The 142,060-nt window shown below is 50.7% G+C and overlaps 2 protein-coding genes across 8 annotated transcripts; one reads left to right on the forward strand and one right to left on the reverse strand.

The window, feature by feature from the left end:
* Window positions 1–23,537: 23,537 nt before the first annotated feature.
* ATP2C2 (ATPase secretory pathway Ca2+ transporting 2) lies at window positions 23,538–93,738 on the forward strand. 5 transcript variants are annotated; one of them, XM_058528383.1, is made up of 27 exons: window positions 23,538–23,740; window positions 43,789–43,899; window positions 45,834–45,950; window positions 52,264–52,353; window positions 53,461–53,496; window positions 53,597–53,658; window positions 56,822–56,930; window positions 64,592–64,741; window positions 64,834–64,902; window positions 65,241–65,316; window positions 68,290–68,356; window positions 74,708–74,832; window positions 74,975–75,108; window positions 75,939–76,040; window positions 77,104–77,193; window positions 79,470–79,571; window positions 81,401–81,557; window positions 84,048–84,218; window positions 84,990–85,087; window positions 85,175–85,225; window positions 86,217–86,383; window positions 87,733–87,801; window positions 87,893–88,009; window positions 89,444–89,591; window positions 91,093–91,191; window positions 91,365–91,506; window positions 93,267–93,736. In XM_058528383.1, the coding sequence occupies exons 1-27, from the start codon at window positions 23,642–23,644 to the stop codon at window positions 93,383–93,385; spliced, it is 2,877 nt and encodes a 958-aa protein (XP_058384366.1). In that variant the 5' UTR covers window positions 23,538–23,641; the 3' UTR covers window positions 93,386–93,736. The 5 variants fall into 5 exon arrangements, 4 of the variants coding, with proteins under 4 accessions (XP_058384366.1, XP_058384368.1, XP_058384367.1 ...); XM_058528384.1 differs by having other exon boundaries at window positions 23,539–23,740; window positions 74,975–75,072; window positions 93,267–93,732; XM_058528385.1 differs by lacking the exon at window positions 52,264–52,353 and having other exon boundaries at window positions 93,267–93,737.
* Window positions 93,739–105,217: 11,479 nt separating this feature from the next.
* Window positions 105,218–124,099, reverse strand: MEAK7 (MTOR associated protein, eak-7 homolog). Of its 3 annotated transcripts, none has more exons than XM_058528389.1 (9): window positions 124,063–124,099; window positions 120,161–120,196; window positions 117,038–117,215; window positions 115,059–115,289; window positions 114,560–114,704; window positions 112,546–112,974; window positions 107,864–107,982; window positions 106,074–106,253; window positions 105,218–105,614 (listed from the first exon to the last, which is right to left on the reverse strand). In XM_058528389.1, exons 3-9 carry the CDS (start codon window positions 117,188–117,190, stop codon window positions 105,498–105,500), a joined length of 1,374 nt encoding a protein of 457 aa, XP_058384372.1. In that variant the 5' UTR covers window positions 117,191–117,215; window positions 120,161–120,196; window positions 124,063–124,099; the 3' UTR covers window positions 105,218–105,497. The 3 variants fall into 3 exon arrangements, with proteins under 3 accessions (XP_058384372.1, XP_058384370.1, XP_058384371.1); XM_058528387.1 differs by lacking the exon at window positions 124,063–124,099 and adding an exon at window positions 121,896–122,801; XM_058528388.1 differs by lacking the exons at window positions 117,038–117,215; window positions 120,161–120,196; window positions 124,063–124,099 and adding an exon at window positions 115,991–117,030.
* Between the last annotated feature and the right edge of the window lie 17,961 nt (window positions 124,100–142,060).

Below are 142,060 nucleotides of genomic sequence, written 5' to 3' on the forward strand. Positions count from 1 at the left end.
TGTGGAGACAACCCCTGAGTACCCATATTTTACAAACAAGCAGCTCTCCTCTCCCCTACCCCCACCCATGCGCCCACTCTTTCTCCCCATAAATCCATATTCTCTTGGAAAATACTCCAAGCCCAGTTTTAAGTGGAGATTGATGACTGATGGGCCTTTTTTTTGGGTCATTTCTGAGTCTCAGTGCATTCATATTGCTCAAGAATTATTTTCTTATTTCATTTCTGTGTGTGGAACATGAGAGAAAAACAGTCAAGCAATTCATGTAAAAATTGTATAAAGTGTGCATCTGTCACACTGCCTGGGGAGGTTTGACCTTCACACTGACGAGAAAGACAGATGAGTTTACCCAAGAATGGCAAGTCCGACAGGAGACAGATACGACTGCCATTTCAGAGTGAGGTTTATGTCTATCCGTTCCAGGCACGAGCCATGTTGTGGAATTTATGCACGTGATTTCTGTGGGGCAAGCCGGCACGGGTCACTCATCAAGTCCCCAGCACCCCCCTTGTCCTGGAGGGTCCATCTCACTTGCGTGGAAGGGACCTGGGGCCTGAGGTTGGCTGAAGCTCCCAGGGGAGAGGGGTCCTCACAAGCGGCCAGGCTCATCAGGGCTGAGGACCACACGTCTAAGGGATTGTTCACTCCATGGCTGGCCACACGTGGTGGAGGCAAACAGTTACAACCTGCAGAGACTTGAGTGTGCCTGGCACTTCCCACGCATCTCCCAGATGAGGAGACTGAGTGAGTGTCAGAGATCTGAAAGGACTCACCCAAAGTCACACGACCGATAAGATAAGAGCCGGGGCCAGGATTCCACCCAGGTCTGCCCCACCCACGGCTCAGGCTCCAGACACCCAGCTGTTCTGCTGGTTCTGGCCTGGTGAAGTGGATTCCCTCCAGCCACTGAGGCCCAGAAGGGGACACTGCTGGTGTGCAGACTTGCAAAGGGCTCTGGGAACAGGGCTGAGCTCATCCCTACTTCTGGAGGGCTGCCCACTAGATGGGGTGGAGAGAGGAGAGACTGGTCAACCTGGGTTCCAATCCTGAGCGAGGCACTCACCCTCACTGAGCCTCAGTTTCTTCCTCTGTGAAATGAGTGTGATAAGAGTGGCTGCCTTCAGAGTTGGCGGGGGGATTCTGTGAGATGATAGCAAGTGCTCGGTGGGCATGGTTATGCCCCTAGTTGAGAACCTCTGGTTGAAGCTAAAATAACGAGACTCTAATTTGCATCACTTCATCCATTCAGTCAGTTCCGTGGGAGCATTTTCCCCTTAGGTTCAGGGTAATTAATTAACTTTCCCACTCACTCATCACTTCTTCTCATACATTCATTCTATCAAGACCACCTTTTCTTGGAGAGCCCAAGAGGCACGTTGTTTCGTCTTTCCACATCCCTGAAGTTGGGATGTGTCACTGCTTCGGCCACCAGCAGGAGGCATCATTGCCAGCACGTGAGCACGTCGAAACGTGCCAGTTGGGTGTAAGCGGCTTGGCGGAAACTTCCAGGAAACACAGAGGAACCGTCTTCTGGGAAATTCCGCGTCATCAGCACTCCCGGGGATTCAGAGGGCGTGTTGACAGAAAAACTCGGATATTGGCGACTCTGAGCAGAAAAGTGATTCGGAAGAGTTGGATCCAAATGTGGTGATGTTCTCGGAAATACCTTATCCGATTTATTTCATTTATATTGTCTGTTTGATGTACAAGAATGGCACTTAATTAAAATCTATGTCTGAATAAGTCTGAAAGAGGTTTGTAATAAGTTTGAAGGACAATGAGGTGAAGGGTGTGAAAACGGACAGGCTGAGGAAGGCTGTTCCCAGGGCTGAGGCGGAGGAAGGCAGAGGACACAGTGGAGGCCCCCGCCTGGCGCTGGAGGGGCCCAAGGGGCTCTCGGTCCCCTGTGCTGGTGGCAAGGACAGCATCCCAGCTCCAACCCGCTGCGGAAAGTCGGGCCTCAGGGAAGGGCAGGGTGGAGGATCAGCCGGGGCTGCGGCTTTGGTGCTGGGCCGACAGGTTCAAGTCCCAGCTCTGACACTTGCTAGTGCATGACTTCGCACAAGTTCTTCACTGTGCCTCAGTTTCCCCATACGTAGAAGAGAGTGGTGACGCTCCAGGGCTATGAGGAGTGAAAGAGTTAAAATATCCGCGGTCCTCAGAACAATGCTGGCTCATGGTAGCCTTCTCTAAGTGCTTGCTGCTATTGTTGCTGTTACTATGATCTCTAAAGAAGAACGGACCGACCACGCTTGGGAAGAGAGGGCCTCACCTGGGCTTCAGGAACAGCAGGAACCAGGGATGGAGTCTCCCAGTTCCGTCTGTCTTCTCTGGGCAGAGTGACCGTCTCCTGGTGACATGAAATGTGGCAGCTCCAGACTCCATCCTGCACGCCCACCCCCAGAACGGGACGGGAAGGGAAACAGCTCGCTGCCCCTCTGGCCTCCTGGGAAAGGCGCCTGGATCTGTGCCCATCAACTGAGGCCAAGGGAAGGGGACGAAAGAACTGGCAGCTCCCCGTTAGCAATGGCAATGGGGGTGACAGTGGGGATGGTGCACCAGCAGGGGGTCCCGGGAGAATGACACATGGGGGTGGGCAGACAGCCTTCTAGATGTCCACCAGAGACCTCATTTCACAAGGGAGGACAGTAGGACCCCACACTTGGCAGAGATAGGTGGGTGGTTAACCCTTCGGGGACTCCCTCCGTTCCCTGCACGCGCGTTGTAGTGTTACGTTACTCCTCGTGGCAACCTTCCACAGCAGCCAGCACCTTCTAGCACTTACTATGTGCCAGGGCCTCTGTCAGCCCTTTACAGAAACTAACAGCTCCTCTGAGCTATCCCAGCCCAGGAGGAAGACACTATTAACACCCATTTTACAGATGAGGGAAACTGAGGCCCAGAGAAATAAAGTCACTTAGCAAGGGTCACACAGCTAGTAGATGGCAGAGTGAGGACACAGACCTGAGTAATCTGATTCCAGAGTCCTTGGGAGGAGGGACTTTGTCTTTTTTTTTTTTAATCAGCAAGATAAAGGCTTTAATTTGTGTAAGTACATGAACATACGTAGGTATTGTGTTTTTGATAAAATATCTCACTTGATTATGACATTCTTCTCGCTGCAGCCATTCAGAGTAGAGAGATATTACATAGTTATTGTTCGTCTCCTAGGAAGTACAAATGACAGGAAGCCTTTCCAGAGAAGATTGTAGGAAGGAAAGAATACGTTGGTTCTTTTTTTTTTTTTTGCCACTAATTGTCCAAGTCAGATTATACCTCATACTAACGTCATTGACCTGTTTTTCTTTTTCTTTTTAAAAAAGAATTTTTAAAAACTTTTGATTTGAAATAAGGTAAATTCACAGGACATGCAAAGACACGTACAGGGAGGTCCGCCTTCCCCATGGTAGCACCAGGTAACTGCAGCCCAATACGGCAACCGGGAAGCTGCCCTTGGCACCATTCACAGAGGCACAGTTTTCTCCAGTTCCACAGAGGCAGCCCAGAGGGGTGAGATACTTGGCCCACGGCCACCCAGCCTGGAACGGGCTGTGCGGGCCGCTGGGACGTCAGAGCCCTGCCTCCCACTCTCCATTCTTCCAGGAACGGGAGGCCAGCTTCCCCACCCACAATCCACAGTCTGGAGTTTTCTCTCTTGCCACAGCAGGTCTCCCATATTGAAGAGACCACAGAGGCCGTGGCCAGCTCTCTGGCTGCCTGGGGTCCACTCCACAGCCTTGGGGGGCAGAAGTGGCCCAGCTTTGGAGAGGGCTGTGTCCCTCCTGACAGCAAACAGGGCCTCGGAGCACGGCCGGCAGGAGGGGCACCGGGAAGCTGAGAAACAGGGGCAAGTCTGTGGGCAGTCCAAGGTCCCTGAGAAGAGACTGGACCCCTGGGCACTTGGCGGAGGGCAGGGGCCTCACCCACTGAAACTACTTTTCCAGAAGAACAAACTTAAGTAAACAATCCCTCTGTTCCTGGAGCAGAATGACATGGCCACAGTCTTTCCCGGGGCTTTTTCCATCTGAGCTGCTGGGATTAAGTAACCCCCCCGCCCTTGCCCCCGGCCCCAAGTCTTTTTCTACAAAAACATTCGTACAGACATCAGCAAGATCATCTAAAGGGAAGGCAGGTGGGGCCCTTCCAGGCGAGGACAGTGCAGGACAAACCTTATCTTACACCGTGGGCAAGTCTCCTCCTGCTTCCAACTGGGAGGAGGGGAATGGGCCCAAGGGTGAGAAGGTGAGAGGTGACCAGCCCAAAGCAGACTTCTTCCTGCGGGTGCCTGCGGGCACTGCCTGAATTCCACCACTAGAGAGTCATCTGTTGTTGGGCTAAAGGCCTGCTAGAATGTGGATTCCTCTGGGAGAGGCTACTGTCGCCCAAGCAGTTAGAGACAGACACCTGCTGTCTGGAGGGTGACACACGGGTGTGAGTGCTCACAGAACTGTGGAAAGTGCTTGGATAAGGCGTGCGTGGGCTCGGGGCATCTGGTCAGGGTGAGAAGTCACGGAGATTTCCCAGAGGAGGGGACATCTGAGCTGAGTTCCTGAGTATTCATTTCCTGTGGCTGCCATACAAATTACCGTAAACGACAGAAATTTATTCTCTCAGTTCTGGAGGCCAGAGGTCCAAAATCAAGGTGCCAGCAGGGTTGGTTCCTTCCCGAGGCTCTGAGAGAGAATCTGTTCCAGGTCTCTCTCCAGCTCCTGGTGGCTGCCGGCAATCCGTGATGTCCTCGTCTTGTAGATGCATCACTCCGATCTCTGCTGCCATCTTCCCATGGCCTTTCCCTCTGTGTTTCTGTGTCCCAAATTTCCCTCTCCTTTCTTTTATAAGGACACACCAGATTTAGGTCCCACCCTAAATCCAAGATGATCTCATCTCAAGATCCTTAAATACATCTGCAAAGACTGCATTTCCAAATAAGATCACATTCCCAGGTTCCGAGGTGGGGGCAGGAGGTAGCTAGGACATGGACATACCCTTTGGGGAGACACAATTCAACCCACTACATGGAGCAAGTTAGCTAAGTTAGGTTGGGGAAGAAGAGGAAAGGCATCTCAGGCAGAGGGAACAGTAAGTGCAAAGGCATGGGCCAGAGAAGTTCAAGGAACTACAAGCAGCTGAGCGTGGCTGGAGAAAGGGGGTGTGCTGGGAGTGGGAGGATGCAGGGTAGAAAGTTAACCAGGTGCCAGCCAGTTCACATCTTGAGTTCAAACTTGACCCTGAAAATGAAAGAGAACCACTGAAGGGTTTACCTGGGTTATTATCTCATCTGATTCTCCCCACATCCCTGAGAGGGCAGGATTATGATCCCCATTTACAGATGAGGCAAGGAGAGATGAAGTCATTTGGCCAAGAGCAGACCATTAGGAAAGCGGCAGAGGCAGGATTTGAACTCAGGCCACGTCTAACTCCACAAGTGGGAAGATGAATGCAGCAGGGTTTTGTGTGTCTGTGGAAGGCAGGGGATGGGATACGCAGGAAGGAGGAAGGGAACAGAAGTGGGATGTTGCTGGTACCAGGTGCCAGGCTCACACCAGCCCCGCCCTCCGTCTGAAAACAGCTCTCTAACGCTGGGCCTGGGGGTCGCCATGTTGGTACTCTGAGAGCCACCTCCTTGGCCACAGCTGATTGGTCCAGACCCAGGTCCCCTGACTCAAGCTGGGCCATTCGGATTCCCGCCCCCAGGAATGGAGTCTTCGTGATGTCAGAAGGTAACAGGGCAGGTGGCTAGGAGCCTGGCTCCTCACTGAGTGGCCGCTCAAATCCCGGTTCTGCCTCTTCTCTCAACTGTGTGGCCTCAGGCAACTTCATGAACGTCTCAACGCTTCCATTTCCTTCTCTGGAAGTCGGAATGATGAAAACACCACTTTCCTCCGTGGCTACTGTGGGATTACGTGAAATCCTGGTGGTGATGCTTTTTGCCCAAGGCCTGGCACACGGGCAACGCTGGGCAAAGACTGGCCGGCCCTGCTGGTTGTGTGAACAGAGGGGATGGGACTTGGAGCTGTGCGGAGGCCACCTGCTGCCTTGTAGAGGAGGAGGCAAAGGAGGAGGAGGGAGAAAGAGCCAGAAAGGGCGGGAAGCCACTGGGGTCCTCGACAGCTTTCCAGCACTTGCTTCCAACTGATCTGAGCCTTGGCTGCCCTCCCTGTACTGAGGTTCCGTGGTCCCCTGGCGCCGGCCGCCCCTGACTGTGGCTGAGGCTGTCATAAATGAGTTTCTGCTATTTGCATCAAAACCAATCCAGAACAAAACAATATAGAACACCAACCAAAAACTGCCTTGATTGGAACAACTTGGCAAGCTGAAGGCCCCGTGGAATTCACTGGAACCACCTTTGAACTGGATGCCAGGGAATTCCTGTTCCAGACCTGGTTACTGCATAAAGAAACACCCGGCAGGTCCAAATCACAGTGTGGGGCAGCCACCAAGGCTCCTAAGTGGCCATCCTGCCCATGACCGCCCAGAGGCCTCACATCCCAGGGAGCAGACACACGGCCTGCCCACACCACATTCCACACCCACGCCTCCCACTCGCAGATGTGCAGGCTTCTGGCAAGTTCCACACTCAACCTAGGAACTTGTTGAGCAAGTGTCTTGAGATGGGCGAGACCCCTGCCCATTACACGCCGCCTTGGTCGGGCCCGGGCTGGAGAGTGTATGAGAGCAGAGGCAGTTGGGGTAACTATAATTTCACGGGTTACGTGCCAAGCTATGTGCTACGTGTCGAACATCCACTCTCTCCTCAACAACCTGGTTGGAATACCGCCATCGCCTGCATTGATAGCAGCAAGATGCAAGCGCAGATACTGTCAGCTTCTTGCTCAAGGTCCCGTGGTTATTAGGGGCGGAAGCCAGCGTTTTTCCCACATGAAATCAGCAAGGTTATTGTTAACACTTTCTGATATAAACAAGGTGTGGAAAGTGGTATAACAGCGTCTTTGGACTCATCAGCCAGCTACCATTGCTTCATCTAAACCCTCAACTTTCTGCAGGGGAGAGAGGCTGGCGCGCTTTCAAGTAAATCCCCGACATCGTATACATCACCTGCAAATGCTTCAGAATGCACCTCTAACAGATGAGGACTTATTATTATTATCTTTAACATAACCATGAGGTCACCATCACAGGACCATTTTGATGGGAAAGTTCGCTTTGGAACCATCACACCATGGGCCCTGGGAGGGAGCAGACAGTCCCAGCCGTGTCCCGTTCTTCCATGGCGGGCAACTTCACTGAAGCAGTGCTTTCCAAAGTGGGGTCCCCAGACCAGCAGCATCAGCATCACCAGGGAACTCATTAGAAATGCAGATTCTCAGGCCCACCCAGACCTACTGAGTCAGAAAGTCTGGGGTGGGGCCTGGCAATCTGTGTTTGAACGTGGCCTCCTGGTGATGCTGAGGCCGCTCACAGTCGAGGGCTGCTGCTCTAGAGAAAGACGGATTGCACAAGGAGGCGATTGCATTCTCGCCTTCAGTCAGTTTATTATGGTGCAGGTCCTGGCTCCTTCCCCGAGGGATGCTGAGGGGCTGGTCGTAAGTGGTACTGTCTTCCAGTTAGAAGTGCTGACTCTGGAGCCCTACAGTCAGTGGGTGAGAACTGGCTCCTCCTCTCACTTCCTAGGTGGCCCTGAGCCAAAGTCCCCTCATCCGTAAAATGTGTAGATGACAGCTCCTGCCTCCTAGGCCAGCTGTGAGGAGGAAGCTAGTGAAGGTTTATAAAGCACTTCAGATGGGTCCTGGTGCACAGCAAGCGTGATGGCAGGACTGGCTGTCTTACCAAAATGGGTGCCATCATAGGACAACACATCTCCAGGAGCCTGAGTCTCAGGGGCAGGGCTGGGCTGGGCCTCCCGGGAGAGAGTAGGAAGATCTGGGGGCTGTCATTCCAGCCTCTGGGAGTGAAGGATTAAAGAGGGAGGTCAGAGATGCTGTCGGGGGCTGCTGGGAAGACCAGGGAGTCCCCCTGAGGCGAGGAGGCTGCAAGGCACTGATGGCAAGAGATGGCGAGGGAGGAGCTCACGGTTGCCCGGGGTAATGGGCTCCCCAGAGTCCCAGAGAGAGGACCAGAGCAGGGGCCCTCCGAGCTGCGATGCCTCTGGGAGCCTCAAGAAGGTTCTCGTCCCCTGGGGTGCAGCGGGGAAACAGGAAGCAGGAACACACAAGGAGGGTGGGGGGTGACCCTGGACACCCAGAAGGCAGGGGGCCGGGAGGTCAGGGCTGGGTTCTGAGCAAACACTGACATGATAAGTGCCCAGGTTTGGTTTTCCCCAAGGCTGGAAACACAAGTTACATATTGTTAACTTAAATAGGACACAGACTCAAGCCGTTTGTTTACATGCGAAATCTAACAGAATGATAGAAATCTTGTCGCCTTTTCCATGCGTGTGAGAGAAGAGTCATAGGATTCACGCCTTTGAGAGGACAGAGATGCCAATCAAACAGCTCCACCAGGGCCACAGGTTCTGAGGTGAGACGACCGATCCACTTGCTAGGTATTTCCTTTTTAAAAATATGTTTATATTCTCTAGCCCAGCCCCCTGAAAAGACCCAGAAAAAGAGATTGCCTCTGTAGCCTAACACACAGGTTGCAGTCCTGAAACGCCATTTCCCATTTAAAAAAATTAAAAAGCAGGGTTTCTTGGAGAAATAAATTTCTCGGGCTGGAAATGAACAGGAAATGTGCAAGACAAGGCTGGAATATTTTGTTTTCCCAAATGGCAAGCAGACTATAAAGGAAGACTCCTAGGATTGTGCCAGAAGAACTCAGAAGGCAGCTTGAAGACACTCCCCCTGGCCAAAGACGTGACCATCGGAGCTTCAGCAAGGAGAATACTGCAAGGGATTGAAACCCGTCTGTGTTTAAATTCATGAGTTCACAAAAATATTTTTTAAATCTCGTGGATCTCCTTCAGAGGATGATAAGGAGAGCTGGTAAAGGGGAGGGATCAAGCAGTGACTCCACCTTTCCTGGACCAACTGGTAACCAGATTGTAGAAGAGGGAAAGTAGCTCTTAATGAAAGTATTCCAACTAACACATGAACACGAGATGACGGAATTAGAATATCACAGTTTTGCAACCCCCAGTGAATTAGTGAATCTAGATGTTGAGAACCAGCGAGTACTAACATCACGGAAAGAGACGATCAGACATCAGGAGCTGAGAGGATGGAGCCTGAGCCAGCCTCTGGATGCCGCTGCCAGTTTGCAGGAGATTTTGAGGAGAGAGGAGCATGCAGAACTGCACCTGGAGGGTGCAGTTGTCCCAACCCAGACTGTGCGCCATGTTGTAGGCCGAACGGCCTGGGTTCCTCAACAGATCAGTTGTGAGGGGGAAGATAGATGGAGTGGTCAGCAGAGTAATGGTCCCCAAAGTTGTCTGTGTCCTGATCCCCAGAACCTGTGACCACGTGACCTGACATGGCAAAAGAGACTTCACAGAGGGGAGTGAGTGAAGTATCTTGAGATGGGGAGATGATCCTGGTGGGCCCAATGTCATCATGAGGATCCTCATAAAAGGGAGGTGGGAGGGTGGGAAGCAAGGTAAAGCACACAACCAGCTGTTTCTGGTTTTGAAGATGGAGGAAGGGATCACGAGCCAAGGAATGCAGGTGGTTTCTACAAGCTGGAAAAGATAAGAGAATGCATTCTCCCGTGGAGCCTCCAGAAGGGATGCAGCCCTGCCAACACCTTGATTTTAGTCCAGTGGGACTGTTTCAGACATCTGACCCCCAGAGCTGTGAGAGAATCAGTTTGTGTTGTTTGAGGCCAGTAAGTCTGTGATCGTCTGTTATGGCAGCCCTAAGAAACAAATGCAGATGGGAAACCTGTGGGTTAAAGAAATTTAAAGGACATATCAAGTTAACACAATGGGCAAGACCAAACTGGAGTGGCCTGTAAGGAAGCGATGAACATCTGAACGTCAAAGTCAGGAGAATGGGCACATCCGTGGGGAGGGAGGCGGTGGTTATGGGAGGAGGGCGCGTGGCCGAGATCCCGGGAGGGTGGCCAAGTTCTCCTCTTTGTCCCAGCTGGTGGTTTCAGGGAGTTCACCTGGTCATAATTCATTAAACTGCACCTTTGTTTTGTGTGGTTCTCTGAGACTGTTTCATTTTACGTTTAACCAGGACGGTTTTGTGGTGTCGAATAGGGCCTCCTCCTCTGCAGCTGGAGAAGACGGAACATCTGATCTTGCTGAGATTGCTTCACCAGCAGCTCAGGAAATGGCAGAGAGGAAAAGAAAGACTGGTCTGCAGCTTATAACTCGTATCATGCAGAGGAGCAGGGCAGAGTAGACTTATCAGCAAGTGGAATATGGGCATGACAGTGTTTTGCAAGTGTTCATGTGAACCTCCGTGTGGCAGATGTGTCAGCTTCCCCGCCTCCGGCAGCCTCGCTCCTTGGTGGGGAGAACTGAGGTCTCCAGGTGCCCATCGTGGTCACAGGCTCCATGACGCCCTCTTCATCGGTTCCTTACCTTCTCTGCCTCATTTCCCCACTCTCTCGGCCAGTGTTTCCCGGGGTCACCTCCCAGATAAACCGCTTGCATTCAAATCTTTGTCTCAGGGTTTGCTTCTAGGGAATCCCAAAGCAGCACTATGGGCAAGTGTCCCGAGGTGGGAGGAGACGGTGCGTCTGAAGCACCTGGTTGTGGAGAACGCCTGTGGCCGCTTACCCGTCAGCGTCTACCACCACCGGCTCGTCCCCAGCTCCTCACTCAACCTCTGGCACAGCTAGGCACTGGGGAGCTCTTTGTTGGCTGGGTAGGGGGTGGCTGGGAGCAGTGTCCCGCCTCCCATTAGGGAAGTTGAGAAGGACAGATCTTCTCCCCCCCTCCCCTTGACTAGTCCTGGCAAACCTGTTATCATTCCACTAAATCCCCCTTTTGCTTAAAATAACCAGAGTTGGTTTCTGCTACTGCAGCCGGGTGATCGCTAACTGATACAGCCGGGTCAGCCTCAGCTTTGACTGCTGAAGACAGAAAGTTCCGTAACGAGAAAGAAGCAGACAGATCATCAAGAGAGAAAGCTTTCCTTTTTGTTATCATATCCCATGATGCTGGCCGGGCCCTGAAGAATAAATAGAATTGCTTTTTAATTAAAATGAATGTGTGAAACATTTAGAACTTGAACAAGAGATAGAGACCCATCCAGTAACCTTGGGAAGATGGGATTTTCCTGGGTGAAGGGGTGCGGTTGGGCATTCAGTTCAAAGTCACGAGCAGGCATTGAACTGGGCCCTTCACCTCACCTCGTTTAAACTTCAGTCCTTCACTGCCCCCGGGGGGGGTGGTTATTCTTATTCGTTATTCTGCTCTAACTTGTAAGAAACGAGGCTGAGAAAGTGGGCGGTCTGTCGAGGATTCCCGGAAGTCAGCGGCGGAGGGAGAACTGACCCGGAGTGGGTTGACTTCCAAGTGTCTGAGCTAATCCCTCAGTCTATGGAAATCCTTCCCACCCTCCCGCCGCATTCTCTCCGCTGCCTGACTTGGCCCCAAGACCCACGGAGGAGGGTGAAGCCCCAGGCTGCAGTGAACTGCTCTCAGCTGTGGGGCTCGTGCCCGGGTACCAAAGATGCCCTCCCCCAGGCGGGGCTCAGCAGAGGGACCCTCTGAGCAATAACAGCTCTTACAGACAGCACTGCTGCTAGTCCACCCAGTGGCTTTGTGGGGTTTGGAAGGGGTGCCCATCCTCTGCCGTGAGCATCCGCAAACCTGCAACCGCGTGATGGGTGCCCAAGCCTGCGTGGCAGCCCTGCTGGATTCTAGCAGGGTCACTCAGGGCCAGGTCATTCTCATGTGACCTTCGTGACCACCTGCAAGGTGTGTATTATTGTCCCGCTTTTGGAGATGAGAGAGGCCGAGGCTGAGACGGTCAGATACTTGGCGCCAGGTCCCAAGGAAGAGAACAAGATGTCAACCAGTGGCCTGGGTGCTCAGCCCACACTGAAACGCTTCCCACAGGAGGGTGTGCTGCAAGGGCGTCTCCTCCCGAGCCGGGCCAAGAGCACACTCGCTGTGATCAGGCGTCCTCCTGCCAGCCCCGGCCAGGAGCCCTTGCTGTTGTGCAACTGGCCTCTCGCAGCCCGGGCGTCGCCACCCCTTCTCTCCCTCCTCTCATTCCTTAGGCCCTGCTCTGCATCACCTCCTTGGGAGTCTTTGCTGAGCCTCCCGGGTAGGCTGACATGGGCCGCTTTGTGCCCCAACTGGGTCCTGCATGCAGTGACTCTGTGACACACGTCATGTGGCTTGCTCCTGCTCGTCCAGGTCCAGAGCTCTTGGAGGGCAGGACCACGTCTCACTCATCTCTCTCCCAGCATCTAGCCCGATGCAGACACAGAGTAGGCCCTCAACACAGGATTATCGAATCAGTGAATGATCAAATGGATGAGGTTTAGTCTGCCTTCCTAAAGGGGCTGAGGGCTTCGGAGGAGGGGCCTGAGAATCCTATTTGCCCTCATCAGCTCCGAGCCTGGCAGTAGGGCATGGTCAAAACAAGTCCGTGTGTCAATGAATGAGTCCCTGCATGCAGGCAAGGCAGCATGATGGTTAGGCATGCAGGTTCTGGCATCAGACTCCAGGGACACAACTTTCAGCTATCCATCTTCTTTTAGCTGTGTGACTGTGGTCGACTTACTCAACCACTCTGTGTTTCTGATTCCAGGTCAGGTTCCCCAGAAGCAGAGCCTGAGACGAGACTCAGGAGCAGGTGGTTTGTTAAGGATGTCTTCCAGTAGAAAGTGGTGAGGGAGTGGGGGGAACAGGAGAGGCAAGGGTGTGGTTTCAGGCCGAGTCCCAGGCTCAGCCTGGCCGGCAGGGAGCTCCGGAGGGTGAGCTAGACCTGAGTCGTCCCTCCCGGGGGTGAGGAGCTGGGCTTGCTGCCTTGAGCTCAGCCAGTCCTGGTCGAGGGAAGCCCTGGGGGTAAGGACATTTCCAGGCTCTTAGGTCTCACGCTGCCAGGTCTGGCCTCCCAAGATCCACAGGTGCTGGATGTTAGAAGGGGGAGCCCAAAACGGGGACAAGGGATCCCTGGGAATCTGGTTGGAGGACCCCATCGTCTGCTACAGTTCCCTCTTCTGTGAAATGTGGTGCTGACAGCAAGTAAGGTGTGCATCACGAGGATTAAGTGAGGGCCAGACGTGGAGCGCAGAGCCTGGCACCAAGTCAGCAGCACCTTTCGCTAGTGTGATTACCCTGCTGCCAGCAACCTCTCTCGTCTCTGCAGGCTCTCAATAAACATCTGTGGAATGAATGAGCCAGCTTTCCTACCGGTTAAACCGGGTGCACAGTGGCCGCCCCTCCACCGCCCAAACTGGTTATCAGAAGTCTCTTTGTGTCCAGGCTGGCTGGTACAAGTGGAGCGAGACCCGAAGCGAGGAGGAAGCTGGCTACTGCGGGTGCAGCTGTGGCCTCTGGTCCCACCCTCTTGGAGCGCCCTGTCTTCCCACGGGGGCCCTTGGTGCTTCAAGGCCATTGTCCCCGTGTCTTGCCTCCCTTCAGTCTCACCATGGCCAAGGTGCTCAGTTGCCTCTGGCTACGGCTCTCTTATTAGTTTATCAATTCAGCAAAATTTTAAGCACCTACTAAGTGCCAGGTACTCTTCTAGGTATTAGGAACAAAGCAGGAAGGATACAAATTCCCTGCTTGCCCTCATGGAGCTGACAGTCAGTCCACTTCAGGGACTGATGGTAAATATAAATAAATCCATGATGTCAGTCAATAAAAGCTACAGAGAAAAATAAATCAGGAGGGGGGATGAAGGGTGACAGAGGTGGGGTGCTATTTCTTTTACTTTTTTAACTTTTTATTTTGAAATAATTACAGATTCACAGGAAGCTACAAAGATTGTACAGAGAGTCCCTGTGTACCTTTCACTCAGGTTCCCCCAGTGGCTACATCTTACATAACTACAGTCATGTCCCCCAGTGGTCACATCTTACTTAACGACCGCCATGTCCCCCAGTGATCACATCTTACATAACTACGGTGCCACGTCCCCCAGTGGTCACGTCTTATATAACTACAGCCATGTCCCCCAGTGGTCACGTCTTATATAACTACAGCCATGTCCCCCAGTGGTCACATCTTATATAACTACAGTACCATATCAAAGCCAGGGAATTGGCATGCTTTAGTGTGAGTGTGTGGTTTCTGTGTCGTTTGATCGCATGTATAGATTCACGTAAGCACCTCCTCCATCAAGAGGCAGAACTGTCCAACATCACCTAGATCTCCTTCTCACTACCTTCATAGTCACACCCACTCTCCTCCCCACACCATCCCTAACCCCCGCCGACCACGATCTGGCCTCCATCTCGATGATTTTATCATGTCAAGAATGTTATACAATATGTGACCTTTCCAGATTTGCATATATTCTACACCAGATTCTCCAAGTCTATGTGTGTGCTCTCCCTCTCCCCCCACTCCCTTCTTCACCCCTAAAAACTTCAGGGTACACATCCAAAAAGGGATGTTCTTTTACAGAACAAGAGCGCAATGGTCCAAACAAGGAAATCCACGTCAATGTAATACTACCATTTACAAATCCACCAATTGTTCCCAATGTCCCTTCTGGCAAAAGATATAACCTTTGATACAGGTTTCCAGGACCATTTTCCAGGTCCAGGATCTGATACAGGATCACAAGTTGCATTCGGTTGTTATGACTCTCTAATCTCCTTTAATCTGGAACATTCCACGGCCTTTCCTCATTGTTCTTGACATTGACATTTTTGAAGAATACCAGATGCTTGTTTCCTAGGATGCCCCTCATGTGGGTGTGATGTCAGCAGTCCAGCAGGGTCACCCCAGGAGTGAAGCTGTGTTCTCCTCGGTGCATTACATCCGGGGCCACACGATGTCCTTTGTCCCATCACTGGTCATGTAACGCTGATCGTTAAGGTGGGACTGCCAGGTTTCTCCACTGTTAAGTGACTTTTCCCTTTGCAATTAATAAGTATCGTGTGGGGACATGTTTTAAGACTGTGAAAATATCTTGTTTCTCATTCAACTTCCATCTGCTTTTTTAAAAAAACATTTAACAGAAGTTTTTATTGAAGCAAAATTTACCTACAGAAAAGTTCACAAAGTGCCAGTTCCCCTCAAGGGACAATCACAAAACGAACACCCTGCAGGGCAGCATTCGGATGCCGTAATGGGGTTGCTCAGAGAAGGCTTCCCTGCCCAGAGGACTCTCAGGGCTAGGCCTGAAGCGGGGGCGGGCTGGGCCCTCTGAGTAGCTGCTGGGAGAACACGCCTGGCCTGGTGGAGGGACCTGTGAAATTCAAAGGCCTGGAGGCTGGCCTGAGCTCTGGAGGCTAGAGGGGTTGGGGGGTGCTGGGCAGGAGGAGGGGGGCTGACAGATGGGCCAGATGATGCAGGGCCTTGTGGGCCCGTGTAAAGGGTCTGATGTTATTGCAGATGCCAGGGTGAGGTCCCAGGGCTCCTCCAGGAGACCCCAGGAGCTCCCCAGGAAGAAGGGGAGCAGGGAATTGAGACAGGGAAGGAGCCCAGACAGGGTTCTCCCAGCAGTTACCCCTGCGAGCAACTGGACCCTGATCCTATTGGAGTGCCCTGGGAAACAGTGTAGACTACACCTCAGGGCTGTCCCCCACAGGGGTGAGGAAAGCTGGGGTATTTCTCCATCAACTCTGGTCAGTCATTATAAAATGCATGGGGTTGGGGGCATTAACGCTGACATTTCTGGCCCAGGGCCTTCACGCAAACACCGGCAGGTGTTCGCAGTAAGCAGCCTTCACTTAAATGTGAGTGCACATAGCATCTGCCATGGGGAGCCATGCGGCTCTGCGCAAGGGAGGGGCCTGCTCTGATGGGCATCTTTGCAGGGCCACTCAGCTGCACAGAGGATTGACTGCAGGGGGAGCGGAATGGCAGCGGGGAGACCACCACCTCTCCATCTCCTTGCTTGGAGGGCTTCCAAGCCCCTTCTGAATTTCTCCACCCAGGGAATTGAGTCCGGGACAGGCTGTACCAAACCAGGGGCAAAGAAGGTCCCCCTATTCTAGCAGCGACTTCACTGAGAACTAACCCCGTCCTTTTAGGCGCAATCTACATGGGAACCCCAGGGCCCCACAAGCTTTCACAGGGAGGAACTGGAAAATTTGCACTCTTTATATTATATCAAAAAGCCAACAGAAATCGTACATTTAACTTCCGATCAGGCTTCCCAGTTTAACTACATATAAACTCATTCTTCTCCATTGAACAAATACATCTTCAGGGCCTTCTTTTATTGAAATAAAATTCACGTAACATAAAATTCACCATTCGAACCATTTTAAAGTGTGTGATTCAGGGGGTTTTGGTATAGTCATGAAGTCCTACAGCCATCCCCTCTATCTGATTTCAGAACATTATCATCACCCCAAAAAGAAACTCCTTATCTCCAATTTTCCCTCTCCCCTAGCCCCTGGCACTACTCATCTGCTTTCTGCCTCTCTGGATCTGCCTGTTCTGGACAGTTCCTGTGAGTGGAACCATACAATTTGTGCCCTTTTGTGTCTGGCTGCCTTCACTTAGCATAGCATTTCCGAGGTTCATCCACGTTGTAGCATGAATCAGTACTTCACTCCTTTTTATGGCTGAATAATATTCCATTGCACGGATAGACCCCATTCTGTTTATCCATTCATTGCTGCCGGACATTTGGGTTGTTTGCACTGAGAGCCTTCTTTTAACTCGTAAATGTAATAAAGTGCCCTGGCTCTGTGGAAACCATGGGCACAGTGGGGATCCCCTTGCAGGACATCTCACTTGGTCCAGGGATCAGGAGAGGCCTCTCAGAAGAAGAGACAATTCAGACAAAACCTGAAGGGTGAGCAGGAGCTAGTGGGCTAACAGCTGGGGTGAGGGGGCCAGTGGGGCACGTTCCAGGCAGAGAAGACAGCCCAGGCAAAGGCTGGAGGGGAGAGTGCACGCACCTGGGCCCTTTGAGAAGGAAAGGGCTTTGGAATGGCCAGAACGGGGAGGTGGGGAGAGAGGCAGGGGCCAGGGCTTGGTGGCCCTGCTGTGGCGTGTAAGGGTCTGGACTTTAACAGAGGAGAAGGGGGTAGCCAGGGGGCGACACAAGCAGGTGTGCATCTCAGAACAGTGCTGGGATGGGAGGAGGGGGACTAGCCGTGCTGGGACTGAGGGGTGTCCCAGGACGCCAGGACTTTCAGCTAAAACTGGGACCATCCCAGCCAGACTGGGACAGCTGGTCACCTCCAAGTGACCATGGGGAGCACAAACTGGCGAGTTTGAATATGGAAGGCCTTGGGCCTCTGTGCTTTGGACTGGGATTCTCTTGATTCTGGGCAACAGGTCTGGATGCTTTTTAATTTATTAAAATGAGAGTAGGTTTTGAAAGGGAGTCAAATGTCCAACTATATGACATTCTGGAAAAGACACAGCTATAGAGATAGTAAAAGGATCGGTGGTTGCCAGGGATTCGGGGCAAGGGAGGGTGGAGCACAGGGGATTTTTAGGGCAGTGAAACCACTCTGTATGATACTGTAACAGTAGACACATAACATTATGCATTTGTCAAAACCCACAGCATATACAACACCAAGAGGGAACCCTCATGTAAATTATGGACTTTACATATGGTGATCTTCTCCTTTAGCCATACCACCACCTTCTAGAAGGTTCCATAACTCCCCCCTCCCCCACGATCATTCCTTCCTCTTCTGAAAATCTTTTGGTAAATAGGTTTATTCATGTGCCAGGTCCAAACAATTGTTGGTGGCTACTTAAAGTGTGACAAGAAGAAGGATTCCTGAGCCTGTCTCAGCCAAAGGGGAAATGTCACCCCATGAGTGAATGGTGATGTCTGCCACAGGTGTAGGAGGAGGGAGCTGTGGCATCTGTGCTCTGTATTTCCCTCTTGGGATTTAGCAATTCCCAAGGCACATTCATTTGGTACCTGGTGTCATGTTCCACAGGGCTGTGCCTTCTCTCCTGGGGGAATTGAGCTCCTCGGAAGCCCAGAGGTACCCACAGCTGTAGGAAGTGCTCAGCTGATGTTTCTCCATCGTTTGGTAAACAGTGACTATGGCAGAAGTGACAATGAGAGTATGACATGGACAGTGCTTGGAAACAGGCTGCGTGTGTGACCATAGTTTTGGTGTAAATGTACGAACTGTTTCGCATAAGTGGGTCTCACTACGGTGACACAAGGTACACACATTTTCACCCAGGGCCTTCTCTCTGTGTGGAATACTATCCCCCCAAAATCCACAGGGCTCACTTCTTGCCTTATTCAAGTCTCTGGTCACATGTCACCTCTCCTGACTGCTCTAGCTACGAGAGCCCCACTCACTCTGCAGTCCCCCTCCTGCTTACTTCTTCACAGCATTGCTCACTCTGCTAGTGTCCTGGGGCTGCCACAACAAATGACCACAAACTGGGGGGCTTGAAACAACAGAAATCTATTCTGTCACAGTCTAGAGGTCCACAGCCAAAAGTCCAAAATCAAGGTGTTAGCAGGGCCAGGCTCCCTCTGGAGGCTCTGGGAGTGAATCCTTCCTTACCTCTTACAGCTTCTGGTGGCTCCAGGGGCTCCTGGGCTTGTGGCCGGATCACTCCACTCTCTGCCTCCATCCTCACGCGGCCTCTCCCTGTGTCTGCGTCTCTGCTCTTCTGCCTCTTATAAGGACACTAGTCACTGGGTTTAGGGCCCACCCAGTTAATCCAGGATGATCTCTTCTTCAGATCCTTAACTTAATGACGTTGTCAAAGATTCTTTTTCCAAATTCTTATTAGGACGTGGGCATATGTTTTTTGGGGGCCATTACTCAACCCACTACATTCATGCCTGACATTACACATTGATTTGTTTGTAGCCTATGGCACCCATTGGGAGATAAGATGCAAGAAAGTAGGGATAGTCTGTTGTGTTCAGGGGTCTGTCCCCAATGACATATAGCAGGTGCTTAAAAATATTTGCTGAATGAATGAAAGTGGTTTTACCTCCCTAAACTCCAATTTCTTCATCTATAAAATGATTATATTATTGCCTGGCCAGTGCATAGCCATTAAAAAACAAATAAATTGAATTAAGCGTTTATGTAAAGAGCCAAAACTTCATACTAAGTCCTAAAACTAAAAAATATGTACAAAATATGCCCTTTGTATACTGTACCCCTTCTGAAAAGGATGTCTTCAAATGCCAACCCTATAATTTGCGCGTGAGGTTTATTACCAAATAAATTTCAGGTGCTTTGGGATTGCATCAAGGCTTCCCAACAGAATATATTGTTGGGAAATAATTTATGGGTAATGAAATGACACCACTTTCCCATAGAGAGTGAATGGGAGTTGAAAGTGTGACTTCATTGTTCAAGGTGCCCAGAACAGATATTTCCAGAAAGGCTGGATGCCTTTGGCAGAGTCCCGCCCTTGAGTCTCACTGCTGGCCAGCACTGAGATGATCAGGAGCACCCTCAGAGCTGCAAACCTCAGAAAGTCTCCCAGCAGACTGTCTTCTCTGACTCGATTCCTTGAGAGTAGACTCTAGAATTTGGCAAGCTGAGGCAGAAAAATACTCTTGAAGGGAATACTCTTGAAGTCAGTGGTGATGACTACACAATCCAAACCAAGTGGCAGAGCTGAGAAAGGAGGTTGAAAACAAATACAAATAGCAGGTGTAATTCTGGGGGAAAGTGGAGGATACACAATAAAAAAAAGACTCAAAAAATAAGATTTTGGGTGATTAAATTACTAAGAATATGAAAAGAAGTAAAGGTTAGAAAAAGAAAAAGGAAAATCACAAAATTCCTTTACATCTATAAAAGGAAATCAAAAGAGATGGTATAAATACTTGTCTTTTTTCTGAAATGCTTTCAGATAGTTCCTGCTAGAATTTTCAATAGGATGTTTAGTCCAAAATCAAAGCAAGGGCCGGCCCCGTGGCTTAGCGGTTAAGTGCCCGCACTCTGCTGCTGGTGGCCCGGGTTCGGATCCCGGGCGTGCACCGACGCACCACTTCTCTGGCCACGCTGAGGCCGTGTCCCACATACAGCAACTAGATGGATGTGCAGCTATGACACTATCTACTGGGGCTTTGGGGGAAAAAATAAATAAATAAAATCTTTAAAAAAAAAATCAAAGTAAAAGATGACAGCAAATAGCAGAGTATTTGCCTCAAAATGCATGGAAATAAAATATGAATGAGAATGATGGAAGTCAGTCTAATGGTAACAACTATAACCATGTAGACACAATAAATTTCCTAATTATAAGGCAAATCTCAAATAGATTAAAAACAAATTTCACTGATCTGCTCTTTATGAGAGAGAACACATTGAATAAATATTTGGGGGCATTTACTATGTGTCAGGAACATTATTGACCATGACAGACACTGAGCAGACACACAATGATGAAGACGGATGAGTTCTCTGCTCTCACAGAGCTTATAGTCTGGTAGAAAAATGAAATAAGACAGCTAAAAATAACATAGCATGTATAGAACACACAGACTTGAACCACGGGGAAGAAACAGCGGCAATATTAACTCTACAAAGTGGAATTTAAGGAATATGTTTTAATGAGATACAGATGGCATTAAACAATTACAAGAGTTATAATGAACAGGTAAGTCATATGCACTACCCAACAGAGAAGCATAATACAAAAAGCAAAAATTCAGACATACAAGGAAAACATGGACAGGAAAGCAATTAGACTGGGAAATTTTTAACTGTTCATTATCTTCCTGTGCCAGATCAAGTAGTTAAAAATAAGGATGTGAACAATGTAACTAGAAAGTTAGAATAAATAGATACAGAACTAATTTACAAAGAAGAGTACAGCTTACCAATACCCTTACAAAGAACAATTTACCAACTTTTCTAGTGCCATTGAAATATTTACAAAAATTGCGTACAAACCAGGCACAAAGTCTCAATAAATTAGGAAAATCTAGTAGACGTATGCAGGCTACATTTTCTGTTCATGATGCAATGAAAACAAAAATTAAACAAAATTAAGCCTGAGGGTACCCATTCAGCTGCTTCCAGTCACATAGCTGATCTCTTTAACTGCTTTCTCTGTAGTCCACTCCATTTTTTTTTCATCCCAACAGATGGCTGAGTGTTCCACTATATCCACTACCCAGAGTTTCCTTCCTGACTGCCCTAGGCATTCTTAAACCTGATCCATGAATTCTAGCCTTGACATCTCTGAGCTGGAGCAGAGGCCACGGTGATGGCATCCAAGAGGCTGGGACTTCAAGGGAAAGGCATTTGACCAACACCTCACTCCCTGCTCATGGAGGCTGCACCGCCCGGAGAAACAATGCTCGATTAACACACTTGGAAAAGCAGGAAGTTCTATGCCAACAAGGCATTCTTCCTCCCTGGATCCAATACTATCTCAAAATCACGGAATGCCAGTTGGAGAGGACCTGAGAAATAACTGAGCTGAGTTCCCATGTATTCTTTTATATTAATAACAGAATTTCCTGAGGGCTTCCTCTGTCAGGTGCCACTAGGTACTCTACCTCTGCAAACATGAGCTCAGATCCGTGCAACAGCACTGTGGGGTGAGCTCCGGATCTCTCCCCTTTGGTCCTTCAGACCCACTCTCCACTCTCTCCCCTTCTCCTTCGGATTCTCAGACCAGGAGTCCGCATCCGTGGCTTCCGTTCCGTTTCCCTCCACTGGAGCCCTCAGCTCCACACAGCTACCTTCTCCAGGAAACTGCTCCCTTCTCTAGCCCTCCAGGCATTGGATGGTAGTAATTTCTTGCTGTTGCTAATCTTAGGCAACTGCAATCCCTCTGGTTTCTCTACACCCTGCCCACACCTTTGTAAATAGTCTGTTTATCAAACTCTCTCCAGTCTCTCTCTCTGTCATCTGTTTCCTGCTGGGACCCTGACTCATATAGGAAGGTAGTATCATCCCCATTTTGTGGATAAGTAAACTGAGGTGGAGAGAGGTGAAGCAAGTTGCCCAAGGTCATGCATTTGGAAGGCACATGCCTGGGATTCAAATCTGGACTAACCTGCACAGAGCTTTGCTTTTTCCGTTCTTCCTGGGTCTTGGTTGAAACTGGCGGAACCGGGCAGCATGATGTTGGTAGCCTCTCTTGTTTCAGTAAAGGGGAAGAGGCAGGAGAAACAAGAAGGCCACTAGAACTGCCCGTGTGGCTGAAGGCGGCTGGGGTGGCCACCCCCTGGGGAGCAGATGAGGTAAGGGGCAAATATTTGCTCAAAAGGGGCAGCACAATTTAATGGACAAATACACATGCCGTGTCCTATAGTCCTTAAGTAACCCCACTCTATAGATGAGGAAACTGAGGCACAGAGGAGGGGCACAGCCTTCCCCAAAGCCACCTCCCTACTAGGTGGTGGGTCTTGTTCTGGATTCCAGTCCCGTCTGAAGCCAAAGCCCTTACACTTTTCAATAAACCCACATGGGGGCTGGGAACCATCTACACTGCACATCCACTCACATACTTTGGGAGCCATTTGCGCCCAGCAACTTCCCTGTGATGATGGTGATGATGATGATGATGATGATGATGATAGTGATGATGATAATGGTGATGATGGTGATGATGATGATGGTGATGATGGTGATGATGGTGATGATGATGATGATGGTGATGGTAATGATGGTGATGATGGTGATGATGATGGTGATGATGATGGTGATGATGGTGATGATGGTGATCACACCACCAACCTACGCTATGCCAAGCCCTGCCCCACCCCTTTCTATGCAACACTGTCCATTGAATCCTCTTGATTTCACTATGAAGGAGGTGCTCTCATGATGGCCATTTTACAGATCAGTAAACTAAGGCTCTGAAAATTTAAGAAACTGACCCAAGGTCCCACGATTAGCAATCAAAGGATCCCATTCTGCAGATGACGATAAAGCGCTCAGAAATTATTCAAGACCACACAGAGCCCAAAGGCAGTGGGGTCCTCAAAATCTCCTCCTGCTCCTGGGATTCACTCCCAGGGCCCTGCCTGGAGGTGAGGTCTTAGCCTTCTTCTCCTTCAATTGCAGACTAGAGCACCCAGGCTCAGAGAGGTCACGTGGCTCGTCCAGAACCACACAGCAGCGGTAGGAATCTGACTCATCTCGGGTTCACTGTGCTCCCAGCGCCTTAGGGTTGACAACACAGAGCTCCCCAGGAGATTGGGTGCTTGTAAAAGTCCAGCTTCCCGGCCCACTCTAGAGCCAACGACTCAAGGTAGGGAGGGCTCTGGGAATCTGCATTTTAAACAAGCGTTTGCTCGTCCACCTTCCCCACCACCATCCCTCCAGGTGATTTCTGTGATCTGGCAAGTTTGGGAAACAGCCCAAGCTCTGAGGCTCCGCGGCAGTTCCCCGGGTCTTCCTGGGCCGCCGCTGCGCCCAAGGGCGGGAGACTCCCGGGCGAGCTCGCAGTGAGGGGAGGGGCCAGGTGCGCCCAGTGCCGCCCGATGCGCAGCCCCGCCCCGAGGGCGGGGCCTCACCTGCGGCGGGCAGGTAGGCGGCTACCTGGTAACCTGGGCCTGGCCCGGGAGGCTTGGGCGCGCGCAGCCAGCCCCGGTCTCGCCGGGGACCAAGGGACGCAGGTAGGGGCGGCCGCGGTGGCTCGGGCGGCTGGGCAAGGGGCCTCTGCCCGCTCACCATGGTCGAGAAACGCTTCTCCAAGTTCCTGCAGAAACTCTCCTTCTCGGGCGCGGGCCGCCAGTACGAGCCGCTGGAGAGGGGCGAGTTGGAAACCTTGGTGAGTCTGGGCGACCGGGCGCGTGGCGTGCGACCTGACCCCCCACCCTACCGCAGTCCACCCCCAGGATCCCATCCGCGCGCTGCAGGCTGCGCTCCGCCACCTCGCCCTCCTCCCCCAGGCTCTAGAAGGAAGCCGTCTTCGTAGCAACGCCAGCGCGCGTTTCTGCCCTGGGCCGGGCGCTGCCATTTAACCCTCATACGCCAGCCCATTTTGCGGATATGAAACTGAGGCCGAGACAAGTTAAATATGTCCTTTAAGGGGCGCACAGCTACCAAATGACCTAGCTAGGAACTTAATCTAGGTTTCTCTGACTCCAGAGAATTTAAATTTCTTGGGTCTCCACACCCAGGTTGCTATGTGAATTTTTAAAGTTACTTGAATTGGAAAAAAAAATTAAAGCGATATAAAAACAAAAACAAACTGTTGTGCAAGTGTTTTAGGAATTATAGTGGCAATAATGGGGGAAATCAAGGTGAGAACAGCCAGGCCTCCCAGCATCGCTGCCCTAGTCTCCAGTGCACTTTTTAAAAACCACTTGGATTTGTGTGTCGACTTTGCGACCTCCAGGGGATCCTCTAGGATAAACCAACAGGATTCTTGGGCAAGGGAGTTTTTACCAGTGGACAAACTGACAGAGCTGTCCCAAAAGAGCCCTTCCACTTGCAGAAGCCAGGGGTGAACGTGGGATGACAGATGACCCAAACTTTCTCCTTTGCTTTGTAAGCAGAACTCACTCTATGATGCAAAAGCAGAGATCACTGGATTCCTGCAGAAGCATGTCCGGGTCATTCCACTTTTTCTTTTAGGCTTCATCAGTCATTCAAAAATAAAATTCCTAAATAGTCCCCTGGACATGGTGGTAGGAGTACAGACCTGCAATGGCCCTTGACCGGTGAAGGGAAACCTCATGGTTAAATTTACTTTTTACTGAAAAAGATCAGCTGGGAAACCTTGATTTAAAACATTTAATTTTCCTCCCAAAGAATGACAACAGTCGAAACAGTTTGGTTGTATGTTTCTTAAATATTTGTGCATTTAAAAAATAGTATTTTATAAGTAGATGTTAACATGAGAGTTCTGGCACTAGGGTGGTAGACCCCAGGGCCGTGTAACTAGCAGTTCTCAAATGATCTCTAGTTTTCTGAAGCGACATGTGTGTTACACAGGGATTGGGTATAGAGTTTGAGTATTTTGCCAAGATCCATTTCGCTCCTTATATGCCGTGCAGTGTGTTCTGTTAAAGGAGTTTGAAGTTAGTTTGCCAACACGGCTACCTTTTCTACATTACTTTCTCTATTTTTTTCCTTCCATCTTTTGATTTTTGCATCAAGCTGGGTATCTGTCACACGCTACTGATGTGCAGTTGGTGACAATCAGATTTTATAGGATGTCCAGGTTCGCCAGGTATCCAGGTGTGCCAGGTATGGGGGTGAAGTAACGTGTAGAGATGCTGGGGTGAATTTGATCTCAGCACCAAAGTGGACTTCATCCCCCCCAAGCTTTTCAGAGGGGCCCTCAAGGGTGGGGCATGTCTTCAACTGTCTGTAGGTATGCGGGGGCTGGGGGCGGCTTACGCGGGGGCTGGGGGCGGGGCTTACGCACCTGGTGGTGGACTGAGGTTTGTCAGCAGGACCCTGAGGGGGTGTGGGATGACTTGGCAGTGGGGAGTGACGGGAGGCGGGACCAGGCAGCCACGGCAAAGGCCGGCAGAAAAACAAAGGGTCCCGTCTCTGAAGGCGGCCTTGTGCAAACCCAGGAAATGACAATTAAGGAAAAGCGGAGTGTGGCGGAAGGCCGCAGGCGAGGCCACCTGTTTCCTGCCAGCTCAGCAACACCTCCTTTGCCCTCACACTTAACATCCTCTGATTTGAACTCTTTTTTCTCAAGAAAAATTGAAAAGGAAGCAAAGTTTGCTTACAGTGGTCATTTCCACAGTGGTCACAACTCTCTTTTACGAGCGCTTGCTGTATGCAATGTCCTGGGTAGCCCCGAACTCCCCACCACTTGGCCGAGTCACCCCAGTTATAGTATTAATTATTATTGAGAGCTTACGTGTCTCCTCTGCGTCTCTGCATGCTGAGATGTCGCGCTCACAGGTGGGGCCAGGTGGGGCCTGGCACTAAGGATGCAGCCGTGTACAAAACAAAGTTCACGCGGGAGGCGCACGGCCGACAGGGACACCTTGATGTTTAGTTTAAGATCCAGCGGTCTCAGGTGTGGTGGAGAATAAAAAAGCAGAGTGACTGGGCGGGGGACAGGTGGTTGAGACGGGAGCAGGGAGCACCCAGAGTTAAAACATCGGAGGCTGAATCTGAGCAGTTCTCATGGCTCCGATGACGGCTCGTTCTTGCTGCATTTCCAGCGTAATGAAAAGAAAGGTATTTGCAAGATCCCCTTAAATTAATTACTGGAAAAAACCTTCTCTCTGCCGACCTGAATGTGGGGTCCAGAGAACATTGGACAGGAAATTCCTGCTTCCTGGATGACTGGGTATCGACTCTGGGGAAGTTATCTCTCATCTCCTCACCAAGACATGCTGGGCTCCACCCTGCGCTGCCTTCCCTGTTGGTGAACAGATAGATTCATCTTCCCGGGGCTCTGCAGGGTGAAGACGGGGTTCCAACAGACTCGTGTAGCGCTCACCCGTTCATTCAGCCCAGAGTCACGGAATACCTACTGTGTGTCAGGCCGATGCTGCATGCCAAGAGTGGGGTGGAGAAAAAGATGCGCACACTGCCTGCCCTGGTGGTCCCCCATCCTGGAGGGCAGAGATGGATCCCAAACTGCAGGTCACAGTTGACTGTTTAATGACAGATCTGTAACAGCTGGGAGGGGGAAGGGACGTGTGAGATTCACAGGAGTGGCAAAGATTAGGAGGAGTGCACTGGGTGAAGGGCAGAGGTTAATGCAGAGTTCTAGGCAGAAGGGAGTAAGGTGCAGGGGTTGCCAGGAGAAGGATGGGGCTGCAGAGGGTACTGCATGGAACTTTTTGGGTCATGGTGAAGAATTAGGGCTTTATCCAGAGCTACAAAACCACCGAAGGGTTTTAAGTCAGGGCATGAGAGTCATTCATTTAGTTAATGCCAAACATTAGGAATGCAGTAAACAGAACAGACACAATCAGATTTGTGTTTTTAAGAGATCACACTTGGGTTGCAGGAAGAGAATGTATGAGAGGGCATTCTGAGGCTTATACACACACACACACGCACACAAATCCTTAACCGAGGCTTGCACACACACACGTTGTTAGTGTTTCTCAAAATTTAGCAATACATGACAGCGTCTTGAAGAAATGTGTTGCAACCCTCCAGTGTTGTTTTACATCATTTGTATCAAAATGTGACAAATAAGTATATGCATAAAACTTGCAATAAACATAGCTGTGTGCTTATAACTCAACTCAATAAAACAGAACTAAGTTTATAATAAAATCATAGAGTACAAATGTAGCAACTCTATTTTGATGTGACTGGTGATGTTTTATTAAATCTCAACCAGTGATGTGGAATGGTTGTATTAGTTGTCTACTGCAGTATAACAAATTACTCCAAAATGTGGTGGCTTAAAACAATAAATATTTCTCATCTCCCAGTGTCTGTGGGTCAGGAATCTGGGTGTGGCTCAGCGGGTGCTCCTGGCTGAAGGTCTCTCCTGAGGTTGCAGTCCACCTGGTGGCCGGGCTGTGGTCTCATCCGAAGGTTCTCAGGGTGGACGGGGGAAGGAATCTGCTCCCAAGCTCACTCCCATGGTTGTCTGCAGGCTTCTGACCCTGGCTATATGGGCCTCTCCACGAGGCTGCCTCATGGCTGAACAACTGGCTTCCCCAAGGGGCACCGACGAAAGACCGGAAGCCACAGTCTCTTTATAACCCCATCTTGGAAGGGAGGTCTCACCACTTCTGCTCAGTTCTGTTCATTAGAAGTGAGTCTAGGTCTAGCACGTGCTGGGCAGGGGGACAGATTACACAGGGTGTGACTACAGGGGCAGGGATGATTGGGATATCTTAAAGGCTGCCTACCGCAATAGAGGAAAGAAATAGTTCCTTAAATGAGATCATGTGCGTAAAAAACAGAACCACACCTGGCATATAATCTCCAGAGTTATCTGTTTTTGTTAGTGTTTTCATTCATCTTGCGTTCTAGTGTTTATTTAGACTTTCAATTTTGATTTTGATAATGCTCATGCTGAGAATGTCTAATGACATGTATGTGTACAAGTGGCACGTAAATATGTCAAGAACTTGTTTGCTAGTTTAGGATAACCAGCCTCCTACTTCACCACCACTGCCGGCAGGCAGCCTGTGGGTGCCAGCTCTAAAGGCCGTCCTATGATAACTGCAGAAATGCCTCGGTCACTCGAAGATAAGGGGAGCGCTGGACGTTGTGGAGAGGCTGTTTCTTCGCTTTGTGTTGATCGCCATACTTGGTGCTCGTCAGTGGTGGCAAGTGGCTGTGTACAGAGACTGGACTCGTGTAAGGCCCCCACTTGCAAGGTGGCTACACTCAATGGTTCGACATTTTAAAGTTGACTCGCCAATACCACAACTGTGTGCTGAGTGACGACTGGAGTCCCCGCCGTGTTTCTCTCCACAGGGAACTTTCATCCCTGCTGTGCGCCATGAGATTGTTGTCACAGATGCAAATATGGGCACTAGTGTCACAGCACAGCACTTTATTGGCCAGCCAGGAGGTCTCTATTAATTAGCCAAATCACTAAAACACATATTCAAAGTTTGGAAGTTCTTAGAAAACTTGTGGGCCCTTGAGGATATGTCTGGAGGTGCCGTCCTAGAAACCCTGCCTCAGATCCCAATGTTATGAGCCTTGTTATTAAGGGTCCCGGATCCTGAATCCCCAGAGCTCCTATAGGGGAGGGAACTAGAAGGCGTATAGATGGCTGTCTTCTCCCCATGTCTTCCCCTGGTCTTCTCTCTGTGTGTGTCTGCATCCAGATTTCCTTTTCTTATAAGCACATCAGTCATATTGGATTAGGGCCATCCTAATGACCTCATTTTAACCTAATCACCTCTTTAAAGGCCCTATCTCAAAATGCAGTCACATTCCGAGGCACTGGGGGTTGGGGCTTCAACATATGAATTTGGGGGGGCACAATTCAGCCCATAACACTATGTTCCTTGTAGAAAATATGTTGAAGGGTATTTTGAGGGAGGGAGAACTATGGACCACAATGGGAAAATATGTAATGTTTATTAACCCCACCCGTCTGCCCCAAGTCCCTGGTAGGAAATGGATGGATCGTGTTCTCCCGGCTCCGCCACCTTCCCGGTGACCTTCCCATTGGTAGGGAACGGAGCCCAGCAGAGCACGTGTTTGGCCCAATTTGAAACTCAAGCACATGACAGGGAGACGAGCTCGTAATTCATGATTCTGGAGTCCCCGGGGAAAGGGAGACTTGAAACATCTAGAAGAAAGGCAGGCACTACACATAATCATTCTTCATATTTCAAACCATTGAAAGGAAATGACCGTGTTGGTTAGGTCTGGTTATTTTACAGCTGACCCCAGGACCACCCCCATGTACTTCTCAGGGTCCTCCTGTCTTTGCCTCTCCAGTGAGATTGAATTGGGGGGCCCTTGTGGATATGGGAGCAAGAAGATTGGCCTGGAAGAACACGCCTAACCAAGAGATCTTGGTTTAGGGCGTGGGTTAGGACCAGAAGCCCAGAGTTCGAGCCTGAGGTCCATCACTTACTGGCAATGTGAATTTAGGCAAATTTCCTTCATCTCTCCACATCTACACATCTTTGTCTGAAAGTGGGGATGTTCCCTTTCTGACTTCTAGGTTCCTCATCAATGCCTTTCCCTGGCTTTTTGCGAAGATTAGATTAGGTAACATATGTAAATATTCAGCACAGTTCTTCGCACATGAGAGTGCCTTCTCTCCGTGAGTGTATTAATAAAAAGAGAATAAACGAAAGAATGTGTTTAAAACTGTGCAATGCTTAGTTCAAAAATGGATCATAATTTTTATTAAAACTCTTTGCACAATGGCTTGTTCAAAAAGCGACAATAATTTTTATCAGGAATGCATCACTGCCTTGTTCTCTGACCTTGGGTTGCGTGCTCGGCCCTGTGCCCGGGGAAGAGCTCCGTGGTGGGGCCAGGACTGGCTGCGTGATTTGTGGGGCCCCTTTCTCAAAAAATGACTAAGAATATCAAGATGGCGATTGCAGGGCATTGCACGCAGCCCGCGCCCTCAGAAGGCCGCCTGTGGAGCTGGCCCTGGTGGGGGTCACAGTCATGAGGTCAGCAGTCGGAGATGCCAGCTTGCCAGTTCTTGCCCTTTAGATTCCTCCTTTTCAGCCTCCACACAGACCATTCTTCACAAATAATCCTGCTAGTGAGCACATAATTACAAACTGAGCTAAGCCCCAGGAAGGAAAGCAGCGCATGTAAGAAAGGAGTTGGACACAGGCTGGGTATGGAGGTGTGGTGGGGATGCTCCTGCCGCGATCTGGGGAGACTTCCTGGAGGAGGTGGCAGGACTTGAAGAACTGAGACTTGCACTCAAGCTACACTGCTCCTGTATTTGTTGTTTTTATTCTTTATGTCAGCCACATTTTATGCTCGCCCTGGGGCATGGCCTCTCTCCTCTGGTCTGGGAAGTACCTGTCCCCCAGGGGAATTCTACAGATAGCTAGTCTCATTCAGCAGTGCCTTGTCTCTACTTTCTGAAGTCACCTCACTGTAGCTGCCCCTTGCTCTGTACCTCCCTCCCCCAAACACCAGCACATTGAAATTACAGTGAGTTTCGCCTTCATTGACCACTGAATTATGCTAATATTAGTTGCTATTTTTCTGCTATCTTTTATGAACCAGGAACTATACATATTTTTCTTTCCTTCCCTGGCTCTTTTTCCTTTCTTCTTTTTTCTTTCTAAACTTGTCTTAATTGTTTTCATAAACCACAATAAAAATTTGCACAATAAGCAACTCCTCCTTCACTGCCCCACTTCTTTCCTCCCCCTTTCCTCCTTGATGGGGAGTGGAGGGAGGTACTCTTCCCTTCTAATCAGTTCACAGTGATCACATTACTGTTCGGGTGTTCCTGGCCCCTTTTCTATGCATTTCTAGAGAGGCTGTGGTTAAGATCCCTGGAGTCTGCAATCCAGGCTACTTAGATGCAAATTCTAGTTCTGCCACATGCCGGTAGTGGGACCTTGGGCAAATTCCGTAATTTTTTCCATGCCTGTTTTCTCTCCTGTACAATGCGGTAGGAACTGTGCACACACCAGAGGTCTGCTGTGGAGTGGAATGACTCAACATGCATAAAGCATTTAAGGCAGCACTTGGTCACGGTAATTATGATTTATATACAACGACATAAGCACCTTTTAGATTTTTTTGCATACATAGGATCATACTGCGCACACCATCTGCAACCCCCCCACCTCCCCATATCCCTGCAGTATGTGCAGATAGAGAACATTCTCCTTTAACCAGTGTGGAGGCATTTTTATTTAACCCACTCCCTACTGTTGGGCATTTAAGTGCTTTCCTTTTTTTAGTTTTTAGAACCATGTTCCAATGAACATCTCTGGATGCACCACGTTATTTTGAATCCTTACAAAAGTCCCTGCAGAAATCTGAGGCTTAGAAAGTGGAGTAACCTGCCCAGGGCCACACGGCTCTCCCGGGAGCTCAGACCCAGGTCTGCCTGAGTTCTCTCTGCTCCTACTGGCCGGGTTTCTCTTCTGTAGAGTGACTGATTTCCCCGTTGTAGTTAATAAGTGTTTTGTGGAAAGACCTGTTGAGGCTGTGTCAGTAGCCGGTCTCTCATACCATCTTGCTCTTGAGTTTCGGCATCCGCTGGTGACCCTCACCTGTGTCAGTTACTCTCACACTGTTTGTAGATTCTCTGATTCCATCATCCCTCCCTGGTTTATTACTCGGTGTTCTGGTGGAAGGAAGAGCTGCCTCTTCCCCCTTCATTTAGTCGTTTATTCATTCCTATATCATCAGGAACTCAGGAATTCCCATTTTATTAAGTGTGTTAAAATTTGTTACCAGCGTTTTTTCTTTTGCTGCTCGGACTGTCAGATTTGGCTCGTAGGAGTCCCTTCACGGTGACTTCTGTGTCCTCCAGACATTTTCCCCCTCATTCTTTGAGCACTTCCCTGCTTTCTGGCATAACAAGAAATTCCAGGCTCATTTGGTACCTTCCCCGCCCCAGCCCTGGAATCAGCCATTTCTCCCAGGATTCCTGGCTCTTTTTACTGGAAGAATGTACTTAGAAATCAAGGTCTGGTGTGAGGTGTGCTCATGCTGCGGGGTATTATGGCTCCTGGGCCCTCTCAGAGGAGGGGTGTGTGTGTATGGGGTTACATCCATATTTAGTTTTATATATGTAAAACCATAGATTCCAGTCTAATAACTACCCCAGGGTCGGCGCCAGCTCTTTCTGTGTTTGTACCCCACCCCCCGCCACCAACGGTGAGAGCCACAGTCCATCATCCTCGGTATATTTACTCATTGCATAATCTCCCTGTGTGTAACCACGCTTCTCACCTCACCAACGACCTGTCGGCCCCTGCCACACTGGCCACCAACTAGCTCGGCCATCTCCTCACCTGGTCCCCGACTGCACTGGCCGCCCCCGAACAAGATAAGTCCCCTGTGCATCTCATTTTGTCCTATTGATAGTTCTTTGCTGTCTGGGGTCCCCCCGCCATCACACACACACACAGATCACAGACACTACCTAGATAAGACATCAGGGAGTGGAAACCATCTCTAAAGCCGCCCTGACCTGGGGCTGGAATTGCAGCGCCCCGTCTCAGCAGTCCTCCGTGTGGGTGTCATCATTCCCATTTTACGGAGGAGAAAACGGAGACTCAGAGAAGTCAAGGGGCTTACTGAGCGTCACCCGGCTGGTAGCTGGGAACTAGAATTAGAGCCCAGATCAGGGAGACAGGGGCCTGGGGTTGCTCCCTCCACCCCATTTGCTGCATTTAGGGGTTTCCCGCCTAATACTAAAGAATATTGGGCAGGCCCTCTTGAATTCCTTTGCAATGCTCTTGCTCGGAATCTGAGCCTCCTGTTGCTCTGTGCTCCCTAACCCTAACCCGGCCTCCTCTCGGCTCCCTCTGCTCACAGCCTTTGCCCACACTGTGTCCCTGCCTGCGGAGCTTATCCTCTCTCATCTCCTCCCCAGTTAACATCTGCATCCCTTTCCGCAGGAAGCCCCCCACCCCTGCACTGGCTCTGCCCCAAGCTTGGTCAGAACTGGGTTTTTCCCCCTTTGAATCAGCAATTCTTACTCGTGATTCAAGATTCAAAAAGGTACAAAAGGATGTCTCACGGCCTCTGTCTTCAGCCACCCGGTGCCCAGCCCCAGAGGCAACCCCAACTCCCCATTTCTGTGGATTCTGCTGGAGGTGTGCCTTGCACATTCAAGCCTATTCTCCTTTTTGTTATACACAGGCTAACGTATTACTCACAATATTGCGCACCTATTTTTTTTCCATCTCAATCTATTGTTAGCGGTACTACCATTTGGGAAAACTGTTTGGCAGTGTCTACTGCAACTAAAGGCACGTGCACCTGTGACCCAGCAGTTCTGCCTCTGGGCGTGTACCCAGGAGACATGAGGGTTTCGATCTGCTAAAAGACCTGCACATGGATGTTCATAGCAGTGTTGTGTATAACAGGCCAAACTGGACGCAACGTAAATGCCCGACCACACGCAAAGAGTTAAGTGAACTGTGGCACATCCATGCAATGGGATACTTGAAATATACACAGCAGCAAAAGAGAAGGACTTACAATTGTTAATCCACATTGTTCGTGGAACAACCTGGATGAATCTCTCTAAGATGATGTTGAGTAAGAGAAGCCAGATGCAAGAGTACGTCTGTCTGATTTCACTTATCTGGGGTTCCTAAACAGGTAGAATAAATCCATGGTGATAGAAGTCCATATGTTGGTCATCTTTCGAGGGCTATCAATTGGAGAGGGTACAAGAGAGGCTTCTGGAAGCTGGAGAGGTGCTACACTGCATCTGGGTGGGGTTACCCAGGTGTATACATGTGTAAAAATGCCTCCAGGTACACACTTATGATTTGTGCCCACAACTGTCTGTAGGTTATACTTCAATGTATATTTAATGTTTTCCATGCAGGTAAATTAAAAACTTTCATAATCTTATTTTAATGGCAGCATAGTGTTTCATGTTATGGCGGTACCATAAGTAATTTAACTGGTCCTTTGTTAGTGAACTTGTGGGTTGTTTCCAACAGTTAGCTGTTATAACAATATTGCAATGAGTGACTGAACAGATACCATTCTGCAGTAAGTAAATCTGAAAAAAAATTGCTAGAACTGATCTATGTTAAACTTCGATGCTGCCAAATTTCCCTCCATGATGGCTTGTCCCAATTCACCTCCCCCAGCCATATATGAGAGGCTCTCCCAGCATTGCATGTCACAAACTTCTTGAACTGTACCTATCCGATAGGTGAAGGCTGGTACACTGAAGTCGTTTTAATGTGCACCTCTGATTTTAAGTGAGTTTGATTATCTTTTCATCTTTCAAAGTTATTTATCATTCCTTTTCTGTGAACTCTTAGTTTATATCCTTCGCCTGTTTTATAAAAACATGAATTGGTAGTCCTTTCCCTTCTTCAGAGGTAAGAGCTCTTCATTTATTTGGGGAATTATTCTTTTTTGTGTGTGTGTGTGAAGAAGATTAGCCCTGAGCTAACACCTGTTGCCTATCCTCCTCTTTTTGCTGAGGAAGATTGGCCCTGGGCTAACATCCATGCCTATCTTCCTCTACTTTATGTGGGACGCCACAACAGCATGGCTTGACAAGCAGTGCGTTGGTCTGTGCCTGGGATCTGAACCTGCGAACCCCCCACTGCCGAAGCGTAGCGCACAAACTTAACCACTACGCCACCAGGCCGGCCCCTGGGGAATTATTCTTCATCGTTGTTATAACCTGCAGATATTTTCCCAGTGTGGTTTTTATCTTTGAGCTCAGCGTGCTGTGCTCCTTGCAGTAGACAATCTCATTTTTATGTGGTGAATCCATCAGTCTTTTCCTTTGTGGCATCTGGCTTTGTCTTACACTCAGAAAGTCCTTTCTCACTCTGAGATTTTTAAAAAAACTGTAGTCCATAGTTTCTTCTAGTACTTCTATGGTTTCTTTTTTTCCTATTAGTCCTGATTATTCTTTGAAATAAACTTGCTTGTGTAATTTCTCGATTTGGGGCAGGGACTGTGTCTGCTTTCCCGAGGCACCAGGCATAGTTTCCTGCACGTAGGAAGAAGGTGGGGGAGGGATGAGTGGACCAACAAAGGATGGTTTGGTGAGAGGAGATTGTGCAGGGAGTTGGGCCAGCAGCACTGGCTGCCACACGGGGCATTTGCTGAACCACCACCAAGAGCAGCAGCGTAGAGAGAAGAAGCACCGTGCTCTGTAACCCGTGACTGTGCCTTCTGACTGCTGCCCCCTTGGCTGTCTGTGCATGATGGTTGTCCATACCTGCCTCTCCCCCTCCCTCCAGTCCTGGCATGGCCCCCAGCACCTGGGGGCATTGAGACCCTCCAGGTAGCTCAGCATCCTCCGGTGCCCATCCTCCCTCCCTCCCCCCCACAAACATTTTTGAGCATCTTCTACTTGCCTTACTCTGCTGGGCACTGGGGTGTGAGTTGGATAAGACCAGCCGGTGCCCGAGAGGCTCATGGTCCAGTGCTGGAGGTGGACAAGAGGTCAGCAGTGTGCTGAGCATAGGGAGGACTGGGAGTCTAGGAGCTCAGAGACTGGGTTCCTTCCCGGGGCCAATGGTGGAGGGGGCGTCAGTGTCCTGTGGCTGCTGTAGCAAATGACCACGTACTTGGCAGCTTAAAACCATACAAATTTATTCTCTTACAGTTCTGGAAGTCAGAAGTCTGACACCAATTTCACCAGGCTAAAATCAAGGTGTTGGCAGGACTGGTTCCTTCTAGAGGAAGAATCTGTTTCCTTGCCTTTGCCAGCTTCTGGAGGCCACCATATTCCTTGGCTTGTGGCCCCTTCCTCCCTCTTCAAAGCCAGGAATCACATCAACCTCTGCTTCTGTCCTCACGTCTCCTCCTCTGACCCTCCTGCCTCCCTCTTATAAGGACCCTTATGATGACATGGGGCCCACCCAGATCGTCCAGGATCATCTCCCCATCTCAAGATCCTTAATTTAATCACATCTGCAAAGTTCCTTTTGCCATGTGAGGCAGCAGATTCACAGATTCCAGGGATTAGGACGTGGACGTCTTTTGGGGCCATAATTCAGGCTCAGCTTGTCTTCTGCTCCCAATCTTCTCCCTCTACTCTGCTTGGAAGATCCAGAAAGTCTTTCTCCATCTGCTTTCTCCCATCCGCACAACACAAAACCCACAAAGAAGTTTTCTCATGTTTTCATAGAGCAGTGACTAAAATCCTGGCTCAGGAGTCAGCTAGTTCAGCCATTTCTTCATCTGTAAGGTGGGGATAAAAATTGCATCCACCTCAAAGGGCTGGTGTGATGATTAAATGAGATTGTATATGTCAGATGTTGGATAGGATGTCTGATCTCAAAATGATAGCTGTCATATCTGCTGAGTCATTAGTATTGATGGTTGTACCTAGAGTTGTATTGTTTTATTGTCATTATGATGTTAGCTGTCCTCTGCCCCCCCTTCATTGGGCATCTCCTTCCCTTGTCTGCCCAACTTCTAGAGGGACTTGGGGGTACCAGCTGCCTCAGGGCCTCACCACCATCCCTCCTCCAGGAAGCAGAAGGAGCCCTGCCTGCTTGGACTCCCACAGCTCTCCCGGCTCCGATCATGTCCCCCCTGGTGCTTGGCGCATTGATCACAGCCTTTTCTCTTCTCCAAGATGGCGGCCCCTTAAAAACAGGACCTGTGGGATTGCTCTTTGAGCGCGTCTCCCAGCCGGGCATCCTCAGCTCAGCTCTGGCTGCGTGTTAGAATCACCTGGTGCTTTTAGGAGCCCTGATGGCTGAGCCCCACTCCCCCTATCTGGGGAGAGGCCCCAACAGGTATAGTTTTACAAGATTCCAGTGGCTCCCCAACTTTGGAGTGCATGAGGATCCCCTGGAGAGCTTGTTAAAACACAGACTGCAGGGCCCACCCCCAGAGCTTAGGATCCATTAATTCTAGGATGGGCCCTGAAAATCTGCATTTCTAGCAAATTTCAGATGATGCTGTGCTGAAGACCACATGTTGAGAACCACCAGACTCAGGAATAAGTAGGTAATTCACAGATACATGCCTTGGGAAAGACTGCTATGGAAGTTTTGGAAGGAAGGAAGTCTTTTCGTTGAGTGGGGCTCATTTGCCCCTTGTCTCAAATGTCGCCTCCTTAACAATGCCCGCCTGATTGTTCTTAAGTTCCCGTGACCCTTACATTGTTCCTCTCCAATTGCGTTGATCCCAGTAACTGCATCCACCCATATTATGAAATTCTCAAAGGCTCAGGGGAGGGCTGTGTGGTTCCCTGGGCCCTGGCTTTCTCTCTGGCCCCATCCCTCCAGGTCTGCACGCTCTCTTGCCAACTCAGGGCACTTGGGGTTCCCCAGACGGGCCATGCGCTTGCTCGTGGTGCCTTTCCACCTGTCCTTCCTGAGACCCAGAAGGCCTCCTCTCCACTCCCTGGGAACCCACTCCTGCACCTTCTTCGTGGCTGTTTTCTCACAATCTCTGAATCACAGCCCCCGCCCGTCCTCTTTATAGTGGGAGGTCTGTCATGGCATTGCCATATGGGTCATGAGCATCTCTCAGCTTGTTCCTACCTAGTGTTGCACAGGACGCCCAGTTGCATTTGAATTTCAGATAGACAGTGAATCATTTTTTAGGGATATGTATGTCCCATGCAGTGTTTGGCAAGCACGTTTACTGGAAAAGGATCCGCTATTTATCTGGAGTTCAGAGGTGACTGGACATCTGTATTTTTATTTGCTAAATCTGGCAGCCCTATTCAGAGCGCACACACCCCTCCCCTGCCCAGCTGTGTTCTCGGAGCTGCCAGGTGATGAGAACCCCCCCCCGTCCCCATCAGTTGTCCCCCTTCATCACCCCGGTTGCTCACGTTTGATTAGTACTTCCTGGGTGCCGGGCTCCGTGTCCCTGGTTCTTTATTATCCCAGGGCAGCCTTAGGGGGTCCCTGCTATTATAACCCCCCCCTTTCCAGAGGGGAAACCGAGGCACAGGGGGAGTTTTGGACAAATATGTTGAAGAAATCAATGTCTGTATAAGCCCAGTCGACAGGGAAGTGATCACTGGGGTCTCACTCAGTAAGTGTCTGAAATGAGCTGAATCCGTCGACCTGGGCGGGAAGGCTGGGAAGGCAGAGAACGCAGGGTTCTGGCTCAGGGCGGGGCCGGTTCACCCCCAGGTGCCACGCACTCGCTTGCTCTGCAGTGAGCTCACAGCTCGCTTTCTCAGCCAAGTCATCTTTCAGCAAAGGCCATATTTGCCCTTGTGGTTCCCTCGGGAGCCTCCGCGAGGTTAAATATCAGTGCCCAGCTGTCTTTGCTTGGTGAAGATACTCGAGGAAGTCCCTACATTCCAGACTATTTCCTTGGGGCTCAGGAAGGCCCCACTCATCATCACCAGTCCTGGCACGCCAGCATGCGTCTCTTTGCCGTGGGCAAACAATACTTTGGGGGTCACAAAGGTGGCACAAAAGGACACATACTGTATGATTCTATTTATGTGAAATATGCAGAATAGGTAAATTCACAGAGATGGAAAGCAGATTGGTGGTTGCCAGGGGCTGGGGGAGGGGGAATGAGGGTGACCCATAGTGGGTATGGGGTTTCCCTTTGGGTGACGCAGATGTCTCAGAACTAGATAGAGGCGGTGGTGGCACAACATTGGGAAAGTGCTCAATGTCACCGAACTGTACAATTTAAAATGGTTAATTTTATGTTACGTGAATTTCACCTTAATAAAAAAGAACTTAAGGGGGCCGGCCCCCTGGCGTAGCGGTTAAGTGTGCGCACCGAGGCACCACTTGTCAAGCCATGCTGTGGCGGCGTCCCACATAAAGTGGAGGAAGATGGGCGTGGATGTCAGCTCAAGGCCAGTCTTCCTCACAAAATAAAAAAAAAAAAACTTAAAAAAAAGGAGACACAAAAGAGAAGGGAGGGGTGGCTCCCCCGAATCAGGTTTGACAGGAAGCGAGAACAGGGGTGCCCCAGAGGGCACCCGACCTCAATCAGGAAGCGCCACTCTCATTAGAAACGGAATATGCTCTGATTCAAACTGGACAGATGTCCACAAAGCGCGTGTTCCTAAGGGGGTGAGAGGGCCGCGGTGAGCGCCCCGGGCAGGCCACCCACAAGCCTGGGACAGGGGCCGCATGCTCAGTCCTGATCCCCGGGCTCTGCTTTCTGAGAGTGACAACCTCGCAGTGAGACGCATGAGCCCTCGCTGATGACGTTTCGAGTCCTGGGCCACATCCCAGCAGCCTTGGAACAAGGAGGGACCTGGGAGACCCGGCCAAAGTGAGTTGAGATGCAGATAGGAAGTGAAAAAGTGTAGCTGGCAAGTGTAGACGGCTCTCCCGAGCTCGAATTTGGCGAATGAGGGGAAAGAGCACGTACATCTCCAACGGTAGCCCAGAAAGGAGGCTGTGTTTAAGGTGGAAACCATGGTGAAATGCTCACGGGGAGAGACGGTGAAGAGGGACAGATGGAAAGGCCCCTGGGGGTGGGGGTGGGGGTGGGTGGAGGTCTGAGACCTGATGCTGGTGGGACCAGGATCGAGTCAGGGTTGCCAGTTGGTTCAAGGTCGAGGAGGGAGTTCCTGTCTGTGGCTTGTAGATGGCTTTAAAAAAAATTTTTTTTTTTGTGAGGGAGATCAGCCCTGAGCTAACATCCGTGCTAATCCTCCTCTTTTTGCTGAGGAAGACCGGCTCTGAGCTAACATCTATTGCCAATCCTCCTCCTTTTTTCTTCCCCAAGCCCCAGTAGATAGTTGTATGTCATAGTTGCACATCCTTTTAGTTGCTGTATGTGGGATGCAGCCTCAGCATGGCCAGGGAAGTGGTGCGTCGGTGCGCGACCAGGATCCGAACCCGGGCCGCCAGCAGCGGAGCGCGCACACTTAACCGCTAAGCCACCAGGCTGGCCCCTAAAAATTCTTCTTTAAAAAATATTATTGAGGTGAAATTCACATAACAAAATTAATCATTTTACAATGAACAATTCAATGGCATCTAGTACATTCACAATGTTGTGTGACCACTACTTCTAGCGGAACCCCCGATGGAGGGTTCCAGAACATTTTTGTCACTCCTAAAGGAAGCCTCACACCCATTAGCAGTCACGCCCCATTCCCCCTCCCCCAGCCCCTGGCAACCCCAATCTACTTCCTGTCTCTATGGATTTGCCAGTTCTGGGCATTTCATAAACATGGAATCATATCATACGTGACCTTTTGTGACTGGCTTCTTTCAATTAGCATCATGTATCCGAGGTTCATCTGTGTTGTAGAATGTATTACTTTTCTAGGGCTGCTGTAACAAAATACCAAAACTATGGTGGCTTAAAACAGCAGAAATTTATTCTCACAGTTCTGGAGGCCAGAAGTCCAAAATCGAGGTGTTGGCGAGACCTTGCTCTCTTGGAAGCCTCTAGAAGAGTCTGTTCCATGTCTTTCTCTCAGCTTCTGGTGTTGCTGGCAGTCCCCGTGCCCTTGGCTGGTAGAGGCTGTTCACAGGGCCATCCTCTCCATCTCTTCACATCGTCTTCCCTCTGTGCATGTCTGTCTCTGTGTCCAAATTTCTCCTTTTGTAAGGACACCAGTCATATTCAATTAGGGCCCATCCTCATGACCTCATTGTAACTTGGTTACCTCTGTAAAGACTCTGTTTCTAAATAAGGTTACATCCTGAGGTACTGGGGGTTAGGGCTTCAAGATATCTTTTTTGAGGGGACACAATTCAACCCTCAACATAGCATGTATCATCACTTCATTCCTTTTTAAGGCTGAATAATATTCCATTGTTGTGGACATTTTGTTTATCCCTCATCTGCCGATGGACCTTTTTTAAAAAACTGAAATATAGAAAAATTATTTGAGACTAGCGTCAAATGCAAATCAAAGGGGATTTTTAAAAACAGAATTCACAGTTTTCCTGCCTGTAGTTTTAGTGTTCATTAAAAACACAGAGATTCAAGCATGTATGCATCTTCTAGACTGACTTGTAGAAACCTCAGCCTCTCAGAGAAACAGGGAAAATCAGTCCCCAGCAAGACAAGGTCACAGAGAGAAGCCGTCTACTCCGGGGTTGGGACCCCCAGATCCCTCTCCTTCTTTAGGTTGCTGGTGCTTTGTGGAATATTTACTGAGTGCGTCTGCCACGTGCAAGGTGCATTTACAGTTAGGTTTTGTTAATCTTCAGAACTACCTGAGACACACACCATCATCCACCGTTACAGGGCTGGGCAGTGACAGAGTGGGGTCTGAACCCAGGTCTGTGTGACTCCTACCTCTGTGCTCCTTTTGTCACGCTGTGCTGCTTCCTGCTCTTGAGTTTCCTAAACGTGGCTGAGCCACCCATGCAATGTCACCATCACTGTGATCCCAGCCCACTGCCGGAGGCCTGGTCCCCCCGCAGGTACTGAGCCAGCATTTACTGGGGGTTCACGGCGGGTCTGGGCTGCGTTGAGCCCTCGACATGCAGGTACTCGCTTGATTGTTCAAAAGCACGACAAGTGGACATCATCATCCCCATTCTGCAGATGAGGGAACTGTGATCACCCAGGTGACCCGCTGTGTAGTGGAGCTGGACTGTCTCCTGCGCAACACTGACCGTGAGGGTAAACCGAGGCTTGTGGCTGAGGGGGGCGTGTATCCAGTCGTCTACCCAATGGAGCTGAGTACACGGACATTTCAATTGGTGTCCTGAGCTCTGAATGACAGATGCTCGTGGGGCAGCCCCTGTGTACCCGGCACTGGTCCCCACCTTCCTGAGTGGCTGCATTGTAAGCAGATAAAGGTGTTTAAGTGATAATCACTTGCTGGCAATTGTGCAGGTGCTGTCTAGGAGAAGTCTAAATGCTGAGAGGGTACGGCGAGTTGACTAACCTGGTCTGGGAAGACATCAACACAGAATAATCTGTCTGTCTCTGGAGCGGCGTTTCTCACCCTCCACATCGCTGACAATTGTGCCAGATGATTCCTTGTTGTGGGGGCTGTCCCGTGCATTGTAGGATGCTCAGCAGCACGTCTGGCCTCTGTCCACTAGATGCCAGCAGCACCCCTGCCCCCCAGGTTGACAACTAAACAAGTCTCCAGACATTGCCAACATCCCCTGGGGGCAAAACTGCCCCTGGGGGAGAACCCCTGATTTAAAGTGTGGTGTGGCGGCCATGAAAATGTGCCAATGGGGCGCCTGCAGGGACGTTAGAATGACCCGCTCCTGGGGGACACAGGACTCCTCCAGTGGGCAGCATTGTGTCTCATGGGCCTAGGAAGGAGATTTTTAGCTAGGTATGCTGCTGCCCCAACCAAGACCAGGAGGACGTGGAGGATGGACACGAGCTGGGTCGGCAGCAGCCATACTGAAGGCAGTTGGGTTTTTATCCTGAGCGCCGGAATCTGTCCAAATGTTTCAAGCACGGTGTGTGTGTATGGGCATGGAGACTGCATTTACATTTTTCAGGGTCACTTGAGATGTTGTATAAAAAGTGAATTGGGTGTGATTTCTTTCATGGTCAGAAAGAAATCGCAAGACCAAGAACAGCCAAGGAGGCAGGTCCTCACACCCCAGGACTGCCTCTATCTGTGGTGTGAGCAAGAAGTGAGCGCTTTATTTGAACCACATCTTGAGAACAGAAAAAGCATTCTGTCTCATTTTATGACGCACATTTCTCTTAAAAGTGAAACTTGTACAATGAAGAACACAGTATTGACTTAAGGAAAGCTCACAGTGGATGGCGGAGCTTGTCGAATGATTGGTGTAATCACTGCTTGCTTCCGGGTCACGGGCACAGGGAGAAGCGCCCGGGGAACTGATGCGGTTAGCGGAGCTTTCTAAGCAAAGGAGGCATTTGGGACGTCGTTCGTGTGGGGGAGGAGGGGCTGGCAAGAGGGAAACAAGGAATTTGCCATCTCTGTTCCAGCTGAAGGAAGAGCTGAGCCACTGCTTCTCCCCCTTCCTCCTTCCCAGTGCCCAGCAACCTGGTGGAAAAGGAAAAGATGATTATCATGTCCTGAGTATCAAAATACTAGGAATAATTTTGCAAAAATACCCAGCAGCGTCCTGCTTCTGAGGTCTCCTGTGTTATCATGGCCTCTCACACCCTCCAGGTGTTTCATATGGCTCCCTCCCAGGCCTGTCAGACACCCAGAACCCAGCTGTCTTCCCCCATTTCTTGGGTTATTTCCAACATCCCACAGAACAGGCTGTGACACCACCTATCCTCACTGGGGGCACTCATTATCATATGGTGCATATTTGATTGAGAATCCCAAGAGTCCAAGGTTCACAGTTCTAAATATGTAAATTGTCACCCCGCTCTGTCAGCTTTGCAAGTTCCAATTCTGTTAAGTAGGTTTGCTTAAAAACAGCTGCATCAGTAAAATCCAACAACTGGAAACAACCCAAATGTCCATCAGCAGTAGAACGGATAAATGTAACATACTCATTCAGTGGAATACTATGCAGAAATTTAGCAAGCCATCGCTCCATGCAGCATCGCGCATGAATCTCACAACATTGAGTCAAAGACACCGGGCATGACAGAGTATGTATTGCATGTTACCATTTATATCAAGTTCAAACCCCAGCAAAACTAATCAGTGGTGACAAAGATCGTGATAGCCGTTACCCTTCAGCCAAGTGAGTAGCACGAGGGAGCTTCTGGGGGCTGGTAGTGTCTGTTCTTGATGTGGAGGCTGGTTATATGGGGCAGTTAGTGAGCATTCAAGCTGTACACAAGACAGGCACACTTTCTATACGTGTGATTTGCTTTAAAAAGACGCATCAGTTAAACACTTCAATGTGCTTAACAGCCCTCTTGCTTTTTCCACAGATTGGTGACCAATGTGAGTCAAAAGCCATTGAAAAAGAGAAGACGGTGGTGGCTCTGCCACCCAAGGAAGCGAGCAAATGCCACAAAGAGGATTTGGCCAAAGCATTTTACGTAAGAATTGAATCTGCATTCGATGCCATTTGTGGTAGGGTTTTGAGATTAAGAAGAAAGCCACACAAAGTCCTGAAAGCTGCTTTAGAATTCTGTTATATTCCATTGTTATTCTCATCGTTACAAAGTACTACTGATGTGGAACCCTTCCGATTTCCCACGTCGACCATCATCAGCCTTGTCCGTAGAGCTGGCCCTCATGAGGCCCCTCCCGGAGGACAGGCGCCCTCCGTGTACACGCTTCTCTCGCTGGGAGACACCGGGAAGGCGGTAGCCCACACAGCCCCGCGGCAGCACAGCCGGAGTTCAATCCAGGTGTTTTGACATCAAAGCTCAAACTCGTAACCATCCCCTAGTCACACCCTTCATCGTTTATAATCCTGTGTTGCCACTTACTGAAACCAAATTCCCACAAGTTTCTCAAGTGAATTTGAATTCCTGGCCAGTCCAAGACAAAAAAAACACCACAAAAACAAAAAAACACCCACCCTCACTCCATGAAGCTCCTTTCTGAAGCTGAAGGACTTTGCTTGCTTATATTTTTAATTTGCTTGACTTAGAAAACTGAGCAAACATGAGGATGATGTGTGTGTGGGTGTGTGTTTACTCATAACCCACCACACTTTGAGAAAGCAAATAAGAATCCACTAATAAAAGGGCGCAGGCCACAATCTCAAGGAAGTTGGAAGCCAGTGTTTCACGCCAGTCTTTTCTTAAGAATAATCCAAGTCTGTTTAAATTCCAGTCCTGCATGTTAGTCTTTGGAGAGGGGAAGGACTGAGACATTTTTCCCTGCCTGGTAAATGAGCTTGGTTTTCTGTCTCTATTCAAAAGAATCTAGAAGTCAACGCGGCTTTCCCTGGCTCCTCTACCACTTGTGGAGATTTCCTGTTGTGGGCTTCTTCAAAACAAGGATACCTTTGCTGCAACTAGAACAACAAAGTTTCCTTAAGTTACCATTGACTCAAATTAGCTATGGTTAAGGTTATTTTATTTAAGGAGCTTGACACTGTATCTGGCACAGTGTATGCACGATATAATAGTTTTAGCTCTCATTGTTGCCTTTTTTCTGTTTTTTTTTAATTGTGGTAAAATACACAACATAAAATTTACCATCTTAACCATTTTTAAGTGTACAGTTCAATCATGTTGAGTACATTCACATTGTTGTGCAATCAATCTCCAGAACACTTTTCATCTTGCAAAACTGAAACTCTGCACCCATTAAACACTAACTCCCCATTTCCCCTCCTCCCAGCCCCTGGCAGCCACCCTTCTCCTTTCCACCTCAATGAATTTGACTACTCTAAGTACCTCAAATCAGTGGGATCATACAGTTTTTGTCTTTTTGTGACTGGTTTGTTCATCCATTGATGGACACTTGGGTTGCTTCCACTTTTTGGCTATTGAGAATAATGCTGCTGTGAACATGGGTGTGCAAATATCTGTTCAAGATCGACTTCCAATTCTTTTGGTGTATATACCCAGAAGTGGAATTGTTTGCTGGATTGTGTGGTAATTCTATTTTTCCTTTTTTGAGGAACTTCCATACTGTTTTCCATAGCAGCTGCACCCTTTACATTCTCAAGGCCTATTTTTTAAAAAAAGAAAATATGTGTTTTTGCATTTCCAGAATTCCATACTACAATGGCACTTGTTGAAATTTAGGCCCAGTGTTGTCGTCTCTGCTGTGATTGTAGGGCAGAGATGTGGTCTAATTGAAAAAGAATTGGATGGTGGTTTCTGTGGGTTTTCCTTCTCTCTCTGCCCCTATCTGCTCGGGGTCTTTGAACCAGTCCCCTCTCCTTTGTGGACGGCCCATTTTCCTCATCTATCCTGAAGATGGCTGGCTTCCTGAGTGGGAATTCTGTGACCTGGGCCCCTCGGTCCTCACTGGCCCATCGGTGAGCTTGTGCCCGACCATCTCCTTCCAGGTGGACTTACAGAATGGCCTGTCGGAGTTCTCGGTGACGCAGCGCAGGCTGGTCCACGGCTGGAACGAGTTTGTCGCTAACAATACCGAACCCGCATGGAAGAAATATCTCGATCAGGTAAGATTGTAGGTGTCATTTCTTTCATTAACTAGTGTAAACCAGGGAGGGTGGGGCAGGCATTCATTCTTTAAATATGGATAGAGGTGTCCTTGGACCAGTCCCAGGGCGTGGGGTGGCTGTACTGTAAAGACAAAGAAGGCTCCCCGCTCATTCCGGCTGCTCTTAGCCAGCAGGAGGGATGGCCATGAGTAGAGCACTAACTACCCAGGCAGCCAGGATCATGAATAATAGTTGTTACATTCACACAGGGTTTACCACGCACCAGGCACCATGCTAACTGAGTAAGTAAATAAGCAAGCATTAACTTACTTAATCTTCCTCCTGATCCCCATTTTGAGAGGGGGAGGGTGAAGTACAGAGAAGTGGAAATATTTCCCGCGGCTATGTATAGTTGTCAGATTTAGCAAGTGAAGATACAGGATGCCCTGTTAAATTTGAATTTCAAATAGATAAACAAGGAACGATTTTTTACTATGAGTGGGTCCCAAATGTTGCATGGGACCTACTTATACTAAAAAAAAAGTTCCTTGTTTATCTGAAATTCAAATTTAACTGGGTGTCCTGTAGTTTATCTGGCAACCCGAGCACAAAGTCACAGAGCAGTAAGTGGCAATGCCGGAGAGTGACGCCACAGCTGGCTCCAGAGCCCCTGCCCTCCTCAGCCGCTGCATTGGTGCCGGCAAGGTGCTGAGTGAATGACACACGAGTCAAATGCCTGGAGCCACTGGAACGAGGAAAGAAAAATTTGAAATAGACACGGCTGCAAGTGCCAGTCTGAAGGTGGACACCCCCATGACTCATCCAGTACCAGTTCAGAAAGCCCCTGTTAACAGGCAGAATGTCCCAGGTACCTGAAGCCATTCAGATTGCCTCAGTTTCCCTTTCCTGGCCTTCTGCACTCCCTCTCCCATCCCTGACACCTCTCTCTCAGTCTCTGGCTGCCCAAGGCTTCAGCTGCCTTCCTATTGGCTCAGCATTTAAAGCTTTGTTGATTGGTCAGTTCAGAGACCAATCACAGCCCTCTTTGCAGCATCCTCAACCTCCCCTCCCCTCCAGTCCCGCCCTGCTCATTGGTCGGTTCTCAGTGCACTAGAGCTGTCACTCCTTGACGCATTTTGGCACCAAAATAGGCTTCTGGGTAGCAGGTGGCTCTGGTCAACCCAGAAATTTCCTGGAACCCCAGTGTTGGAGAGAGGCAGCGGAGGCTCCTGGAAGTTGGAGTTCAGGGAAGCAGGCTGACACACAGGCTGTGGGGGACGCTCTCCCTCTGGTTCCACCCTGGCTGCCCCTTCCACTGGGACCCCCTCACCCATTCCCCTGCTGTCCTCCTTCCTGACTCTGCCCCATCAAAACCTCACACCAAGCGCACTCCTCCAACCAAGGCCTCCCCAGAAATGAACCTCTTCCATTTCTAAGAGCAGGGAACCTGCTTAATTCATCTTAATTTTGTCCGTTCAGGGACCCATCTGTGGGAATCCTTGCAGGACTGGAAGGCAGCCACAGAGAGCCCGTCTGCGCTCACTTATTACTTCTTTACATTCGTGGAGCACCTGCTCCCTGCTGGATGTTGTGTTTCTCCGTCTCTCCTCCAGTGGCGGGGCACTCACCACTTCACAAGGCAGCCCTACTTCTCCATCTCAGGAGGCTCACTGTCAGGACACGGCTGCCCAGAGTCATGAGGCAACGGTAGATTACATCAGGCCGCCCCGTTCACTTCCCACTTTCCAGCCTTGTGACTTTGAGCAAGTTATTGATCCTCCTTGAACCTCAATTTTCCCTGTCTAGAAAGTGGGACCAATAAATACGTACTGCTCTGAGTTTTACATAAGAAGAGGAAAGCTTAGCACATATTAACTGCTTGATAAAGGTTGCCCCCACCCCTGAGTCTACAGATTCAGAACACAGATTTTGGAGTTGAGCCGACCAGCATGAATCCTTGGGCACTTCCCTTTCTTTCAGAGTCTCAGGTTGCTCGTTTGTAAGCAGGACCACTTCGCAGTGCCTGTGTCCTAGGGTAGGCAGGGCCACGAAGTGGGGCGGGAAGAGCAGTTAGCACAGGCATGGCACGCCGTGGGTGCTCCAGAAAGGCTGGCTGTTTTTATGGTAGGAAACCTCTCTGGTGTGTCACCAGCTCCCTGCACAGCAAGGTTTCAACATCCCCCTTTCTACCTGTCTCCCTTCACATGTGGGGCTTAGAAGGGGCCCCGTGTGCCAGGAAGAGTCTGGTCGTCTGTGGCTGGAGCGTCCACTACCGGTGGACATGTGGGTTCTTCCCATTCACCCTGTCACCTGTCTGCTGTGTCTCGCCGTGCCTCCCTGGTGTTGGATGGGAGAGGACCGGTGCTTGGGACTGACTCCAGGAGGGGGAGGGAGGAGGCTGGTGGTATCACTGTTGGCGTGGAGAGCTGCTGAGGTCCAGCCTCAGGAGAGGGAGCGAGAGGAGACTATAGGACTGGAATCGGGGTTCGAGGAGGGACTTGGTCCAGGCCTGGCTGGAGACCAGCTCCCAGTGCCAGCTCTCCCAGGCCCCGGCCAGGACTGCGCACCCCTGAGCTAACCCTGGGCCCACGGCTGGAGGGTCCCTTGTCCAGAAACAGGTCCTCTGCTCCCAGACTCTCAGGCGAGTGCAGCCTGCAGGGAGGAGGAGGGAGCTGCCCCGCCAGGGGCGGGAGGTGGGGGCCAGGGAGCCCGGTGGCGTTATCAAAGTGACCTGCACAGGAAGACACACACCTGGGGCCGGACAGACCCGGTGCTGATATCCGCTCTGCTGTATGACCTTGAGCAGCAGTTCCAGCCCCACCGCGCCTCGGATTCCCCTCCTAAAAGTGGGGGTTCGCTGCTTCATTTGTTCATTCGTTCCTTCATTCATTCCAGACAAATGTCTTTTATGCTCCTGGCCCTGGTCTAGGCACTGTGCACAGAGCAGCAGCCAAAGCAAGTTTCTGCTTTTGGGGAGACAGACAGACAGATGGCTTCGTATGTAACACGGCACCCAGCGCTTGTGGTGGGGAAACGCAAGTCAGGACAAGGAGTTAGGAAGGGACGGCAGGGGGCGGCTGTTGAGGACCGGGTGGGCAAGGGAGGCATTTGACCGGTGCTCGGAGGAGGTGGTGTTGGAGGAGAGACCTGAATGAAGTGAGGAAGGGAGCTGCATGAGGCTCTGGACGAAAGGCGCTGCAGGAGGGGAAGTGCAGAGGCCCAAGGAGGGAGAGGCCTGGTGCACGTGAGGATAATGGGCTTCAGGAGGTGCCCAGAGCCTGGCGCATTGTGGGTGTCCGGTGCGTGTTTGTGTGTCTCCCCGCTCTTCTCACCTCTATCCAACCGGATGGGAAGTCTGTGATGGGCTCAGGGCTGAAGTGAAATCTTAACTCCACTGAACTGAGGGCTTTTTCCTCTCTGTACCAGGTTGAATAGTGTCCCCCCAAAATTCCTGTCCACCTGGAACCTCAAATTATGACCTTATCTGTAAAGATCTTTGTAGATGTGATTAGTTAAGCTGAGGTCATAGTGGATTAGCTTGGGCCCTAAATCCGATGACTGGGGTCCTCATGAGAGGAAGCAAAGAGCCTCAGAGACACACAGAGAGGAGAGGCCGTGTGACAGCAGAGGCAGAGACTGAAGGGATGCGTCTGCAAGCCAAGGAACGCTGAGGATGGCAGCAACACCAGGAGCTGGGAGAGGCGGGAAGGATCCTCCCCAGCGCCTCCAGAGGGAGCACGGCCCTGCCCACGCCTTGATTTCAGATTCTGGCCTCCGGAACTGTGAGAATGAGTGTCTGCTGTTTTAGCCTCCAGGTTGTGGTCGTTTATTACAGCAGCACCAGGACACAGACGCTCCATGAGCTCACATTTCCCTCTGCTTTGGCACTTCGTCCTCCCTGGATTTCTGAGGAAAGTGTGGGTCCACCTCTGGGGGGAGTATTTGGCAATGACTGCGAGCTCTGCCGGGCAGCTCTGCATCCAGCCTGCAGACTGGGCAGCCTGCACCCTCTGCAAGCTGCCCCCAGCCCCCCATCTCCAGCTGCCAGGTGCTCTCAGAACCAAAACGGGGGCTTCTCTGACCAAAATCTTTCTTTCAACATTTTATTGGAGAAAATTGCAAAAATACACGTAAGTAGAGTGAATAATAGAATGACCCCCAATATCCATCATCTAGCTTCAATAATTATCAACCCATTTGACACATTTTTTTATCCCCCCTTTTTCTCTGCAACATTTTGTGTGTGTGTGAGGAAGATCAGCCCTGAGCTAACATCTGCCAAGCCTCCTTTTTTTGCTGAGGAAGACTGGCCCTGAGCTAACATCCAGCCGATCTTCCTCCACTTTATGTGGGACACCACCACAGCATGGCCTGACACGTGTTGGGAAGGTGCGCGACCGGGATCTGAACCAGGGCTGCCAGTAGCGGAGCACGCGCACTTCACCGCTACACCATGGGGCCAGCCCACTGCAACATTTTAAAACAAGTTCTAGATCCTGAATCATTTTACCATCTATACTTTGGTGTATGTCTCTACCATTGGAGGATGTTTTTCTTTTTCTTTTTTTTTAACCATAACAACAATACTATTATCCCAATAATGCCATTAACACTTCAGTATCCTCCAGTGCCTGGTCCAGAGCCAGTGTTCCCCACAGGCCTCAAAGACGCCTCTTTACTGTTGATTTGTTGGAACTGGGGTCTGAACAACGTGCACCCTTTGCTTTTGGATGGTGCATCCCTTCAGTTGCTTTATTCTAAGCCCTTTCCTGATCTGTGACTCCATGCCCATGGAACGGCTTATGAGGTCCGCAAAATTCACTGACACTTTATTTACATATCGGAGACATGACGCTTACGGAGAAGCCTGTCGCTGGCCGAATAAGGTCCAGCTCGGGAGCTTCGATGCGGTTCCAGCTTCTGTGGGGAGCTCTGCTGCAGGCCTCCCCAAGTCCACTCCCCGCTGCGTCTGAGACCCAAGCACCGGGCTCAGCAGGCCGGCTGGCTTTGAGGGCCGTTCTTCCCAAAGGTACGATGACCCCCGGCCCAGCCCCACCTCAGTGAGGACGGATGGGAGAGCCTCCCTGAGGGCCAGCTGTGTGACCAAGAGCCCTGAGGGAGGGGCCGTTCTCGGGAACTCAGGCAGCCACAGCTCCTCCCTTCGCCTAATGTTCATCGAGTAGCTTCTATAACCGGTCCTGTAGTCCCCATGGCCGCCATGTATTACAGCACCTACTATGCACCTGCCACCGGGTGGGGCACTTTACTCTCACTATGACCTCCAGCCCTCACATCTGCCGAGAGAAAGGGAGAGACTTGGGGAGGTTAGAGGCTTGCTTGAGGTTTCTCAGTGAGGTAACGGTGGAGACAGAGCTCAGAAGGTGAACTGTCTTTGAGCTGCTCAGTCTCAATGACTCACAGTAGAAGCTGTGGCTGACTCAAGGCTGCTGGTGAGCCAACCACAAAGTGTTCTGTCCTCATACAGAGGAGACAAAGCACAGCATTTCTGGGGCGGGAGGCGTTAAATCCCTTCGTGCACCACACTGGCGTGATGACACTGATGTGCTGCCTTTTGTGAGCAGCATGAATCACACAGCCAGTCACATTTCCCATTTTGCTTTGGTTGCTGGGAAGCTCAGAGCCAAATGTGCAGCCCCATTTTAAACAACCATGACTTGCTTGTTGATATTTTGACTCTCACCCTGATCCTGATCTTTGGTCTGCTCTCTCTGATCCTGTTTTTCTGTGTTTGTGCTTATGCTTCCTTTCACTTGTCTGTAACAATTGAAATGTACATGTGAAATGAGGGGGCAGATACATAGAATCATAAAGTAAAAATCCTTTTGGGAAGTTTCTGGAACACCTGTTCTTGGGAAGGACATCATTGGAGCCCCCAGAGGCAGTTACAGGAGCAGGTTGGTGTGATTGTGACACACAGGATTGGGGGACTGGCATGGCAGGAGGGAACCCTTGGCCATGCTGGACGGGGGCTGGCATCCCACCAGAGGGAACAGGTCCTAACCTGCAGCATTGTGGAGATGTGGCCAGGCGAGACCAAGAACTCAAAGGCAGGGCCAGGACCGGTGTCCTGACAGGAACAGTGTCAGGGTGACCCCAGGAAGCCCGGGTCAGAGAAACTGCAGGGATGGGATTTCTGGCGGAGGAGAACCACTGGATGGCGGTGGTCTTCCCCGCCTCCCGTCCATCCCTGTAGCGTTGACCTGGCAGCGTGGCTGCGAGTGAAGAGTGGCCGCTGCCTGGCGGTGTGAAGCCCAGTCTCTGATCTTTGCGAGACTAGAAAAGAACCCACCGGCCTGTTTCCGTCTTTCAGTTTAAGAACCCCCTGATCATGCTGCTGCTGGCCTCTGCCCTGGTGAGCGTCCTCACGCGGGAGTACGAGGACGCCGTCAGCATCGCCCTGGTGAGTGCACGGGGACAGCGCCCCGCGGCCAGGGCGCCTGCTGAGTCTCTGCTTGTTTCTGTTATGCGAGGAATAAAGAGTCTGGCCATAGAGAAAAAAATAGAAAATACAGCGGAAAAAAGGAAAGCAAATCCTTGTCCTTCTCCACCCCTCCACTGGGGGGTCCTGGTTTATGTGGCCAGCGCTCTCTGGGCAGACCCCCAGGTGGCTTCTTGTTCTTTGCTGCTGGGAACAATGTTGTCGTGAACTCTTCTTCCATGATTCTTGGATGGGATTGCTGGGTCCTGGCTGTGCATGTCGTACAAAGAGTAATCGCTTATAATCCATTACCCAGAGAGAGCCACTGGGAACCTTTTTTTAAAAAAAAAAATTTCTTATTTAGATTTAAAGCACCTTAAAAAGTAGCCATTTTGAAGTGAACAATTCAGTGGCATTTAGTACATTCACAAATCTAGTTCCAAAATATTTTCATTGCCCTAAAGGAAAACCCCATATCCATTAAACAGTCGCTCCCCACTCCCCACTCCCAGCCCCTGGCAGTCACCGGTCTGCTCTCTGTCTCCACGGGTTTACTTGTTCTGGATATTTCATGTAAACGGCTTCATGCACTGTGTGACCTTTTATATCTGGCTTCTCCTGAGCACCTTTTGATGGCTGTCACTCCTGCTTCCTTCTCTCTGTCATGTGCTCTTTAAAATACAAAAACAGGCTCATTCCACGTGATGGAATGCACTGCCTCTGTTTAAAAGGCTGAGGTTAGAGCCACGTCTTCTGATGTGGAATAGTGTTTACAGCATGTTGCTGAGTGGAAAAGGCAGTTTATAAAAGAATATGTCTGTGTACATCATCCTATGTTAGAGTGTCTATGCAGAAAAATCTAGAAGGGCACCCCAAAATGTGAACCTCGGGGTAGAATTTGGGGTGATTTTTCTGCTCTCTTTTTTTGGGGGGGGTTGCCTGTTTTCTAAATTTCAGCACAGTGCACTTACTTGGCAAGAAGAAAGGGAATATATTTTGAAAGACGAGCCCCTCCCCTCACCTCCCGTGGGTCTGCTCACTCGCTCACTGGGCAGCTGCCTATTAACGCCCCTCCCGTTTGCCCCCTAGGCTGTGCTGATCGTGGTGACGGTGGCCTTCATCCAGGTGTGTATTTCCTGAGGCCCTGGCTGGGGTAACTGGGGCATGACAGGAGCTCTGTGGGGCCCCCACCCTTGATCAGCATGTTTGATGTGTTTCCTGCCAGGAGTACAGGTCGGAGAAGTCTCTGGAAGAGCTGACCAAGCTGGTTCCCCCCGAATGTAACTGGTAAGTCAGAGACCCCCTGGGACTTTGGTTCACTGGAGGAGCTGGTGGGCTCGCAAGTTTGGCAAGATTTGTATCCTTTGTGGTGCGATATGGGAGAACCCTGTCTCACCAGGGTTAGGATACCCGGGCTCTGCCCTGCCAGTGGAGTACTGTGTGTCCTTGGGCGTGTCATCCGACCTCTCTGGGCCTCAACTCTGTCACTAGTGTCTAATCAGGGTGCCTGGCCTGGGGGCCACGGATAGTGGGAATGGCTTTGGGGAGAAGGCAGCCCGTGAAACCTGTGATACAGTGTCAAAACTGTGCATTTTTCCTCGGGAGAGTGTGGAGAGGGTGGACTCAGACGAGGGTGAGATGAGGGACTTTGACAAGCCGAGGCGTTGGAACACTGGGGTGAAGGTGGGGCCACTCGAGAAGGAACCCCAGGCAGTCGATCAGCAGCCCCTTCCTGCCCGACATTTCCACGTTGCCATTTGTTATCATACAGCCCTTACCAAAGATGTTTAAAAAGGAAAAAGAAAAGACAGAAATCTCTGCCGATACCTCGTGGGCATTTCTGCTTGATGCAGTGCTGTACCATAGAACTTTCTGGAATGTTCTATAATCTGTGCTATCCAGTATGGCATCACTAGTCACATATGGCTACTGAGGACTTAAAGTGTGTCTGGGGTGACTGAGAAACTGAGTTCTTCATTTGTTTAATTTTAATTTAAATAGCCACATGGGCCAGTGGCTACCATACGGGACAGCTCAGGCTTAGGGTGTGTGCAAGGGCTGGTGCCCTTGGTAGAGGAAGCTGCAGACACAGAAAGGAAAATGGTCCAGGCCTGGCTTTTTCTCGATTTAATTTTTAGTATACCAATAATCCACACATTTATTCTCCTTGTAAAAAGGAAATGATTTCAGAAAAGGCCAAAATCTTCTCCTTCACCTCTACTAGGAAAGGTTGAGGTCATTTCAGGGTCGTGTGTCTTTCCCAAATATGCATTGCTGCTCAAAAGAAAGTAACTAAAGTATCATGTGATCCGAGGTGCTTTGGAGGGACCTAAACATCCAGTAACTATTTTCTGGAGGATAATTCTTGGGGAGGAAACTTAACATATATTTGGGTAAATATGGCACAATTGAGCCACAGGGCTGGGGGATAGAAAGATCTAGTGAGATAGAGTCCCGCCTCTCAAGGAATCAGCAAGCAAGTTGTGTGTGTGTGTGTGTGTGTGTGTGTGTGTGTGTGTGTGTGATACAAGGCAGAGAATATTGAATAACAAAATAAACAAAATAGAGACAAAAAGAGGATGATGTGGAAGCATGAGAGAGGATGAGTCACTTCTAGAAGGTTCATTGGGGGCAGTAAGAATGTCTGGGCTTAATAATTGGACAAACAAGCCTATCAGAAATCCAGGTGTGTGATGTGATGTAATCGTATGAGCAAACGGAAGCATAAATGATGTATGTGGTTTGATGATCTGATCTTAAGTTTAAATATCAAGTCTTGGCCTTTCAGGTGAGTAGTATGCATTATTGATGCCCCCTGAAGTCACTTCTAAAAGACAAGTTTATTCTCAAGACAGCAGTGGCAGGCAGCCTGCTAGAGTTGAAAGAGCATTGGAGATACACAGCCTCGCTCGCTGAGCCTCTGAGACCTGTGTTACAAATTGGAGAAACACCTTCCATGCAGAGCCTTCCTGCACCACCTCCATCCTTTGTGCAGTCATAAAATATTTAGTGAGCACCTACTGTGTGCTGGGAGAAATAGTGCCAGGGTTACACGGGTGAACAAGATGGGACGGCTTTGGCCTTCAGGGCCCTCACTTTCCTACCAGGGGAGGCAGGTAATAAAGTGAAGGAACGAGATGATTTTGGAATGCGGCAGGTGCATTAAAGCCAAAAAAGACCCCCCAAAACCCAAAGCCGCATAAAAATCAAAACAAACAAAAACCTGCCGGAGATGCGATACTGACCGGTGGAGGAGTGGGAACAACTTTACATAGCTGGTGATCAGGCTGCCCTGATCTGGTCTTTAAGGAGGAGCTTACATTTAAGTTGAGGCCTGAGAAAGAGAAGGAGCCAGCCATGGGAAGAGCTGAGGAAACAGCAGGTGTATATCTGATAGGTGCTCTTGGCTACAAGGAACAGAAAATTCAGCAGCACAAACCACAAGGAAATTGTGTTATCTCATGGCAAAGGATACAAGGCAGAGGGACAGAGGGGTTAGTTCAAGATAGCACTGAGGACTTGTTCCTTTTATTTCTTTACTCTCCCATCCTCAGCTCGTTGGCTTTGTTCTCTGGCTGGCTCCCCTCATGTTCCCAAGATGGCTGCCACAGCTCCAGGCATCACAGCCAGACATGAAAAGGTCGAACAGAAAAAGAGACCATCTGTGTATGTGTGTTTACAGAGTGAGGAAACCTTTCTCACGAGCTCCCAGCAGATGTCCACTCATGTCTCACAGACCAGTGCTGCAGACCGTGCCTGTTCCTAAGCCAGCCATGGGCAGGGGGTGGGCTCACTGTGATGGGCTCAGCCAGTCACGACCCACCCCCTGGAGCACGCATGTGGGGAGAAGGGTAATACCGAACAAGATGGAATTCTGTTAACAAGGAAGAGGGGATGTCTGCTCCAGGATTTAAGGTCGGCCAAGACCTTGAGACTAGAAACAGCTGGGTGTGTTCCAGGGCTGGATGGCGTGAGAGGGAGAGTGGCAGGACGTGGGGAGGAGGCAGGCCCAGGTTAGAGGGCCTTTGCAGGGCCTTTGGGTTTGATTCTAAGGTCATCAGAAAGTTCCTGAGTTCTCCAGATGGTCCCTGCACACCAGTGGAATGCCTTCTCTGAGGACAGAAGTGCTGCCGGCTCCATTAAAGAAGCTTTAGAGCCACTGATCTAGACCTGCAGAAGCTTCTGGAGGCCGTGTGGCCCAGCCTTGTTTCCAGGGTAAACTGTAGTAGCCCCGTTTTTGAGATGGGGCCCTGAGTCTCCCAGAAGCCACACACTTTCCCAAAAGTCTTTTAGGATACGTGAATTTAAAAAATAATAAAACCATAAAGGCACGAGTTTGTCCATAACTGAAAGAGAAAGTGGGTTTCTATTATCTTTGCTTAAATTTATCCAAGTGCATAAAAATGGGGTGTCAACAGGGTGCTTTTGCTTTTTACCATTTCCCTCGCAGCATAAGAGAAGGGAGGCTCCAGCATCTGCTGGCCCGAGACCTGGTCCCCGGAGACGTCGTGTCTCTCTCCATCGGAGACCGCATCCCTGCAGACATCCGTCTCACCGAGGTGAGGGTCCCCGAGCCCTGCAGGTGGGGTGTGCAGACACTTGGCTTATTGGCGGCAGGCACTCTCCTGCTCACACACCCACACGTGCACGCACACACACACACAGGCACTCACACCGAGTCAGGAAGTTAGCAAACAAGCTAATTTTAAGCACAAAGCCCCTCAAATCATATTTCACAGATTATTTATTCTCATTTTAAGTGTAAGCCTAATGAATTTTGGTTACGTGACTTTCTAGTTTACAGCAGACTGCGGCAGCGAGTTAAACCAGGGTGGGGCTGAGGAATGAGGCAAGAGTTGCTTCTAGAATCAGCCACACTGATGTCAGAAAGAAGTGATCTCAGACGGTTTAATCACAAAGAGGGAAACAGAACAACAAAGACATAAAATAGCACAATCTTTTGTAACAGGGCGGTTTGGGGACATTGGTGTGGGGCAAGCTGTTTCCCTAACCTTTGTGGGGGTCAGGGTGTAACAGCTTCACAGAAGGAGGGGTAAGGCTCTCCGAGATAATCCTGGGTTCTCAGGAAAAGGTTACGTGGAGTTCAGAGGGATCTGTTGATGTGAGTAATCTATTTTATGGTTCCTTCCAAGAATACTTAAGAATTGTTCAAAGCTTTTAGTGATAAAAGATTAATCACAGGTTATCTGCCGACTTATTTATTTAATAGCATGCTGTTAAAAGGGTGGCCTGGGGTGGAAGGATGGAGAGAGGCACTGAGGCTGGGAGCCAACCCTGGGGACCTGCGTTTACAACAGTCTTAGCCAGGCTTTGAAGTAGAGCCGGGGGCCAGAGGGACACAGAGGGACACGCCCTCAAACCCCTCTGCCCCGGACTTTTCAGACTTTCGTCTCCAGGGGGCAGAGACTAGGGCGAGCAGGGAGGGGCGCTCACCCTCACGCTCCTGCTCCTGCCCGTTCCACACCAGAATGGATTCCTCACCGCCCGCTCCTCCCTGTACCTGCGTTCAGTGTCCGACTCCAAGTCCAGGGTGTGTGGGTCCCATTAAAGGAACCGTTGTCCAGTGGCCAAGCCCGACCGCAGAGAGGGCTAGGGAAGCCAGTCAGACATCGTCCACTTCTCTGCCTCGCAGCGTGGGGGGTTCCCCAGGTAGGGGGCGGGGTCCAGATGCGGGGCAGCCAGTGAGGAGGACACGCATCAGTGGAGTCGGGTGGTTAGTGCCCTGGGCCTGGGCATTAGCCTGGGTCTGAGCCTGGGGCCTATCATTCACAAACTGTGACCTGGAGCAAGTTACCTAACCTCTCCTTGCCTCAGTTTCCTCATCTGTAAAATGGGGGATGATAGTGCCCAAAGAGTGGTTGTGAGAATTAAATGACCTCAAGATGCCGAGTGCTGAGAACAGTGCCCGGCCGGGGGGGAGTGAGGGGCGCACGTCGGGAGTCAGAGGGCCCTGGTTTCACACCCCCACCCTGCACCTCCCAGCGTGTGACTTTGCGGAAGGGATTGGCCTCTCTGAGCCTCAGTTTCCTCATCTTTCAAAGGGGATGACGACCATGTCCACCTCAGGGGTTACTGTGAATTAAACCAGCGGAGACCTGTGACAGGCTGGCATGCTCCCTCTCGGGGGTCAGCAGTCACTGAGTGTTAGCGACCGACGTTGTCCTGGGTCATTACCAGTCTCTACAACAGTTCGAGATAATTTTTTAAACCCCGGGTAACTCCCTTCCTACTTCAGCTGGCTTCCTCCTGCCTGGCTTACGTGAAATTACATCGTACCTGGTGATCGACTCTGCAAAGGGTTTTCCCGGCTACTAGCCCCGAACCCTCCAGATCTCTTTTCTGGTATTTCTCCACTCCGTTGAACAATCGACAGCTTTGTTTATTCACGGGAGAGTATTTCTATCAGCTATTAAGCTCTGAGGTCCAGGAGAGATTCCTATGCATTTTGAAGCATTTAGGTCCAGGAAACAGCAGGTTCAAGAAAGTTCTTAAAATAAGTGACCCAAATGCTAGCCCTGTTTGCATAGTGTGTGGAGGTCACAAAGCCTTTTCTCTTCCTATAGTTTAAGGCCAAGGCCTCGGTGACAGGCCGATGTGGGCCAGCCGGTCGAGCAGGGCCATTGCCCTTTCTCTCCTCATGTTTCTACAAGGAAAAGGGATCTGTCAGGACTCCAAGTAATGCTTTCTCTCAGAGGCGGGAGCACCGGCAGGTGAGGAGCAGGTGCACCTTTGTCTGCACCTGAGCGGGAAGTGCCGGGGTCGCACGTGAGCCCTTGATTGTACCCCATCTTCAGGCCGAGCTGCCTCCTCGGCGGCCTCTGTGTTGTACGAGTTCTGTGCCCCGGCTCTGGTTTTGGCCACTCGCCCCCTCGCCTGACATGGTGCCCAGGAGGTCACCAGAAGCCCCCCAAACACACACACACAACCAGCTTTGTTCCTTCCTGGTCCAGGCGCTCCCCCTTAATCTCTATCCCCCTTTATTTTTCTCATGTGACGAGAACTAATGTGAACATAGAAAAAAAATCAGGTCTGTGCTAACCGTGGATTAAAAATGCCTCATTTCATCTCCCAACAACCTTAAGAGAACAGTACCTCATTTTACAACAAGGGCACAGAACCCCGGGAAAGATGGAGCCCACCTGAGGTCACAGGGCAGGAAGTGGGGAGGGGGGATTTGACCCGGACCGCCTGGCTGCAGGGCCCACATCCTTCACCACATGCTGCGTGCTCTCTTCCCCTGTGACTTGCTGCTCTGACTTTTCCTGGCTCTGGCTCTCCCCTGGGTTTGCTCAGTGTATCCATTTCCTATATCTGCTGTAACAAATTGCTACATACATAGTGGCTTAAACAACACAAAGGCATCATCTTATAGTCTGCAGGTCAGAGTCAAAATCAGTTTCACCTGGTGGAAATCAGGGTGTTGGCAGGGCTCATGGGCCCGAATCACTCCAACCGCTGCTTCTGTCCTCACATCTCTCTGACTCTCGGGCACATCTCTGACCCTCCTCTTTTAAGGGCCCTCGTGATGACATTTAGGGCCCACCTTGATCACCCAGTATCATCTCCCCACCTCAAGGCCTTGACTTAATCACATCTGCAGAGTCCCTTCTGCCACATCAGGTAACATCCACAGGTTCCAAGGAGTAGGACGTCGACATCTTTGGGGGATGGGGGTGCTACTACTCAACCCACCACACTAAGGCCCTCCTCCCTTCCTGCCTCAGGGCCCCCTCCCCACACCCCACTCCTCGTATCCCCATCACTCATTCATTCACCAAATATATGCTGAGCGCCTGCTGTGTGCCTGGGCCTGTGCCAGGTGCTGAGGAGACAGTGGGGAAAACAGACCTGTGCTTGTGAGTTTTAGCCTGACTGACAGACAAATCACATCTACTCATGACAGGCAACCATTCAACGACTGCTGGGGGAGCTTGAGCGGAAAGTACAGGGAATTCTGGATTTCCCAAACACAACGGGCTTGCCTGGCCCAATGCAGTCACGGAGGGCTTCCTGGAAGCAGTGGCTTTTGAGCCCACCTGGAGTGGACACGAATCAGCTGTTCTAGGCAGAGGAGGCCCTGACTGTGTGCCTAGCCCTGACCTAGAAGCCGGACATGTTGCTGCTTTCAACTGCCTGCAGTGTGTCTCCACCAAGGGGATTGCCATGCGGGAGGGCCATTTCTGCCACCTGGAACCTGCTCCCCACCAGGATGACTCAACCCTTCTCATTCCTGAGGTCTTGCTGTGTTTGGGGGGTTAGTATTGGAACAAGACTTAGCAACCTTCTAGCCCAGGGTCTCCCCACTCTTGCCCCACGAGATGTTCCAGGTACTGCAGCCCCCACCTGGAGAGTCACAGCACTGATTTGCATAGTAAAGGCTCTGACAAGTGCTGTGCAGAAGAAAACCAGTTCACTGGGTTCAACCTCATGTATCCCAAACTTGATTCACCGTGGAACCCTTCCTCCAGAGAGCAGCAATTAACTCCCTGCACGTGTGGGTTCCACAAAACACAAGTGGGAAAAGGATGTGCTAAGTCCCCACGCATCCGTTTTATAAATGGAAAAACTAAAGTGTCCCAAATCACTGTCACAATTGCAAATGTGATTTTTAAAAAAAGAGGAAGAAGAACTTTTGAGAAGTCTCGCTGGTGAACCAGCGTGGAGATCCAGGGGTTCTGGGACATGCAGTCAGAGCGTTTAAAGACTGGAACTAAAAAAGACTGAACGGGGGCCGGCCCGGTGGCGCAAGCGGTTAAGTGTGCACGCTCCGCTGTGGCGGCCCGGGGTTCGCTGGTTCGGATCCCGGGCGCGCACCGACACACTGCTTGGTAAGCCATGCTGTGGCGGCGTCCCATATAAAGTGGAGGAAGATGGGCACCGATGTTAGCCCAGGGCTGTCTTCCTCAGCAAAAAAAAAGAGGAGGATTGGCGGATGTTAGCTCAGGGCTGATCTCCTCACAAAAAAAAAAAAAAAAAAAAAAGACTGAACGAGGGGCTTGCCCAGTGGCACAGGTGGTTAAGTGCGCGCGCTCTGGTCCGGCGGCCTGGGGTTCGCTGGTTCGGATCCCGGGCGCGCACCGATGCACCACTTGTCAGGCCATGCTGTGGCAGCGTCCCATATAAAGTAGAGGAAGATGGGCATAGATGTTAGCCCAGGGCCAGTCTTCCTCAGCAAAAAAAAGAGGAGGATTGGCAGATGTTAGCTCAGGGCCGATCTTCCTCACACACACACAAAAAAGACTGAACAAATGAACCTGAGGAAGAGTTAAGGTTTAGGTCTTGGTTCAGAGAGTTGGGGCGTTCCCTCAGCCTTGACCTGTTGGATTCCTGCCAATGCCAACTAGACCTAAATGAAATACTATTAGGATCAAATATGCTTATTTTAAAAATGTTCTGTGAAATGGATTCAGCTCTAAACCTTAGTGACTTCTGCCTACTTCCGCGTGTCTAGTTAGTTCCAGTTGCTGCCAGTTCTCTTCTCATTCTTTCCTTCTGGCTCTTACGTCCATGCCCACTGCCACCCCCTCATTGGGAGCCGTACAGTGCCTCACGGTATTTCTTGGACTGTAGGCTTCCCCTCCCCCAGGCAACTGGCCTACTTCTTCCAATATCTAGCATCATTTTGTACATCTCATCCAAGTCCCTTCCTCCTCTGCTCAAGACTTTTCATGGCCCCTCATTATTACAAGGTATTATCCCAATTTCTTAACCAACGCCAAGTGCAATTGGGTTCCAACCACACCTTCCACAAGTGCTCCACTCCAGTCAAGCTCCTCGTGTTCCCAGGGGAACCAAACCTCCTCTCGTGTTGCCTGTGCCTGCTCATCATAACTAAGTCCATCTTCCATTCAGTGCTCCTTGAGGGCAGCGGCAGCTCTCCTTCCCGCTATGGCTTCAGCACCTGGGACAGCGCCCACCCCTGCCCACTCCCCAGAACCTGTATCCCAAAGAGGGTGCACTGGTGCCAACACTCAGCACATAGGGCTGCTGTTCTTGTAGTGTTGGTGGGGTGCTGGGGAAAGAGAGGTCTTTTCTTTGCCTCGCATCTCTCAGTTGCTTTGATCAAGTGTGTTGTTACTAAGGTCACCCACCATCAGTTCTCCAACTTGCCTTTTCCCTCTCTAGAGAACCTGCCAGGTTCACTCACCCATGTCTGCTCATCCTTCAAGGCCTGTTGTAGGCCCCAGATCCTCCAGGAAACTCTCCTTCTCTTCCAGATCATCCTCCCAACACCAGCCACTCCACTCGCCTGTTTCCCACTCCCAAACCTTCTGCTGCAGATTAGATCTGATTAGAACATCAGATTGTTCTAATTACTTCTCCCAAACTCAGTTGGCAGAGGGATTCCTTCCCAGTGTTGACTTATTTTTATTACAGTGTTACTTAAATGTGTACAAACATAAAGGTAGCTACAAATTCCGTGTGCTTCAAACTTATATACAACTGTAAACATAAGCCAAATTTTAAAAGTACAACTTATTCAAATTATTATTATTATTATTATTAGACAGTGTTTTCTGGGAACTAAATCTCCGCTTGACATGGGGAAGTGGAGTCAGCAACCTGTGGTGCTGGGTGACTTGGTTCTCCATTTCTTTTTTCATTGTGAGTTAGGAGCTATTCCATGAGGTCATTTGACTTTCCCTATATGTCCTGGGGATAAAAAACACTAATGCAAACTCTAGATCAGTTGGTAGTTGTGTTTGTCTGTGGTACTAGATTAAGATAAATATATTAGCTTCAACGGGCTGGGGATTTATTCCTCTCTCACATAATGAGAGTTCAGAAGTGGAGGGTCAGAGCCAATATGGCGGCTCCACCATGAAATGAAGGACCGGGCTTCTCCCAGCCCTCCACACTGCCCTCCTGAGGGTATGGTTGTCTTTTTAATGCTTGTAAGATGGCTTCTGGAGCTCCTGTCATGGTAACAAAGGCCCAGGGAAGGAGGAGGAGGAAGGCGAGGCAGGCAAAGAAGGCCTGTCCGCTCACAGATCTTCCCCGGGACCGTCGGTGACTTCTCCTTACGTTGCACTGTCCGGAGGGTAGAGACACCATGAGCTACAGGGAGGCTGGGAAGTGGGGTGTGTGGCAGGGCGTATCGCCATCCCAACACCGTGAGGGTTCTGTTAGGAAGGAACAGGGAGAGATGGGCATTACAAGCCCCTGTCATCCTTGGGACTGGGATTTGATGGCAGTGTGCATATTTTTTTAAGGATTGTTATTGAATTTAAAAATCTGAAATTATAGAGAACTCACAGACCCTTGTTTGAGAAATGCTGACCTCACTGTTCTCTTGTGAGTTTGTAGGAGGATGGTTTTTCTCTCTGGATTGGTCTTGTATGCTCAAACGACACCGTCCTGAGGGGTAGGACCCACGCTAGACTCTTGATGTCCTCCACGGTATCTGGCACAGTTCTGGCCACAGGAGACTCGCCTCTTGAGTGATGCCTGCTGGGTCTGCGGTCAGTTTTGCAGGATGGTTAGGAGAGTAGTTTCTGGAACCAGAGCCTAGGTTCAAACCATTGCTCTGGCACTAAGAAGCTGTGTGACCTTGAGAAGTTACTTAATCTCTCTGTGTCTCAGTTTCCCCATAGGTAAAATGGAGAAAATAGCATCTTTCATGAAGGGTGTGAGGATTAAGAGATAAGCCTTGTGAAGTGCTCAGGGCAGAGCCTGGCACATAGTAGGTGTTCTAGAAACATTAGCACATCCCTCCTCCTTTCCTGGTGTGTGTGAGTGTGTGTGTGTGTGTGTGTGTGTGTATCTATGCCCGTGCATGTGTTTCTGGTGTTGACATAACCTTAGGCTGGCTCAGTGATTTCAAACCACACGGATGGCTCAGGAATCTCCAAGGTAGGTAGGATATGGAGTGTTGGGAGAAAGGGCCAGGTGTTTTGGAAGATGTATTCTAAATCAACCGTTGTCTAAGTTTCTTAACGTTATATTAAAATTTAAAATAATGCTTACAAAGGGTATAAGACTTTTATGTTTTTCGAGAGGGGCCACACGTTCAAAGCTTTTCTGATTCCTGGAGGCATCTGAGACCACGGTCTGGTACTTGTTCCCTGATTTTAGCGTGTTTCTTGTGTGCTGTCAGTTGGCAAATAACATTAAGGTGCTAGATACCGTTCTGTGCTCTTAAAGCCCGTTCATGGGGTGAGCGGGCAGATCCCATGGTCTTTTCCCTCTGGTCACTTAGGTCACAGACCTCCTGGTGGATGAGTCCAGTTTCACAGGAGAAGCTGAGCCGAGCAGTAAAACCGACAGCCCGCTGACGGGCGGAGGGGACCTCACCGCCCTGAGCAACATCGTCTTCATGGGGACCCTGGTGCAGTGCGGGAAGGGGCAGGTGAGCCCCGGGCTGCCCTGGGGGCCTCAGCCTCTCTCGCCAGCAGGCTGGTGCCCAGCCGCGCGTCTCACCCTTGTCTCTCCCGAGCACAGGGAGTGGTGATCGGAACCGGGGAGAAGTCTCAGTTCGGAGAAGTGTTTAAGATGATGCAGGCCGAAGAGGTGAGGGCCAGTGGGGCTTCGGTTTTCTTGTCAGCCGGGGTTTGAGATTATTCTCGGCTAGTGATAGCAGCCCTGCCCACCCCTTAGGAATGAGGGTCATGTAGTTATTGGGAGTACACTTTTTAAAAATCTATTTTTATTTTAAAACATTTATTAGGATTTTGGTCAAGATATACCTTACAGTAACACGTGCAGGTTTTAAATGTAGTGGTCAATGAATTTTTATATATGTGTCCCTGTGTAATCGTCACTCTGCTCAAGACATAACAGAGCCAGGCAGAGGCTGGGGGATGCTGCTGGGAGCTCATCTAGTGAACCCGTTGTTCTCATCCTTTCAGACGCCTAAAACTCCTCTACAAAAAAGCATGGACAAGCTGGGGAAGCAGCTGACACTCTTCTCCTTCGGCATCATTGGTGGGTGAAGCAGTTTCTGCTCTGGGTCCTGGGGATCGGGGGTGGGGGAGGGAGCCATCCTGAGCGGCCACAGCTGTTTCTCAAATATCGTGCTGCTCAGCTGGGTGAGGATTAGGGGTTGGTATCAGAGACGCCCTGACAGCAACAAGAGGTTTCTGTCTTAGTCAGACCAGGCCAACTGCTGTAATGAGCAGCCCCTGCACTTTAATGGCTTAACATGGTGACGTTCCTTTCTTGCTCACACCGCAGTCCGTGGGCGTGTTCCTGGTTGAGTAGCTTTCCTGGATAGCTCGCCTCCAAACACTGACTCGGGCCCAGGCCCCTGCTGTATTGTTGCTCTCCCTCCCTCTGGGTCCTGGGAGGTGGGCCATAATTCAATTCAGCCAGCAGGTGGGGAAAGAGAGATTGTGAGGGCTTTGTGGGAGCTTTTCAAGGCATGGACCAGGAATTGAAGTCATCCCCTCTGCCGCTTCTTAACTGGGGACAGATCTGCTTGCTCTGTCCTCCTCGGCCACCCTTCCCAACACTCCAATGTCCAGTCTCCTTTCCAGGTTTCAGCTCTGGATTTAGTGCTCAGAGTTGGCTAAATCCCTAGGTTTACTGTTTTTAAGTAGCTTTATGCCCTCTTCCCTCCTCTCTGCCCTACTTTGTCCTGGAGCGGTGATGGAAAATGGGTTTTATCTTAACCTGCCAAGTCTGATGGCAGCTACTGGGGCTCTGTGCCGTGAGAGGATTTTGAGGCTGTGCTGAGGTTTGGTGGCAAAGAGGACTGTGATGGCTTAGTGACGTCTGTCATGGACGCAGGACGGGAGTGTGGCTATGCATCGCCGTTCCCTTGCCATCCTTGGCATCACATATTGATCTGGCATCTCTGGCAGAATAGAATGCCCACATGGCCCTGGCTGCCCAGAGGCCTCTTTTGCGCTCTAGAGCCGGGACTGGAACCCATGACTCCCAGGCCAAGTTGGGTTCGCCCCCTATTTTTGTATGGCCCACAAGCAAAGAATATTTTTTACATCTTTAAATGACTGAAAAAAATTGAAATAATATTTCATTGAAATGAAAGTTATATGAAAGTCACATTTCAGTGTTCATGAACGATGTTTTATTGGAACACAGCTATGCCACGTCACATTTATCTGTGGCTGCTTTCACGCTGCAATGGCCAAGCTGCAACAGAGACCGTATGGCCCACAAAGCCGAAACGATTTACTGTCTGGCCTGTTATAGAGAGAGTCTTCCACACATGCCTGGACGACTGGGGTTCCCAGAGGGGACTGAGCTGTAACAGTGAGGGCTGCTCCTCCTCTCTCAGCAGCCCCAAGAACAAATATCGAGTAGACGTGCCTCAAGGCAGACTGTCAAATAGATAGTGTTAGCAATCCTTTCCACAGGATGAAATTTGTTTCAAAAAAAAAAAGTCCCGAGTCAGAGGTCCTTCAAGGTCATTGCCTTGTATAAGCCATTACTCCTGGACTTAAATTAGAACTTGGTTGAATTGGTGCATCCGTGGCCAAGCCCATGATATTACTCAGACTTTTTTCTTTTTAATAAATATTTCAAGAACGTTCTGGTAGAGTGGGAGTTCTGAACCCGGGTTCTATGAATCCCTAGAGGACCAAGGAGGAGAGGCGGGGAAGCAGTGGTGTGTGTTGGTAAACGCTTAACAACCGGCTTTCCAGGGGAAAGGAGTGTCTGCCAATTTCTGTGGTGTAAATACTCTCAGCGTGGCCAACTTCAGGCTGCCGTGTGAAGTTCCCGAGCGTGGATTTGGGAAGAGATGTGCATAGTCGGCTCTTGAGCCCCTGTGCGCGCTCCAGCGCTCCGCTGCAGGGAGGCCACCAGGGCGGGGGCAGGTCCTAGTGGGCGGGCCCCACCCCTTATTTCTAATAGAGATTACTCCTCTAATCTTTTGCATTTGGGTTCGTTTGGGTTCCAGCTAAGATTTTATTCGACTTCTGAGTTCTATTGCTAATCATAGTATGAAAAAATAATAACTCAGATCTTGTGACCCCCCCCCCCCAATATACACACACACGTACAGCCCACTACTACCAGCACAAAACTTGCCCTGGCTCCCCGTTCCCTGCAAAACAAAGCTGAGTTCTTTAGCAAGTCCTCCAAGGGGCATCAACAGCAACTCCACTCAGCTTCCCACTTCCCTCCTCACCTCTGATAACCATGGCAACAGCAATTAATGACGGGCATTTACTGTGGGCCAGGAGCTGTGCTAAGCACTTCAAATGGATTGTCACGTCTTAAATCCTGAAACAACTCCTTGAGGAAGATGTGGTCATTATCCCCACTCTACAGATGAGAAAACTGAGGCTGCACCTGGCGGCCCCAGAACTTTTCCCCATTGCCAGGACATCTTGTGCACTTCCAGGGATCCCAGCGTGGCTCCTGCCACTTCTCTGCCTCCAGGGTCCGTCTCTGACCGTGTCCGTGTGTCCGTGCCCAGCACAGGGCCTGGTGTTGAGTAAACATTGGGTAAACGATTGATGAAGGAGAAAACGGAAAAGGAAATAGATTTAATCAGGAACACGTCAGGATACAATAATTTAAGCAACAGTGGCCCATCTGCCCCTCACGGGAGCAGCTGTCGCCTGCCACATCAGATACCTCCGGGGGAAGTCTTGGGTACGTGCGGCACATGGGGAGACCTTTGGAATCATCTGTAAATGTCTACAAACAGCCCAAAATAAACTGGTTAATTGTTTCTTTAACTTGAACTGGCTTGATCCTTCCCTGAGAAAGTAAAACCATTCTTTTTTGTAGGCACGGAAGGACCTTCCTTAAAAAGAAAAGGAGAGTGGTTGCAAGTCCTTGAGGTTATTAATCATTGTCCTGTGTCTATAATCCTGTAAACTCTTTAAGGAAATGAGTTTGCAATGCCTTCGGACAATGGAGAATGTACTTGTGTGTGTGTATGTGTACGTATGTGTGTATGTATACGTTTGTTCTCTTCCCCAGGCTTGATCATGTTCACGGGCTGGCTGCAAGGGAAGCAGCTCCTCAGCATGTTCACGATTGGAGTCAGGTAAGGGCGCCGTGCCCACCCTCCCCTCGTCAGTGCAGCCAGAGGAGGGGGAGACTGAGGAGTAGGCCCGGCGTGGGCGGATGCACCCTCCTCCGCGTCTCTCAGTAGCACATTGTCTGACAGGTGGGGGGTGGGGACCCGGCGAACGCCTGCAAAATGAATGAGAGCAGACAACAGGGAGTTCTGTCCCTGTCGCTCTCAGCCCATGGGTTTGGGTCTAGCCAGCCTGCCTAGGTTTAGATTCTGGCTTTGCTACTTACTAACTGTGTAACCTTGGGCAAGCTCCTTAGCTTTCTGTGCCTCAGTTTCCTCCTCTGTAGAATGGGAGTGATGAGACAGCCCCTCCTGCACCATGCTGAGGAGGAAATGAGTTAACACAGGCAGGTGCCCACAACAGTACACAGCGCACAGTGTGTGTTTGCTTTTTATTCATTTGGAACTCATCCAGGTCTCCCTGTTTTACGGAGAGGGCTATAGGAGAGGACAAGGGACATGTCCCTGAGGCCATGTGGCCGATGGCAAGACTGGGAATCAGGGCCCTTGTCTTCAAGCCCAGGGAACCTGCCCTTGCTCCACATGGTGATTCTAATAAGCGACAGTCCCACCCCCAGTCCCAGTGGACGATAACAGTCTGGGCGGGGGAGCCCAGCTCAGTGCGGTGGCATGACGTTGCTACGGCTTTTCTACCGCTGCTCACTGAAGCGAGGGGGGAGAGTGCCAGAGATTGTCACTAACTGGGTATGTCCCAGTGAAAGGGCGGCTGGTCACCCTTCCAGGACATGAAGGAGCCAACACATTTCTAGGCTCCTGTCAAACCCGGTGTTTTCAGAGGGCGACTCCCATGCTGGTGGTGTCTGCAAGATGGGTCAAGTGATACGTGGAAATTTATTTTAATGTCTGTGAGCAAAAATATGTATACTGAGTACCACGATGGAAACACACTTAGATGCCCATCAACTGATGGATGGATAAACAACATACAGTGGAATATTATTCAGCCACGAAAAAAGAATGAAGCACTGATACACGCTACAGCATGGATGAACCTCGAACACGTGATGTTGAGTGAAGGAAACCTGTCAGAATGACCACGTATTATATGACTTCATTTACATGAAATTCCCAGCACAGGCACGTCCATAGAGACAGAAGGGAGATGAGTGGCTGCCAGGGGCTGGGAGCGGGGGATGGGGTGTGACCGCTAACAGTTACAGGGTTTCTTTTGGGGGTGATGAAAATGTTCTAAAATTGATTGTGGTGACGGTTGCGCAATTCTGTGTAAACGAAAAATCACGGAATTACATACTTTAAAAGGGTGAATTTTGGGGCCAGCCCTTTGGCCTAGTGGTTAAGTTCGGCACCCTCCACTTCAGCAGCCCAGGTTCAGTTCTCAGGCGTGGACCTACACCACTTGTTGGTGGCCATGCTGTGGTGGCAACCCACATATATAGTAGAGGAAGATTGGCACAGATATTCCTATGGGTGGATCTTCCTCAGCAAAAAAAAAAGGGCGAATATTACGGTATGTGAATTATGTCTCAATTAAAAAAACAAAAGAAAACAGAGCAGGTTGTTAGGAATGCTGTGATGACAAGGATCCTTGGAGGCTTTCTACTTTATACATAAAAAGTAAACCGTTTGCAAACACCATGCTGTAACTGTCATTACAGTGAATTGCAGTCATGCACCTCACAATGGATCGGGGCGTCTAGCAGGTGCTGGGATACGAGGTCACGAGGTCATGGGTGCGGCTTCCCAGTGCTGACCAGTGTGGGCGAGACAGCCTTGCTTTCCGGGGTCGAGTGCACGTCTCGGGTACAGAGTCCTGTATAAATGAACGTGCCCCGTTACGTGGCAGTCAGCAATAGGACAGATTCAAACACAGGTCTTTAGAAATTCCAGACAACCTGTTTTTCAATCCCACTGCACTGTGTGCATTACCTGAGGGGCAGGCCGGCAAAATCCACACGTGGGCTGGTGTATGTCCTATTACAGAAGTGTTCAATAGCTATTTTTTGAATGAATGGAAATTGGAAAAGTCTGTGTCTGGTTTAGACACTTTGCCATTCCTCAAGAAACAAAATCTCATTAACACCAAGTCCTGGGGGGAAGAATAAACACTTAAGAGAAAAATGAAGTTGGTTTAAAGAATATTATGCAATTAGAACACAGAAGGTACACACGTGGGACAAAAACCATAAAAGCAAAAGACAATGACAGACATTTGGAAAACCCCATCTCAGACTAATTCCAAAAAATAAAGTCCACCTCCTCCCTGAAAAAAAAAAAGTCCTGCAATGAGACTCACAGACGTTCAAACCACATCAGAATATCTTAAAAAGATAGTTCTCAGTAGGAAACGAAAAGCTGCACTAACAGTTCCTTGTCTTTAGGTTTTAGCTTTAAATAATCTGTAAATAAATGGGTTAATACTAAGGTTTGGGCTCCCCCCAAAAGTCTTTGGAACCGTGAAAGTAAGGCCATTGTGCTGTACAGGCGGTCCTGCTGGATTTTGGGCTTTTTCCCTGAAAAGTGCCTGTCTCATCTGTGCACTTTGCCAGTGGCCATGAGGAAGGGCTTGTAAGCTCCAGATAATGGAGCCTGAGATGTCTTCTGAATGTACGAGGTCATGATCTCAAGTCAACTGGGGTTTCCTGACTTTATTCCCTCAGCTGGGTGCCATGAAGGGTATAGGAGAAAAAAGAAACCATCTTCACAGAGGTGAGCATGAGAGGGATCCAGTGAAAGTAACACAGCTAGGTCACGTGGCCAGTGCTGCAGACCCTTGCACAGAAGCATAAACATCCATCCAGAGCTCCGTGAAGACGGTTACGAGCCCAGGGCAGGATGGATGTTGAAGTTGCCAAGATCGTGACACCAAGTGGAGAAAGTACTAGAAAGTCGGTTCTAGAATCTTCAAGAAACTGAAGGGGGCATAACCAGGGGTCTCTTGATGCTGTGAGAAGAGGAGGGAGCACAAGCAGAACGTGTGACCCCAGTTCATCACTGCACAGCTCTGTGCGGTAGGTGGTCTCCATTTCACAGATGGGGAAACTGAGGTGTAGGCTCGCACACTTGCCCATAGTTACAGAATCAGGGGGTGGAAGAGACAGACTTCAGACCCACTGCATTCTGACCCAAAGCCAGCGTCCTCGTCAGTGCCCCTTGGGCATGGTAGGAACTCTCCCGAATGCCACCACTCCCGCCCCCTACCCTCCCCCAGCCATCAGCAATGGCTGTTGATTTGCCCTACAGGTACTTGTTGGGTATCTGTTGACTATCTATTTGCATCATCCAGATGGAACTAGATCATGGAGTTTGTAGGCTAGTGGGGAGAGTAAATGTAAACAATTTTAGTGAACATGAATAAAATAATCACAATTTATAATCAATGCTACAAAGGAAGCAATTGCAGAGAGAGAGATGAAACGGGAGGTAGGAAGGGATGTGCCCTGAAAAGGTGGCCGGGGAAGCTGTCTCTGAGGAGTAGAAGCTGGAGAGATGAGAAGGCGCCGGCTAAGAGAAGAGCGGGCAGGCGCTCAGGCAGGGGAATGGCCCGGGCAAAGGCTTGGAGGTGGGCCTGGCATGGCGTGTCTGGGGGATGCCAGGGGGAGATTGGCTGGGCTCCGTGAGCAGGAGGAGATGGTGGAGTCAGTTAGGGGAGAGATCACAGGGAAGCTTCTGGGCTCCTTTCTCCCCCAATTCTAATCCTGTCATCAGAATCCTTCTCAACACGCCGTGCTAGGCCATCACTACTATTCTTTTGGAGCAGAGAGATGAAAAGTGTTGGCCATTCTTGACACAGAGACTGACGGCGATGGGAAGTGTGAACCCAGCTTGTTACAGACAAGAGGGAGGAGTGGGCAGCTGGCTGCGCTGGTGAAGGTGCAGTTGGAGGCGAGGGCAGGGCATCCTGGAAGCGTGGATCACCGCAGAGCAGGGGGTCTCAGACTAAAGCCTCAGAACTCAGGGGTCCCTGGGAAAGCTTGTTCAGCACCAAATTGCCGCTGCCCTGACTCAGTGTGGCTGGGTGGGGCCTGAGACTGCATCTCTAGCAAGCTCCCAGGGGATGCTGATGCTGCCTGATCAGGAAGCACGCTCTGAGCGATGAGGCTGTGACTAGAAACTACCCCCATCGGGGCTCCAGCAAGAGGCAGGAAGAGTGCTCAGGTGACACTTAGAGGCAGGTGTAGCGGCAGAGGGACAGAGAAGTCTGAGCCTTGGGGGGCTCCTGGAAAAAGCAAAGCGCTCAGAAGCCATGATGCTTAAGAACCTCCCCGAAATAATGATGCGTTCCAGTCTCATAAACCATAGAAAGTTCTGTGAGCCAAAAAGACTATTAACTATTTCCAGGTAAATAACAAAAAAGGCTCCCGTGTCCACCCGTGCCCTCCCACCCCAGGGCTCTTTATTGGTCATTTCTGATTCCTCTTCTGAACATTCTGCTTCATCACATTCACCCCACTTGATCCAACATAAACTTGCAACTGAGGGAAAATTTACTGTGTTCGTTTCAGTTGACTTTGCAAGGATGAGGTTTTTCTGTTTTTAGCAGAATTAAAGTCACTCCAAACCACCGAATCAGAAGGTAGAAATGGTGGGATAGCCAGTCAGGAAGAGATTCTCCAAATAAATAAAATGAGAATGGTTCTTTTAGAAACTTGATCCCAGTTCCCTCTGCCTGGAGTGACATTCAAGATGATCCAAGGTATACTTGCTTTTCCCGGTCCACTCTAATCTTTATTGGTTTGTGGATTAATTTTTTATGACGATGAAAGCATCCAGGTACATGCAGAACTGCCCTCGCCACACCGTGTGGGGGGAAAGTCCCCATCATAACGCTCTGCAAATGTTTGCTTAGCTGGTCTCCTCCGCCTGCGCCATAAAACCAAGGAAGCCTCCTTTCTGTCACCATAGAAACCAGGCACAGTCCCTCGACCAAATTCAATAATCTTGGTTTATATAACTTGTTCCTAAGTGCTCCCTTGTCTCTGGGTGAAAGGCCGCATTCATATGCTGTATTTCTTTGATGCTAAGATGCCTGTTCTTTTTCACGTTGTAACTTCTCTGAGGTCGGACTGCTTCTTACAAGTGATGTGCTGAGGAAGCACTGTGTCATTGAGTGGTTGGTAGTATTTTTGTTTCCTAGTGGTGCACAAGACTCTGGTGCAGTGTCTTCGATTTGATGAACTGTGACAGCCGTGTGTGACTTTGGGTGCCTGGGCATCCTCAGCCAGCCCTTCTGAGTATGAACAGCCCGTGTCGAGTGCTCACTGTGTGCTGGGCCAGCTTGGGTCTCAGCACTTACTGTATATTCACTCATTCTTATTTGTTCGTTCGGTAAATATTTACCAAATGCCTGCAGGGCTCTGTGGGATGTTCTAGAGCAGAGGGTGAGCCGTGCTGGGGTGTGGCGTGGGGACGTTCACAGCGCGGCTCTGCACAAAAGCCCCTCTCGCTCCAGCCTTTCCCCCAACCCTTCAGCCTCCCCCACTGGCCTGAGGTCAGTGGAAAGTCCTGAACCAGCCGCCCGCCTCAGCCAGGCCTTCTCAGGAGTGTGGAATGGGGGATCAGTCAGCTCCAATGTTCTGGAGCAAGAATTGAGGCAGAAAGAGTCCCCTCTTAACAGTCTGTCACGTGTTGACACACCGTCCAGGAAGCGGATGCGTGTGCTCAAGCCCAATTCAGATTCCAGAGAAAGAAGCTCATTGGTTCAGCCTGAGTCACATGCTCTCCTCTAATCCAATCAGCCGTGGCTATGGGAGGGTGGGGTCACATGGTACAGAGAGAGTCAGAGGGATAATAAAGAAGTGGGCAGACACCCAAAACAGATCTGCTACAATGGGCAGAGGCAGAGCTATGTCACTTCAGCTCCTTTAACTTTCATTTCCTTGTCTGGCTTCCTTACAGGAAGTGTCTAAACCATTAGACCAGTGAACAGTGAAATTCAAGGGACCCAGGGAGGACCCTCTGAACCAAAACATTCCACTTCCCACTTATTGCCTGATTCTGGACATTCCTTTCATAGGGTCCAAGACTTTTCTCTCTAATAAGTGAGAACAATTTAAATGCAAAAGCACTTAAAGAGACAAAACAACTGACAGACTAATTCACACTAAAGTGCGGATGTCTGATAGGGGAGCTTCCCACCCAAGAGCAAGGTTTTGTAGGGAGAGAGCTCAGAGCAATGGATCCTGAAGGAGGAGGCAGATGCACTATGGCATTGGAACAGAGAATAGAATGGGGACACCAGAGACAAGCTTCACCAGGTACAAGTGCTGCCAGCCCAGTCAGGATTCACGTCATCCTTAAGTGAGTGTTAAAGGTGCCCTGTCTGGCCTTTTGATCCAGCCTGGCTGTGGCCACCATTCCAGAGGGTCTGCCCATCGTTGTTATGGTTACGCTGGTCCTGGGAGTGCTGCGGATGGCCAAGAAGCGGGTCATTGTGAAAAAGTTACCAATCGTGGAAACCTTAGGTGAGCGACTCCGCTGGTGGAATTCTTATAAAGTGGATTGAATGGGTGTTTTGGTGCCGTGTTAATTCAGCTGGGTGTTTCGTAAGCCTGTGAGTTGGTGGTAACGACTTTTTCCTATAAACTCTGATGTTCTCCCTGCCAGGCTGCTGCAGTGTCATCTGTTCTGATAAGACAGGGACTCTGACTGCCAATGAGATGACTGTCACCCAACTTGTAACGTCTGACGGGCTTCACGCCGAGGTGAGTGCCATGCGATTTACAAGGTTCGAGACAAAGGTATGCCCTGCCAGATCCTTTCCTTCCCAGAGAAAGCAATGGAGTCTTCTAGAAAATAATAAGGAAGAAACAAATATGAGTTATTGGGAAATCTCCTTGCCACAAATAGCAGCAAGGAACGTGACTGATTTAGGCTGGCCATCTTTTTTTTTATTGTCTTTTGATAATAAGCACATCATAAACGTTTAGAAGCTGGAAAACAATTACCCATAACCTCCCACGATAAACTAACCATGATCAGTCCATTTGTGTTTTTTGGTCTCTCTCCTGTGCATTTGGCACAGTTGTAAGCTCCCTGAGCGTGCAGTTTTGTATCCTGCTGTTTTTTTCACAAAATTTCCAGACCAAGGAGTCAACAGTGGTAGCCCGTGGGCCAGCACATATTTTTGTAAATAAAGTTTTATTGGCACGCTGCCACACCCTTTGTTTACATGTCGGTTCCTTTCTTGCCACAATGGTAGAGTTGACTAGTTGCAACAGAGATTGCACAGGCTGCAAAGGCTAAAGTATTTGCTATCTGGCTCTATAAGAAAAAGTTTGACCACCCCTGTTCTAGAACATAAGCACTCTTCTAGGCTATGACTTAGTTTTCGTAGCCATGAGTTTTACTGGCTGCAAAAGAGCCCGTTGCAGTTTGCTGAAGCGTGGCACTTGCTGGGTGAGGTGTTCTGATCGGGACATAATCCTGCGGGGGAGCTCTTCCGGCTTGAAGCCTTGCTGGTGGGTAGGAGTATGTCTTTGCGATGGGTCCCCAGAGAAGAGACTATGGGTCAACGGGGGAACAGATTTTTGACTCTTGGTGACCTCCCTTCTGCGGCTTTGCCCCGCAGGTCAGCGGAGTCGGGTACGACGGCAAAGGGACGGTCTGTCTTTCACCATCAAAGGAAGTCCTCAAGGAGTTTGCCAATGTCTCGGTGGGGAAGTTGGTGGAGGTAAGTGTCACAAGTGTCACGGTGGAAATACACATTTAAAACAGAGCTGCTGGGGATTCTCTCTGGAAAGAGAAACAGCAGTTGGACCAACTGGTTCTTGCTGACGACAGGGCCACACCAGAGGTCAGGTTGTCACAGTGGCCCAGAAACAGATGGCAGTATCAGACGGAAGAGAAGAGCTAGAACTGTTCGTGCTCCTCCCTGCCTGCTGGAAGGGCTTTCCAGAAACGCCTGCACAGAGAAGGTGCTCATGGGTGTAGGGAAATAAGCACGTGGCAAACGTTGCCCCTTGTTATTGTTAATAGATGTGGCATTAGCCATATTCATCCTTTCATAGAAGCTCCTTTCTGCTCCACACGCAGCGGGTGCCCTCCATGAAGTCTGAACCCAGCCCTCATCTTCTGTGATTTTTAATGAGCCTGTGAACGTCCCAGCTGCAGGGGGCCACTTAATTACCACAGCAATGCTGTTATCTCAGTTGTGCAGATTAAGAAACTAGGCTCAGAGAAGTGGTACCAGAGATGCCCAGCCGGTGACAGAGGGAGCTGGAATTCACCTCCAGGCTCTTTTCCTGTGTCTTTTTCTCCTTTTCTTTTCCTAATTATTATTTTTTAATTGAGGTATAAGTCATATACCACAGAATTCACCCTTTTAAAGCGTGCAGTTCAGTGGTTTTTGGTATATGCACAAAGTTGTGCAACCATCACCACTATCCAATTCCAGGACACGTCGTCACCCTAAGCAGACACCATACCCACAGGCAGTCACTCGCCCTCACCCCACACTCGTAACCACCGGTCTACCTGCCTTCCCACTCTGTCACCTTACAACAGCGTCGTGACAACCAGCATTCAGCAGAGTCAATAAATATTTATCGTGTTTATTTTGAAGAGCAGGAGCTTTGATGTATTTTGAAGAGTAAATCTTGTCCTTCACCCCCACCCCAGCCCCCAAAGTGGGTCCAGCCTTCCATGTCTGACTTTTTCACATGCCCGAGTGAGCCCAGGACCCCAACGGGGCCAGCTCTGAATATTAACTAAGACATTGGAAATCGTCCTTCCAGGCAGGCTGTGTCGCCAACAACGCCATCGTCAGAAGAAACACCGTAATGGGACAGCCCACGGAAGGCGCCTTGATTGCCCTCGCAATGAAGGTGGGGAATCGTGGATGGTCTGTGCTGGGAGTTCTTCCACTCAGAGCAGGATTAGTAGCAGAATTCAAGCTCCTGTCTGAGCAAATGAGGAATGGGGAAGCTTAGCAATAATGGGGGGAAATGGCCCCAGACATCCTAAGGCCGTCCGCTGACAGGTGGAGGAGATGGGCTCTGAGATGCTATGTGGTTCCAGAACATTCTGCCGGTCTCTAACCCCTTTCTGGCGATTCCATAAGAATCCTCTGGGCTCTCCCATGGCTCAGACCCCCTGGAGGCATTGGGGAGACAGACAGAGGAACAAGACCCACCTGTGGGCCCCTCAACATAGGTCCCGCCCTCACCGAGCCCCATCCAGGAGATGTCCTTCCTTTTAATATTTCAATGGGTTCTGGGGCTCAGCGGTTAGACCCTGAGCTCTGGGACTACGCAGAGATGCTCCCCGCCCTGTGCCCAGTGCCAGGTGCAGAGCGGCTGCTCACAGGTGTTGGAGGATGGGCGGCCAGTCAATGGCCGTGCCTGCTCCGCTGTGTGCAGAGGGGACAAGTTCACAGAAGAGGCAGAAAAAAGACCCGCTCTGCTCAGCTGCCTCTTGCTGCCTCCTGTGCCGTGACCCTTCAGCTGTCCTTCCTCTCACAGCTTTCTCGGACTTTCTCTTCAATTCACTTAAGTTTCCACCTCTGTAGCTGCCTTTGCTCACCCAGGCACCTTGGGCTGGCTTCATGCACTGTCCTGTGTCCATCTGTTCACCTGTCCCTCCCCTGGCATGGGACCCGGGCCCCCTCATCGCTGCCTTCTGCCCACGTCACAGCCCAGAACAGGGCGAAATCCCAGGAACCCGGGCTGGGTGGGCGGATGAGTGGAGAGGAGAGTTACCCTTTTAACAAGTCCTTGCAAAGATAGACGAGGGCCTTTAAGAAATTGTTATGCCATATTCTTTTCCTTCCACTCACGGAAGAAAATTCTCTCCAGAACATCAGTAATACCGAATGGAACTTATGGCCCCCTTCACAACACTGCTGGGCCAGCCCCACTCCCAGATCCCAACTGCCCAACAGGGAAGGGACAGCTGGCCTGGCTGTCACAGCAGGAGCGAAATGCTAGTGTCCAGTCCCCGCCTTGCTCGCGCCCGCCCATGCAGCCTCGAAAGCACAGTTTCCAGACCCTCTTTCCTTTACGTCTTAAGGTTTTACTCTTTCATAGGTCTGAACTATTTGGGGGACCTGCTTTGGGATTTTAGAATATACCCTACAAGGACACCAGTCCACGGGGCTGCCCCCGTGGCTTAGCGGTTAAGTGCGCCCGCTCCGCTGCTGGCGGCCCGGGTTCGGATCCTGGGCGCGCACCAACGCACCGCTTCTCCGGCCATGCTGAGGCCGCGTCCCACATACAGCAACTAGAAGGATGTGCAACTACGACATACAACTATCTACTGGGGCTTTGGGGGAAAAAATAAAATAAAATAAAATAATTGAAAAAAAAAAAGGGATACCAGTCCTATTGGATTAGGCTCTAGTAACCTCGTCTGAATGTCATTACACCTCCAAAGGCCCTACTTCCAAATACAATCCCATTCACAGGTACTGGGAGTTAGGACTTCAGCACACCTTTTGGAGGGACACAGTGTAACCCATAACACCCTCCTAAGGAGCCTGTTTAGAGATCTTTTTCCTAATCACTCCTCCCGTGAGATTGTAATGCCACAGATATACAGTATATCTGTTCGTGTACTGCATGCATATCTGTGCTTTATGTGTAAAGGGAGTAGATATTTTCGCCCCCTAAGGATCTATTTTCACCCCTAGAGGGGCAGTGGGATACACAGGTTAAGCCTGGTTTACAGTTGGGGAAACTGAGGCTCGGAGATGTCAAGTAACTGGCCTGAAAGAGCGAATGAATGTCAGGCTGGCAAGGCCCCCAGGCTGTGACAGCAAGCCACCCCACCAACCCAGGGGCTCCTTTTTGGGAAATTGCTACATCCTCAAGTCTGAAACATTCCTCCTGGCGGAAACCCCACAGGCTCTTGTTTCCGAGCAGGTTTCAGCCAGAAGCTGTTGTAGAGACCATCTGGTTCTACCCCTGAGATGAGAGAGAAGAGACATTTTTACATTTTTTCTGGATGGGACGTTTGAAAACAAATGGCCTTTTTCTATGAGCTAAATGCTCACATTTCTTATCTTCCCCGAGATCGTTTAAATAATGAAGCATTTAAATGGACTGACTTTGCATAAATTTGGTTTAGGATGATTCACTAAAAGTGTCCCAATTTATCATCCCAGATGAACTTAAGTGATATTAAAGATTCATACGTGAGAAAAAAAGAGATCCCATTCAGTTCGGAGCAGAAGTGGATGGCAGTAAAATGCAGCCCCAAGAATGAGGTGAGTTGGCCTCTCTGCCCCTCCTTTCCCTTGCCGCCCCCCCCCCCCAATGAAGCAGGATGCAGACTTTAAGAAGAGTTTAGAGTCCCAGCCACTTCTCCGAGGGTCCAAATACATGAACATACAGTCAATAGCGATTAAACCTTTGATTGTCTTGGGTCCTCTCCTGAGATTTTCATCTGAATCACTGGTTCTCAAAGTGGGGTCCCTGGACCAGCAGCATCAGCAGCACCGGGAATTTGTTGGGAATGCAGATTCTCAGGCTCTGCCCCAGAACTCCTGAGCCAGAGATTCCAGGGGTGGGACCCAGTGATCTGTGTCTGCTGGGGATTCTGAGGCACGCTCCAGCGTGAGACTCACTGGCCTATAATGTAATTATTGAGTAATTACTACCGAGCAACTGGGTGCTCCGACTGACATCCACCCCCACCGCTGGCTTGGGAGTCCTGTCCTCCACCCCCGGGCTGAGCCTTTTACACATCTGAGCTCGTTAACTGTCACGGTGGGGGACAAGCCTTCATTCCTCAAGGGGGAGCGGGAGGCGCATCCCAGCATCCACCACAAACGGTGTGAACAGTGAGCTCACGTGTACACACTCACACACGGACACACGTGTGCACATGTTACAAGTGACTAGAGGAGTATCTGCCCAACTAGTAATGGGTATCCCCTGGGTGGGAATTACAGCTGACTTTTTGTCCTTTTTTTTCTTTTAATTTTTTGTAGCTTTTCAGATTTTCTACAATGAAGAAAAGTGTTTTTTTTTTGTTTTTTTTTTTAGAAAAAGAGTTTTTTATTGCCTTCCACCTTTTTCTCCACCTTTCCCTTCTCTCTCACGCTTTCTGGAATCTCTCACGTCTTGTCCATGCTGAGATTTCTCACCTCCTTCAGGACAGTGGGCGCTCAGCCAGTTTATTCCAGGTCGTTGCCGTGAGTGGATGGGCATACAAATTCTGGGTGCTTAAAGGGGTTACGAATTTTTTTAATGTTTTAATACCTTCAAATCTTCTTTTCCCCCAAAGGCAGTGGTAATATACTCTCATTGAAAAAATTATAGAAATGTGACTTAAAAGGTGGAAGCTCCTTGTAATTCTGCCCCCTTCTTTCCCTACCCACCCTGCACCCTTCGCAGTCTAGGAGAGAGCCTTCCAGATTCTAAATGTGTGCATAGCAACACGTGGGCTGGAAGTTTGACAACAAGATCATGCTGTATATAGTGTTTGCAGTTTGCTCTTTTCCCTTAAAATGGTGTCTTGGACATCCCTTTGTGTCAGTCCACACAAGCTCATTCACTGCCCACCGTGAGCAGGCAGGTGCTAGGCTGGTGCTGGGGATACAGTATGACCCACAGCACCTGCTGCTGAGTCGAGGGGACAGAGCTTAACGATACATAGGAAAACAGCTACTCATTGGGGGTCATTCTCATGAGCCAAGTGCAGGGCGAACAAAATAGAAACGGCACCTGCCCTCGGGAGGCAACAGTCTACCCAAAATAGACATCTAGCAATCAATCACATACCTAAAGGCATGACACCAGCTGAGATGTGACCAAATAATGAAACATACAGGATGCTCTGAGCAACATTAACAAGGGGACCTAATGTAGAGCAGGGGAGACGTGGGTCAAAGATTGACCTCATTCCTTTTATGGGCTGCGTAGTATTCCGTTGTGTGGATCTCCTGTAACTTATCTAACCTGTCCTGTATTGGTGAAGGATGACGATCCACTATAAACCCCTCCGTGAACATTTCTGTGTGGATGAGGTGACGGTCACCAAGAGCTGAAGCATCCAATGACAGCAGATTTTTTTCCTTTTGTCTTTTTCAAGGAGCAGGAAGACATTTACTTCATGAAGGGGGCCTTTGAAGAAGTGATCCATTACTGTACCATGTACAACAACGGGGGCATCCCCCTGCCCCTGACACCCCAGCAGAGAGCCTTCTGGCAGCAGGAGGAGAAGAGGATGGGGTTGCTCGGCCTGCGGGGTGAGTGCCTGTGGCTCAGGCCCCGAGCTTTAAGTTTGCACATGATATTGAATTTTTGAGCACATTAATGTCATTAGTCAATGAGGTGACTGATCAGCATGGCAGGCAGGCGGTGTGCTAACAGAGGTAAAGCAAGCATAGAATTCATGGTCAGATGAAAGATAGCCCCCACCCCATCCCAGCCCCGCAGTGACACCTGTTAATCCAGACGTGTCTCGTGTGCAAGAAGGGTTGGAACCCTCACCCCTGAGTTTTCTAAAACAGGTGAATGGATGCACCAGAAACATCGATTTTCCTGATTGGGCTTCTTGCTCGTCGCTTATTGTCAGGAAAACCCAGAACTCTTTTAAATCAAGGCAGACATCTCATTCTCAGGCCATTTCCAACTTTCTGCACCAGGGCCAGCGCCTTCCCTGGTGGGCTGAACGTTAGACTCACGCTTCCCGCAGCGGCGTTTGTCAGCCTGCCCTTTTTCAGAGAAAATGTTTAAAGACACTCTGGAACACTCATTTTCCCTCGGGGAAAATGAGGAGCATTGGGCTCCCCGTCTTGGTTCCAACCCCGTGGTTCCCCTTCAAGGAGCAGGAGTGACAAGTGGCCGGCAGCTCGCCGACGGCTGTGCTGGGCGAGGACATTGTGGCCGCCGGGCCAAGGCCAGGCCATTTGTTGTCCCTTCCTGAGTGAGGGGCATGTCCCCCCCAAGCAGAGGCCTTTACAAATCTCAGGGTCCCCCAGATGGTTTGTGCGGTGCCAAGTTACAGCAGGCCTGTGGGTGAGGGCTGTGCCTCAGTTTCCTCCTCTGGAAAAGGCAGGCATGGGAGCAGGTGCTGTGGGGTGAGTCAGTGGAGGAAGGGGCTCAGAAGAGAACGCGCGCGTCTCTGGCTGGTCTTACGATTGATGTGAACGAGCTGTGGAGTAGCTACGCATCTGCTCACGTCGTCCGTCTCCTAACACTGACCCGCACCACTGAAGACCCTCTAAGTCATCTCCTGCTCCTGGCGCTTCCCGGCATTTGGGCACCGCATCACATGCCCAACTGAGACCATGCCCCAAATCCCCACCGAGCTGCTGCAAGGCCCAGAGAGGCTGAGGAACCAGCCCGAGTCACACAGCTAGTCTGTAGTGGACCAGCGCTTAAACCAGACCTGTCTGGCTGCAAAGCATTGGAACCCTGAGACCCATTCTGGGCCTCGAAGGAGAACATAATGAGGGTTGGTCAGTCGTGAAGATGGGGCGAGACTCCACCTCCACCACCAGCCAAGCCGTAGATCCTTGCATGGTTATGAATGGATCGTCGCCAAGCTGCGGCCGGAAAAGTGCGTCCTGGTGACTGGAGTCAGAAATCCGTGCCCACAGCAGAATGGGGGGCAGAGAGAATGTTATTCATCTCCCAGCAAGTGTGAACTGAGCACCTACTATGTGCTAGGCACAGAGAAGCTCCAGGGTGACTGAGAGATGCCCCCGCACCAGTGGGAGCCCTGGAAGAGGTGTGGGCTTGCAGACACCAGCCCCCGAGAAAGATGATAGCCCCACGGAGTGACCCGGAGAGTCAGGGTGACAGGAGCCCAGAGGCAGGGATGGGGTCTTCTGGGGACAGAGAGTTTGCAGACACTTTCCAGGAGTGAGGGGACAGTCGTGATGGGTCTTCAAGGATTTGCAGACCCAGAGGCAGGGTGGGGAGGGGAACCTGGGAACGGAGAGGAATGGCACCCACACCAATGGCACACGGCACCCGCGCCAGTGGCATGGGACACCTGGATCATTGGCACACAGCACCTGCATTATTGGCACGGGACACCGGGATCATTGGCACACAGCACCTGCATTATTGGCACGGGACACCTGGATCATTGGCACGGTGTTATGACAGAGCAGGAGGGAGGCACAGCTGGAGGCTTCTTGGCCACAGCCCCCCTCTGCTGTCGTAAGGTGACAAAGTCAGGTCAGTTGTCATCCCACCCCCTCTCAGGGCACTCGCCTCTGGGAGCCGGGCCCGGCTTTGTGCCACTGAACCAGAGTCCAGGCCAAGAGGAGCCAACAGACAGAGTCCTCTCCCCTGTGTTGCCCTCCCGCACATTTCTCATGACCTTTGGTAGCTGCTGGAGGTGACAAATCAGTGAGCACAGAGCAAGTGAAGGACAGGAGAGCCACCAGGAATGTCCCATCGGATGCCACCTCACAGGTTTTCTCGTGGCCACTTTTGCTGGGGTGGGCTGGGATTTTATGCCACCAGTGGACGCAAGTCCTCTTTTCTGCTGGGCCAGTCATTTAGCGTTTCTCTCTCTCAGGAGAGCCACCAAGAGCCCTGCCCTCCCAGGCTGACGACCAGGGGAGAGACTCTCACCATCCCTCTGTAGTCCAGGAGCTGGGCGCCCAAGCCCATCAGACAGAAGAGGGTCTGGGACGTGGTGGGGGCCGGGGCTGACCGGCGACTAAAATCCATCCCCTCAGCCCCCAGTGAACCTTCCGGGGATCTTGGTGTTTCCTCAGTGCTTGCCCTGGCTTCTGGGCCCGAGCTGGGGAGGTTGACATTCCTGGGTCTCGTCGGAATCATCGACCCGCCGAGGGCCGGCGTGAAGGAAGCTGTCCAGGTGCTCTCTGAATCAGGCGTGTCCGTGAAAATGATCACGGGAGATGCTCTGGAGACAGCCTTGGCCATAGGTAACTGGGGAGCAGGGTGGAGGTTGAGGAGGAAAGGGATCTGCCCATCCTTTACAGCAGGGTCACTACCATTGGTTAATCCTCGAGATGAACACCTGCTTCCAAGTGCTTAGAACAGTCTGTGATTCATGGACCAGTGTTCCACCTTTGAAGGTGTTTGTCTCTAAAATGTTGGCAGGTTCTCCAAAAGGGGAAAAGACCTCGTGTGTACGAGAACCTACTATATTCCAGGGGCTCTTCATCCATGATCCCACTTTATCCTCACAGGCAGCATCATTCCCTGTGTACAGTTCCAGTCTGCCTTCTGCTGCTAGCTGTGTGCCCTTGGCAAATTGTTGAACCACTCTGACCCTCAGACTCTTTATCAGCAGAGGGCTAGCAGCCCTCCTCCTCCTAGTCTATTTATTACTGCTGTGAGGGTTGTCACACCTTGGTCTTCTTGCCCCTCTGTCTTGAGGCAGCCTGGCACTGAGAAAAGAGCCAGATTCTGGAATCAGACAGAACCATGTCAGGTTCCAGGATTACCACTTAGCAGATCCATGACCTTGGGGAAGTCACTTTCCCCTCAGTTTCCTGATCTTTAAAGTGGGGATAAGAAGGCCTCTGTTCCAGCTTCATTCTGTAGCTGGAATTCCATCATGTAACGTGGCGGGTGCTCAGGACGTGGTCGCCATCGTGGTTTATTGTGATTCTCTGCGGCCAAGGCAGAGGCTGAGGTCAGGTGGGTGGAGCGAGGGGCAGCCCTCAGGACGGATTCTCCCTACCCTGCAGGAAGGAACATCGGCCTGTGCAACGGGCAGCTGAGAGCCATGTCCGGGCAGGAGGTGGAGAGCATGGAGCAGGACGAGCTGGCTGAGCGTGTGGGGAAGGTGGGGTCCTCCCCGGGGCTCCAGCAGAGGGGGCCGGCTTCCAGCTCCGCGTGCGCTGACTCGGCTCTCTCGTATCTCTGTGTGCAGGTGTCTGTCTTCTTCAGGACCAGCCCGAAGCACAAGCTCAAGATCATAAAGGTACACTGTCCCTCGTTTGTCCCTCAGGGTACAGGCCAGGGTGGCCGTGTCAGCGGCTCTGCTCCACGGGGTGGTCCAGGGCCCCAGCTGGCGGGAGCCTCAGCATCCTCAAGCTGTGGCTTCCTTCTGTGGGTCCAGGGTGGCTGCACCGGGGGGGACTTTTCGCAGCCTCTGGGGAGGGGAGGACTGGGGGCCCTTTGCCACGTACATCGAAAACGGGGAGCGGGAATTGGGTGGTGCAAAGGGAAGACTAAAAAGGGGGTTGGCCTCCGTGAGTCGAGTGCTCTTCAGTGTATTCTTGCTGTTAACTCCAAGCTTTAGTTTAGCTAAGTCAGAAGGTTGACCAGAGGATTAAACGAAGCCAGGCCCATGGAGCTCTCGGCACAGAGCCTGGCACACAGCAGGCGCCAAATAAAAAACATGTGATTTTCTGATTGTGCATGAAAAAATGAAAGTGCTCTACTGAGAGTCCAACCATGTGCTTGGTTTCCCCGCACACGCACACTTTGAAAAGGGTCTCTAACTCTCCTGGTAGTTGAGTTTTTTCTTTTATGTTATTTTTGGGTTTTTTAGTTCTGCAGACTAAATTTCTGTGCAAGTTATTCCTCAAAGAAAGTATTAATGCTTACTGGGCACCGCATGGTGTGAGGGGATGACTGTTGATGATTTGGTGTTCATGGTGATGGACAACACATGCCAGCACACCCGTGGTCTTAGTTTAGGCCTCACAACAGCCCTGAGCAGGAGGGACTGTTGCTCCCACTTTGCAGATGGAGAAACTGAGGTCGAGAGGTTCCAGGCAGGCCCAGTTCCCAGAGCTGGGGCCGGTGGAGCTGGGATTCAGCCCCGGGCCAGCCAACTCCAGTGCCCTCCAGAGAGGGGTCTCTGCTGTCAGCCACGCAGTGTGAGAGGCGGGGCGGCGGGAGGGAAGGAAGGATCTAGAAGGAAGGTCCTCAGGCTGCAGGCCTCCACTCGCCTCCTCTTTCCAAAGGCTTTGCAGGAGTCAGGGGCGATCGTGGCCATGACGGGGGACGGGGTGAACGACGCGGTGGCCCTGAAGTCAGCAGACATCGGGATCGCCATGGGGCAGACAGGGACGGACGTGAGCAAAGAGGCCGCCAACATGATCCTGGTGGACGATGACTTCTCAACCATCATGTAAGTTGCTCTTTAGGGTTTTTTTAGTGGCGGAAATGCCTGGAGTAACCAGCTGCCCCCTGGGATCTGCTGTGCTGGAAACACGAGGTGTCCCCAGGCCCACACAGCACTTAAAGCGGGGTCATGGGGCCACCCTGGGGCTGGAGGCACGTGGCACCCAGAGGAGTGTCACAGACGTGCATTTCAGGCACCGACGGAACAGCCTGGGTCAGACATGCAGAAGAGGCACGTGCCCGCGTGTGAGCTGCAGCACTGGGTATGAGCGAGTCCTAGAGCACCCTCAGTGCCGACAGCAAGAGGCCAGCCGTTAAAAATCATGTTTTGAAGAACATTTCAATGAGAGAAATGCTCACACTGTAGTGTTAAGAGAAAAAAGCTAAAAATTAATATAGTCAGTTTGAGTCAAGTGTTGTGTTTGTGTCAATATGTACATTTCACGCATTGAAAGAGATTGGACAGAAATGTCCAAATCATTAACACAGGTGTGATCTCTAGGGTCTGGGGTTCCAAAAACACCTATTTTCTCCTGTTTCTCTTTTCTGTATTTTTCTCTTAATAAATTTACCTTTCCTCTAGTTCTACTTTAATTCTTATTGTAATTAGTTCTAATTAAAACTTTACTCATAAGTAAGTCACAGCAATTGGGGGTGGGAGAAAATTTTTCTTAAGCCTATATCAAAAATCTGAACCAATATCGAAGTTCAGCGTGATTATTGACTTTAGAAAAGGCATTTTTTCTTTACGAATGGCTTCACCATAGGAATCCTTAAAACACGTCCTCCTGAGTAAAAGAAAAACATGCAGTTAATATATAGCTCTTCAGTTTTAGCTCTTTTGCAAAATTTTTTAGTAAAACAGGGGAGGAATTAGTTTTCTACATTAGTGACTCAAGATAAGTTTTTCAAAGGACTTTTGCAGAAAGCATTCCAAAAATATAATACATGATGTTTTCAGTCTCCTAATTCTCTCCCTTCTTGCCGAGCCCCTGGGTCTACCAGGTTTAATGGGTCTTGCCGGGCCTCTTGTTGTGGGTGACCCACCCAGGTGCCTCAGGCCCTTCAGGAGGCCTGGGCGAGGACTGGGCCCTGGGCTGGGACGAGAGGGTAACTTACAGTCTTTGGACAGAAGGGTCATCATGGCTCAGGGACCCATCCCCAGCGGCTGACGGCACTTGTTAGGACATCATCATCCTCTACCGGTGTGTCCCCAAGAATGCCAGCAAGGGGGACCGGGAGGGAGGGGTCAAGCATGTCACCTCTGGGCGACACCACGACTTCCTTCAGCAGCTGACGGAGCCAACCACCTTTCCCCCAGGCCCTTTTTGTGACAAAGGCGCTCTCCTCTTGCAGGAACGCGGTGGAGGAAGGCAAGGGGATTCTCCATAACATCAAGAACTTCGTCCGCTTTCAACTGAGCACGTAAGCCGCGCATCCCCGGGGCTGTCGAGAGCTGCGTCGGCTTCTGGCAAGCAGCTGTTGACGCTGCCGGCTCTGCCACTGTGCCCCACAGGAGCATCTCGGCCTTGAGCCTCATCACTCTGTCCACCGTGTGCAACCTGCCCAACCCCCTCAACGCCATGCAGATCCTGTGGATCAACATCATCATGGACGGGCCACCTGCCCAGAGGTGAGGCGCCGGCTGGCCGGGAGCACCGTGCCACTTCTGCCAGGCTTCGCTGACTGTACCCATACCATGTGCAGGGGCCCAGAGGTGGGCAAACACAGTCACTGGCTGTAAAGAGTCCCAGAAAACTTAAGTGTGGTGCATTGGGTTGGGGGGAGGGAGACAGAGAGTGGAATGCACTGGGCACTGGAGGAAGCACCTAGAAAGGCAGGGCCAGGGGGACGACAGAACCGTCTGCACCCCAAGCCTGGAATGCTCTCCCTGGGCTACCTGCATGGACCGGTCCCTCTCTTCATTCAGCTCACTGCCTCCGAGAAGTCCTCCCTGATTACTCTAACAGCAGCCTCCTCACTCTTAGTCACCTTACCCTGCTTTATTTTTCCCTGGAGGGGAAAATATACATATATTTCCTTATTTATCTGACTATAATCCATCTCCCCTTTAGAATTTCAGCTTCACGGAGGCAAGGTTTTTGTTTTGTTCTCTGCAGAATCCCTGGCTCCTACAACTGTGCCTGGCCCACAGGTGCTCGGTAAATTATTGGCTGAATGAATGAATGAGAAGGGAATGTGGGGCTGGCTGAATGACGCAGGAGAAAGAAGGAACTTTTGAGTCAGGGAGACCTGCAGGAGACCCAGCCAGACCCCCACTGGGTTAGCGTGCATAGAGGTGTTGTTTCACGTGTAGCGGTCTGTTGTTACCGTGAATAATTTAACCTTCACTGTGACAGCTGCCAAGGAAGGAGGGTCCTCCTTTAGTCCCCCCAGGCTCAGTGGGAGGGTTACCTCTTCTACGCGCTCCCCCTGGGCACGGGGCCGCAGCCGTGTTGGCACAGTGTGGGGCCCCCTCCCAGCCTGCTCCCTCTCTGGTGACCCCCGCACTGCTGTGGGTCCAGCACCAAGCCCGCTGTTTCAGAGTCTGCTGAAGGCGAGTGTCCCTCAGTCAATGGGGGGCTCTGTGGTGGGCAAGGCCTGGATCCCATTTCGCCCCATCAGCTGGGACGAGGCCAGGCCCAGCCTTGGGGCGGGTGGGGGGCCCCTCATGGTGATGGAAATTGCCTGAGCATGAGGAATGGCTGGGCGTGGTTCCAGGACCACGGTCTGGTCAGCCACGGGGTGGTTTTCCATCACCATGTTGGGGACGGATGGAGATGGGCAGGCGCGACGGTGGACGGCTGCCCACGGGGTCCAGGGCACCCCGGAAGCAGCTGAGGGGCTGGGCGGTTAGGGAGAGCTCAGAGGATGTGAGGAGGGAGGGGCAGGCATCCAGCGAGGATGGGAGGTCCCCGTGAGACGGGAAACACCCGGGCTCAGGCAGGACACCTGGAGGCGTTTGCCGGGGCCCCGGCTGTCCGTATTTACTTCATCATCGCACGTCTTTTCAAAACTACCCTTTCTCCGTGGTTTATGTCCAAGTGTCCCATTTTGTTCTGAGCAGCTTGGGGGTCGAGCCGGTTGACAAAGACACCCTCCGGCAGCCCCCGCGGAACATCAAGGACACGATCCTCAGCAGAGCCCTCATCCTGAGAATCCTCCTGTCGGCTGCCGCCATCATCAGCGGGACCCTCTTTATCTTCTGGAAAGAGGTGGGGCAAGTCCTCACTGGCTCCTCCAGTGGGTGTTCCCTGAGGGCCTGTGTGGCAGCCGACATGGGGCTGGGTTGCATGGGAAGCAGGGTACACGGGCCTGCCCCGGCCCCCACGGGGCTCAGGTCCCATGTGGGAGAGACAAACGTACATACAGGGGACTGTCGGAGACAGGTGGCAGAGGGCAGGGGGCTAGGAGCTGACTTTGCAGAGGTGTGACCAGGCGGAAGGATGTGAGGCCTCAGGGGCAGAGAAAAGAATTAAGATTTTGTTCTCAATGGGACATGAATGCCCCTACTTCTTCCTATTATCACCAGGAAACAATCTGAAATCTAAAGGAAACTCCCATCTCATTCCCTGGGGGTGGCTGGTTGCAGGATCTTGTTATGGGTCACCCTGTCGTGGCCGCAGGTTCAGGGAGCCCCCGTGCTGAGACATCCAGTGATCTAGAGGGAAGATTAGGCAGGTGGTCTGACGAATGTTTAAGTCCCAGATCGCCCATGTGCAGGACAGGGGATGGGGCACTGGACCGCCACCATTTCTCAGTTTTTCTCAAGCGCGCGCTCTGCCCCAAAGGAACAGCTTTGCCTTTTCCTGAATTCTCACCTGCCGGGAAGGTGGTGGAGGCCCCGCCTTTGTCCAGCCCACGTGCTCAGCCTGGTAGAGGGAGAGGCACAGGCCTTCCCATTCTAACACAGTGGTCCTCCGCGTGGGGGCCCCACACAGCAGCAGCATCCCCGGAGCTTGTGAGAAACACGGACCTGCTGAGTCGTCTGTGTTAACACATATCCCGGAGATCCTGCTGAGAACGCTGGTCCCTCCAGCAGCTGAGCCCAGGCAGGAGTGGTGGCTGCTGCCCTGCCAGAGCGTGGTTCCTCACCACTCACATCAGGCGTGGGAAGTTCAGAGAACTGCCCAGAACCTTCTCGCTGAGTCTTCTCACCTTCAGCTCTAGCCCCACCCCCACCGATGCAGCCAAAATGAGACCTGACTCAGTTCCCTTCAGTGGCGCCACAGCCAGGGAGGGGTCTGCGGCTTCCTTCACTCAGCCTCAAAGGCCCTAGTTCTCCATGGGCTCGGCGTCCTTCTGCCTTCCTTGTAGGAAGTGACATTCTGCTAAGTGGGTGTAACTAGCGGTGTCACCTCCCGGGAGGCGGTGTCACCTGCTGCAGGAGGGGGCATTTCCTCTACCTGTGCGAGGCGTCCCCTCTTGAGCATCAGGGGCACCCGAAATTCCAGAGGAAGGGCTGGCGGCCCCTCCCAGGTGCCGACAGAGGGCCGGGCCCTGGGTGGTCGGGAGACACACTTCACCGGTCGACTCCAGACAAGGGACGTCTTGACCAGTTCCTAGTAGCACGTCTCCAGTGCTGTGGCCTGGACGCAGGAGCAGCAATCACAGGTCTGCTCTGGAGTTCCTCTCCCTCCCGGCTCTCGGTGAGGGATGAGCGTAAGAGGTCACAGCATCCCCCCCGGGACCCCTCATCCTGCGCATTTGTTCCAGATCCCCGACAACAGGGCAAGCACCCCGCGCACCACCACGATGACCTTCACCTGCTTCGTGTTCTTCGACCTCTTCAACGCCCTGACCTGCCGCTCCCAGGTGAGACCCGGGGCTGCGCTCCTCTTCCCTCAGGACCAAGTCGTGTCCCCAGTGAGAAACTCAGCGGTCCCTGCCTGTCACCCAGTGTCTCGACCTCGACGTGGGATCTGGAGGCACCTTTGTCTGAGGTGTGGGTTGCGTGCTGGCTGACGTGTGCCCTTCTCCTCCCGCAGACCAAGTTGATATTCGAGATTGGCTTCCTCCGGAACCACATGTTCCTCTACTCGGTGCTCGGGTCGATTCTGGGGCAGCTGGCTGTGATCTACATCCCGCCCCTGCAGAAGGTCTTCCAGACGGAGAACCTGGGAGCACTCGGTGAGTGGAAGGGGACATGAGGAAGGGGTCACAGGAGGCCAGGACCATCACACGCCACCCCGTCCACCCGGGGAGTGGAACTGCAGAGCTTTCTAGGTGCTAAGTCCCTATGTAGGGCCATTCTGTCCCCAAAGGACTAGACTCGTGCCTGGGCGTCTGCACTGGGCAGGAGGTGACGTGATGGGGTGTGGAGATGCAGGGACCCACAGAGGAAGAGGCACGTCTGGCAGGAGTAGGGCTGAGGGCAGAAGGGGACTTGGTATCCCGGCCCCCAGTCCCTGGGGCAGGGGGCTCAGAGCACACACAGCAGGCACATGAGGCTGGGGACTGCGCCGGGATGGACCAAGTCTGGGCTCAGTCTGTGACGTGCCACGTGCCACCAGCCTAGGAGCAAGTGTGCCCCTGTTGGCAGTGGGGGGTTTGCACAGGGGCCTGTGTGACACGGACACCCACTTAACTGGTGACAGGGAGTAGGCAACCCAGTAGTTTTTGCTGAGAGGGACACGATTTAATGACTGTGCCCGTCCAGGGGGCCCGCACACACGCCCTGGTGCGGAACCCCAAGAACTCCTCCCAGTCCTTGCCCAGGCTTCCCGCAGATCCGAGTGCTTTCTTTAGAAGCTGCCCAGGGTGGGCTGCCTCCTTTGCCTAAAGCTGAGATGACAGTGAGCAGAAGTGGGAGGAGGGTGGGGTCGGGGACAGGCAGGAGGTCACCTGGTGAGCAGCAGTGACCAGAGCGACTTCTCCTCCCTTCCTTCTGGCCCAAGCTTTCCATTGGCCAAGCCCACCCCAGAGCCAGAGGGCAAGGGTGCTGGTGAGGCAGCCCCCCAAGGCAGAGCGCAGGGTAGGCTGCAGCTCAGGCACACCCCTGAGGACCACGAAATGATCCGTCAGGTCTGAGGCCGTAGAGACAAGTGTACTGATAACCTTTGGGCAAGATTGGGGAAGTCAGCTCTTTCTTCCCTAAAACCTAAAAAGCAGTGTCCATGTGGGTCACCTGTGAATGCCCTGCAGGCACAGAAAAGAGAAAGAACCAAAAACAATTTTTTTTTTTTTGCTGAGGAAGATTGGCCCTGAGCTAACATCTGTGCCCATCTTCCTCTATTTTATGTGGGACACCGCCACAGCACGGCTTGATAAGCGGTGCATAGGTCCATGCCTGGGATTCAAACCCGTGAACCCCGGGCTGCTGAAGTGGAGCACACCGAACTTAACCACTGTGCCACCGGGCCGGCCCCCCCAAAAATTTTAATGGCTGTTTCCCTCCCCTGGGAGTGAAGTCAGCACACCAGATCTAAAGGAAGCACCGTGGCTGTGCTTGGGCACTGTGTTGTCACGAACCGTTGACCACAGGAAGCCAGGGAAGGTTCCAAACACCAAGACAGATTGAGGTCAGGGGGACTATAGGAATCAGTCCCCAGGAATAAGTGAGGGTGGGCTAGACTGGACCGGGAGCCTGGAGCGATGGTTGGGGGCAGCTGTTCTGAGCCGCCTGGAAAGGCTGGCTGGTCCTTGCAGTGCTGGCTCTGCAGCATCCTGGATCCTGGGTGGGAGAGATCTCCACCCGCTCAGGGGAGTGGAGAGGCCTGGTTCTCAGCTCCCGGGGCCCCTTGCCTCTGTCTCTCTGTAACCAAGGATGAAGTGTAAGGAACAGAACTCCACAGCAAACTCCGATTCCAGGCAGTGTCCTGGGCGAGGGGGGCTAGGCCGGGGGTTCCAGCTGTGCTCTCTGACTCTTTTCTCCTCTCACCTGTTGGCAGATTTGTTGCTTTTAACCGGATTGGCCTCGTCCGTGTTCATTTTGTCCGAGCTCCTCAAACTATGTGAAAGATTCTGCTCCAGAGCCAAGAAAGCCCAGATTCCCCAGGAAGCTGTATAGCGGCCCCCGACCCGTGTAAATCCCCCAAATCATCTATATTTTTATGTGACTGTGGCCCTCCCCCCAACCCCTCTTCAGAGGGGGTTTTCAGGACACCATAGCGTTAGGTCACTCACTGGGGTTTTCTTCTCGGAAAACCAGCAGGAAGCTCAGAGTCCAGGCCACATCCACCCATCACTCTCGCTGGGCTCGGGGACAGACGGTGAGGAGCCCATGCAGACACACCTCGCTATTTATTAAATCAATGATTTTTATTACCCACGTCTGACTGTGTGTTTGTGCCATATCTCAACGCAATGCAGCCCACTCATGAAGAATACACGGGCTCCTCGCAGACTGGGAAGATCGGGGGTTGGGGACGGGGCCCAGGCTTCTGGTCACTTCTCTGCCTGATGTTGGCCCCTTGGAGGCCCCATTTTCTCATCCACAAAATGGGGGCTTGGGATATTTTTGTTCAGTGCCTCGCCAGGGGCCTAATGATCATTTTGAAGGATTTAGTCACTGTTTTCCCACAGTGGCGGGGTCGGAACCCTTATGCCATGTTGGAAACCCACAGCCTCGTGTTCATGACCATGGATATGGCAAGGAGCAGTCACGTCCTACACAGCCGAAACAAAGGCCTCGGCTTTTGAAGATGAACAGTGAGCGGCCCTTCCCTCCAGAACCAGGAACCGGACTATTTCCTGCCTGCCTGAGGATGAGCTTGACTTCCCACTGCCCCCAAGACTGTTCTTAAGACATGTCTGTGCTTCCAGTTGAAAGATGGCAGAGCACGGAGGGCTCCATCCCATTCTTCTGTCTGCAGCCAGGCAAAAACAACCGTGGAGAACCAGAAATGCAACTCCATCTTTCGTGAAATCAGGCCACAACTATCATCCCCCGCCCCCCACCCACCCGCCATTATATCAGTCAGGGTTTTCTGGAGAAACCAAACCAGTAGGATGGAGAGAGGGAGAGAGAGGTCTGTTTTAGGGAATTGGTTCATGTGATTGTTGGGGCTGGAAAGTCTGATATTTGTAGGGCCAGCCAGCAGGCTGGGACTCAGGAAAAAGTGGATAATGCAGCTCAAGTGGGAAGGCAGCCCTCAAGTCTGGAGGCAGAATTCCTTCCTTCTCAGGGGATCTCAGTCTTTTCTCTTAAGCTTTTAAGTGATTGAATGAGGCCCACCCACATTAGGAAAGTAATCTGCTTTATTTACCTGTCTACTGATTTAAATGTTAATCATATCTAAAAAATCTCTCACAGAAACATCTAGACTGATGTTTGACCAAACAATGGGGCACCACGGCCTAGCAAAGTTGACACATGAAAGTAACCATGAGCCACAGTAGCTGTGAGATGGGCTGCCCGGGGTGGTGACACCTGGGCCAGATCAGGGTGAGGAAGGTCAGAGTGGACCCCTGCAGCTCCCAGGTAGAGTCCAGATTCCTCCAAAGTAAGAGTCACAGCCTATGGGGAGGTCACTATGCTCCTCCACACCCCACCAAGTGACACTAGAGCTAAACGAGGAGACGCATATATGGGCCATCCCTGCAAGAAGAGGATCAGGGGGCTGGCTGGAGGATAAAGGTCTTGGGTAGGGTGCTATCTGCTCAGCAGCTGCCATCCTGTAGCAAGTACTGAGAGGTAGAGGCCAAGTCAGGCCGCACACAGCCTGCTGCGGGCTGCGCTCTGAGCCAGGGACACTTCCGCTGCCTCTCTCCCTTTTCAGGATCCTTCAGCAAATGGCCCAAGAAATATGCTTTTCATTTAAGACATAATAATCAAAAAGAACCAGGGTCGATTGATACTTCAATAACAACAACAAAAAGTACTTTTAACCCTTACTTTCGGAAGAAAAAATAGGGAGAGGTAAAATTTTACTAAATAACACAGAAAATGCTAACCACAAAGTATACAGACCCATCAAGATATTCCAACAATAATAAGGGAATACTAAGAACAATTTTATGCACATAAAATCAACAAGTTAGAGGAAATAAATCTATTCCTTAAAACCACAAACTACTAAAACTCACTGAAGATGAAATAGATAATCTGAGTAGTCCTATAACTAGTAGAGACACTGAAGTTGTAGTTAAAACCCTTCCACAAAAAGGAAATCTCCAAAGCCAGATGGTTTCACAGGTAAATTCTACTAAACAGTTAAAGAAATAACAATTTTACACAATCTCTTCCAGAAAATAAAAGAGGAGGGAACACATCTTAACTCTTTTTATGACGTCAGCTTTACCCTGATACCAAAACCAGACAAAAACAATGCTACAGAACAACATCTCTCATGAACACAGACACAAGAATCCTCAACAGAATATTAGCAAATGAGATCCAGCCATATATAAAGAGTACAAGATACCATGACCAAGTGGGGCTAATCTAAGAGTGGGAGGCTAGTTCAATATTCAAAAAAAAAAAAAGAAAAATCAATGTAATCCACCATATTAATGGTCTAAAGAAGGAAAAACACATGGTCAGATCAATTGATGCAGAAAAAGCATTTGATAAAATTCAAACCCCATTCATGATATAAAAAACTCTCAGCAAACTAGGAATAGAAGGAAACTTCTTCAACCTAATAGAGTATCTACAAAAGACTTACAGCTAACATCATACTTAATGATGAAAGACTGAATGCTTTCCTCATAAGACTAGGAACAAAGCAAAGATGTCCAGCCTCACCGCTCCTATTCAACACAGTACTGGAATTCCTAGCCAGTGCAGTATGGCAAGAAAAGAAAATTAAAAGTCATTGGAAAAGAGAAAATAAAACTGACCCTATTCAAAGATGACATTATCTATGTAGAAAACCCCAAGGAATCTAAAAAAATAAACAAAAACCTTTATAGAACTAATAAGAGAATCTAGTAAGGCCACAAGATACAAGGTTGACACACAAATATCACTTGTATTTGTATATACCAGAAATGAACAATTGAAACTGAAATTAAAAATTTAGTACGATTTACAATTTTAAAAAATGAAATACTTAGGTGTAAACTAACAAAACATGTATAGGATTTGTCTGCTGAAAACCACAAAATGCCAATGAAAGAAATCAAAATCTACAAAAATGGAGGGACACACTGTGTTCACGGATTGCAAGACTCAATATAGTCAAGACATCAGTTCTGCCTAAATCGGCCTAAAGATTTAACACAATTCCTATCAAAATCTCAGCAGAATATTTTTTCTTTCTTTCTTTTTTTTTTTTTTTTGTGAGGAAGATCAGCCCTGTGCTAACATCTGCCAATCCTCCTTTTTTTCTGCTGAGGAAGACTGGCCCTGGGCTAACATCCATGCCCATCTTCCTCCACTTTATATGGGACGCTGCCACAGCATGGCTTGCCAAGTGGTGCATCGGTGCACACCTGGGATCCGAACCGGCGAACCCCAGGCCGCCGCAGCAGAGCGTGTACACTTAACCGCTTGCGCCACCGGGCTGGGCCCCTCAGCAGGATTTTTTTTGTAGACAAAGACAAGCTTATTCTAAAATTTATATGGAAAGACAAAGGAACTAAAACGGCTAAAATTTTGAAAAAGAGGAATAAAGTTGGAAGATACATACTTCCTGATTTTAAGACTGACTATATAGCCACAGCGATCAAGACAGTGTGATATTGGTATAGTGACAGACACAGAGACCAACGGGACAGACTAGAGTCCAGAAATGGCCCCACCCAAGTATAGCCAACTGACTTTTGACAAAAATCCAAAAGCAATTCAATGGAGAAAAGATAGTCATTTCAACAAATGGTGTTGGAATAAGTGGACATCTATAATGGACAAAGAACCCCTTCACCTAAACCTCACACCTTCTACAAAAATTAACTCAAAATGGGCCACAGACCAAAACATAGGAGAAAATCTTTGGATCTAGGGTTATGCAAAGAGTTCTTAGACATGACCAAAAATACCATCCATAAAAGATACGAAAAATTGCTAAATTGAATTTTACCAAAATTAAAAAGTTTTACTCATGAAACTTACTATTAAATGAAATTTTTTTAAAAATTTTTATTTATTTATTTATTTTTCCCCAAAGCCCCAGTAGATAGCTGTATGTCATAGTTGCACATCCTTCTAGTTTCTATATGTGGGACACAGCCTCAGCATGGCCAGAGAAGCGGTGCATCGGTGAGCGCCCGGGGTCTGAATCCGGGCCGCCAGCAGCGGAGCGCGCGCATTTAACCGCTAAGCCACGGGGCTGGCCCTAAATGAAATTTTTTAAAAAAGGCCACAGACTGGAAGAAAAATATTTTCAAATCACATATCCCACCATGGACTTGGATCCAGAATATTTTTAAAAACTCAGAATTCTAACACTTAAAAAAATTTACAAAATGGGCAAAAGTCTTGAACTGAGCCTTCACCAAAGAGGACATACAGATGGTAAATATGCACATGAAAAGATGTTCAACATCATTAACCAGTAGAGAAATGCAACCTTAACCCACAATGAGATACACTACACACCTATTAGAATGGCTAAAAGAAAAATACTGACAATACTAGGTGCTGATGAGGATGCAGAGCAGCTGGAACTCGTATACATTGCTGGTGGGGAAGTAAGTGCTACAGCCATCTGGAGAACAGTTTGATGATGTCCTGTAAAGTTAAACATAAATTTTCCATATGCCAGCAATTGCTATCCTAGGTATTGATCCTAGAAAAGACATGTTTACGCAAAAGTCTGTACATGAATGTTCATGGCAGTGTTATTTGTAAGAGCCAAATCTCAGAAACAACCCAAATGTCCCTAAGTGGGTGAATGGATAAAGAAACTGTGGTGCACCCATACAGTGGCATACTACCCAGCAGTGAGAAGGCACACACAGAACAATGGATCTCATGGGTATTATGCTGAGTGACAGGAGCCAGCCTTAAAAGGTTACACACACACAACGTTCCCAAAGTGACAAAATTAAGGTGATGGAGAATGGATTACAGGTTGCCAGGGGTTAGGATTAGCAGGGTAGGACTCTAAAGGGGGGACACGAGGGAGTTTTGGGGGTGGTGGGACAGTCTCTATCCTGACTGTAGTGGTGGTTACACGAATCTATACATGGCACTAAAATTTCCTAGAACCTGTGTTGGGGTCCCCAAGAGCACTCTCAGGCTGCGATTCTCTAGGGAGGACTCAGGGGGAGGAGGACGGAAGCTGCATGTGTGGCACCTCCCAGATTCTGCCCTTTGCTGGTTCTAATTTGGGTCCTTTCCCTGTAATAATGACCCTCAGTAGAACAGGGTTCATGGAGTTCTGTGAGTCTTTTTAGGGAATTATCAAACCTGAGGGTGGTTTTGGAACCCCTCAAACTTGCAGTTGGTGTCAGAAGTCAGGCAGATGCCATTAGCCTTGAGTTTGCCTAAAACCACATACTATGTAAAAACTGATGAAATTCAGATACAGTCTGCTGTTTAGTTCATAGTGTTGTACCAACACCAATCTCCCAGGCTTGATCATTGTGCTTTGGTTATGTAAGATGCTTTCACTGTGGAAAGGTGGGTGACAGGTACACAGGAACTCTTTGTACTATTTTTGCAACTTCTATGTCAGCCTAAAATTATTTCAAAATAAAGTTGATAAGAAAAAAAAACAGACTCAGAACAATTGAGCACAAATAGACCAGGCAAAGGCAAACGACAGCAAGCACCACAGGGGTGACACTATTAACATCAGACAGGATTAAAATCATTGCCAAAAGCACTGAGTGAGACAAAGCGGGGAATTTAACAAGCCATAATCACTATGGAAAATCCACAGGCCTGGGTATGCACCAACACCACCTCCAAATGCACAGAGCACAACAAGGGAAATTTAGGAAAAAACCTAAATACAGAAAATTCAGGAAGAGACTCTAACTGGCCACATGTGAGGACACAGCTAAAACCTCAATTGAGTCCAAGAAGTAGACACAATATAGGTGACTTCTCCAATCGCTGTTCAATAAAACTAAAAATGAACAGAATTTGTGAAAAAATTCTCTAGCATACCAAAATTTTAAAACCCTTGGGTGCAAGAGAAAATCAAAGTAAAAACTGCAAAAACTCTAGAAGCTAACCATGATCACACACCTGTCACAATCTATGCAATGCTGCTAAAAAAGCAGAGCTCAGAGAAAAAAAGTAATAGCTCATATATTCATTTACTTTCATTCTTTTTTATTTAGTAATTTAACAATCACCTCAAAAAATTTGACAAAGAAAAATACACATAAGCAGGAGGAAATAATATGAAAGCAAAATTAACTGAAAAACAAAATTGGTAGAACACAATTTAGGAAAAATGAAAGGAAAACAAGAAAAAAACCAGAATTACAGAAGATTTCAAATATTTCAGTCAATCTTATGTAAATTAATTAGAAGAATTAAATAAAATGGAAAATTTATTAGGAAATATAAAAATTGTCAGAACTGCTCTCAGCAAAGATTTAAAACAACCCAGATGATAAAAGAAATGGATGAAGTTGTCAAGAGTGTACCCCCTCCTCGCCTGCCAAACCCCAGAAAGTACCGAGTGAATTTTACCCAAACTTTAAGGAACTCCTTTCATTTGTATTTTCTAGAACCTGAAAAAGGGAAAGGTTCTAAATTATTTTTGAAAAGCCAGCAGACTTTTAAAACGAAAACATGACTTACATAAAATCTGACCAAAACAAAACAAACAACTACAGACCCCCTGATTTATACGCATTGCTGCAAAAGTACTAAACCTGGGCCAGCTGAATTAACACAAGAGAAGAGTGACAGTTCAAATACAAAGATGGCTCAGCATTTGGAACCTTACTAATCTGGTATTTCTTATTAACTGAAGAAGAAAATCATAGATGCTAAAAATTAAAAAAACTTTTTATAAAATTTAACATCTACTCTTGATAGAAACTCTTTAATAACATAAACACAAATGGATACTCCCTGTACATGAATGTATATGAAACATATCAAAACTAAAGCCAGTATCATGCTTAGTGACGAAAGCTTAGATGCATTTCCATTAGTCAGGAATGAGATGGATATATCATCACTATTAAAGTTCTGAAAGTATTTGCTGATACAATTAATCAAGAGAAAGAAATAAAAGGCCTACAAATCAGAAGAGCAGGGAAATTATCCTTATTTCCAAGTATGTCATCATACCAGCTGCAATCAACACGTTTGCACACCTTAAACTTACAAAATGTTATATGTCAATTATATCTCCATGAACTTGGGAAAAAAAAGAAATAGAAATCTTGCAAGCCAAAACACAACAGCAACACATTTTTCAAGTGCTAGGGGGAAAAAAATGTCAAAATATCTTTCAAAGAGCAAAACGAAAACAATCCTTCAAAACTGAAGGCAAAACAGAGATTTCAGACAAAAAAAAAAAATCATAATACCTGCAGACTCCCAGAGAATTCATAATTAATCAAAAACAATGAACAGCAGTGGTTCTCGGCATGGGGTCCCCGGACCAGCAGCAGCAGCATCAGCATCAGCAGGGAATTTATCAGAATGAAAATCTCAGGTCCTTCCCCAGACCCACTGAATCACAGACTCTGGGGTGGAGCTCCACAATCTGCATTTTAAGGAGTCTTCTAGGTGATTCTGATGCAGGCTCAAGGTTGAGAACTCCTGGATAAAAAGAATTCAGCAAGGTAACTGGGTACAAAACTACGTCGAAAATTAAGAGCTTTCCTGTGTTCAAACAATCATCAGTTAGGGGAAAAAAAGTCCACTTCCAGTGCCAGCAATGACGATGTAGCAAACTTAGACATTCCTGTTCTCGGATAGGAAGCATCGCCAGTCACCAAATGTCAGCCCTGCTTCCACTAATCTGCATTTAATGCTATCTCGAAAACACTATCCAACTTTGTAGAAGGGGTCAAAGTGCTACCAAAGGTCAGAGAAAATAAGAGGGCACGCACATGAAGGAAAATTCCAGAAAACAGTAGTAACAGGGGAATAGCTCTTACATCTTTTTATCCTCAAGCTCCAGTAATTAACACATGAGGGAGACCTAAGCTCATACAGAAATTAAGTTGATGAAACAGCAGCATTTTAAGTCAGTGAGAAAGAGGCTCACCATTTACTATAAAAGGTACTGGGATTTCTTTGGGGGTGAGATAGAGGTATATTTTAAAATATATTTTGAATGGATCAAAGATTTAGAAGTAAAAATGGAAAGCATAGAAATAAAAGAAAACATGGATTTTTTTTTTTGATCTCAGAATGTAGGAAAACTTCCCATGCAAACCACAAATCTCAGAAGCCTTAAGAGGAAATGCTGGCAAATATGACATAAAATACAAAATTTAAGTACAGAAAAACAAGGTCAAACAAATTGGAAAAAATATTTACCATACACAGCAAATGTTATTTTGCTTCTTTCAAAAAAGGCCCCTTGCATTCGCCAGTTTGGATCCTGGGCGCGCACCGGCGCACCACTTGGCAAGCCATGCTGTGGCGGTGTCCCATATAAAATGGAGGAAGATGGGCATGGATGTTAGCCCATGGCCACTATTCCTCAGCAAAAAGAGGAGAATTGGCAGATGTTAGCTCAGGGCCGATCTTCCTCACACACACACACAAAAAAAGGCCCCTTGCCAAGCAATCAGAAAACCACCCGCACCCTAAAAAACCAGCCAGGTGAAGGATATGATACAGATGGCTTTTGAAAACTGTCACTCATAAGAGAAATAGAAAATAAAATTATAGTTTTTGCATATTGGGTAAAAACTAAATTTTAATATAGTGTAGGTGAAAACGTGGCAAACAGGCACTATATTCTTACAAGTATAAATTGAGCTCGAAAGAGGTTTGTTAATTTGTCAATATCTAAATTTAAAAACCATGTACCTGGTGATCCAACAATTCAGCTTCTAAGAGTCCATCCTGCAGACCAAATCACAGCAAGATGCACATACAGGATATTCACTCTAGCAACGGTTAGCTACAAACAAAACGTTCCCCAGCCGGGATGGTCGCACACCAGAAGCACGGAGCGTCGTGGGACTTTACGCCGTCAGTGACAACAAAGAGGGAGACGGGCGGATACGGAGCCATCGCCACTAACGCAAAGTGAGGGACACACCAGCGTGTAAAACACAATTACGCCGGGTGTGCAATGAGTTACCTCTCAGGAGACCGCAGGGGTTTTGCCACGTGGGAGGAGAAGGGACAGGAGGCAGACATCTTTCAAGTTACAGCCTTTTGTACTCCAACCTCTTCACCACGTACACATAAGGTAATGTTTTTAATAAAGAAAATACGGTGGGAAAAAAATAACAATAGCCACGTTTCCACTACGGACCTCATTCTTTCACCTCTTCGTTCTAGCACCTTCTGTGGGCCTGATCTGTCTTCACTTACAGGGAGACTCTGGGCTTTACAACCTGAATTCTTAGTCCCATTTCATAAAAGAACAAACTCCTCATTTGTTAAAACTAGTGTAACCAAACTCAGTGGGTCCGTCTCTTGGTGAGTGTGGAGCAGAAAAGCACAACCAGGGCTGAAGTGGGTGAAGAACAAGGTTTATTGCTTGCACAAGCAACGCACAACACCAGGGACAGCTCCCAAAGCAGTGCCCCCAGTCCAGCTTAGTGCAGGGGGAGACTTTACACACCAGAGTGCAGGGGATACGTCACAACTGGGTAACAACTGGGCCTGATCAGGGCACACGTGCGGGCCATTACACAAGTTCAACGCCATTACATAAGAGGTTCAAGGCAACGTGCCCTTTAGAGCTGGAGCAGTCTGCAGGGCTCCTGCTGCCAATGTGTCAGTTTCACTGCAGGGTGGCAACATCTGCAAAAACGGGGACATCAACTTCCGAAAAACAGCACATTTAGTTTTCTCCTCGTCTGGAAAACATTTGACAGACTATGTTTAGTTATGGATCAGATTTTCAGAAACCCTTTCCTTGCCTGGTTTCTGGTCACACTAGCATTGCGGGTCTCTCCACCCCAGGCAGAGTGTGGTTCGTCAGGTCCAGTGGCCCTGGGCACGGCTGACATCCTCAACAGGGCTGTGTGCCCAGAGCCACACCCAACGGGGAGAGGCAGACTCTCACGCCAAGGAACATCGCACGGCTGACCCGCGCCCACCGGAGGGCCACATCCCCCAGGTTACCAAGCACCTGGGCTGGGCACGCTCCTCTCCTTGTGGAGGTGTGCTGTCTTAGACACAGACCCCATTTGCGATCTGCACTCTTGTTAAAACAACACAAGGCAGAAGGCGAGCAGGCAAAATCTAACCCTCCCTGCCAGCCACCACAGAGGCAGCAGTAAATGGTATTCAAGGCACGGACACCAATGGACCTTTCAGTAGTGAGGTATTTAATTGCATTTTATAAAAAAAATTCCACAACAAACTGAAGACTCGGGACCTAATTCTTTAGATTCTGGTAAGGATATCTGAGGATCCTAATATTCTGTATCTGCTATCCCATCAGTTAGGAAGATCACATAATGTACCTGAGAAGCTATTAAAAACTGGCTTTTTATAAGGAAAATCAATCATGGCCAAGCCTGTGTGTGTCACCCTGCTGCACCTCTGCGCACGTCTGAGCACGCACGTTCCTTTTGAAGGCTAATTTACAAGGCCTTCTGCTCAGTCAGGGGCCCTGCTAAGTGCAATCTGATGAGTCTCCTGGTAGAAAATGCAGAGCCTGCAAAATGCAAAGAGCTCAGTTTACTATGGCTTATAATCACAGCAAACTCTACAATAAAAGGTTGCGTTTTCATCAGATCTGCAAAAGGTCAAAGTTTACAGCAAAAGACAAAAGGAGGAGGTATATGTCTTAGAGACGAGCTCACAGCTCCTTTAAGCAGGGAATTCTCACAGTGTGCTCAGAGTTTCTTCAGGCCTGCCTTGGACGGGAGATGGCAGCTCTGCTTGGAGGCCCAGCTGACCTGGGTCATCACTAGCATTTCAGGATCACTGGAGTTTGTTTAAAGCTGTCAAATTACCCTCCATGCCCTTCGGGGGCAGCACTGGGCAGGGAGGGTGATACTGAGGGGGGTGGTGCCCAGAGGCCAGGAACGCAGGCCAGTGCTGTCAAGGTCGTGCCCACTGATTTATGCAACAGGCTGTATATATACCAACGGAACTCTCAGCCTTAGGGCCCCAAATGTCCCCCACATTTAAATTAGCAACAGAAGCACAACTTTGCTTCTCTGTAGATCTCCTGGTTTTCCTACCTGCTCACAGATTCACCTAAAAACAGCTGAGGGCCGGCCCCGTGGCTTAGCGGTTAAGTGCACGCGCTCCGCTGCTAGCGGCCCGGGTTCGGATCCCGGGCGCGCACCAACGCACCACTTCTCCGGCCATGCTGAGGCGGCATCCCACATACAGCAACTAGAAGGATGTGCAGCTATGACATACAACCATCTACTGGGGCTTTGGGGAAGAAAAAAGGGAGGAGGATTGGCAATAGATGTTAGCTCAGAGCCGGTCTTCCTCAGCAAAAAGAGGAGGATTAGCATGGATGTTAGCTCAGGGCTGACCTCCCTCACACACACACAAAAAAACAACAGCTGAAAAAGGCAGATGTGGAACCTTATTATAAACACCTACTAAGGACCCACACCACTATGATTTTTAAAATCTTTGGCTGTTTTCCCCATTAATACGCCGTGCTTTTCTTATAAATACAGAAATTCCATGTCATAGGAAGCTGTTCGCCAAAAGTATCGAGATTCACATCCGAACGCCTCTTTACCAGCTGAAATGGACCATCAGGGCCTGCTTGCAGCTGGGACGGCCTGAGCAGAGGCCAATGACCCCCACGGGTGGAACCCCCTCCTACACAGCAAGAGCTCACATTCCCAACAAACACTAACTCCAGCGGAGGTCTCAACGTCTTTGGATTTCATTGATAGAAAATGAACAAAGTATAAAAATTCAGTCGCTAATCTGACACAGGATTTCTGGGAGATACACCCACCAACCAATATACGGCACCAGAGGAACTTGACTCTGTTCCACTTGAGCACGGCCAGGACCACCTGGACATGACCGGTGTGGCTCTATGTTAAAGCAGGCACAGGCGGGGTGAGCAGAGGGTCGGCAGGCTGTGCGCCCTGCCCAGGGGGGCCATCCTGCAACTCCAGGAAGGCCCGAGCTCGGGGACTCCTCAATCGTCGTCCTCCGGGACCTCCCGGAGCCCTTGGCTTTGGCGGCTCCGCCCAGTGATTTCCAGCAGCGCCTGGGCCTCGGGGTCCACGTCCAGGATGCTCCTGCTGCTCTTGGCCTTGGGGAGAAGGGAAGGGCGGGTGTGTTTACTGACTGCCCCGCTGGCTCAGGCTCGTCAGCATGCAATCAATATCCTGCTGTTGCCACAACGAAAACGCAGCGGGGGCTCTGGCTCCCTCACTGAGGTCCCCCCACACTGTCACAGGGAGGTGACGAGGTGCAGAGGGCCCAACGACTCACTGCAGAACCGCAGAACTAGAAGGAACCCCAGACCCTCCCCGCCTTGCGGATGGGCCGTCCACCCGCCCGAGTTCACACCTTACACAAGGCCCTGCTTCCCAGCGCAGTTTGTTCTACTAAACCCCCTATGAACCCCGACAGGACTCCCAGCTGTGCTGTGCACCCACTGGCATCCCTCTGGCCAGCAACAGCTGCTGAAAACAAACTGGAATAAACTCTCTTGGATGGAGGAGTAAAAGGGGCAAAGCCGAGAAGGGGAGAAATGCCCCACGCTCACCAGCTGCGACTCCGAGGCGTCTCCCACCGCCCACACCTCCAACTTCTCGAACCGGAAGTTCTCCTTGGCCGACAGCTGAGGGCTGTTGTATGTGGTGCACGTGGGCTTGGCCTTGCTGTGTCCTTTCCCGAAATCGACATCAATCCACAGCCCAAAGTAATCGTGCTGCCCTCCCATGCCCTGTAAGGGAAGAGTGCCAGCATCTCCTCAGCCCAGACATCACACACCCTAAGATTGCTCAGCCGTAAGCACCAGCCTGAGATGAGGGCAGAGAAGAAGAGAATGCAATTTTCTTTTTTCTTTTTTTAACTCTGAAATATATAGATTGATACAATTTAAGTATCCCATTACAAGTTACTAGAACAATCATCAGAGTGTCCAGACTCCCACTCCATGCCTCCTTCTCATGGGACTATGCTGGCTGGAAGCCCAAGAGACAGCAGAAGACAAAAATAAAAAAATTAAAAAAATACAGACCGTCAGGGCCCAGAGACCCAAACCACTAAAACAAGGGTCAACAACACAGAACTTGACCCTGGAAATCCGACTGTGTCTGGGCCCCCGGGGCAGGGACACTCACCCTCGCACAGACCGGGACGTTGTGCTCGGAGCACTTACTCAATGCAGTGGATGACCGCCAGGAGAGGACGCAGGAGGCAGATGCGGGCAGCGACCCACAGCTGTTCTCTGCACGCCGGCACACTGCCGGCTCTAAGCTACTGGCTGACGGGGACAGAACCGCTGTTCAACCTCCCTGCTCACTTCTCTGGCTGCCCCCTCCACCACTGCCTCTTCTGGGGTCCCCGGGAGGCCTGGAACTAATGTGGAGCAAGGGACGAGCAGGAAAACGCAGGCGACTCTGAGAGCCGCTTCTCTCCTCGGGCCGATTGCTGGCGACTACTGGGACCTGCTGGGTGCTGCCCCTGTGGACCCATCCGGGGGTGGGCTCCTCGGACCCTCACCTCTCCGGTCACCAAACTGCCATTTTCTAGGAGGTGTTGGGGTCCTCAGGTGGCTCCGTGGGAGCCGTGCAGCGAGCCTGGAAGGAGCACTGGGACCCTCTCCGTCCTGACAAGGACCAGCCTTCTGGGCCCCTGGCTCTGCAAGCACAGGGCTGGAACCTCCCAAAAGGAGCTTTTTGTTAAGAAGCAGAAAAAAGAAATGGGCCAGGGCACTGGTGGAAGACACATTCCTCACCCAAACGAAGTGGCTGACAGGTGCTGGGCTGGGGGGTGTGCGTGGACACCCATGCCAGCTCCTCACCTCAGCCCTGACCCCCTCAGCCACCCCAGCCCCCTCTGCCCACCCTTTGCCTTCACGCTTGTCCTCCTTCCTGTGGCTGAGTCTCGAGGCTGGAGCACGGAGCAGACAGGCGGCACCGTCACCCCAACTGGGGCCCCACACACTCACATGCCCAGCCTGGACGTGCCCCCTCCTCCTCCTCGGGCTCATCCCCCAGCGTGTGGTGGGGCAGCAATGCCTGGAGACAGGTTCGAGACCGACACCATCTCCAGCCACGAAGGCCACAGGCCAATCATCTAATTACCAGGAAAACTGGCCGAATCCACCATTTGCACACAAACCACTGAAATGCCCCAACAGAGGCCCGTCCTTCCAAGAGAGAAATTCTGTCCTGTTGGCTGATCGTGGCCCTGAAGCCCAGGCAGAACCGAGTGCGTACAGCTCCCGATGACGTGGGAGAGGTGCCAGCCTAGCCATGTCAGGATTGACCCCGTCGGGGACGGACAGCACGAAGGCGGGACGTCCCCCTGCCCGTCTCAGGTCCTTACCAGTCCGTTTGGGATGGTCTGCTGCCCGTGATTCAGGTACATGTAGTGGTCGTTGTAGCCCGTGCAGGTGTACACAGCCATGCTGGGGGAGATGGAGAACAGGAAGCATTTGTCATCCCCTGAAAGTGACAGAGTGCAAATAAGCAGGGTCGCCCATCTGAGCCGGGCACAGAGGGAAGCAGGAAACGGAACAAGCCACCACTCAGGAGGCAAAAACCTTCACACGGGTCTTTGGTGCCCTGAGCTCACCAGACACTGGGGCCTCGGCCATCAGAGACCAGTGGGCAGCTCCCAGACCCCACAGATGACAGGCCTTACAGCTGCCAGGGACCTGGAGAATGAGCTGGCAGGGGGAGGGAGCGACCGTGACAGCTAAAAAGGAACGTGACATCTGCTTGCTGGGGACAACTTTCAGCTCTCACCTGAAAGCTCTGTCTACTGTTCGCCGACTGAGCACACTGAAGTCAGAAAGAGCAGCCTCCTTTTCACTTAGAAGCAAGGGGGCAGGCGGTCTCCCCAGGTCCCGACTTGGCACTACCACAGCCTCCTCAAGTGGGCACATGATACTGCGCAAGGCTGTCCCCAGCCTAAAAGAAGGCGTCATCCAGAGGGGACACACCTGCAGACACAACGCTGTCTACAGGGCATGAGCTGCTGAGAGGGACACACAGTGACAGGTGACTGTCTAGCTTCGTCCAAGGTGTGGGCATGCGTGCCACAAGAGAAGGTACTGGTCAAAACTCCAGAAAAGGCAGGCATCCTATGTTTTAGAGTTGCCTTACTTCCTTCCGTGGTTCATCCGTTCCGTAAGCATATTCCGCAGTGGGGAGTGCGGTGGAGGCCACGCCTCCCCCCACTGAGCCTCCAGCTGGGCAGGAGCCACAGAGATGCGCCCCCCAGTTGTGAGAACTTAGCCAGAAGGATTGCCCCTCCATAGTGACACCGTGAAGGGCACTTGATGTCACATAAGCCGACACAGGGCCAAGCTCACGGCACTTTGGGGTCGGGCCATTTGTGAGGTGGGACGGAAGGTCCCGGGAAGCAGGCTGGGAGCCCGGATGTGGAGGGTGGACACGAAGCGGGATTCAAGCCCAAGGGGCCTCAGGGGGAGGACAGCCCTCAGCAGCAGCAAGGGCCCAGACCAGAGGAGTCAGGCAAGTGACGCTCGGGCCTCCCATCCAGACGGATCCATGGGGGCCTCTGCAGTTGTGGTGGTCAGGGGGCTTCTGGAGGCTGCAAATTAGTGCCTCCAGGGTCGGGAAGGACGTCCTGAGATGGAGACGGCTACTCCACGCAGGGACAAGGCGCGGGCACACGGGAAACAGCAGGGCCCCTCGGTCGCACTGCAAGGTTTGTGAGTGCTGGGGTGGGGGAAGAAGGGAGGTGATCCTGGAGAGGTCAGCTGGAGCTGGACGACAGAGGGCTTTACTCCTGGCTAAAGTCTCAGGCTTGATTCCACGGGCTCAGGCGGCCCCAGAAGGCTGGGGGCAGTTTCAGGCACGATGAACTACCTGGTCCCACCCTGTGCCCCAGGTGCTGGGTATCAGCACCACTTTGCTCCGCAATCCTAAGGCTGTCTTTCGACCAACATTTCCTGGGTGCCAGATGCTAAGAAAGGCGCTAGGGTCACAAAGTGTAGACCCGTCAGGTGCAAAGGACCCCATTCTAGTTCATCCTGGGGTCTGCGCTCAGTGGCGAGGGCCACGTGGGGGGAAACCTTACTCTCTAGGATGCAGGAACAAGGAGTCATTATCACCTGCAAAAAAGCCAAGCCAATAGGAGGGCGCATCTCTCACAACAAGGACACTCAAGAACCAGGCAGCCAGCGCCACCCAGCGCGAGACAGGTACAAGCAAGTGTACCAGGCGGTGCCATTTCACGTAGTTCTGAGTAACCGAGTCCCGGAGAAAATCAGCACCTTGCCCAGGACCAGAGGTGGGACTCACGAGGCTGTGTGCTCAGTCCAAAGCCGTGGGCCTTTCAACTGCACCACAGAAAACATGAGCAAAAATGAAGCGATGCACCAGCTGTTACCACTTCAAGTGTCAAATATTAGGAGTCTGCAGGACAAAGGGACAAGAAGGCTCGCTGAACTTGACCTGAATCAGTGATGCAAGGCTGCCCTCTGCTGGAAGCCCAGCCTCATATTTCAGAACAGAAAGAACTCAAGTTTGATAACTGGGTAATTGCTTTTTCCCACTGTTCCTCAGGAAGATTAATTCCGCTTGTTAAAAAAACATTAAGACCCAGCAGAGCCAGCCTGGAGTTAAAATTAAAAGAGCTGGAAGAGGAGGAAGCTTCTCTATAATAATGATTCTCAGGGTTTTTCCATCCTAAAGCAGAGCCTCCAACCGTGCAGAGAGGGCAGCTCGTTCATTCCCCCAAAGCCTCGAGATGGAGCTGGGGGAGGACACCCCATCCTCTGACACTGTGATGGGGAAGGTGGGTGTGCAGAGGAGCTAACACAGCGGGCCTGAGACTGCTGTCCCCAGAAAGGCCTGATTGCAAGGCTGGCCCTCAGCTGGCGTCTGGGAACTTGGACTGGGGAGGGTCCCCACCACTCCCAGACTGATAAGAGGGGCTCCCGGTGCCTAAACTGTTTGTGCAAACAGCATGGTTGGTGCTGAACACCTGCTCTCCTCCTGGGAGTCTGGGATCTGCGTACGTACAGGCAGAGGGTGCTCACGTGACCGGTCCCCACGGAACCCTCGGCGCTGGGTCTCTAACGAGAGTCCCTGGAAGACAGCACTTCACATGTGCTGTCACAACTCTTGCTGGGGGAATTAAGTGTGTCCTGTGTGACTCCCCTGGAAGAAGACTCTGGAAGCTGGAGTCTGGTCTCCCCTGGACTTCACCCTACCGCCTGTGCCCTTTGCTCATCTGGCTCTGCACCCTCACTGTGATAGATCACGGCCATGAGGATGCACTGACCATGCACAGAGTCCTGTGAGTCCTCCTACGGAATCACTGACGTGGGGGAGTGGGGGGGTCTTGGGGACCCATGACACACTGGGGAAGGGCTGGTAGCAGCAACTGGATTAAAGATCTGGAACATTCTGAAACCTAGAGAAAACCAAATCCTAAAAACAATGGGCTCTCAGGGACAGAGGTACCCAACCCTTCATCTCATAAGTCCTTCTACCCGTCCCAGGTAAACAGCTGCCCCGCTGCTGCTAAACTCTCTCCAGGAATGGCAACTCTGCTCCTAGACACAGCTCCCTGGCCAGCAGAAGCTCTCCTAGTGGAGGGAAGACAGAAACAATTCCAGGGGCGTGCAGTACAACAGAGGATGCACAGGGAGCACACGGCCCTTGTGTGGTTGGGGAGGCTTCCCGGAGGAGGCAACCCTGGGCTGAGTCCCAACAAGGAGCTGGCAGTGCAAACAGGTGAGGAAAAGAGAAAGAGCAGCATGTCCTGATGCCAAGAGGGAGCACGGCCTGTTCTGGAAACCGCAGGTAGTTCAGGGAGACTAAGCATGGAGCCTTAGGGGACAGGAGCGGGTTGTGAAGCTAGAGATAAAAGGTGTGCCGTCCTGCAGGCAGGGGGAGTCTGTTCAAGGGTTTCCACAAGAAGAGCACCATGTCAGGTGTGCTGGGATGTGGCAAATGGATTGGAGGGCTGAGGCTAAAAGCAGGGGCCAGTTAAAGGCAGCTGCAGTCCCGCTGGTGACAGCGACATGGAGGGGAGAGGCGGCAAGACGCAGGCAGAATGGATGGGAACTGATGACTGTCTGGTGGGACGCACAGTCCCCGGCCCAGAGGAACACACCACCTTTCTCCCTGGCTCCCGAATCTCAGGACCTGGGATCTTCCCTTCCACTGACCCAGCCAGTACTGACCACGCCCCTCACTGGGAGGGACCCTCCTGGCTCCATTTAGCTCAGGGGAGTGAGGGCAACCTGAATCTCGTCTCTTAGAGCCGCTAGGAAAAGCCGTCCATTCACAGCTGCTGGCCCCCAAGGAGACCTACTGAGAACACAGCCATGGGCAGCCCAGGCCACGCACCCTGGGGACACACAGTGACATCAAGTCCTGGGAAGGCAGGCTCACCTCTGAGTACGACAACAGCCCACTGCCCAAGAGGAGAGCGTTTTCAAAAATGGTCCTCTAAAAATGTTTTCCAGAGTATTTTCCTTTGAGGATGGGGAAGAGTTTACTTAGAGCCTTTCATCCAGTGCACTGAAGGCCACACAAAGAACTTCCAAACTCCAACAAAATCACAAAACTGAAAAACTAGAGCAGAAAACAAAGGCCGAAGGAAAGCAAACACGCAGGGGCAGCGGGGGTGGGTTCCAGGAAAGGAAGCCAGTCTCAGGAGAGAAGACATCTCATCTGAAAGGGTTGGCGTCTCTAGGTTCCTCCTGAGGCATCCACAGCCCAGCCCCTCCCACTGCTGGCACAGACATGTGCAATAATGCCGCACCACTGTCTCCTCCCCTGACATCCAGGGTGAAGGCACCTGTCCTGCTTACCTTCCCGTTGCCAGAATCAGAAAAGAAGTCCACGCAGCGTCAGATCACCATAAAGCAGCATCACCTTTTACAACCCTCCCAACCGCGTCCAGAAACCACGCGGAGAAGACGGGAGAAACGCTCACATCCTCTGCTGGTGCTCGCAGGTCTCTGACCAGCATTCTTAACGAGCACCAGGCTACCACTCGGGGTTTCGGTGGCCAAGTCTTACCTTGAAACTGAGGCTTGACCTCCCAGGAGCAGGAGGCAAACCCACCGAACACGTGGCCGTCGTGGTCCTGGAGGAGCACCACACAGGGGCCCCCGTGCGTGATGTGCCCACAGAGCTGGGCGAAGCTGTGCCCGTGGAGCTCGGACGAGAAGAGCAGACGCCAGCGGTGCCGCCGCTCCCTGGGCAGGTGGGAGTTGACGTAGATGACCGACAGGACATCCAGCACGCTCTCAAACTCCCGCCCCTGATCGACCTGACGCTCGGGGAGCAGGGCAGACAGGTCGAGGGATGAGCCCAGGAGGAGAAAGCCTCTGTGGATGACCACGCTCAGAAACGTGGCCACGTGGGGGGCCCTGAACACCCAGTCCTCGATCGTGGCTCGGTCACAGTCACAGTCCAGCCGCTGAGGCCCCAGAAGCTTCTCGCCACCTAAGGAAGGGAGAGCAGTACATCACTTCATACCTACTACCTAAACCCGCGCTGTCCAACACGGAAGCCATGCATGGCTTCTGAGCACCTGACATGCGCCCGTCTGAACTGAGACGTGCGGTAAGTGTACAGTACACACCAATTTCGATACCTGGTATAAAAAAATGTAAAATATCTCAATCATTTTTATATTGATTACCAATGTTAAATTATATTTTGGACATATTAAAATTAATTTCACTTATTTCTTTTTACTATTTTAATGTGGCTACTAGACTATTTAAAGTTTCACATGTGGCCTGCCTTAGTGCTTGCATTATCTCTTTGTGGGACAGCCCTGATCTAAACAATTCAACATCAACACTTATCTTTTCTCTCCTCTCCAAGCTGCATTTCAGAGGCCCCCAAGACAGCCGTGCCCTCACCCCAGGGCCCAGCCCCGAGACTCCTCAGCAATTGTTCCTGAGAGAGCTACCCCAAAAGCCACTTGCGGAGGGCTTCCAGCCCCACAAGGTCATTTGGAAAGGATTTAGAAGTGCGTTGTTATATATAATTATACATAATATCATGTTGTTCTTCTTTCTAAGTTCTAAATATACCACTTAATTTTTGAAATATAACCTATTTGCAAACTGCATTTAAAAATCCAGCTTTATCATAAAACTGTAATGCTTTCATAAAACAAGTCTACTGCAAACAGATTCACCACAAGGTATTTTTAAATCCCAAGTAAATTTAAATATATCCTATTTCTCATCCAACAATAGCAGAATACACATTCTCAAGTGCACACAGAACATTCTCCAGAACAGAGCACATGCTAGGCCATAAAACATGCCTCCATAAATTTAAAAAGACTGAAATCATACAAAGTATGTTCTTCAAACACATGGAATGAAATTATAGATTAACAGCAGAAGGCAATTTGAGAAATTCACAAACATGTAGAAATTAAATCACATACCTCTAAATAACCAAAAGACCAAAGAAGAAATTATAAGGGAAGTTAGAAAATACAGAGATGGACGAAAACAAAAACACAACATACCCAAACTTATGAGATTCAGCTAAAGCAGTGCTTAGAGGGAAATTTACAGCCGTAAATGCCCATATTGAAAAACAGAGATCTGAAATCAATAACCTCACATTCTACCTTAGGAAACTAGAGAAAGAAGACCAAACAAAATCTAAAGCAAGCAGAAGAAGGAAATAAAAGACTTATAAGTGAAGAGAAATGAAACAGAAATTAGGCAACAGAGAAAATCCACAAAACCAAAAGTTGGCTCTTTAAAAATATCAACAAAAAACAGACAAACCTTTAGCTACACTGACCAAGAAAAAAGAAAGAAGACTCAAACTACCAAAGTGAGAAATGAAAGTGGGGACATCCCTACTGACCTGAAAGAATAAGAATTATCAGGAAATACTAGGAACAATTGTATGCCAACCAATTAGAGAGTCTAGAACAAAGTTGGGGGACTCAGGCTTCCTGATTTTAAAACCATACTCCAAGGCCACACTAATCGAGATGGCGTGGTGCCCCCCTACGCACCAAGTCTCACTGTGAGCCCACGAGGGCACTTGCCTGGAAGCTTCATCTCGGAGAAGAGCTGGGCAGCCAGCACCTGCACCCTGGGCGGGGAGCCCGGGCCCTTCTTCTGAGTCCAGCCTCTCAGCTCCTGCCTGTGCTCTAGCACGTGCGCCACAGAGCCAACCAGATCCTCTGTAAACTGCAATATCGCAATTTAACCATTAGTAACATTTCCACTGTGACCCACAACCTACGTCCTATCAACATGGGGAAGGTCGTTTTATCTCTTCAGTGCCAACTATGACGGACCACAGTGTGGGAAAAGATCACATAACTTAGGTACTTCTTCACTTTTCTCATGATACCCTGGGCTGGCCTAGAAGATCTGCCAAGGCCTTTGCCCAGGAGTTCTGACCTCACCCAGCATATGGTCTAGGGGTCCCCGAGGGTGGACATTTCCACGAGGCCTCCACCAGCTACTTGATGCTCCCGAGTCCCCCACCTAAGGACACCGAGACTGCTTGCGCTGCGGAAGGCCTCGTGGCCCCGCTACCTTCTCGATTTCTCTTGCTTTCACGGGACCTTCTGTGGCAGAAATCATTTTCAGGATCACGAGACTCTTCTCCTCGGAGTTTCCTTTTAACAGGTGGGACATTGACACTGTGAACTGCTTCTGGGAGACACCCTCACTGGGCCCCATCGCCGTCCCCGTCAGGTTGACCCTCCGCATCCCATCATACAGTCTGGTGACCATCTCTAGGGGAAGAGCTTCCCCAACGTGGCTCTGTTGGGGACAAGCAGGAGAAAAGCATGGACGGGATACAAGTTAAATGTGGTGGAATCATGGAAAAATAACTAGGAGACCAAGACCAACCACTGCTGTTTCTACCACCTGAACCCCGAGGTGTACCACCTCTCCCCTACCTAAAGGCATCACACCACCCAAGGACCCACATACCTAATATGTCCTGGCTTGTGGCTCATCTTGGCCATCAGACTCTTACAGTCTTTTCCCGTCCTGTCCTCCAAACTTTCTAGTCTCCCCAGATTGGCCACGTCATTCCTACCTCTGGCCACTGCCTGCTCTTCACTCTGCTTACAACATCTTCTTCATTCTAGACTCTAATAGCTGCCATTTGCACGTCTGAATTGATTAACACATGGAACATATGTCTGTGTGGAGCTAATCTGGTCTCCTCTATATTAAGGACTTGCAAATATATTAGCTAGCTTTCACTTCTTATCCAAGTTCTTTGTGCTCAGTAGGCATTTTTAATTAATTTTTATTTAAATTTTAAATCTAGTTCTTAATTAATGTCTTGCCTATAACATCCTGTAAATGTCCTCCACCTTTTCGACTCCAACATCAAATCTGATGTGGTCCAGGGATTACAAACAAATGGTGAGAGACAGCAAATCAAGAACGAAATCACGCATTTCCTTCATAGAGGGGTCTGCAAAACGGATTCTCCTGTAACCACTTACTGTGTCTGCACTGTTTGTGCCAACACCGATCCTTCTGCAGTTCTTGTAAAGCCGGTTCCCAGCCCACTCCTCAAAAAGAGTATTCCTATTTCCGTCGATGTTTTCAAAGTTCTACCAGAAAAGCAACCTCTAATTCCTTCCCAAAGGAAACTTTATTCAATCGCCGAGGTTTTCTGATCAACTTTCAACCATGTGTATCTTGATAACACTCATGAATGTTGTCACCCGCTCTGCAGGCAAGTCCTTCCCCGGCCTGTCTGGGTCCGTATGCTCCAGCTTGGCAGGTGACCTGGCAGACCCGGTGCCTTGGGACAGTGGAGATGCACACACGTACACACCACACAGCTGTGACCCAGACAGCCTCCCTGGCCAGCGTCCTCATCTGTAAAGTGAGCGTGCCGGGGGATCCCCAATGCCCTGACCAGCTCCCATTCTGCATGTTCTAGAAGAGGAGGCTGATAGAATGTCTTCACACGCTGCATTCCCTCCCCACCTCCCACGAAGATGGGCTGATGTTGTCTCTGCCTCAGTCTGAGCACTCAGACATGTGGTTAAAAGCCCTATGGAATGGGGCAAAAAGATGGAGAATCAGGCAGTTTTAACACCTTGTCAGGTGAACCTTGAATTTGAACATTCTTTTGTTAGGAGGATCATAAACTTCCTAAGACGTCAAACACTTACAAATTCTAACGGCAAAGGTATACTTGAAACATTGTGGTTACCGGACCTATGAATCCCACTGAGGTGGTCTGTCCCCCCATCTCGGAGGGAAATCAGGAGACAATGGTTCAAGAAGTGGGCAGCAGGGCTGGGCCCTTCGGTCAGTCTCAAGGTAGAAACGTCCCCAAAACATCACACTACAAAGGCAACAGACATCACATAGCCCACAAAGCCGAAAATCCGTACTATCCAGCCCTCTACAGACAGCAATCCTCGCAGTGTTCCCATACACCTGTCTCACACACAAGAGCCGATCTCGGTCCGGGGGGCCACAGCTTGCAGAGCCCTGCTCCAAACTAGATATTAACTGCTGACTGTTACTCTTGCCTGTAGTGCCTTCAGAGAGAAGGATCTGAGCGAGGTATTCGAGCTGTGTTTGTCCGATGACAGAGCATCAAACAGTCTATCGATCTCTGCCTGCTCCTCAGGCAGAAACTGTGAACAGGTGTTCTGCCCCGAGCGGCTTTTGGCGTTCCCCATCTTCCCTTCTATCTGGCAGAACCCTCTGCAGAACAAAAAGATTCCAAGTTAGAGAGAAAAGCCAAAATGTAATAATCATATGGTATAAATGTTGATAATTATACGGTGAAGTTAATAAATATCGATTTAGCTACAAAATGCAGCTTAAACGCATCAGAGCTACGTAATGTTTCAGTGTGGTAGAAACTGATACTTGATACAAAAAAAGTGGGGAAACCCCATCCTGATTCCTATGACTTCCCGAAGCACGCTCGTAATTGCCAAACAAGTCTGGATTTCTTTATTTGAAAACACAGTTCCCACGCTGACATAACTAAAAGGCAGAAAAATCAGTATTTTAATCTAAATATTCATTTTTTAAAAACCTGAGTTGAAAAAACTCTGTAAGGCTGGATGATCACATGTATTTGAATAAAATCAACACCTTGAAAATATCGCCTACAAAGCGAACAGGCTATTTGACACATTCTTCCTCTGTGATCCTGGTTCCACCTCCTACCAGGTGTGTGGTCTTCTCTGTGCCTGGCTCTCCACGTTAGTAAAATGGGAATCCTCGAGATCCCAGCAGAGAACTGCACCCAAGGGCTGGTGACCTCTGTTTGTTATCACAAACCTCATTACAGAAAGGGGTCAAGTGCCAACAGATCAAACAGGGATTCAAACCAAAAAGCACAGCCAGATAAAAACATCTTTTAAGAAGCAAAATGCTGTGACTTCTTAATCCTGTCCTGAGACTTCATCTGGAAACTCAGGTCCGTGAAATTAAAGGAGAAACAAGCACGTTCCCCGGCACAGGCAACTCAATAAACTAAATCAAAGCAACAGGACAGTCTCCCACCAGGTGCACGGGGGAGGGGCACAGAGCTTGGAAAACAGCCCCATCGAGATCTGGCTGATCAAAGGGGAAATGGGGTACAATGTGGATCTTTCTTCTCTATTTTCTTTTTACTGCAGTGAGAGTCACATAACACAAAACTATCCATTTTAAAGTGTACAATTCCGTGGATTTAATACATTCACAGGGTCGTGCAACCACCACCTCTATCTAGTCCCACTAGCATTTCATCACCCCAAGAGAAGCCCCAGACCCATTAGCAGTCACTCCCCATTCCCCCTCCTCCAGCCCCTGGCAACCACTAATGTGTTTTCTGTCTGTACAGATTTATCTACTCTGGACATTTCATATACATGGCATCATACACTAGGTGGTCTTTGGTGGCTGGCTACTTTGACTTGGCAGAACGTTTTCACGCTTCCTCCATGTTGTAGCCTGTGTCAGGACTTCACTCCCTTTTCTGGCTGAATACTATTCCAGTGCATGGAGATACCACATCTGGTTTACCCATTCCTCTGCTGACGACATTCAGGCTATTTCTACTTTTTGGGGACCGTGACTAGCACTGCCATGAGCATGTGTGTACGTGTACTTGTTTGAGCACCTACTTTCCAGTTTGGGGGTGTGAACCCAGGAGTGGAGTTGCTGGGCCACACGGTAATCTGATGAGTAACTTTTTGAGGAAACGCCAAACTGGGTTCCATTTTCCACTCCCAGTAGCAAAGACGAGGGTTCCAATTTCTCCACATCCTCTCCAACACTCTTGTTATTCTTCCTTCTTTTTCATCGCAGCCATCCTGGCACGGGACCGTCTGCCCTGAACGGGAAGCCTCCCGCTGGGGCTCCTTGTAGAGGGGCTGCAGCACACTTGCAGAGGCAGGCTGGAAGCAAGGGCTCCCGAGGCCCAGGGTGGGGCTGTCACTCTCGGGCTATCTGACCTAACGCTTCCACTCCTCGAGTTTCTCAGCAGCATAAGAGCCAAGCAGGAAAACCTCCGGCCCAGGGCTCAAGGTCCAGCCTGCATGAAGCTTTCCTCATCTCTGAGATACAGTGGGCAGCACCGCTGGTGCTGGTCCCCTCCAGGGGCATAGCCCAAGCAGCCATGCCAAGGCAGCCCCATCCTCTTCGTCAGCTCTTCTAAGAGCCCCATGAAACGACCCGACCCGACCATTTAGGACTCGATCAGGAGAGGAGCCATTGTCATTCGATTTTTATATACCCGGTGATTCCGGAGAAGCGTGGGGAAGGGTGCAAAGGGAAAAAGGAGGTTATAATCTCATTGCTTCTGCAGTGGATTCAACAGAGCCCACCATGGGAACCATGCTGTAAGCATTAGTAAGCCCTAAGGCAATGCCCCAGAGAAATCACCATAGACAGTATGTCATACCCATCAGCTAAAGACAGCTGGAGCACGTGTGTGGTCAAAGCCACGTTGCTAACTCGCTGCAGCGAGCGTGCGGGTCTCGGGAAGAGCGTGGGCGGGGGGCTTGGTCTGGGGTCGGGGCTGTCTCCTTGGAAGACTCAGAGAAGGGAGGGTTCAGTCTAGACTGGGTGCAATTCAGTGGGTATCTGAATCACTTTCATTGACAATGCAGGAGGAACCGAGAGGGGCTCAAGTTATGATTAGGAAGGACACGGCTCTGTTCATTTCACCAGTGCCCTCGACTATGCTGCTGCTCCTGGAGGTGTCTGTGCTCAGCAGGACAGCCCCGCGGCGCCCATGTTCAGGCCAGCTAGCAGGTGACAAACACAAAGACAAAGTCACCAGTACTAACGCCACACACCGTCTGAAAACCCACAGCAGTCACAGCTTTACAAACACTACAAATATTAAATCAGGATAGACTTAGCCAGAAGTATTTTTAGGTTCATATTGCATCCCCCCCTACCAGGGAAATTCAAGATTTTTCTCAAATCAGTGTTAATTTATCAAGTCACCAAAAAATTTGTCACACAACTCTCCCTGTGCCCCTATCCTGCTATTCAGCTGAAATCCTGATACTGGTAAATGTATAAAAATGCACTCCAGTGAATTCTACTTCATTCTTAGATAGGGTCTTCATACCAAAGATCATCACCCTTTCTCACTTCTAGAAAATTTTCAGGTTTGTGACATGAGAAGGCCTGTGACTTACCTAAACAGCTGGAAGAGACACAAGTCTTCCCACCACCTAGGAGGGAAAGTTTTTGAGACGTTAGCACAGCTTCACATGAAAGCTGGACCCTCTGACGGCCGGGCCCACCCCAGGCTTCCAAGGCCAGCCTCAAGGATGCACATGGTCCACTTGGGGCATCAGACACGAATCCCTCTGAGCAGTTCCTTTCTGCTCCTCAACTGGCTCACAGGGCCCTCACTGTCCGCCTCTGCACACCCTCTACACCTTGCCCACCTCACCATCCCACTCAGCCTTTGGGGTGCAAGACTACCCGGCGTTCTTGACTCTCCCAGTCTGCTGACTAGGTCGTTCCTTTTCCTGAGTGGTGCCTTAACTGCAACGGAGCAAGGCCCCACCTCGCTCACTCTGCTCAAGCCACACCCGCCCCTGCCCCTTAGGCCAAGCCCAACTCGCCCACTAGAATCTCAAAGTCACAAAAGAGACTCTGCCCCACGGCCACCCGCCTAGCACCTGAGCCAGCCTGGCGCATGCAGGCGCTGGGACATGTGTGTCCAGTGGCTGCGTCCTTCCTTGCTGACCGTTCAGGTGGACTGGTCCATTCTCCTACCACCTTGGGGGATCCCATGCGCCAACCCCAGGAGGCCGGCCTGGCCCGGGTCCTAAGAAAGCCCGAGCCCCCCACGTTTGGCTCCCACAGGGCTCGCTCCCGGCCCCCACAGCCTCAGGGGCCCTTGGATGAGTGCCGCTTGCTCTACCACCTACAACCGGTTCCTGCCCAAGGACGGGCTCCAGGAGGCCCTCGTCTCTGTATCCCACAGCCCACCTGGCCTGGGCAGGGCAGGGACTCAGCACACACAAGGAGCGATTTGCTGAGCCACCCTCGCCTTGAGAACAAGCTGAGAAGCCACCAGGGAGGGCTGAGCGCAAGGACAGGAGCTCCGGCCATTGCCACCTCCAGCCTCTCCTTAACGGCGATGCCATTTCAACGCTGCACTTCCTCCCTGCTCAAAATCAAGGAATTGCTCTATCAGGGGGTACCAGCCTCTTTAAGAGGGGCGCCTGGGGATAAAAGGCCACCAACATTTAAATGCCACTCCTCAGAAGTCTCCAGATGTTCCATGACTGAGGAGCCAGGTACCCCGGGATATGCCACGAAGAGGTCACAGATCCCGCCTCCTCCAGGACAGTGGCCTTCCTGACGTCAGCACACACCTCTACTCCTTCAATAAATAACTTCGTGTCTCCTGGGCCAGACCCCGTCAAGGAGAGCGGGCAGGCACAGACAAGCCCCAGAGAGGCCTGGGCCTGCAGGAGCGTCCCAGCCCACAGGGAGAGACAGACAGGATCAGTGGGGAAGGGGTGAGGAGAACACGGGAGACAAGAACAGAAAACGTCCCCAAGGACACAGCTGGCTGGGTCTTCAGGCACCCACAGGTGGCTCACCTGGGAAGTGGGGACAGACACACAAAGGCGCAGGGGTGAAACCGAGATCGAGGTGAGGTCTGGTGTGGGCAAGGGTACCAGAGGGGCTACAAAGCAAGGGGGCCCTCGTCTGCCTCCACCCAGCCCCTCACTTTCAGCCCGCCCCAACCTCCTCCTCTGTCCCACTAGAAACAGGTTCCTCCACTGTTGTCTGAAAACAGAGCGGTACAGAGCAGCCTGGCCGGACCTCCACAGCTGGGAGGAAGGAAGAGGCTGGGCAGGCCGCCAACAGTGGGACAGGAGGGCAGAAACGCACAGGAGAGGCGCAGACCTTCAGCATGCGGGTGGGCACAGGGCAGCGCCAGGAGGAGACACCAGGAAAGGCCGGAGCAGGGCATGCTGGCAACACCAGTTTTTCAAGCAGGAGGGAGAAGGGCGTGGAGCAGCCTCAAGCAGGAGCCAGGGGCCTGGAGTCAACGAGAGGTGGGAGGACAGGCAGCCTCTGAGAACGTGCCCCTGCCCCCTGCACCACCATGCTCAGTGTCTGCAGGGCACCCGTGAAGGGACCCATCTCAAAACAGCTCCAAGGACAACCCCATCTCCTTTTAAAGAGCCTCCTGCCAGCCAAGAAGAAGTAATGGCACTGGCACAATGTGTTCCCAGGTTTATCCGTCCTAGCCTCGATCCCTCCAATCACGCCAGAAATCTCTAATCGACTTTGGGGAGGAACGAAGGCTTTCGATGCATCCTTACTTCTCCCCATATGCAAGTTCCTGGACTTTCTTTCAGTCCCTGGCAATGGTTTTCTCACAGGACTGTCCCGAGTGCACCTTGCCACATGGCACAGCCTTTCCCCTGGCAAGCTGTGCATAAAACAACCCTACGCTGACCTGACCCTTCTGTAGGTATATGTATACCAGCTTCTCTTGCAGCAGGATGCACCTCAATGTTACTTTAAGATTCCTGTAAGGAGGACATTTGGCTATGATGTCTATGATGTCTATGAAGTCACACAGGAAAGGGGGTTGCTACTGGCATCTAGTGGGTAGAAACCAGAGGTGCCACTGAATATCCTACAAGGCACAAGACCGCCCCCTACAACAAAGAACTGCCTGGCCCCAAATGTCGGTAGGGCCCAGGGTGAGAAACTCTGGCTTCCAATGATGCGGGGCAGTGGGCAAAGTGTGAGGGTCCACACTGAAGCGTGCCAATATCCAGAACGCGCGCCTCTCAGCACGGCGGCCCCACGCTCCGAGGTTACGCTGTTAGCAAAGACGAGCAGATCTGAGTTCAAGTTCTGGCACTGGTTGGTTTTATGACTGTGGGCAAGCTACTAAGACCTTCAGAGCCTTAGTAAAATAAGGGAGTAACACCTGCCCCACAATGAGGTGGAAAGGATTAAATGTGGTAACACAGGGCATTTAATTTTGCCTTCTGGAGGCCAGAGATGGACAAATGGGCCCAAGACAACCAAAGGTTGAGTTCTTGCCCTGGAACAAGAGAAACAGCCCAGCTTGAAAGGAAGAACTCTCTCGGTGCTGGGAAGGGAGCCAGGAGCCATTCTTCTGCAGAACGGGGCCAGCAGTTCCTGCTGGCATCCTAGGATAGCTCAGTCAACTCCTTCTCAGAGCCTCTCCGACTGGCCCCTGTTCTGGTGATGCTCTCCACCCTGGCCTGCCAACCCCCCACCTCCAAGAGGCCACTGTCCTGAGAGTGGTGACCTGGCCCTCAGTATCCTCTTTCTGGGAAGACTCCCACAGCCCCATCTGGACAGAGGCACTTTAAGCCCTGTTTATGTCCCAGAACCAGCAGCTCTTCTGCAAAGGGTGAGCTTGAGCCTGGGCCCACCTTCCCTCTGCACAGAGCCCCTCCTGGCCAGAAGGTGACCTCTCCTGCTCCTGCCCGCGGCTGGCTTCCCTCCCCCAGGGGGCCCACTGGCTAATCTGCACGGGTGGCAGCCTGAGAGCCTTTCTGCTTTCTTTTCCTCTGCCCTCTGCCCTGAATTTAGCTATCAGCTCGACTCTCCTGGGACAAAGCTAGTAGGTTGTAGTCAGAATACAAGAAGGAAGGACTCCTCCACCCCCCAAAACACACTCCAGTATAACCCCCCGACGCTCCTCCCGCGGACGCTCCCCTCTCCTTTCCGCACCTACACCAGCTCTATCGTCTATACCAGCTCTCTAGCTTTCCAGTCCGGACAGCTGGCCTCGACGGCGGGGTGAGGACCTGCCAGGACCCTCTTATCTCCACCACACCAAAGGAGGAAGGTGCGGGGTGATTTTGTGTTCCGCCTGACCACAGGGAGACCCTCCCTCCCTCCCTCGCAGCTGTCCCCCAACCTCCCCCACCCCAGGCCCGAGGCGTGGGCAGCCAAGGAGCAGCAGGGCCCAGGCCCACTCCAGCACCGTGCGCTCCCACGACGAGGGCCATCAATCCCGATCCCTACCCCAGCCCCCTGCTCCCTTCAGGCTTCCGGCCAGCGCCTCCGCTCGACTCACCTGGACCCTTGGCCCCAGCACCTTCGGGTCAGGCCGCCCACGATTTTCCCGGAACGCCCGCCCCGTTGCCAGGCGAAATGCTGACGGACAGCTATCTGCCCCAATCGCAGAAGTAGAAGCTGAGGGGGCGGATCCCTAGGAAGGAGTCAGCCAATGGCAATGCACCTCATGGGGAGTGGGCCGGCGCTGGCGGGTGGGGGCGGGGCTGTGGGCGATGGTGGGGGCGGGGCATGGGCGGGGCCAGCGGGCAGCTGAGGGCAGGAAGGAGCGGCTGGGAGGGGCGGGATTCCAGCAGCGCCGCTGGGTAGGAGCTAGGACAGGGGCTGGAGGAGAGTCTGGGAAGGAGTGGCTGGTGATTCAGGGGAGGAGCGCCTGGGAAGGGAGGCTGTGTCTGGGCTGGGGTGGGAGAAGCTGGTGTGGCTGGGAGGGGGAATAGCTGGGAGAGAGGAGAGTCGGGCCAAATGCAGACACAGTGAGAGAAAAGGGAGGCAGGTAACCCAGCCTCGGGACTCTCCCTGGGGATTAAGACCTAGGCAGCAGCCCCTCCCACCTGCCTTGGCCCCTGCCCTCCCCCTGCGTCCTCCCTCTGTAGCCCTCCCCTACCTGCCCCTGGAAACCAAGCCCTCTACCTGGGGTCTCTAACTACTGCCCTTCCCAGTAGCATTTACACGTGCTTAAGCCTCTCCGGTCTTGATAAATAAACTCTCCTTGACCCCCATGCTCTTCTCCAGCTAGTACCCACCCCGCTTCAATCCAAAATGTTTCAAGACTGTTGTCCCCATTGATTCACCTTCCATTCATTCCCCAAGGCCCTGAGCCCTGGCACAGGTCCCTGTCACTGACTCCAGCAGGTACTGTCAGTCCTTGTGTGCAGTGGTTCCCAGCTGGCACCCCGCCCCCTTATTAAAGCTCTCCTTCCGGGTGTTTCCCCTTTCCTCCTGTCGTTTTCACCCAGTCGCTGCTGGCTTCTGCTCTGCTGGAGTGCCTAGGCTGCTCCCTGTGGCCCTCTCCTCCCTTACCCCATAGACCCTCCCTGAGATGACATCCTCCCTCCTGACAACTTTTCTCGTGTCTTCAATTCCCACCTGTCCGCTGTGCTGGCCCCTAACTGCACGTCCAGCTGATCTTCGAGCCTGCACTCTGACCTGTGTGTTCGCTTGCTTATCAGGCGTCCCCACAGGCTGTGCCTCAGACTCAGCCCAGAGCAGAACCCAAACTCGACCTCCTCCCTCCAAACTGCTTCTCCTAGTTACTCCCTTCCTCCGTGTAGGCCACTACCTTCCATGCCTGAGCCAGAGACCTGGAGTCATCCCGGACGCTGCCTCCTCCCTCTCTCCCCATGGTCGATCGATTACTTACTAAATCTGTTTCACCTCCAAGATACATCCTGCATCCACCCACATCCCTCTGTGTCCCCAACGGCCCCTGGTCCAGGCCAGACGCAGTAACAGCCTCCTTCCTGGCCTTTTTGCCTCCTGCAGCCCATCACCCCACCGGAGCCAGTGGAGCACTTGCCACAGCAATACCGTCCTGTCCCACAGACTTAGAGAGGGTGTCACAGTGCAGCCAGGCGTTCATCAGGCCGAATGACAGGCAGATAAAACCAGCTGCAAAGCTCATGAGGCAGTAGACCCTCAACCCCGTCGCAAGGCCACGCGGCCACAGCTGTGAAGTGTCAGAATGACCCCCTTTTTTGAGTAATGACTACTTTATTCAAAAAGAACTTTGAACTCTAAATTGTATGTTAGTAGAAACTTTACTGTTGAAATTCCGTCAGTAAGAATGAAACTTCCCACCCCCTCCTGGAGCAGTTGAGGCAGCTTTGACAGAGAAGCAGCCTGGGTTTCTGACGCGTTAGCAGAGCTCCAGAGAAGTGGTTTCTGGACACCAGATTCCACGGCTATCTCGACTCGGCGGTTCCCGAGGGACCGGGGCCTGGGTCCAGTCTGCAGCCCAGAGCTGTGCTGGCCCCTTTGCACGGGGCCCTGCGCTGCCCTGAGCCTGTCGAAACACTGCCTCAGTTAAACTTCACCCACACCCCACCCTCCCACAAAATCCTGGGAAGACTCTCTATTTACGTTTCTCAGGTGAGCTGCCAGGGTTCCTGGTGTGCAGATACCTATTGAGCACCTACTGTATGCGAGGTGGTGGTGACACAGCATCGATCCACAGTCCGAACTCGCAGCATTCTCGGACTTCATCGTCAATTTCCACTTGTTGAAGGAGTTGGGGGGTGGTGGTTAAATTGAAGGGCGGGGATGGTTGGGGGATGTGGCTGTGGATGAGAGGTTTGGGAAAGACAAAGGGGGAAAAAAACAAGCACAGTTGAGAGGCTATAGCGGGAAAATAGTAGGGTATAAAGAAAGAAACAGGGATTTCCAGACTTAAAAAGAACTCAGAGGCCATCTGAACATTTCCCTTTTTGTGTCGAGGGTCTACTGCCTTTCCGAGCTCTTTCTGCCCACCCTTGTCCCCACCCTCCCTGCCAATCCGATGCTCCCTGGTCATTTGCCAAAGCCAGGAACAAGGAGAAGGGAGCCCCGGCCTGCCTGGCCTGCCCGAGGGCTGCGCCCGGCTGATGACAGCTCGTAAGCCATGGTGAGCAGAAGCCGTGAGCACGGAGGCCAGCGTGCCAGGAGAAGCAGTTCCAGGAGAGCAGTGTCCCGAGGCCCAGCCGACCCCACTCTCCTGGGGACCGTGACTCCAGCGAGGAACCTCGGCTCGTTCAGGTTTGGTTTCTGTCCCCTGCAGCCCAGGTGGTGGAAGGATTAGACCCCCTCGTGCTTCTCGTGCACACAAATCTCGTGTGTATAGTTTCAGAAATATTTTTACACGAAGAGGCAGTTTCTTGTAGGCGGAAGCACACCAAGGGCAGGGGGCCGTAGTGGCGGTCCCAGGGGCAGGCACTGGGGGGACGGGGGAAGCACCCTGGCTTTCGAAATTAAAATACAATAAAACCAACTAAAAGTCGGTCTGCTTTGTGTCACCAAGAGCCAGCAATTCTAAGCAATATCAGTGATATAATTCTCCTCCCTGAAAAAGCCTTTTATTGGTTTAAGCACTCAACCAGGGTTGGCAGACTCTTTCTGTGAAAGGCCAGACAGTAAATATTTTAGAGTTTTCAAGCCATATGGTCTCTGTCACAGCTACTCAATTCTGCTATCCTTGCATGAAAACAGCCGCAGACAATATGTAAACAATTGAACACTGCTGTGTTCCATGCTAACTTCATTTATGGACACTGAAATTTGAATTTCACACGTCATGAAATATTATTCTACTTTTGATTTTTTTTCCAACCATTTAAAGTATAAAAATCAGGGCCGGCCCCGTGGCTTAGTGGTTAAGTGCGTGCTCCGCTGCTGGTGGCCCGGGTTCGGATCCCGGGCGCGCACCGACACACCGCTTCTCCGGCCATGCTGAGGCCGCGTCCCACATACAGCAACTAGAAGGATGTGCAACTATGACATACAACTATCTACTGGGGCTTTGGGGGAAAAATAAATAAATAAAATTATTAAAAAAAAAAATAAAGTATAAAAATCATTCTTAGCTCACTGGCTATATGAAAACAGGCGGCTGACCAGATTTGGTTTGCGAGCCGCGGTTTGCTGACCCCTGTTCTTAGCAGTTGCTACAATTACTGTTGTGTTTTAATAATATTCATATAAGCTTCAAATTTGTACCTTTTTATTACATATATTTTAAAAACTTGTTTATTTGGAGAACTCCCAGTTATAGATCTGGCCCCCAACACACGTGGACTCAGCTACAGGCATTCATCTCAAGAGTAAGTTGAAATGTCTGGAATTTTCCGAGCTCGCTTAGGGCACAGTTTGGGTCTCTAGCTCATCCAATAGCACCTATTCCTGTGTTAAAAGAGTAAATTTGAAGTATATATTTCAAACACAGTGATTGTACGGACCAAAAAACAGACCTTGGGCTACTTCAATGCTGTCATTCTACGTGACCACTTGGAGTTTTTGTGGTTAAAAATGTTCAACTACAGAGCAATCTAAAAGCTATTCTTTCACTGCTCCGTGACTTTGCACATGCTGTTCCCGCTGCCTGGCATGCCCTGCCACTACTTTCCCTCCCGTGAGCTCACATCTCCACTCCAGGGAGGGTTAGTCCCTCCCAGAAGGAGGGTGTAAAGGGTCAAGATGTGGAGATGAGGGGGGATCTGGGGAAAGACCTGTTGGAGGGCTGAGTCCATCTGCCCCAGCAAGTTGGTGGGGAGCCTGCCCCTCACCTCAGGGCCAGGTGGGGGGCTCCCGTGGCACCTCTCTAAGAGCCCCTGCCAATGTCCACACCACGCATGTGGTAACTGAGGTGTGGGGACAGCAGAGTGGGGTCTTCTCCTGGCAGTGACCATCCTGCCACCCAGCAGCTGGTCAGAGGTGCAGGATCTGGGACAGGATTCAGAAGGCACAGTGGGCGCGGCCACCTGGGGTCACAGTGAAGGAGACTCTCCCCAGGACCCAGCAGTGACAGGCTGCCAGGGCATCACCCAGCTCAGGGTGAACTGGGAGCCGCCAGCCAAAGGATGGGCGTTGCCCAGTCAGGGGAGTGGCTGTGGGCAGGGAGGCCTTGAATGCACAGAAGTGGCCATGAGATCAAAGTCAGCTCGAAGCTAGGCCATGCCCAGGTGGCCCAAAGCCAGCCTGCCACCTGTGGGAGGCAGATAACAGCCCCCAAAGACACCAGTGTCCTAATCCCGGGCTCTGTGGATATGTGACCTCACATGGCAAAAGGAACTTTGCAGAGGTGATTAAGTTAAGGATCTTGAGATGGGGAGATGATCCCGGATTATCTGGGTGGGACCAACATCATCACAAGGGTCCTTATAAGAGCGAGGGTCAGAGTCAGAGAAGGAGACATGATGTCAGAAGTGGGGAGGAGAAGCAGGAGGTAGGGAGGGGGGTCTGGAAGATGCTATGCTACAGGCTTGAAGATGGAGGAAGGACTTCTAGAATCGGGAAAAGGCAAGAGAAGAGATTCTCCTCTAGCAACTCCAGAGGGAATGCAGCCCTGCCAACATCTTGATTCTAGATTTCTGACCTCCAGGACTGTAAGAGAATAAATTAATGTTGTCTTAAGCCACTAAATTTGTCATCATTTGTCCCAGTAGCCAAGGGAAACTAATGAACTGCTGTATATCAAGTAAAAATGTTCTGCCCACCAACACTTCTCCTCCCTCCCTCCACCAAGAGCCTGGAGGGGTCAGAAACAGGGTTGTCAAACATAGCAAATAACGATACAGGATGCTCCATTAAATTCAAATTTCAGATAAACAATGAATGATATTTTAGTTCCAAATAATGCACGAGACATGCTTATACCAACAAGTTATTCATTGTTTACTGAAATACAAATTTAACTGGGCATCCTGGTTTTATCCGGCAACCCTAGCCAAAAGCAGCAGCTGTAGAGGAAGAGGTAAGCGAAGAAGAGAAAAACTACACTCCCGCTGAGGCCACAGCGGGCTCCAGGGGGAGGGGAGGAGATTTCATGTGAAATCAAGGTCCGAGGTTTCTTCTTTGGGACTGGACATTTTAATTAATGAATTGAGACCCCCCCCCCAGACCTAATTTCCTGAGAGTGGCTGGCTGCTACGATGAGGAGTCTTGTGTTTGCTTTGCCTCTCCCCCGCTGGATCAGGAGCCACTGCAGGCAGGAAACCGGCCCTTCCACTTCCCAAGCCCCTCTCTGTGACTCTGCAGACTCGTCACAGTTCATGGAGCCGCCTGCCCACAAGGTGGCGCTCACGATCACTGCAAAATAATTTGCCACCTACATGGTTTTTAAAATAAAAATTTTAGAGTAGTTTTAGATTTACAAGGCTGTCGAGAATACGATAGAGAGAGTTCCTGTGTCTCCCTCAGCCAGTCTCCCTTGCGACAAACGTCTTCCATTAGTATGGGACATTTGTCACCATTGATGAACCTGTATTGATCCATGTTACATTTAGCTGTCTCGTTTCCTTAGACTCTCTGGGCTTTGACAGTTTCTCAGACTCTCCTGTTTGGATGACCTTCACAGTGTGGAGGCGTGCTGGTCAGTGTTTGTAAGGTGCCCCTCTATTGTGATGTGTCTGATGTTTTTCACCCAATTATACTGGGGTTATGGGTTTGGGGGAGGAAGATTCCAGAGGTCAAGTGTCCGTCTCGTCATGTCATGTCAAGGGTGCATGCCATCACCGTGACTTGTCCCCGTTGGTGTTGGCCCAGACCACCTGGCCGAGGTCGGGTCTGCCCCGTTTCTCCACTGTAGTTCTCTTTCTCCCCCTGCCTGTACTGTGCTCTTTGGATCCTGTGGTTTTTAAAGTCTTGTTTTCCTTTTTTAAACCATTTCTTGTCGCCTTGGCCGTGAGAGCCTCCGGTTCAGTTAGGACAGCGGGGGTTGGGGGTGAGAAGTGGGGGCAGGGGGTGCAGCCACATGGTGTGACAACAAAGGGATGACGCGCAGCCCATCGGTTTACAAAGTTTGGAGCGTAAGACAATTCCTTGGGGTTCTTGCCGCTTGCCACCCCTCCAATTATCCGAGTAATGCTTCATCAGTGTCCTTAAAGGGGTCATAGGAAGGAGCCCAGGGGAGGGCAGCCGGGAAAGAGCCGTGTGGGAAGGGCGAAGGGCCGAAGTGTCTCTGCCCTGTCGGCAGCACCAGGACACAGCGCCCCTGGCCGCACAGCATCGCGTCTGCGCGGGGCGCTGGCCCCACGCTGGCCCGCAGGAGGTGCTGGAGGGCCGGCTGCTGCGAGCGAGCGGTCGGTGGCTCCCTCACTGTCTGTGCCAGCCTCCTTGTCGTCGTTAGCGAGATCCCACCAAGTGAGTCAGATCACGCCTCTAGCCTGCTTCCACCTGCTTCAAATCCCTCCAGCGACGTCCCCCCGCCCCGGGCGGACCCCACAGCCCCCTCTCTCCCTCTGCACACCGCCGTTCATGCCGGGAGCACGCCGATTCCCCAGCTCAGAGCCCTTGCAGGGCCCTTCTACTCTGCCCGGAACAAGTGTCCCCACTTTCTCCACCCCCTCACCCTTCAGGCCTCAGCTCAAATTCCACCTCCCTGAGACCTTCCTGCCCGCCGCCACCCCCACCTCTGATGCCACGATGAAGAGGTGGAGGCACACGCGGTGAAGTCCTTTGAAGACAGAACAGGGCTCAAGGACAGTGTAGGAAAATCTACCCTGACTGGGAGGCCGGGAGGACTCCAAGGACGAGCCCTGAGGCCCAGAACTGGTTCAGTTCTGCAGTGATCCCTGTGACTGCCTCTGCCGCCGCGGTAGCCCCCGGCACACAGCCTCCTTCCCGGCGTTTTGTGAACCAGCCGCCCTGCAGTGCTAGTTACATCCTGGTTTTACAGTAAGTGTCTCTTATGAGGTCAACCCACCATTTCTCACCACGATAAAGCTCTGGGTTTCTGCTTTTGTGGTACGTGGGTCTTTTTCTTCTTCTTCTAAAACCATAAAAGGTGTCAAAAATCTCCCCTTGCTGAAATCCTCTGTGCACACGCTCAGCTGGAAGCGTCTTTGTGGCTTAGCTGAGCGGGGCCGTGCAGCTGCCGGCTCACCTGCGTCTAGGGCCTGTCAAGCGATTGCCTTATATGGTGAAAAGCAGCCTGGGGCTCATAAAGGAAGTCCTCAGTTTTGAAAAAGGCTTTGCAGGGATCTTTGCAGAAGGTCTGGCCTCCAAGCCTGCAGCAGGCAGCTCGCTACCTTTCTGGAAGGAACAGTATGTCTACAGCAACCAGGAGTCAGGTGCCAAAGATGGGGGGGGGGGTGTCCTATAGTTAAAACCAAGAGATGCTCAAGATTTCATTGCTTGGGGAAGACCAGCAGAGAGAGGCAGTAGGTATTGTAACATTAGGAGAACCAGATGGAGCTGCTGTTTTGGATCTCAAATATGGCGATACTAGTAAATATCGGCTTCCACTGAACTGTGGCCAGGCCATAACCCAGCGCCCAAGACGCGGCATCTCACTTAACCCTCACACAACTGGGTAGGAGAAGTACCATTATTAGTCCCACTTTACAGGCAAGGAAAACTGAGGCTCAGAGGAAGCCAGTCACTTATCTAAGGTAAGAGAAAGAACTTTTCTACCAGACAACTGGTAAGTGGGAGACAGAACAGGCCTCCAGGAATCTGCCTCCAAGAATGCTGTGCTGGAGGGAGGGGGCAGAGATGACAGTTGTGCTGGCCCACGTGGCAGCCACGGGCCGCACGTGGCTACCTAGCACTTGAACTGGTCCCAACTGAGGCGTGCTGTAAGTGTGCAACACACGAACTTCAGAGACTTGGTTTTATTTTTTAACTTAAAAAATTATTTTTAATTGTAAAATCTCTCAAATTTTTTAAGCTTCATTTTGAAATAAAGGTTCACGGGAAGTTCAAAGGCAGCACCCAGAGGTCCCAGGTACCCCTCCCCCAGCTTCGCCCTGGGGTGACATCTTACATAATTATCGTTCAGTATCAAAACCAGGAAATGGCACATGTGTGTGTGACCCCGTGTCCTTTCGTCATGCGTGTGGGTTCATGGAACCACCCCAGAGTCAAGATACAGAACCAGCCCTTGCCACAAGGCTCTCCCCAGTGCTACCTCCTCATAAGTTTAAAATAGAGATGACCTGTTGAAGTAATATCTTGGCTATGTGGGGTTAATAAAATAGAGTATTAAGATTAACGTCACCTGTTTCTTTTCACTGTTTAGGATTTAGAATCGTGTGCGGGGCTTGCATCCTGTTCCCACTGGACAGTGCTGGCCTGGAAGTGCAGACCCAGCTCGGCCATTGGGACAGGTCACCTGACCTCCTGGAGCCTGGCTCCTCTGGTGTAGACCAGCCTCTAGAGTCAGTGTAGAATTGTTCATCCATCTAGCGCATCTATTGAGTGCCTACTGTGTGCTGGGCATTGTACTAAGGGCTGGGGCACAGAAGCAAAGACTGCTGCTCAGATACCTAAATTGTCCCTGCCCCCCAGAGCAGGTAAACCCAGCAGGGGGGTCCCAGAACCCCGCCCCCTTCCCGAGACCTCCCAGAACCCACTCAGGGGCACACAGAAGGGATGGTGGCAGAAAAATAAAAATAAAACGCCGACACACAGAAGATGCTGAGGTATACAGCTGTTGTTCCCAGTTGGAGAACTCAGAGCCTGCCCTGGAACTTAATGTTCGATTCCTAGGTGTCCCCCATCCCCATCTGTCTTTCTGTCCTTCTGTCTGTCTGCCTTTCTATCCACCCCAGAGGTACAGAAAGCTTTTTTTTAACTTTTTATGATGAAAAATTTCTAACATAAGGAAAGCAGACTAATAAAACCAACCCTCTCTACCTACCACCTAGATTTAACAATCGCTAACATTTTGCCATATTTCCCATTGTTCACTGGAGTATTTGAAAAAAACGATCGTCATCCTGACATTTCAGCCTTAAAGATGTCCGTCTACATCTCTTTGTAAAAAATGACACTTTCTTACCCAACCACAATACTGTGAACAATAATTTTTCATACACTCTGACCCTCTGTCTCGGGACTCTGGTTAGAAAAGCGGCGTCACGGGCCTTGCCCCAGGTCTGCTGAATCAGGATCTGTGCCTAGACACGGTCCCCAAGTACCTACGTGCACACTACAGTTTATACCCAGGCTGTTGTGGTTGAATTGTGCCCCCCACAATCCATATGTTGAAGTGCTACCCCGTAGCCCTCACAGTGTGACCTTATTTGGAAATAGGGTCATTGCAGATGTAATTAGTTTAGATGAGGTCATACGGGAGCAGCGTGGGCCCCTAATCCAATGTGACTGGGGTCGTTATTTTAAAATCTAGACACAGAGAGACATGCGTGGAGGGAGGACGATGTGAAGACAGAGAGAAGGCAGCCGTCTACAAGCCAAGGAGAAAGGCCTGAAACATGTTCCTCCCTCCCGGCCCTCAGAGGGACCAACGCTGCTGAGAGCCACCTTGGTTTTGGAGCTCAGGCCTCCAGAGCTGTGAGAACACATCTGCTGTTGTAAGCCACGCAGTCTCGGTGCTTTGCTACCACAGCCATGGGACACTCATGCACATGGCCCATATTCAGTGTTCACCCAAAGCTGTGCCCACACTGGAAGGTCCTGATGTAACCGGTCTGGGGTGGAGCTCAGGCATGGATGCTCTTAACATTCCCATGGGATTCTCAGCTGCAGCCCAGCTGAATCCCTGCTCTGCTTTCCCTGTTAACCATGAAACAGCAGGCCAGGTGAAGCCCCATCTGCTGCCTGTCGCTCTGTGGGGAAGGGCCGTAAGCCATCGGGAGAGAGAAATACCCAGCACCATCGTTGGAACCCTCGGAGCTGTGGTCCTCAACGTGGGGTTCTGGCCCAGCAGCATCCCCTGGGAGCTTGTGAGAAAGGCAGATGCTCGCGCCCCATGCGGACCTCTTGAATCAGAGACTGTGGGGTGGGACCCGACAAGCTGTGTTTCCAGGAGCCCTCCTGGCAATTCTGATGTCTGCTCAAGCTTGGGAACCAGAGCCTTCAAGAGGTGTGGGCCCCGAGCCCCAGGTGCATTCTAACAGCCTCCCTCCATACCAGCCCACAGGGCTTTTAAGAACAATTAGCTGTCTATGCTGAGGCGTAAAGAAGCAAAATCCCACATCAATAGCCGAGTTCACACGGGGTATTTCCTTTCTGGACCTCCTAACTAGTGCCTGCATCTGTCTATGGTTCCCAGACATTCACTTTGTTAATCAACTTGTTTGCTGAAACATTAATACACAAACACAATAACAATTTCAAACAGTCCAGAGAGGATTTAATAAAAAGCAAATCTCCTCTCCACCACAGTTCCTAGTCCTGTTCCCCAGAGGCGGCCACAGCCAGAAGTTTCTTGTGGATTTTCCCAGAGCTCTTCTTGTGAATCCATACTCAAGTCCATCTACATCCCTTAAACACATACCAGAAGCTGACCGCAGTTTTACAGTGTCTTTTGCCTCCAATGTATCATGGAGCTCACACAAACCTCCGTTTGCATAAGCTGCTTACCTGAGTGTACACAGTTAGTTGAGCCAGTCCCCTACGGAGGAACACTTCAGTTGCTGCTCATCTTTTGCTTCTGTGTGCGACCCTGCATGTAACATCCTTGTACGTATGTATCTCTACACAAATGGCCGACTCTTGAGGTTTCCAGTCTTGTGGGTTTCACGTGCCAATTAAAATATCAAAGGGCTGATACAAGGCTGCCTGCTTCTTATTTTATCAACTATAAGGATGTTAAAAAAAAAAAGTGATGCCATTTATCATCAGCTCTGTTTCATAAAGTAAAATAATTAATACCTAAATCTTCAAAAGACAAGATTTTTTAAAAGCAATAAATAAATCGTTGTTTTGTAGAACACCGGAGTTGCTCATGTTTTTACAGACCTGCAATGACCTCATTGTGGACTGGTTTTCAACATGAGATTCTTCTAGGGACAAAGGGAGCCAGGATTATACACATGCACTCACCCCGCCCGTTCCATTGCCCACCCACCAACATCCCCAACGGCGCCCTTTTGTGAAGAGGGGCTCCACCAGGTTCCCTCCACTCTGCTTTTAATGACGCCGCCCTGCTGTCTCAGGCCTTTCCCAAGGAGAGTGAGCGCTTCCATTCTCGTCAGGTAGGGCGACTGAGTTGCTCAGAGAAGGTAATTCCAAGCCCGGCCTAATGAGATTAAGGAGGCAACTGGACAGCTGTTTTGTTTTCAAAGACATCGGTTAGCAGGTGCTCATCGGCTCAGCTCTGTTAAATGCCAATTGCTCTGTAATTCAAGTGCGTGGGGGGGGCCTCTATTACCCAGGTGTTAAAATGGCTGGAAAATAGGACGGCCCCTGCCTGCGGTCTGGCCCTGCTGCCTCTCCCCAAGAGTGCTTGCAGATGGCCCCTAGACCGTGCAGTGCCGGTGGGTGGTCTGAGGGCAACAGCTTTGGCATCCTCTGGGAGCCAGAACCTGCATTTTCACCAGGTGATTCGTAGGCATGTTAGGGTTTGAGAAGCGCTGGCCTAACTAGAGCTACACTGAGACCCAGCGAGGGGGGCAGTCAGGCGGCGTGAATTTGGGGACATTGTGTTGTCAGACAGCTGGGTGTGGATCCGACTCTGCCACATCTGTTTGTGGGACACTGAATAAGAGGCTTGTCTCTCTGGGCCTCAGTTTCCTCGCCTGTAAAGTGGGGGTAAGAATGGGAGCTGTCTCCCAGGAGTGTTTTGAGGATTAGATACAGTAATGAACTTAAGGCTCTCTCTCACAGGGCCTGGCACAGAACAGGTGCTCCAATAATGTGGATGCTTTTTTCCCTGCCCCAATAAGAAAGGGGCTCAGACGCCCTCAGGGGCCACTGTCCTCCCAGCCCTGAGCATCCCAGAAACCCCCATGGTGCTGCGTACTCTAGATTCAGTGGTTGTCAGGGTCTCCTGGGGAAGTAGTTAACATGAGGTTCCAGGGCTCGGTCCCGGAGAATCTGACTCTAGGTCAGGAGTGGCAGCTCGGGTGTTTCCATTCTTCACTCAGCATCCCAGGTGACAAGGACACATGTAGTCCAGGGAGCACTCACAGAGAAACCGTCCCGAGCCCTCGCTGCTCGGAGTCTGGTCCACGGCCAATAGCATCTCCTGGATCCTGTCAGAAATGCAGGCCCTCGGGCCCGCCCCAGACTGTTGACTTAGGATCTGCATTTTAACAAGGGCCCCAGGAGACCAGGCGTCGTCCTAGGGTGTCCTTCAACCTATGGCTCACTACAGACAAAATGCAGGGACACGGGAAATGTGTGGCCTCCCAGATTGGTGCCTCTCAGCCCTCTATCTGCCCCCCTTCTTCAGAGGACAGAGGTAGCATCCTCCAATGTTGAAGCTTGATTTTTTCTGGAATGGGTCTCGTACTATTTCCTGGCACTGCTGTAACAAAGTACCACAAACTGGGTGGCTTAAAACAGCAGAAATGTGCTCTCTCACAGTCCCAGAGGTCAGTGTCCAAAATCAGCTTCCCTCGTGGGGCTCCGAGGGAGAATCCGTTCCAGGCATCTCTCCCGGCTTCTCGCAGCTGCCAGTGATCCTTGGCGTTACGGACTTGTAGCTGCCTCGCTCCGCTCTGCCCCGGCGTCACACAGCCGTCTCTGTCTGTGACTTCTCCTCTTCCAGCCCTTATAACCACACGAGGCATCAGGTTTAGGGCCCAGCCTAATCCAGGATGCTCTCGTCTTGAGATCCTTAATTACATCTGCAAAGACCCTATTTCCCACAGAAGGCCACATGCACAGGTACCAGGAGTGAGGGCTTGCACATACCTTTTTGGGGGGCCGCCATCCAACCCGCCACAGTCTACTTTGTGGCTTACACCTTTGAGTATTTAAGTCACTCAACTCTGAGCGGTTTTCTATTTGTTAAGTCTCTTGTCTGGGAGGGAGAAAGGCCGAGTCCTTTAAGAGATTTCAGTCCTCTGCAAGCTGGTGGGGAGGCTTCATTCCCATGACAGGGGCTGACAGTCTCCATTACAGCACCACCAGCGGCTTTTGACACCCACTGGGGGCCTGGGAGGGGCAGCCAGGTGGCTATCAGGCCCGGCATCTCCCCTGGGGGTGGGGATGTGGCCTTGAGGTGTAGTCCCACCTACCAGCCTGCAAATTTCATGCAATAAACTGGGGTACCAACACCCAGGGGAGGATCCAGCCCCAGATAAAAGGATGTTCATCTGGCAGTGCTTCTAGAAACGTCTAACGCCCGCCACCAAAGGATCTGGAGTGGGTTTGATGAGACCCCTAAATGTGAGTGTCCCAAGTCTTTGGTGCCCAGGCCCTGGAGGTCACCTGAGCTGGGACACAGGCACGGACACATACACTTGGACAGCCAGGCTATCTGTTGGACCCAATAGGTAGTTGAGTCAAAAGATCAAGCCGTCCATCACTCTTGGTGTGGACCGAAGGCTCTCAGTCCGGCTGCACCTTGCAATCTCATCAGGAACTTACACAAGTCCTGGTACCCAGGCTGCTCCCAGACCAGCTGAGTCAGACGCTCTGGGAGGCGGGGCTCAGGCATTCAGGGTCCAGTGCACAGCAGCATTGAGAACCATGAGTGTGTACCCGCAAGCTGTTGCTGTGGCCGGCTGGGGCTCTGTGGGAAGACGTGGGGCCTTGTGGCACCCAGGGGCATCTTTAAGAACCCGCAGGTCAAGCCAGCGGCCCACGCGGCAGCCTGTTTGAAACTGTGCTTCTGCTCCCACCCCATGGGCCCCGGCAGCCTGCATCCTGGGACCCCCCTCATCTTCTAACCCCGGCTCCCGCAGGGGACTCTTGCCTCCAGAACCCACCCTCTTTGGGTCTGTGCTCTTGGGTTTGTGGCAGCCATGGAGGTGCACTGCTCAGACCTCCCTCCGGGAGAGAACCTGGCGGCATTCCTGCTCCCAGGCAATGACGGAGCAGTGCGGGGCCACCCGAGCAGGCCGTTCTGGCCCCATGCAGGGCTCCTCCAAAGGGTTATCTCGCTCTGGGGGTCTGTGTTGGCGTGGTGGAGACTTCCTCCTTGTTGCCCTGCAGGTTGAGCCTCTTTCTGCCCAACCCTCCTTCCTTCTGCTTCTCCTTTCTCAGGTGTCAGACCCACACTGTGGGCAGAAGGTTCTCCCGCCTACACCTGCTCCGTCTCCCTCTCATCCATCATGGACATCACACCCCATACGTCTCTTGCACATCTAATTCCAACTGGGCATCTGCTTCCCGTGGACCTGAACTGGCACAGAGTTCAGCTTGGCTTCTAGCTCAGGACTCATCAGTGGGTGTGTCCCCACATACAGGAATAGGACTCAAGACATGGGTGGCCACAGCATGACAAGTGTCCTCTGCGCTCTGATCTCTCCCCAAAGTCCCACCCCAAGCAGCAGCTGCCCCACCCTCCCTCCCTTTTAAGATTTCTCCTCTTGCCTGCATCTTTTCACTGTGCCTTTCTCATATAAACGTACTCTGCTCCCCTGACCAGAACTATAAATACCTGAGAGCACGCCAATCAATCAATTTGTCCATCGATCCCACTTGGAAGGGCGGAGAAAGACATGCATACTTTTTTGTTAGTATTTTTCCTTGTCCTGTGGACACCAACTTAATGATTATAATACCTTACCTTAACAACTCACTTGTTGCTTCCCTTACTTGTACGTAAAAATGAAAGCCCAGGGAACTGCTGACCATTTGCCCAGAAGAACCTAAGGAAGGCCCCTCGTGACCAGCAGGTGGTCCCCAGACCACGCTTGCAGGAGCTCTGCCTTAGAGGAGCCCCATTCCACGGTTAGCCCCAGCCCCATCGCCCCCTCTCCAGAGCCCACCCTTGGAAATGAGTCAACAGCAGCAGGTGGTGAGGTCCCCGCCCGCAGCCTCGTGTGCAGAGCAGCATCTCAACTCCACATTAGAGGAGGGTCCCTCCTCTTCTGCTCTTCCCCCAGCTCCTCCTTTGCCTCCCTGCAGCCACGCGGGCCCCACAGCTCTGCCTCCATTCTTGGTTCAGCCGCAGCAGCCAAGCTGAGAGCGTAAGCAGATTCCATGCAAATCCCCCTCGGAAAGCACAATCCACCCTCAGCCAGCCCAGCCAAGACACCGCCCCAGACTGTCCCCAAGCCACGAGGAAGGGGGACTTTCCTCCAGCTCAGGAAGGTCATATGACACCCGGAGTGGGGCGGAGTGGGCCGAGGCCCAGTGCATTCGAGGTGGAGACCACCGCCCCTGGAGAAGCACAGGCATAGTGTTTTCTCCGTCAGGACAGAGAGTTCCTGATGCTTTTTCAACACCACCCCAGCCCTACTGTGGACACCTCAGTTCCAGCCCCTCAGCAGTCCACGAGGTGGAAAAGACAGTGGGCTCCAACCTTTGAGGCTGTGTTATTAACGACTCCAGGGGCTTCTAATGCGGCATGTGCCCAGCTCAGAGACACACAATCACTTCCCTGATGTTCGATTTGCCTGTGGGAATCCTAGATTAATTAGTTATAAAGAAGTGGCTCTCAGGTTCAGCCACTTGCTTTTGAGTCAGTATTTAGTTGAACGCTCATAGGAATGTCGTGAGGAAGGCCCACACCTGATTTCACAGATGTGAGAATTGTGCTCAGAAACATCCAGTGACTTGCCCAAAGTCACACAGCAAGCAAGGGCAGGGCCGAGGCTGGAGCTTGGGTCTCCTAGTTCTAAGCAGAGCAACTGCTTGTCTGGCCACCCAGGAACCGATTAAAAGAATTTTCTAGCCAAGGTCTGTTCTTTGAGCAAAAACAGTTTGTTGTTATTTTAAAATACCAGGCACACAGATTGCGCTCGCTGTGTGACAGGCTCTGTACTGAGCCCTTCCCGGTGCTGATCCACTTAATCATCTCCATGATTCTATGAGGCAGGTTCGGGCATCATTCTAGTGTCCCATCAGAGGAAGCCCAGGCACAGGGTTAACTGACGTGCTCGAAATCACACGAGAATGTCTGAGCTGGGATTTACACTCAGGCATTTGATTCCAGGATCGATGAACTTAACCACTGCCCTCTGCTACACCGAAAAGAAGGGAAACAGAGAAAGGAGAAAGGTTTGAAGTCTGATCCTTACTGAATTTAAGGGCAGAAATCCCCTTGGCCTGTATCGTTGAACAGCTCGTTCACACCCACCATCAACCAGAGATGGCAGAGCCTCCAAGGGAAGAGAAAGGGCCAGGGAGCCAGGCTCTGCAGATCCACTAGCTATGTGACCTGGGCCAGTTCTTCAACTGGCCTCACTTTCCCCATCTGTAAAGTGGGGATGGTAATACCTACCTTCTATTCTAGGCATCAAATGAGCGGATCTCTCAGAACAGTGCCTGGCTCTTCTTAAGTGATCACCAAAGGTTAGCCTTTGTTATTCCCGTTTTTCTGCTCACTTCCACACCCCACCACCAGCACCACCACGTCACCACCATCTCTCCACTCTCTGCAAGTTGGAATGAATTTGCAGGCATAATGCAGCCGCCCAGGGTAACTTAGTGGCATCCGTGCATGGGCCACAGAGGCTTATGATTGATGACTGTGACTTTTAAAAAGTCATAAGGGTGTCACAACTATGTCTATGGGTAATTTCTCTCATTTCAACACCAAAGCCCTGGACATGAGCTCGCTCAAGGGGGGACCAGCGTCAGCTCCTCTCTGTGCTGACTCAGTGAGTTTTAAGATTCAGAAGCTGGAGACTGAAGGGGCCTATGGAGATCCTATTTCACTTACTCATTAGTTCATTCATTCATTCATTCCACAAATGTCTCTGGAGCATCTACTATACGCTAAACACTGGCAAACAAGGGACATAGTTACTGACACCTGGAACATTCTAAACAAACAGATACCAACAAGCCATGTATCACACACATAATCATTTAATCGCCAGTGCTGTGAAGGAAAACACAACAGGGCCGGGAGAAAGTGTCACAGAAGGATGGGACCCAGACAGGCAGGAAGTGGGAGTTAAGCTGAGACCTGACAGATAGGTAGGAGGAGATGGACAGGAGAGAGAGAGGAGGAATCAGTCCAGGCTGCAGGAAGGCCAGGGGAAGGAGAGAGGGCTGGGTCTGGAGATTTGAAAGGAAGCCAGTGTTAGTTGAGCAGAGCAGGCCAGGATAGGTGGCCACAGACGTAACAGGCTGGCTCCTGAGAGGCCTTTAGGACCATGTTCTTAGACCAATGGGAATTGATTAAAAGGTTTCTACAGGGGTGACATGCTAAGATTTGCATTTCAGAAAGATCACTCTGGCTGCTGTTTGGACAACAGATGGGAAGAGTGGAAACCAGTGAGGAGGTGAAGGATGGCAGGGCCTGGACTGGAGTGGTGGAAATGGAAGTGAGCTGCCTTTATGAAATTGACAGGACCTGGTGATGAATTGGACATAGGGTGAGGGGGTGGGGTCAAGGATGCCTCCCGGCTTCTGGTATGTGCATCTGGGCATGTGCTGGAGTCTTTCACTGAGGACAAGGACAGGAACAAGCTGTAGTGCTGCAGCTTCCAGTCTACTGCAAA

The sequence above is a fragment of the Diceros bicornis genome, chromosome 32 (genome assembly GCF_020826845.1).
Source record: "Diceros bicornis minor isolate mBicDic1 chromosome 32, mDicBic1.mat.cur, whole genome shotgun sequence".
Classification (NCBI taxonomy): domain Eukaryota; kingdom Metazoa; phylum Chordata; class Mammalia; order Perissodactyla; family Rhinocerotidae; genus Diceros; species Diceros bicornis.

Excerpts from the sequence above, each read along its gene's own strand:
- ATP2C2 (XM_058528383.1), top strand. The coding sequence starts at position 23,642 with ATGGTCGAGAAACGCTTCTCCAAGTTCCTGCAGAAACTCTCCTTCTCG. Across the intron at positions 45,951-52,263 it reads GGAAGAAATATCTCGATCAG|TTTAAGAACCCCCTGATCAT; the intron begins GTAAGATTGTAG and ends TCCGTCTTTCAG. Across the intron at positions 64,903-65,240 it reads AGATGATGCAGGCCGAAGAG|ACGCCTAAAACTCCTCTACA; the intron begins GTGAGGGCCAGT and ends TCATCCTTTCAG.
- MEAK7 (XM_058528389.1), bottom strand. The coding sequence starts at position 117,190 with ATGGGGAACGCCAAAAGCCGCTCGGGGCAGAACACCTGTTCACAGTTT. Across the intron at positions 112,975-114,559 it reads CTCCGAGATGAAGCTTCCAG|GTGGCGAGAAGCTTCTGGGG; the intron begins GCAAGTGCCCTC and ends TCCCTTCCTTAG. Across the intron at positions 105,615-106,073 it reads ACGCCTCGGAGTCGCAGCTG|GCCAAGAGCAGCAGGAGCAT; the intron begins GTGAGCGTGGGG and ends CTTCTCCCCAAG.